The sequence below is a fragment of the Cheilinus undulatus genome, linkage group 4 (genome assembly GCF_018320785.1).
Source record: "Cheilinus undulatus linkage group 4, ASM1832078v1, whole genome shotgun sequence".
In the NCBI taxonomy this organism is placed as follows: domain Eukaryota; kingdom Metazoa; phylum Chordata; class Actinopteri; order Labriformes; family Labridae; genus Cheilinus; species Cheilinus undulatus.
Window position 1 is genome coordinate 51,961,798 of NC_054868.1, and position 101,051 is coordinate 52,062,848.

A 101,051-nucleotide genomic window follows, 5' to 3' on the forward strand; every position below is an offset into this window, starting at 1 on the left:
TTTGAGTTATGTTGCTAACAAACAAACAAACCCACCCAATCACATAATGTCATTGGCGGAGATAAAAATAAAATAAAATAAAATAAAAAATTCATCGCTTAATGGTGTCTTTTTAACATAAAAAAGCAGAAAAATAATGTTGAACATTTTTAAAACCCTTTGATGGTTTTAACTGCGTCTGGCGTTGCTGCTGCTGCTGGATGCAGCACATGTGGTTATTAATAAACTTCTTATTTTCATCACAGATCTACACCTAAAAAGAAGAATTAAAGTACTTTTAAACTTAGGTTGTTTTGGATCACAGTACCCCCAACAGTTTGACTGAAAAGATACCGCAATGCCATGTAGCGCAGTGCCAGGCCAGTCTAAATGCCTAACTTTGGCTATCAGAAGATTATACGTTCATAAATCTGCCAAAACTGTCCAACGTCTGAGGTGTCCCCATCAAACCCAGAGGTGATTTGATCTATTACAAGGCCAGCCTACGTCAAAGTTTAACACAGATAAGGACAAAGAGCCTCAATAGTCCTCATCCAGGGATAATTACACACTCCTGTCTATTTATACATGGCTCTCTAAAGTCTGATATCTCCTCTTGTTCATACTTGAGCGTAGTGAAATGTTTTATCAGCGTTGAAAGTCACAGTAACGTGGAGTGCTCTCACGGCCCATAGAGCTGCCGTGGTGTCATGGCTCAGTATTTCACTCCTGCGGCCTTCAGAAAGTCAAGACTCTCACACACACTGGAGTCGGCGGTGAATGACGCTGAGCTTCCATAGTCTGCTCCGGATCTTTCTTTATTTAACATAAAGCTTTGTCCCCGCCGAGCCCCCCCGCCCTGCTCTCACTCTCACTCCCTGTATTGATATGCATTTAACATCCACCGCCGGGTGAGTGGCTCCACACATTTGAAGTGGCAGACAGTTGACGATAATGGCTCGGCACACGCTCTGACCTTGCGCGTGTCACGGTGAGGGAGAGTGGGTGTGCGTCACAGTGGGGCAATGTGTGTAGAAGAGGAATATGGAGGAAATAGAGGCAGAGTAAAGTAATTAAATCCCTAATTATATGTCTTTATGCTGACAGAGAATTATGGTAATATATTTCTCTCTATTATCACACATGACATTCACTTCTATCATGTGATTGGCAGCAAAATTAAGTCTTAAGCTTTTGTCCATGCCAACACAACCACACAGATGTCCAAATTGCTCTCTTTTGTCTCAGCCTGAGTGACAGATTTAAATGTAGAAACTACTTTCATTTCATCAGCTGTCAGATTAAAAACACTTTCACTCAAAAATATCAGAACAATGTTCATAAACTTAAACAGCATGTGTCCTCAGTCACATTATATAATGAAGTCCATGTACAGTTATGTTCTGTCCAATCAGAGCTCACAGTCCTGGTCATCCACAGTCACCCAAAGTCTGCAGATGACAGCCACTTTAAATACACTATATTGCAAAAGTATTTTCCCACATCCCATTCTTAATCCATAGGGTTTAATATGACGTCAGTCCACCCTTTGCAGCCTAACAGCTTCAACTCTTCTGGGAAGGCTTTCCACAAGGTTTAGGAGTGTGTTTATGGGAATTTTTGACCATTCTTCCAGAAGCGCATTTATGAGGTCACACACTGATGTTGGAGGAGAAGGCCTGGCTCTCAGTCTCCACTCTAATTCATCCCAAAGGTGTTCTATCCGGTTGAGGTCAGAACTCTGTGCAGGGCAGTTAAGTTCATCCACACCAAACTCTCTCATCCATGTCTTTATGGACCTTGCTTTGTGCACTGGTGCACAGTCATGTTGGAACAGGAAGGGGCCATCCCCAAACTGTTCCCACAAAGTTGGGAGCATGGAATTGTCCAAAATCTCTTGGTATGCTGAAGCATTCAGAGTTCCTTTCACTGGAACTAAGGGGCCAAGCCCAGCTCCTGAAAAACAAGCCCACACCATAATCCCCCCTCCACCAAACTTTACACTTGGCACAATGCAGTCAGACAAGTACCGTTCTCTTGGCAACCGCCAAACCCAGACTCATCCATCAGATTGCCAGATGGAGATGCGCGAATCGTCACTCCAGAGAACCCATCTCCACTGCTCTAGAGTCCAGTGGCAGCGTGCTTTACACCACTGCATCCAAGTCTTTGTATTGCATTGAAGCTCTCTACACACTGTTCTTGAGCAAATCTGAAGGCACACACTATGCGCCTCAGCATCCGCTGACCCCGATCTATCATCTATGTGGCCTACCACTTGGTGGCTGAGTTGCTGGCGTTCCCAATTACTTCTACTTTTTTATAATACCACTGACAATTTCATGAAATGATGAAATGTATCTGATATGTTGTTTATGTTCTATTGTGTATAAAATATGAGGTAGGAGATTTGCAAAGTATTGCATTCTGTTTTTTTTACATTTTAAATCGCGCCCCAACTTTTTTGGAAACTTGGGTTGTATGATGAGCGCACACGTACACACAGACAGATAAGGAAGCATAAGAAGTTATGAGGAGGTTTGCTGCAGCTGCAAATCAACTAGAAATTTAGTGTTTTTGTGTTTTTGTGTTTTCAGTGGCACATTGAGAGGAGAAAAGTTCAAGGAGCCACTGGAGTTTGTATTATTGAAGAATGAAGGACGAAATCTGTTGAGTGAACACCAGTTTGTCAACCTGCTTCATCACCTGACTCCTAAAAGGAATGAAAGCTGACAGTGTGATTGGTTTGATACTGCCAAAACACACCTTTGTGTTTAATCTAATATAATCCAACGGCTTTCCATCGCTGCCTGCCTTTAGACCCAGACTAGAGCCATGAATCCAGCTATATAAAAACCAGACAGCATGCGTACTCCACTGAGATTCCCTTCCTGAATCTGTGAAACAGGACCAAACACAGACTGTATGAGGACTCAGAAATGTGTTGGACCCGTAGCGTTGGCGGACTCTCGGTGGGCGTCGTGACGCCTTAACCCTCTGTCAGAGTGAGCTGTTTGTTGATCCACTCAGTGTCAGAAAATACAAGTTTATCTCAGGTCTTTCTGACGCTCTTAAAGGAGTGTAAGTGGCGAACTGATGGATTAGACTGGAAAAGGTTGACTGAGTAATTCCACCCATCTCTTTTCTTCTTTTCACCTTTACCTCTATTAAGCAAGGCTGCAGTGACATTAACAGTCAGCGCTGAATGCCAGCAAGAAAGAAGAGCCACTAATGAGAGGACGGAGAAAGAATACAGAGCGAGGGGCCAAGACTTCTGAAAAAGAAAGGAGGATGAGAGAGAGTTAAAGCTTTTACTGTTCATTAGAGTGGCAGCCTTGAATCCAGACAAACCCTCTGATTTTCACGACAACATGTCAGCCTGGAATCTGAATGAACCTTGGCAGGCATAGGGACAAATTTTAGCATTTCTAGTATTTCTAAAGTGACTGTATACAAGGTTTTCTTCAGATATAGCCACCAAAAATGCCACTTTAATAACCGTTAAATGATTTAAAAAGACTTCATTGTGAAAATTTATAGACTTCCTGCTTTTTGCAATGAACAAGTCACACAGAAGCATTTGAAGTAGCTCAACACAGCAAATGCTACAAGTGGTTTCCCAGAATTCAAATGGAAATACATCTTACAGTGACTTCTCCAGTCTCAAAATGATTCAACCCCTTCATGGCCAGCATCGTTAGTACTTAGTAGAGCACCCTTTTGCTTCTATGACCTGCTGCAAACCAGATGCATATCTGGCTACCAGCTTCTGGTAGCATTCCTGAGGAATCTTAGCACATTCCTCATGTGCAATAGCCTCCAGTTTAGTACAGGTCTGCATGCTGCAACCGCCTACTTCAAATCAAGTTAGAGATTTTCTTTGGGGTTCAAGGCAGGCGACTGTGATGGCCACTGTAGAATCTTCCAGGACTTCTTCTGTTCCTATTCTATTCCTTGGTGGAATTTGAGGTATGGGATCATGGTCCTTTTGGAAAGTCCAATGACGTCCCAAGGTTCAGACGGCATGGCGTTTCTTCTGAGGATTTCCTGGTACTTAAGTGAAATCATCTTGCCTTCCACACTCTGCAGGTTTCCAGTGCCAGAGGATGCAAAGCCTCAGATCCACCATGCTTAACTGTGGGCACAGTGTTCTTTTCAGTGTGTGCTCCATTCTTCCTTCTCCAGTTTTGTTTCAGGATAGAATCACAAAACCTCTGTGGCTTATTGATATGATTTTAAGTTTTGGGTCAGTAGTGGCGTACTTAATAAATCTCCCTCTTAGTCTCCAGATTCACTGTGTAGCCAAACTAAGCCAGAAAAATTCAGACAAAAGTATTCTGTGCAAATGAGGGGAGTTGCTCCAATTTGAAAAAGTTGCTTTAAATTTGAAAAACCAAAAGCATTCTCTTATTGTGTTTATCTTTTCAATGACAAATTCTAATGATGCAGACACAGAAAGCTTTCCTGACTTAAAAGAACAACTTTTTTAGACAAATGCATTTTAGCTGGTGACTTTTATCTGGGTCATCAAGAAACTGACAGAAAGTATAAACGTAGAAAAAAATGTGTATGAGTGCTACATGGGGTCATAAGTATCCAAAAAATTGTAACCAGGATCAGATGCTCTGCAGGATAAGAGGAGAAGGATATAATGTATTAAAAAAGAGACAATGGCTTGCCAGATTACTTGCAAAAAGAGTCCATAGTATAACCTGACAAGCCATATGGCTTTGTTTCACACATTCATCTGGAAAACCATCCATAGACGGAGTTTGGGAAAGGGCAGAGCCTTGGAAAAAAACTCAGAGGGTGAATGGATAAACGTTCCGTCTGTCACATCTTTATGGGCCAATCAGAGCAACATAACACGTGACATAGCCACAACTGAGGTGTTAACTCCATAGAAAACTGCATACCACAAACCATGGTGACTGCAGACATGTCAGCACAGGACTTCTGTCGTTTTTGAAAAGAAAAACAACTCACTGCTGTTCTTTGTTCTTCTTTTAATGAAGATATGTCATCAAAATCTGATAAAACTGACGCTTTAGTAGCATCCATGCTAATGTCTTCCGCCATATCTGCACCAGCTTCTTGTTGCTGCTTGCTTACGTCACGACTCCGCAACACCTGAAAGTACTGCCCCTCAACGCTGATTAGTCCTGTCACTTTCTAACTGAACCCAAACAGTTCAGACAGGAGCTTTGCAAGATGGATTTGCCAGTGAGAAACACGGAAACAAGCTATCCATCTGCTTTGCAAGGTTACCTATAGTATAGACAGCAGTCAAAACTGAGGCACTCTTGTGTAATAAAATTTTTTTATTAAAAAGAGAGTCAGACTAGTCTTTATCAGGACATAATAAACAGGTAACAGGTAAGTGTCATTCGACACAATCAATGGGCAAAGGTCACCACAACACTGAAAAAGGCATAAGACATATCACTGACAGCAGATGTCATAAAGCACAGAACACCCATTCATATAGTTCTATAAATGTTTCTTACCAACATGCAACTTTAAAGGGCTAGTGAGAAAAATCACTACCAAAAACATCAATATAGACTCAATGAACATGAGAACAGCTGACTATAAAGTCAATTTAGTGTTAGGATTGAGCGTACTTAACCTTGCAAAGCAGATGGATACGCCCGTTTCCTTGTTTCGCACTGGCAAATCCATCTTGCAGAGCTCCTTTAACCATTTGGGCCCAATTAGAAAATGACAGGAACAATCAGCGATGAGGGGCAGTACTTTCAGGCATGGCGGAGTCATGACGTAAACAAGCAGCAGCAAAAGTTGGTGCAATGATAGTGGAAGACATTAGAGTGGATGCTGCTAAAGGGCCAGTTTTATCAGAGCTTGACGACATCTCTTTGTTAAAAGAAGAACAAAGAACAGCAGTGAGTTGTTTTCTTTTCAAAAACGACAAAAGATGTGTACTGACATGTCTACAGTCGCCATGGTTCGCGTCATGCAGTTTTCTATGGAGTTAACACCTCAGTAGCGGTTACGTCACGTGTTTTGTTGCTCTGATTGGCCCGTAAAGATGTGACAGACAGAACGTTCACCCAATCACCCTCTGAGTTTTTTTCCAAGGCTCTGCCCTTTCCCAAACTCCGTCTATGGATGGTTTTCCAGATGGATGTGTTTCACACATCCATCCGACATGTCAGATTAGAGCACTATAATTGCTAAAAAGGTGATACACTAGACATTGTCATGTAAACCGGACTGAAAATCAAGCTTGCCAAGATGCAAACAACACGTCTGAAAGCCTTTAAACACTCTTGTTGCATCATAAACCTCTGGTATAAATTGGGCTTAAAGTTTCAAGCTGATATGTTTATTCTTGGGTGGAGACTGACTGAACCAATCAGCATCATGTGAGGAGGAAGAGGCGGTAGCAGTGGGGTAAGATGGACCAACTAACTGCCGGTGAAGAGATTAGAATGGCTGCAGCAGTTCTGCCAAAACTGGACGAGATTTATTCATAAAAATGGCCAAGAAGGGGCACAGGGAATAGTGCTGTTGCATCAGAGCAAGAAGGTTCCTGGTCCACTTCCTGTTTAGGGTCTTTCTGTACGGAGTTTGCATGTTGTCCGTGTGCATGTGTGGGTTCTCCCTGGGCACTCCGGCTTCCTCACACCACCAAAGACATGCTCGTTAGACTAATTGGTGACTCTAAATTGACCATAGGTGTGAGTGTGCCTGGTTGTCTGTCTCTGTATGTCAGCCCTGTGATTGACTGGCGACCAGTCCAGGGTGTACCCCGCCTCTTTCCCAATGACACCTGGAGTAGGCTCCAGCGACCCCCAATGGGATAAGCGATATAGAAGATGAATGGATGGACAGAGCTGAGAGGCATGCTTACTTCTTTTCTTGTTGGAGAAGATCTACTGGATGGGTTGCCCAGTGGATCGACTTCAGAGGAATCCGGCTATGTCGTGTTCTGTTGCTCTGAATGGCCTGTAGTGAATGTGATGGACAGGATGTTCATCCAATCACCTTCTGAGATCTCTTGGAAAAATTCTGCCTTTCCCAAACACTGTCGATGGGTTATTTCGCTAAGTATATCTCGTTGATATGTAAAACTATGGACAATATATACATGGACGCCATATTGGCTGCAGCATGTTGGCCATATTGGTTGTTGCAGGTCGTCTATGAAAGAAAATACAAGCAGACAAGAAACTCTAAGTTTTAGGAATAAAAAGCCCCAACATTTACATTAAACTGATGCTGATAAATTGTTTTACACATTGTTCTTTCAAGTACAACTACTGAGGTAGAATAATGAACACTAATAAGGCCAATAAAACACACTGATCTGTGAGAAACTCACAATATGGACTGAAAAGATCAAAAGCAGAGGAAGCCCTGAACAGTAAAACAAACACAATAAAATGAAATCAAGGAACGGGGATCCCTCAGAGGTTCAACACCAGGAAACGTCTCATCATCCAGCAGAAAAACCTGGCTCTGATAGGAGTGATGAAATATTTCAAAACCACACGGCAACTCCAGGTTTCTTTACACTCACGACGGCTGGAAATTTCAAAGCAGGAGAGTATGGAGCTATTTTACACTTCAGAGGGGAGAAAGAATGCAAAGGTAAATGGAAAAATATAGAATTTATACGTCTAATTGAGCTGAATTGTGAGTGGAAGTAGTGCAGGAAGGAAACAGAAAGGAGCTCAGCAGGAGGAGTGTTTAATGTCAAATCCAGCAGCCTCTTACAGCTTCCTGCTCCGCTATCGCTTCAGGCTAAATAGAAGATGGAGAAAGACGAGTGAGACAAAGGCAGAAAGGTGGGGAAGAAGGAGAGAGAGAGAGAGAAGCGGGCGAGCGAGAGGTCCAAAAACATGGTTGCAAGCTTTTAAATTGCCTTATTTTGTGTTGGAATGAGAATTTGTATTACCTGGAGGCGTGCTGTTTTAATATAATTTTGCACACAGCCACCCATCCACACGCTCGTATAAACACTGTCAGGGAAGCCCTGAAGATTATTGGGTCATTCTGGATTCCTCTGTGGATGAAATATGCTTTAATTTGTGGAGAGCTACGGGGAAAGCGGAGAGTAAAAAGTCAGAGAGAGGAAGAGGTGTGAGGGGAAAAGTTAAACATGGAGGGGGGAAAAGGTGATGGGAGGGGGTCAAAAAGGGGAGAGGGAGCAGAGAAGAAAGGATGGATCACAATCATACAGTCATGGACGAAAGTATTGGCACCCCAGGAATTTTCCACCATCACTCCTAGAAACTGTTGCAATTACAAATGTTTTTGGTATACATGTGTTTATTACCTTTATGTGCATTGGAGCAACACAAAAAATCTGAAGGAAAAAGACAAAATTGACATAATTTTACACAAAACTCAAAAATGGGCTGGATAAAATTATTGGCACGCTCAACTTAATATTTGGTTGCACACCCGTGGAAAAAGTAACTGAAACCAGTCACTTCCTATAACCATCAGCAAGCTTCTTACACCTCTCAACTGGAATTTTGGACCACTCTTCTTTTGCAAACTGCTCCAGGTCTCTCAGATTTGAAGGATGCCTTTTGCAACAGCAGTTTTGAGATCTCTCCATAGGTGTTCAATGGGATTTAGATCCGGACTCATTGTTGGCCACTTCAGAACTCTCCAGCTTTGTCTCCAACCATTTCTTGGTGCTTTTTGAGGTATGTTTGGGGTCATTGTCCTGCTGGAACACCCATGACCTCTGACATAGACCCAGCTTTCTGACACTAGACCCTACATTGCAGCCCAAAATCTTTTGATAGTCTCCAGATTTCATGATTTCTTGCACACAGTCAAGGCACCCAGCGCCAGAGGCAGCAAAATAACCCCAAAACATCCTTGAACCTCCACCATGTTTGACTGTAGGTACTGAGGTTTTTTTTGCAAACTCCAGTCTGGCTTTTTATGTCTCTTTGTCAGCAGTGGGGTTCTCCTAGGTCTCCTGCCATGGCGCTTCATCTCATTCAGATGAAGACGTATGTTCCCAGCTGACACTTTTGCACCCTGAGTCTGCAGGACAGCCTGAATTTGTGTGGAAGTTGACTGAGGATGTTTATCCACCATTATAACTATCCTGCATTGCATTCTTTTGTCCATTTTTCTCTTCCATCCATGTCCAGGAAGATTAGCCACAGTTCCATGGGTTATAAAGTTCTTGATTATATTACACACAGTGGACAAAGGGATTTCAAGATCTCTGGAGATGGTCTTTAACCTTGAGATTGTTCATATTCTTCCACAATTTTGCTTCTTAAGTCCTCAGATGATTCTGGGCTCTTCTTTCTCTTCTCCATGCTTGTTGTGACACACACAGGCACACAACACAAAGGTTGGGTCAACTTTTAGACATTCTAACTGGCTTCAGGTGTGATTTCTAGATTGTCAGCACCTGTTACTGCCACAGGCGAGTTTAAATGAGCATCACATGCTTGAAATTAAATGATTTACCCACAGTTTTAAAAGGGTGACAATCATTTTTGAGTTTTGTGTAAAATTATGTCAATTTTCTCTTTTTTCTTCAGAATTTTTTGTTGCTCCAATGCACATAAAGGAAATAAACACATGTATACCAAAAACATTTGTAATTGCAACAATTTCTGGGAGAAATGGCGTATTTTCTGGAAAAATTCCAGGGGTGCTAATACGTTTGTCCATGACTGTATATTAGCCAAAGGTTTACGTCCCAGAGAGGACACTCCACTAAACACAAGAACCACCAAGACTGCCACCCCACAGTCCCAGACTGATGGATGCCAACAAGTCCCTTGCACACTGCCTGGTTGTCACAGCTACTTCAATGGAATACTTCAATTTCCAAGTAAGTAAAACCAGATCTTTAACCCAAACTTTACCTGTACCTGAATCTACCTTCCGTCAGCCTGATCTTCAGAGAACGCCGTCACTGGGGTGCCAGTTTAGCTGAGTTGGTAAAGCATGTGTGCCGTTTACAGAGGCTGTAGTTCTTCTGTCACTACATGCAGAATCAAGCCCCATTCTTGACACTGGTGAATTTCATTCCATACTTTCTCTTCCTCTTGTCTCTGTCTGCCTGTCAAAAAGATTTAAAACCACCCAGACTAAATGACAGAATAAAAATGAACGCTGTCACTCATTCCACACAAGAGCAGCTCATTAAAACTGAACATACTGTAAGGGGAGAAATTAAGATGAAGAGAGAAGAAGAGGGATAAAGTGATAGCGAGGCGGTATTGGACAGAATGGTGAAACCTGGGGTGAGCTTAGCAGGGGGTGAGATAAAAGGGGGAGTGGGTCAAGGGGAGAAGGCAGGAGGGAGAGAGAGAGAGGAGGAATATGAGGAGAATCTCAAGCGCTCTACTCCTGGGTTCGGTCCGTTGTCATGGTAACAGCAGCGAGGCGAGACGAGCAGCAGACAGACGGACTCGCTCTCTTGTTGTCAGCCTCTATGTTCGTCGCTCGCCCCAAGATTAGAGGACAGCTAAGATCAGTCCATACTGCAACTTTCTTCTTCTCCTCCTTTAATAAAAAAGCATCGAGATGTATGTCCCAGATCTGGATTTAACCTCTTTATGTCCAGAATCACTTCATCGCTCTTACTTTTTTCAGGAAACTAGGATAGAAAGTATTCACCCATTGGATGTTAACCCTTTTACTGATTCTTTAACTTCAAAGAAACAGATTTCTACAAAGTAATGTCAATTAAATAAAAAACAGTAGCTGCCTAAATATTCACCCCCTTTATAGTGACTGAATTCAACAGAGCTTAAGCTAGCAGTCTCACAGTCAGTGAAATGGGGATCTCCTGAGGTCAGTGAATGTGTCTCAAGAGATTGTAGTATTCAGACACCTGTGTCTGGAAGGTCCAGTCATTGGTTTATCAGTGTTCCTGGCTACCATTACACCATGAAGACAAAAGAACACTCCAAGCAACTCAGAGAAAATGTTATTGAAAAGTATAAGTCAGGGGATGGATACAAAAACATTCCCAAGATACTGAATATTCCAAGAGTTCAGATAAATCCATCATCAAGAAATGAAGGAATATGGCACAAGTGTAAATCTGCCTAGATCAGACCGTCCTCACAAACTGAGTGAGCGTGCAAGAAGGACACTAGTGAGAGAGGCCACTAAGACACCAATGCTGAAGGAGTACCAAGCTTCAGCGGCTGAGATGGGAGAGACTCTGCAGACAACAACTGTTGGCTGGGTTCTTCACCAGTCAGAGCTTTATGGGAGATTGGCAAAGAGAAAGACACTGTTGAAAAAAACTCAGATTCAAGAGTTCTAGAGTTCACCAAAAGGCATGTGGGAGACTCCATGGTCAAGAGGAAGAAAGTTCTTTGGTCTGTTGGGACCAAAATGGAGCAACAAACAAGACATGTTTGTCAAGTACAGAAGCACAGTGGTGGCAGCATCATGCTGCATGGGGGGAATGCTTCTCAGCAGCCAGCCCTGGAAGTCTTGTTAAGTTAGAGGGTAAAGTAAATAAGGGCAAATATGGGTAAGTCCTGGAGGACAATCTTATCCAGTCTGCAAGAGAACTACAGCTTGGGAGAAGATTTATTTTCCAGTAAAGTACCGACCTGAAGCATACAGCAAACTACACAGAAATGTGCTAAATTTCTCTTTAGTTTCTACTATGAGTAAATGAATTTGTTATGACTTCTTAGATTTTTTTGAACTGGATGACTTTTTTCCCCACATAAACTCCGTGAAAATTCACCCTGCTCATTTAGGGAAACTTGGTGCGCCTCAGGTGTCTGCTCCCAGCTGAGAGCTGTTGGTAATCAGCAGGGCTGGGAGGCTATATAGAGAGCAGGCTGCTGCTCAGTTCTGTTGTGTTGTGAGTGGGTGAGGGTCAGCACCATCAGTTGGCTCTCTTTGTGTTTTGAATTAAAAAAAAAAAAAAAAAGAATTTGAGTGCCTTTGTGTGTGTGAGGGAGAATATCCTAAATATTGTTGATTCATTTTCCCTTTTCTTCAATGGCTCCTACCTATCTTTTGTCTGTGGGTCAGATTTTCAGTCCATCTGTCAGTTTGATAGACTTAGTGGGTGGCAGTGTGGAGACATTGTCCCCTGCCACCTTTTAGAAACCCAAGACCCATTTGGTTTTGTTCATGCAGTTTTTGTTAGTTTCCCCATTAGCGACCTTGGTTATAAAGTTTGTGTTTTCTTGGGGGGTAAACGGAACAAATTAGAGACATGAGAATGTAATAAATATGCCAATTAGCTCATATCCGATCCACATCTCATTCTCTGCATCCCTCTCTGCTGTTTCTTTTCATGCATTGTCAGTTTTGCTCCAGTAAATGACAGTAAGGCAGATATTTTTTGTGAAGCTGAATTCCAAAAATGTGTGTAACTGAGGCCGCCTCTGTAAAAGTGAGGCAAACAGCCAATTATGGGTGAAAAGCAGCAAAAATTAGTGAACAAAGCATCAAGAAAGTGGCAATTGTGGGCAAAAAGCAGCAAATTTGGGAAAATTGGTAAGGCATGCAGTTTTACACACAGCAAAAAAGTGGCAATTATAGACAAAGGGCTGCAAAAATTAAACAAAGGAGCAAAGAAAAGTGGCACTAATGGATAAAAGCTGCAAAAAATTATTTGTAAAAAGTTGCAATTATGGGCAAAAAGTAGCAAATTAGTAAACAAAGCATCAAAAACATGGCAATTTTGGGCAAAAGGCAGCAAAAATTAGTAAACAAGGCATCAAAAACATGGCAATTATGGGCAAAAAGCTGCAAAATTAGTAAGAGCATCAAAAACATGGCAATTATGGGCAAAAAGATGCTAAATTAGTAAGAGCATCAAAAACATGGCAGTTATGGGCAAAAAGCTGCAAAAATTAGTGAACAAATCATCAAACATATGGCAATTATGGGCAAAAAGTAGCAAAATTAGTAAAAAGTGCATCCAAAACATAGCAATTATGGGCAAAAGTAGCAAAATTAGTAAAAAAGAGCATCAAAAACATGGCAATTATGTACAAAAAGCTGCAAAAATTAGTGAACAAAGGATCAAATAAGTGCCAATCATGGGCAGAAGCAGCAACCATTATGGTTTAAAAAAGTGGGGCACAACAGCAATTAGGCACAAAAAGCTGCAAGACTAGTTAACAAAGCATCACAAACATGGCAATTATGAGTAATAAGCAGCAAAAATAACTGAAAACAAAAGAAGCAATTATTGTTTTAAAAAAGGCAAATAAAACTAGCAAACAAAGCAATAAAAAAGGGCCAATTATGGGATAAAAGCAGCAAAAAATTTTAAACAAATCTGGAAAAATTGGAAATTATGGGTGATAAGCAGCAAAAGTTAGTTTAAAAAATGCCACTTATCTGTGAAAAGCAGTGAGAATCAGTAACCATGGAGTTTTACACACAGCCTGTGCGTAATACTGTACATCAAAGTCCAGTAAAGGCTAACACTCTCGATAATAACTGTTATGAGGTTACAGTTAAGGGTTGTATTAGTTTTTAGACTTAACCTTTTGGCTGTATATGCGATGAAAAATCTAATCTAGATGAATGGCTTCCTCAGTCTTCTGCTTCCTTCTCATGTCTGCTTTTATTTCTGTCATTACACACAGATTTCATTCATGCCGGGTAGTTTGATCTCAGCATGCTGCCTTCTCCAGTCTCCCATCCAACCTTGCAAAAAGCAGAGCCCAGTGCATTATGGTCCATGAATCAGAATGGCTGAGTGGCTTGTGAAATGAAAAAGGGAAAAAGAAAACCTTTCTACCATACTGGTGCCAACAGAAATGCATCACATGCCGCCTCAGATGCACTTCAGCAGGAAGTGAGCGGAAAGCGCTTCAGCTGAAATGAATGTGAGCGTCATAAAAATGTCTCCCAACACGGTAACAAATCACACCACAAACTTTAAATGTGCCACAGCAGCAGAGCTCTGTGGGAGAGTGGTGTAGTGATGATCAGAAGCCTGAGCCTTATCAATGGGCCTGATTCACCCCTCAGATCCTGATCCTGTTATGGATCCAGCTCCTTTTAGGTGCATAATTCATCAATCTTTGGATTCATGTCTGCTAATTTGAGCCCCTTTGATGCCAGTGTTAGGGAAAGAGTCAGTAAACTGTGGGAAAATATCTCAGATTTGGTTTTACTTTTCCTTGATATGTAGATTTAAAAGAGAAAGGACTCTGAATGTGTTTTTGATACTCTTAGCTGAGGTGAAGAAATTAACCCCCTTAAAGAAATCACACTGATAAAAGCTGATGGGAATCCTTAAATGAAAAACTCTTCCTGCACAGCTGCTCCCCATTAACTCCCAGCACATAACCTCCTTCATAAGGCCGGTCTCTTGTTTGGTAGATTGTGAAGGCTGCCTGAGCTGCTGTTACTCATCTGTTGCCTCTGGCTGCTGTTAACTGATCTGCTGCTGATGATTTTTTCCACTTCTTTTTGTGTTGTCTGGCTCTGTTTGCTTATTGTCAGTAAAACTGCCCAGAGGAATAAGTAAACTGTTAGTAGGAAAAGCTTCTTGGGCCTGAGAGCCAGAGCTGTTTTAACAAGCTCTTATTTCATCATAATTAGGCAGTGTTTACCAATTAGCATTTGTTTTGGCACTAAGTGGTGAACCAGATGAAAAGGGGATTAGACCATCCCACTTTCCAAAGTATGCCTGGTACCCTGCTGAAGCAGGCCTGAGCACGGCTACATCATAACATGGCACATGGAGTTTACAAGGCATGCAGTCTCAAAGTCAGCACAGTAGGGACAACATGACAGGAACTTTAGAGGCTTAAAATGGGTGAAAAGCAGCAAAAATGATCAGATCAGGATTCCAACATGGAGATGACTGATTCAAGCAAAAGGTTACAAGTTTATTTAAAAGTTATTTCAAAAGAGACAACAAAAAGGCAGGCAGTGGCGACAGGTGATGGGCTGGATCGTAGAAGTTTGAAGACAAATCTTCAGTGGAAAGCAGCAAGGCGCACAAGGTTAGAACAAAAGAAACGCTAGTAAGAATCAAACTTTTCAGGAAGCTAAAACACAAACATGAAGTATAAAGCACAACTGAACAAGGTGAAATCAGAGTAATGGTGTGAAGACTGGAGAGGAGATGAGCTGACTGAAGACAGGTGTGCCTCGTTGCAGCAGCAGGAGAAGCCACGCCCCCTGCCACACACATGCTCTGCAGAAAGTAGAGAAGAAAAGAGCAGAAAAGGGAGCAGCAAAAATGAGTAAACAAAGTGGCAAAAAGGTGGCAATCATGGACAAAAAGAAGCTAAATTATTTTTAAAAATGAAAAAAAAAATGGCAATTATGGACAGAAGCTGCAACATTAAATTTAAAAAGCAGCAAAAAAAGTGGCAATTGTGGACATAAGCTGCAAAAATTGATAACCAAAGCAGCAACAAAGTGGCAATTAGGAGCAAAAACGGCAAAAATGTTTAGAAAAAAAAAACAGCAAAAAAAAAAAAAGTGGCAATTATGGACAAAAGCTGAAGATTTCATAACTAAAGCAGAAAAAAAAGTAGCAATTATAGATGAAAAGGAGCAAAAATGGAGGTAAAAAATTGAATAAAAATGGCAATTAGGGGAAAAAAGGAGCAAAATTAATTTAAAAAAATTGAACAAAAATGGCAATTATGGACAAAGCTGCATAATTCAATTTAAAAAGCAACAAAAAAAAAAGCAGCAATTATGAACAAAAGCTGCTAAAAAAATTGATGAACAAAGTGGCAAAAAAGTGTTAATTATGGGCAAAAACTACAAAAATTGATAACTAAAGCAGCAAAAAAAGTGGAAATTAAGGACAAAAAATGCAACATTTGATAACCAAAGCGGCAACAAAGTAGCAATTAGGGGCATGAACTGCAAAAATGTTTAGGAAAAAAAAAACAGCAAAAAAGAAAATTTGATAACTAAAGCAGCAAAAAATGGAAACTATGGACAAAAAGGAGCAAAAATTAAGTTAAAAATGGAATAAAAATGGCAATAATGGAAAAAAGCTGCTAAAAATTGATGAACAAGGTGGCAAAAAAATATTCATTATGGGCAAAGGCTACAAAAATTGAAAACTAAAGCAATAAAAAAAAAAAAGCGGAAATTAAAGACAGCAGCTGCAAAAAATTTGAACCATAGTGGCAAAAATTTGCAATTATGGACAAAAGCTGCAAGAAAAAGATAGTTACAGCAGCAAAAAAAAGTGGCAATTATGTACAAAAAGGAGCAAAAGGGGTTAAAAGTGCAAAAAGGAAGAAAAATGTTGATGGGTGAAGGGGTTAGTTCTGTTGCCTCACACCAAGAGGGTCGCTGGTTCGCTTCCCAGTCAGGGCCTTTCTGTGCTGAGTTTGCATGTTTGGGTTTTCTCTCGATACTCCAGCTTCCTCCCTCTACATGGAAATCATTCCTTTCCCCCCAATAGGGATTTCATCCCTGCTGCGTGACATCATCTACAAAAAACATATAAAACAGATCACTTTAATTGTGGACTAACTTCTTTACAACAGAAAAGTAGCTGCAGGACTCTAACAGATTACTTTGTGACACATAATCCAATGTTAGGAGCCATAGAGGGATAAACCTCATTGTCTCTCTCAGACAGCTGCATATTGTTCTCTTACCTTGTGTTTGTGGCATGTGACCCCTGGAATAAGATTTCTTCTTCTGTGTAAAGAAGGTGGCTATTTAATGGAGTGTCTCCCAGCGAGGAGGACAGCAGGCAGGGTGGCTGCAGACCTGCCTGACCCTAAACTCCATTAGTCATACCAGTCTGATTTCTCTGAACCTTTTCTCCCTGCAAGCATTCAACTAGCCCGACCAAGTTTACAGTCAACCCCCGCAACTTGAACGTGAGCAAACTGCAGGGGGAAAAAAAAGAGCTGTATAGCTGGGGTGTCGGAGGATGACGTCGGCATCTGTGAGGCTGGAACGGAGCGTGTGCTCGTGGGAAAATGAAAAAATGTCAGGAGCTATTAGATTGGTGGTTGTGGTGTAGGAGGAGAGGGTGTTTCTCTGTGTGTCCACACGCTTCACTGAGTGGCTGCTCAGTCACCTGCCATCTTGTTTGCAAGCATGTGTGTGTTCATGCCTGTTCGTATTACTGCAGGGTTTATTGCACGTATGAAGCTGTGTCTGAGAGCTGGTTCATTTTGCAGCGGTGGCTTCAGAAACACAGTTCCAGCCTAACATGCTCCACAGTGAAGACTATACAGATCCTTACAGTGAATGTATCAACATGCAGCTTTGACTTAATCAAATACTTTCAGTCACTATGGTTGCTGACAGCGGGCAACAGCTACATGCATGCCAGGAAGATCCTGCAGCAGATCAAGAAACAATGCAAATTCATAAATGTGCAAGAACATGCAACATGCATGGTGTAGGTGCAGGCAGGAGTGGATGTCACGCTGTGGGAGTGGGTGGTAATAGTCAGAAACCCAGTTCCAGCCTATCCTGCTACACAGTGAAGACTACAGATCCTTAAGGTGAATGAGCCAGCATGCAGCTTTGAGGTTATCAAATACTACCAGTCACTATGGTTGCTGACACCATGCAACAGCCAGATGTATGCCAGGAAGATCCTGCAGCAGAATTGTGCAAAAACATGCAACATGCATGGTGATGCAGGCAGGAGTGCGCTGTGGGAGTGGGTGGTAACGGTCGGAAATCCAGTGGCAGCAACCAGGAACTGGATTAAAGACACAGTCCTGTGCAGGACTCTTAGAGGTCTGTCCCTTTAGTGCTGGTATAATCACTGCAGATCACACATTGTGTCATTTTAGGGCAGATTGTTGTGATTATCTTTAAAACTATGAACATTTTGTTAAATAAAAGTGTCACCGAGCGATCTTATTCTCCCATCTTTAATCAGATCTAGTTTCAGACCTCTAGCCACTGGAGATAAACAGCATCTTTATTCTTTGAGTTATTTATTCAAATCAAACCGTGGCACAAACACGCTTTCAGCAACAGCAGAGTGGGATAGAAAGACAAAACCCATGCACTTCATCAAACTGTGTGCTCCAGCTGCAAGATAACCACAGCAGGGCTGGCTCTCTGCACCCTGAAGTGTCCTTTATAATTGGAGCTGCCTCAGATCAGATCGGAGCGTCTGTGATGGGAAGCCTCGCTCGTTCGCTCGCTCTCTGACGCAGTGTTGGAGCGTGTTGCATCAGGAACAAAAGACATCCTGAACTTTGGAGCAAATGCTTTATGACACCATTGAAGGGATCTGCTGGTAATGATCTGACCCATATCTAGAATCACCCACACATGATCACTTTATGTTAGGAGTACATTAGCAAGCCCCTGTCATCATTGACCCATTTATGCTAGGAAGATGGTTCATGCATCTCAGTGTTCACCAATTCACTCCAGTGTTTGAAGACATTCAGGCTTTAGTTGCTTCCATTTTTATTATTTATATTACAACCTTTATTCCAAAAAAGTTGGGGAACCATGTAAAATTTAAATAAAACCAGAATCAGTCATTTCAAATCTCATGTTTTATTCACAAAAGAACATATTAGATGTTAAAACAGAGACATTTTGAATCTCTGAACATCTGGGAAGTGAGGAGACCAGTTACTGAACTTTTGGGAGAGGCATGTTGTCCCATTCTTGTCTGATGTAGGATTCTAGCTGCTTAACAGTCCTGGGTCTTCGTTGCTGGTTGTCCTTTTCTGGTGCTCCAAACCTTTTCTGTTGGTGAAAGGTCTTGACTGCAGGCAGACCAGTCCAGCACCCAGACTCTTCTCCTGTGAAGCCATGCTGTTGTTATGGATGTGGTATGTGGTTTAGCACTGTCTTGCTGAAATAGTCCAGGTCTTCCCTGAAAGAGACGTTGTCTGGATGGGAGCATATGTTGCTCTAAAACCTCTCTCTACTTTCCAGCATTGATGTGTAAGCTGCCCATGCCATAGGCACTAATGCACCCCCATACCATCAGAGATGCAGGGTTTAGAACTGAGCCAGGAGAACAAGCTGGATGGTCCCTCTCCTCTTTAGTCTGCAGGACACAGTGTCCGTTGTTTTTCAAAAAGAATGTCAAATTTTGAATAATCTGACCACAGAACAGTTTTCCATTTTGCCTCAGTCCATTTTAAATGAGCTTTGGCAGGAGAATACAGTGGTGTTTCTGGATCGAGTGCTCATGTTTGCATGATCCAGCTTTAACTGTAATTTGTAGATAGTGCAAGCCACTGTGCTGATACAGACAATGATTTCTGGAAGTGTTCCTGAGCCCATGCAGTGATTTGCAGTATAGAATCATACCTGTGTGTTAATGCACGGCCACCTGAAGACCTGAAAATCACCAGCATCCTATATTGACCTTCAACCTTGTCCCTTGTGTGCAGATTTCTGCAGATTCTCTGGATCTTTTGGGGATATTATGCTCTGTAGATGGCGGGACATTGAAAGTCTTCACTGAGAACAAATCAGAACAAATTGGTGCACGTCATAGTCTTCCAAAACCTGCAAAAGAGGGTTTTAAGAATAAATTACTTCTTCAAGAACAGTTGGTCAATGAGGCCCATTTTTACTAGTTTGAGAAAGCAAACCAAAATGGTCATGACCTGCAAAGGACTCTGGAGAGAATTCCTCTGAATTTTTCTAGAGAATAATCATCTACCCAGAAATGTCCTGACTTATCATGAGTAGGGCATAGTGAAGGATGCGAACAGTTCTATTCTTGACATCTTTGGTCATTAATAGAGATGCACTAAGATTTAACTGTTGAGACAGGCTATTTCCTTTGTTTACAATGTTCACATAAAACCCAAAGTTGTCCCCTTTAATCTAAACATTTACTGATGTTTGGTAAAATGAGACAAAACTGGATCATCAACATTCAGCCGAACCTGAAAGGCTCTGGGGCCGTTTATCTTTACCTCACTGAGGCTCCACCACTGAGGATAAATGCTCTTCACTTCTCTGCATCTACTTCCTGTTCATCTCCTCTTAAACATATTTGAAAACCAAAATGAAAGGACGAATACTACCAGTCCTTGGTGTCTTATATAAAGGGGTTTAAACCCAGAGCACTCAGGCTTCTGTTCATGAGGACCCTCGCTCTGCTCGCCATGCTTCTTTCTGTTGGTTTTGTTTATCCGGTCCTCAGAATGTTTCAAACTTTCAATAGTGAAAACAAGAGGGAAAAAGAGCTCTTTCACACAGAGGCTGACAAGGGCATATGCATCTGCTGAAAAACATCCATAGGATGAACATGCTGCAGATTTAGAGAGGCAATGCTAGTTCAACAAAACATGTAAAAAGATAGAACACAAATACAGCAGTGAAACTGATTTATAAAATGATGAATTAAAGTTTTTAGATTAATCAGACATTTTTTACTTTAAAAAGATAAAGTTTTGACTAAAATGGAAGAACTTTTCTTAAAGTGAAGCCCCAGTATTCACTCCTAACATGCATGAAGGAAAGGACTTGTCGCCCGTCGACAGACTGAGTTGTCACCGGCATTGAAGAGTTTCTTTGGTTCTCTCTTTCGAACAGCTCTCAGGTAGAAACTGTCTGAGTAAAATCACAAGCTGAGAGGCTAATCCTTCAAAATCCAGCACAATCTGAGCACTGAGATTTTTTATTGGCTCTCCAGCTCCTGGATTAATTTGAGCAGAAATGGAATCTGAAATTGGCTGGGTAGTTGAATACTCGCCTGCCTCTCGATGCTGAATGAGGAACAGAAAGGACACACATGCAGGAAGGCGTTCATTCAGAGACAGAATAAAGACACAGCTTGACCTCTTGTGTCTGGTTTATTAAAGCAGATTGAGATGACAGTTTCACAATAATAGTTAAAGAGATGCAGGGAGATATAGCTAGAGGAATCTGGGACAAACACTGCTAGATGGACTGATTTTTTTTTTCTTGTCTCGACAGAAACTTATCAGCCAAATTAGATTTGGCTTTTCAATCAGCTCTATGATAATTGTTTCCTTTTTGTTTATTTCTGAGACAAACCAAACTCCTAAAACAACCAGGGAGTTGGATCTGAAGACGTGCTTAGCGGGGATTTCCAAAAGCAGGTTTTTTAGTGTTGTAAACATCATCACAGTTTTTAAACATAACTTTAAACTGAGAAAACTTGTCTTCTATCAGGGACCTGGACCTGGATCCGAGTCCAGGTCCAGGACCCCCTAGTTTTGCCCATTTGATCAGTATGAGTACAAGCATACTGGGCTTGGACCAGTCTTCTTGAAGTTGTTTGTATCAAGCATTATGAACGTGACTGGAGCACCGTCTACAGGAGATGTGGATGCACCTGAGCCTGAGTACATGTTCTAAAACCACTGTGTCAGTGCAGCCCATTTCATCGTCTGAGCTGTAAAGCCCAGTTCAGACCAAAGACCAGTTGAAACTTGCCAACAGACAGGGTCATTGACATCTATAAGCCTGGAAAAATTAACAAAATCATTTCAAAGGCTTTGGAACTCCACTGAATCATGGTGAGAGCCATTATCCACAAATGGAGAAAATTTAGGAGTGGCTGGCCTACCAGAGTGCATTGATGGCTCTTCCAGGAGGTCCCTTAAGAACCCAGAACATTCATGAGGAGGTTTTTCAGGCGTTTCAATATAGAAATATATCACAGAAGTGTAATGGAAACACTTTTTCCACATATACAAGTCACGGGATGTGACGAATGGTGTCACATGACTAGTCACTCCGAGACAACATGGCGTGGTTCGTGTGGACGGAAGAAGAGATGATACTTTTCTTAACACCATACTTACACCTCTATGCGTGGCTTTTGCCATACATACGGACTTTGCCTCTGAACTGTCATCTGTTGCCTTCGTCTTTTGTTCAACATTATCAAGACAACCGCCGTAGATGTAACCAAAACTGTACCAACACGCAACAGGCTTTGAGTGTCAAGCTTCCCTGCAGCAGAATACACGTGAGATGAGATTTTATGAGAATTGCAAGGCCTATGCCCAAAACTCCCTTCAATGGAAACACATTCAAAGCGCAATTGTACTCAATCAAAATTTAAGAAATATCGCTTTTATTTTGCGAAAAACTGTAATGGAAACCCAGCTAATGTCTTCACATGTTTACAGCAACCATATCCCAACATTTCTAGTGTGTTAAGACAAAAACTTTGAATTTCACTTTTCAGGGTCTTTAAGGTCAGAGTTCATGATTCAGCAATCAGAAGGAGACTGGGCAAAAATGGCATCATGGGAGAGTTCTAAGGCTAAAACCACCGCTGACCAATAAGAACACAAAGTCTCACAGTTGACTTAAAACATCCTGAAAATCCTCAAGACTTTTGGGAAAATCATCTGTGGACTGATGACACAAATATTGAGCTTTTTGAAAGGTGTGTGTCCTGTTACATCTTACTACTACAATTGATGCTGTTTCTGTCTGTCTGTCTTGATTTGTACACCACACGGTTGCTCCAATTGTGTTCTATACTCCTCAGAAGACTTCTTGGATGTACTGGTCCGAAACTGGTTCCATTAAAAAAGTTATAAATATAAACAGATTTTCAATAAAATCCTAAAAATGTTGGGCCGAGTCACTGTTCGGGGACTTCCCTTGTTTAACACATTCATTCAGGCTGACATGCTGACAGATGGCAAGTGTAATGCATCACTTCCTGTTGGTAGATGCTTTCTTGTAGCATCAAAAGAGCTCAAATTAAACTGTTTAATTATTTTCTTCTTCCTATCACAGCACTTATGTACATCTAGACGTACCTATAGTTAACAATTAGCACCCTTTACTGTTTAGCGGCTGTGCTCTCAGCCTCATTTTCCTCTTTTACTACATCTTAGCCTAGCTTAGCTTTAGCTTAGCACTTAGCCTAGCCAATCCTTCTCTCTGCCTCTCCTGCTCTCTCTTTCCTAGTGTGCCAAATGATTATTTTTTCCCCATCCACCTTCAACGATTACGGGACTGGTATTAGATGTAGTTTATTTGTAGCTTTGGAGATCAGGGTAGCTCTACTGAAAACGCAGCTCCACATCACTGAATCCAAACCCTGATTCTCCCATGTAGTTAGCCAGTCCACCAAAGCTGGTGTGAGCTGACCTAGCCTAGACTCTTCCCCTTTGGCAGGTCCCAAACAGCCAGGTGCAAGTAGACAGGTGCCTGTACAGGAAAAGAATAGCCGTAAGTTGAAGACCCACTCAGATCACCGCCAACCGCTTCACATTTCCAACCCATTTTCCTCACTCAGCGACACACCTGCTGAGAATAAAACTCTGGATTTTGGTGACTCCATACTGAGACATGTGAAGCGAGAGGTCAGCAGGCATATTTAGGTGTTTTCCTAGCAGCATGTCATACTTTAACCTTTGGCTGTCGAGGTGGGCCTCGTGGACAATTGAAAAACTCTGGGGAACCTAATCTGATAGGTAGAGACAGGACTCACCACTCACTTTGGGTGGTGCAGCTCTCAAGCTGAAGGTTTTGGAGTGGCCTAGTCAAAGTCCGGACTTAAATCTGATTTAGATGCTGTGGCATGACGTTAAACAGGCTGTTCATGCTCAAAAACCCATCAAAGTGGTTGAATTTAAACAATTCTGCAAAGAAGAGTGGGTCAAAATTCCTCCACAGTAGAAAAACTCATTGCCAGTTATCATAAAGGCTTGCATTTGTTGCCACTAAGGGTAGCACGGAAATAAAACACTGCTAGTCACAGTCTAAGTCGGCTAAATTATCAGTGCTTGCCACCGTGCCCTCACTCTATGATCAAACCAAAGTGCAGAGATTTGGCTGACTTCCTGTCTCAAACAGATGGTTTGAATTGCTGTCATTTAAGGAGCAACCATTTTCTTTTATCCGTGCATCTCTGCCTTTTTTTCTTTACGTGCATTATAGTCTCAGTTTTTCAGCCCTCTGCTCCTCTCCTCCCTCCCTCTGCACCTTTTCTCCTCTTATTTTCAGCATGATGACTTCTCCTTTTTTGTTATTTTCCATCATTTCTGCATGACTCTGTCACTCCCCACCTTGTCTCCTCTCTCCTCTCCACCCCAGCCTCTGGAGAAATCTGCAGAAATCCCCTCCCTCTATTTCCCAGCCGTCACTGGTGATCAGCCTCTGAATCTATCTAATCTGTGAATCACGGAGATACCCGCCATGACCGCTCGGTAATGCAGACGAACGTGTGTGAGCCTCTTTCATGCAGCAGAATGAGGCTGCTCTGCTCCCATCCACGGTCTCAGAGCCTCTGATGCAAGCTTTTCTATTCATTAGAGGCTCTTTGTTGGCGGGCTGCTGCCTCTCGGTGGCTGCTGCCGGTACGCTCACAGCTGGAGTTTAGGGCTTTGTGGTGTTTTCATCCTCCCCAGCGTCTCTCACCAGCTGTCTCAGGGACGCTCTCCTTCTACCTCCACTCCAAGTCTTTCCAACCTCCTCACAGGTGCTGCTTTGCTTCGTATCAATAACCACTGAGCTGTAAACGGCCTCACCTGTCTTCCTATTTGAAATCCAAAGCACCAAGGTGGGGCACTCTTATTTCACATCTCTGTTAAATAGAGGAGCAGTTTAAGCTTTAACCAAAGCCTGAGAGAGCTGTGAAGCCGTGTCCCATTTCTAAATTGGATCATTCTGGTTTCTGTACCAAATGAATCCGTGTCATCTCAGAGACACCACAGCTACAGTTGTCTGTGTGCTTCAAAAGGAGTTCTTGTTGGATCCTGGAACAGAAACTCAGCTGTTATGTCACTAAACTTTGGAACAACCCCTTCGCCTGCCACCAGAAAGGGTTGCGGGGTGAAACAGCGGTTAGCGTTTGACCTTCTTTAGCAATCAACCTTTCTGTTCAGTCTTTTCATCGCTGCTGCTGTGACTTTGCTCATGTACAGCCGTGCACAGCATGCCTTTGAGTGGAAAATATCAGAACCTGTGCATCATTGTGCTGACTTTTAGGATGCATGTGGATGTGCATTATATTTACTCAAATGTTTATCCGTTCAGATGACACTAAAACCCCTTTTTTATGATTCTGGTGTAGTGATTTATTTCTGCACATTTGGGCCTTTATACTAAAACAAGCATGGGATACTTTTTATATCCATCTAAGCTACACTCCATAGATCACTGTTACGCAACATGTGGCTCTTTTGTGATGATCTGTGGCTCTTTTAAGTCTTAATTTGAAAAATTATTCACCCAGAAAACCTTTATAAAGGTAAACTTTGACCTCAGAAAGTATCCATTGCAAGTCACATTATTCAGTTTGTTTCCCATACTTATACAGTAGGCTTTAATTTTATTCTTTATCTGTGTATTTCCATTGCCCTTATTTGCATTTTTACCCCTTTTGTCAGTTTTTTCCAACATTTTACAAATTTCTGCTGCTTTTAGCCCATTTTGCAACTTCTTTTTGCTACTTTTTGCCATGTATATCTTGCTTTTTGTAATTTGCAAATTTTCCCACTTTTTTTGCCACCTGTCTCCCATTTAAGCTTTCTTTTGCCAATTTTGGCCTTTAACTCTCACCTCAAACAGAGCTCAACCACATTCAGGGGGAGGCAGGGGACATTGAGTCCAAGTGGGCCGTGTTCCGTGCCTCTATTGTCAAGGCGGCTGATAGGAGCTGCGGTCGTAAGGTGGTCGATGCCTGTCGTGGCAGTAACCCCCAAACCCGCTAGTGGACACCAGCGGTGAGGGATGCTGTCAAGCAGAAGAAGGAGTCTTATCGGGCCTTTTTGGCCTGTGGGACTCCAGAGGCAGCTGATAGGTACTGGCAGGGCAAGCGGCTTGCGGCTTCAGAGGTTGCTAAGGCAAAAACTTGGACGTGGGAGGAGTTCGGAGAGGCCATGGAGAACGACTTTTGTACGGCTTCAAGAAGATTCTGGACCACCATCTGGCGTCTAAGGAGGGGGAAGCAGTGCGTTGTCAACACCTTGTATGATGGAGATGGCGCGCTGTTGACCTCGACTTGGGACACTGTGGGTCAGTGGAAGGAATACTTCGAAGACCTCCTCAATCAAATTGCCACGCCTTCCAGTGAGGAAGCAGAGTCTGGGGACTCGGTGTGGGCTCTTCTATCTCTGGGGCCAAGGTCGCAGAGGTGGTCAAAAAGCTCCTCAGGGGCAGGGCCCCAGGGGTGGATGAGATCCGCCCGGAGTTCCTCAAGGCTCTGGATGTTGTAGGGCTGTCTTGGTTGACACGCCTTTGCGACATCGCGTGGACACCAGGGACAGTGCCCCTGAACTGGCAGACTGGGGTGGTGGCTCCCCTCTTTAAGAAGGGGGACTGGAGGGTGTGTTCCAATTATAGGGGGATCAGACTTCTCAGCCTCCCCAGTAAGGTCTATTTGGGGGTCCTGGAGAGGAGGGTCCATCAGATAGTCGATCCTCAGATCCAGGAGGAGCAATGTGGTTTTCGTCCTGGTCGTGGAACAGTGGACCAACTCTACACTCTCAGTAGGGTCCTAGAGGGTGCATGGGAGTTTGCCCAACCAGTCTACATGTGTTTTGTGGACCCCGTGAGACCAACTCCAAACCACTCAGCACTCTTATGGTGGTTTATTCATAACTCTGTTATTTTTCAGACTGACCCTCTGATTGAAACCTTTCTGATCTATTTCTGATTGGCACATGAGTGCCTGTATCAACTTATCTGACAGTCTGGACTCTGAAAAACAAATTTGCTGTTATTCGTGGACGTGACGTTTATACTTCTTGTGAGTCAGTCCAGGAAGTAGATTGGGAGATATAGATACAACCTTTAGTAAGCTTAATGACCAGTCCAGACCTTCACTGCAGTACCTCATCTACAATTCAAATGTTGCTGGAAGTGTTGCGTTCATTTGCATGTAGCAGCTTTACTGAGACGGTCAGTCACACGGGTTTGCAACCTTAGATTTGTTCATGCATGCACATTTTTAGTAGGCAGAAGCCCCCTAAAGATGATCTCACAGAGGGCCTATTAAAGGAGTAGTTTGCAAATGTGCTCATTTACATTTGCATAGTTGCAGCAGATCCATGGTAATATTGTTAGAACTGCTGTCCCACCAACTCTTACAGGGTCTCACCCAAAACCACCAATGCTGCATGATTCCCATCTACACATGTGCACCATTCCTAAAATTCTTCATCCTGGAAAGAGTTTTCCAAAAGCTGTGTACTCACAGACTTCAAACACTGAGAGGAAACCTTCATTAGGCCTCATCCTACATGTGGACTAAGCCAGTAGTCCATGCACCACCACCAAGACATGGGCTACGTATCAGGCGGCATTGTCATGTCACCTCCCAATCAAAGGCTGTGGGTTTGATCCCTGACTTCTGTAGTGAGATGTTGATATGACCTTAGGCAAGACACTTAAAGGTCACATATTTTACCCTTTTAAGACAAGTTTATGGTTTATGGTTAGATGTTGACCTTGTTTGGCCTTCAGGTTGGACCCAAATTCAGAATTCAGTCCCTGCTGTGATGAAGTTTGACATAGAGACAGATCTCACTGTTAACGGATAAAAACGAGGTGCATTTTGAAAGAAAATATAAATTTTAATATCATGTACTGAACCAGAGTGAGAGAAATAACTAAAATAACTTGGCATGAAAGTTTGGGAGCATAAATGCAAAGCGTAGCACAAATGACATGGCATCAGCTGTTTAACATTAACCATTTAGCTGCCTGCAAAGTTGTTTGTAAGCTGCTGGAAGAACATCCAAGGGTGCCGAATCACCACTGATTGTAGCAGTGATTTGCCCTCCCATCAGTAAATGAGTTTCCCTGCAGTGTGTGTGTACTGGGACAAAGACAGAAGTCCTGAAAGTTGGACTAGGTTTGAAGGTTTAGTTTGGGAAGTCTAGTGATAATAACAAGCAAGGAAAGGCCAAGGACATCTCGAGGGTTGAAGGAAAATGGCAAAGATTGGGCCTGGGGAATTAGAGTTGTGTCTGCAGGGTGAGAAACAGACTGTGACAGATGCTATCACAACGCCTTCACTCTTCAGGGAGGGCTTTCTGCTGGATCTCGGAGGCTGGCTGCAGGGATTTGCTCTGATTCAAGCAGAGAGCACCGCTGGAGTCCAACAGTCACGATCCTGTGCCAAGGTCTGGCTGGCAGTCGATGCTTCAGTTCATCCCAAAGATGTTGGACACGGTCGGGGCCGTGGCTCTGTGCAGGCATGATAAATTCTAACTGTGTGAACTGTAAAAGTTCACCTGGATTTGTGCACTGGAGAAATGACTCTCTAAAATCTTTCATATTACAATATTGTCAGAAATATTTTCATATGGCATTAGACTTTATTTCATGAATCAGCTAACAGAGACAGTATATTTGACTAAGACCTGCTTGTCAGTCCTGTTCCTGAATGTAAATCTTCTTTTTCCTGCACATGTACCTGCCTCCCCCTGTCCTTTCAGTCTCACCTGTCTCTCTTTCTGCATCACTTTTCCTTCCCAAGGCTGCGTCCACTTAATGTGCTGGACAGAGGAGATGAGACGGAGCGTTCCTCTGACAGCTGTTACATCTGCCTCACACTGACCTGGTCGTCTGCTCTCACACTTCGTCCTGTTTATGGACAGCAGAGGTCATAAACCCACTGTGGACGGGACACGGACAAACAGAGGGGAGGGGGGGTTCAGGTGCATCACTGAGGCGTTCATACGCTCTGTACGTCACAGCTTCTTCAAGTCATTAAAGGTGCAGTCCGGATGATTACACAGTTTCCTTGATGAATATTCATAAACATGACAGGGTTCATTATATTTTACAGAAAACTCTAACCATGCGAGCAAAATGCTGCCTGCACCTGCAGCCCCCTGCCATATTTAGGAGGGTGGGGGGGTTACCTTTGGAGAAGCATCCATCTTTGTTCCCATTGTACTTATAACCTAACGGGACACCCCACATAATCGTCTTCACAGTCTCCCAGTTGTAATTTATTAATGTCAGTGCATGTGTGTTGGCTAAGTAGCATTGGTGCTAGTATCCTGGCTAACAGTTATCTTATTTTGAAGCTTGAACTGGGCTTGGATGTTCATATTTGCATGCATCCAGTTTTAAACTCTTTCCATTCTTTTTACCACTTTTAACAAATTTCGCAATTTTTTTTGTAAAATGAAACCATTTTTCCCACTTTTCGCCCAATTTTTGCTAGCTGTGGCCCAATACTGGACCTACTTTTGGCCACTTTTCATCTATTTTTGCCACTTCTTTTTGCCCTTTTTTACACTGTAAGCCAATTTCTTCCTCTTTATGCCCATATTTTTGCTGTATATTGCCAATTTTGCCCAATTTTTGCCCTTTTTGCAGATTTTTATCTTCACCAAGGAGGTTATCTGATTGGGTGGGTTAGTTTGTTAGTTTGTTAGCAACATAACTAAAAAACTTATGGACAGATTTTGATGAAATTTTCAGGAAATGTCAGAAATTTTTCTCAGGAAACATAATTCCAGCATTTACACCACTCATGCTTCAAAGTCCAAACCCATCCAGGTCTCCTGCTCATCCTTTCCTGGTGGCAGCACAGGATGACTCAAATATTACTTTTTTAAAAAACCTTCCTAGTCTACCTCGGGTCCTCCATGTCATTAAACGTGCCCTGAAAACCTCCAAAGGAAGGCGACCAGGAGGCATCCTGATGAGAAATCTCAACTACTTTAGTAGACTCTTAAAGTGGGGGTATTATGCCTTTTTTCAAGGCTTTACACCATCTCTCTGATACACATGTGGTAGCTTAACATGGTTTACAGCTCAAAAAACTCCTCATGTTTCTCACACTGGCGTCCTGAAAAACCCTTATTTTAACCTCCGTCTGAAACGCTTCATTTTTGCTGCTGTCTCTTTAACTCCCCCCGCTCCACAGACTTGCTTTCCTCTGATTGGCCGATTTTCCGGAGGCTGACCGGTGACAGGACTCAATGTTTTGTGTCCGTCCCCTCCGATGTGGCTATATTGCTAGGCTAGTACTTGTAAACTTTGAATGAACCGGTCCAAATAAATTATGGCAAATTTTGATGTGTTAGACCCAGAGTCTGACCCTGATAGTTTGGAGACAGAGGGGGAATAAAACCAGCAGCAGTGCAGGAGGTATCTGTTTGGTAAGTGTTTAACTACTGTGTTGCTAAATGCTAAATGCTAAAAGGCCTTGTGGGGCCGGTCTGTTCCGCTTTGCTGGCAGCACGGGCAGACCACGAACCAGTCAGGAGATCCTATTGTGATGACCTCATCAGTTTGCTCCATCGAAATCTCGTCTCGGGAGAACACTGGGAGAATCTCAGAGAGTTTTTCAACGAACCGTTTTCATCAGTTTACACGCTAATTCCAAGATTACTGCTGCATACGTTTATCTTGCGGTTTGAAAATTTGCATACGTGAAGTATGGACATCCAACATTGTGACTTGATATTCATGTTTTAAAAACCGGAAAAGTGTAATACCCCCTCTTTAACGATAAGAAGGAGCTCCACCAGACGTCCAGACTCTTCTCTCTGACTGTAAGGGGGCTTTCACACCAGGCACCATAGTTTCAGCATCCAACAGTCTCTCTCTTTCTGATAAATGGCCAGACGAGCATACACAGACCTACAAATGAATACAGAACACAACGAAACAAACACAACAAAATACACACAAAGCATGTAGTTCTGGACGTCAATCTAAAGGCCATAAGCTGTACTGAGATCCTTTTATCCATGGGAGAAATGGTGTTAATGTTTCATGGTTGTTTGTGACTTTACACCCACCAGATATGAACACTTCAGACAGAAGCTCTGTTTCCTTCCACAATTTTAAGCTTTCATTTTCCCTCTAACTGTTCTGATTACAATCACTTTAGTTGATCCACTTGAATCAGATTTGTGTGTTTGAATGTGATTAGTTCAGTCCTAACAGGATTAAAACAGCCAGTAATGAGCGTGGAGCCATATGTGCACCTCCACCTTTAGAGTATTCTCTCTCAGCAGATGCTCTCTGGTTTTACCTCCTCTCTCCTGCTGCAGACACTGCATTCATTTCCTCTCTTGTTTTAACCAAAGTAAGCCTCTTTGAGATTAGAATCCTGTTTCTGTAAGGAAAACCAGGCCAAGACCGGAACATAGACCCAGTGGAGCCGTACCACAGTATTTACAACGCTCTTAAATTAAGACGGAGCCATCAGCCTCTTTTATCATTCTAGATTTGTTAACGAGGGGAAGAGATCGATACCAAAGGAGGCTGAAACCAGAAGAATCCATACTTTTCATCTTACTGCAGTCTCCTGAAGTGATTTCCAGCTTTTGTCTCTGGATTCTGGGAGGCTCCACCAATCAGAGATGCTGCTGTGACACTGTAGGATTGAGGATAAAACCATATTTTTTCATAACAGTCGTACATGTGGAGCATTTATAATCAATTTTCCATTCTACTTATTTATAGTTTAAAAACAGCTTTTAAATTCAGTGCTGCAGCCTGACACAGAAATGTTTATGCGTTACAGTGGGCTCAGCCAATCAGAGAAATCAATATTCCCATCTAGGATTGTGGGTATTGTAGTTTCTTGCCCCAAGATTGGAAATTAAATCAAGTTCTGCTACTGAATGCAGCAGTTTCATGTGTTACAGCACCACATTTGATCAGGTAAACCTGACAGATATATACAGTTGCAAGAAAAAGTATGTGAACGCTTTGGGATTTCTTGGATTTCTGCATAAATTGGTCATAAAATGTGTTCTGATCTTCATCTAAGTCACAACAATAGACAAACACAGTCTGCTTAAACTAATACTGCACAACAAATGATATGTTTTCATGTTTTTATTGAACAAAACATGTAAACATTCACAGTGCAGGGTGGAAAAAGTATGTGAACCCCTAGGCTAATGACTTCTTCAAGAGATAATTGGAGCCAGGAGTCAGCCAACCTGGAGTCCAATCAATGTGATGAGACTGGATGTGTTGGTTAAAGCTGCCCTGCCCTATAAAAAACACACCAGTTTTGAGTTTGCTGTTCTAGAGAAGCATTGCCTGATGTGAACCATGCCTCGCACAAAAGAGCTCTCAGAAGGCCTACGATAAAGAATTGTGGACTTGCATGAAGCTGGAAAGGGTTACAAAAGTATCTCTAAAAGCCTTGATGTTCATGTGTCCATGGTAAGACAGACTGTCTACAAATGGAGAAGGTTCAGCACTGTTGCCACTCTCCCTAGGCGTGGTTGTCCTGTAAAGATGACTGCAAGAGCACAGCGCAGAATGCTCAGTGAGGTGAAGAAGAATCCTAGAGTGTCAGCTAAAGACTTACAGAAATCTCTGGCACATGCTAACATTTGTGTTGACAAATCTACAAGAAGTAAAACATTAAACAAGAATGGAGTTCATGGGAGGACACCACGGAGGAAGCCACTGCTGTCCAAAAAAAAAACATTGCTGCACATTTGAAGTTTGTGAAAGAGCACTTGGATGTTCCACAGCACTACTGGCAAAATATTCTGTGGAGAGATGAAACCAAAACTGAGTTGTTTGGAAGGAAAACACAACGCTATGTGTGGAGAAAAAAAGGCACAGCACACCAACATCAAAACCTCATCCCAACTGTGAAATATGGTGGAGGGGCCTTCATGGTTTGGGGCTGCTTTGCTGCCTCAGGGCCTGGACGGATTGCTGTCATTGACCGAAAAATGAATTCCCAAGTTTATCAAGACATTTTGCAGGAAAACTCTCGCATCAAAGTCGCAAAATTGCGACAGGCAATATTGCTGATTAAAATGGGCTGTAGCAGCAAATGTGGTGCCTAATGTTGTTACTACTTTACACCAGGAGATGGCGGACATGAGTAACTTCAATGCCAGCAGCATATGTGGGCGTCTTTCCATTCAAAGTTTTGGAGAGAGAGAGTCTGAAGACCCGACCCTGGTCAAGGAGACGCGGAAGAGGTAGAAGTGGTTGTAGTCAGAGTGTAAAAGAGAAAAAGAGAGCGAATTTTAGCCAGAATACTCACAATTTCAGGAGGATTAGTGGAATATTCACCCCTGTGACGACAACATTCAGTTGTCCAGTGAGACCGAGACGTCGGAGCCACACGAACTCTGTGCGTCATGAGAGTCCACAAGCATCACATACCGAAGCCGTTGCTTTTCCTCACAGTAGCTGGGGTGGGGACGTGGTGGGGGTTGCAGGGGTGGTCAAAACATGAATATTGACGGAGGTAGCGGGAATAAAAAAAACACTGCGGGGGTAGGGGCAGACGTGGTAGAAGCAGTGGCGGTGGAGGCCACCTGGTGACGTCAGAATATGCAAATTAGATGAGTGAATTTACTCCCACCACAAACTTTGGGTCACACTGAAGATTTTTCTCATTTACAGTATGCCTTTATCTCTAACCACTTTCAAGCTATAGCCTTTTGAAATCTTGATATCAAAATTGAATATTTTCTTTAAAAAACTCTGGCGCCTAACGGGTTAAAACCATCTGCCTGCCAACTGAAGTTCAACAGTGGATGGGTGATGCAACAGGCCAACGACCCAAAGCATAGAAGTAAATCAACAACAGAATGGCTTCAACAGAAGAAAATACGCCTTCTGGAGTGGCCCAGTCAGAGTCCTGACCTCAACCCCATTGAGATGCTGTGGCATGACCTCAAGAGAGCGATTCACACCAGACATCCCAAGAATATTGCTGAACTGAAACAGTTTTGTAAAGAAGAATGGTCCAAAATTCCTCCTGACCGTTGTGCAGGTCTGATCTGCAACTACAGGAAACATTTGGTTGAGGTTATTACTGCCAAAGGAGGGTCAACCAGTCATTAAATCCAAAGGGTTCACATACTTTTTCTTGCAACTGTATAAGATGCTCTCATTAAGGAACTGGTCCCATGGCTGCACCAGTTAAGAGCCTCTGCCCTACAGGAGCTTCTGTCATTGTTGCACACTCAGATAGAGTGTGGTAAGTCTGCTTTGGATGGTTATGGTGTTGTGGGTAGTAATCAAATCTAAAAAGCAGCAAAGACTGAATGTTGTGGTCTAGAGGGAACACAAAGATGGAGTGGACATGTCTTATCCTTAGCCATCTTGAAAAGGTAGAAGCACTTCAGCTCACTCACTCCTTAAAAACTGCTTTCCATCCCGTTTCCTTTCAGCTCACGTTCAGACGCCCGTGTCATGCTCTTCTCATGATGAATCCTGACTTCCTGTACACACACACACATCAGACCCACACACCGTCATTCCTGCATGTTTTCATTCTTTCCCATCCCTTGCACACCGGGTCAGGCCTTCATGCATTCTTCAGCACATCTGTATTCATCACGTCTTTATTCACAGCAAACAAGCTACCTGCAGGCAGCACGCCGTCCTCCCAGCATACACGGCCTCGCCTCCGTCTCCGCTCTCACATCAGACTGCTACGTGTCATTGTGACATTCTGCTTTTGAACCTGATCCGTCCGGCGGAGGCCACACATCAAGTGCGTCAGTGCAGAGCTTGTCGATGCTTTCAGCGTTTTATCTTTGAATTTTCCGTTTTAAAAAAATGATATTTAAATGGAATCGTTTATTTTGCTCTCAGCCGTGGCCTTGGAGGAGCGAGTGGAAGGACTGGGTAAACAGAAGCAGATGGAGGGGAGGGAGCAGAGAGAAAAGGAGGGAGGGAAGTTTGGATAAGGAGGTCAGGAGAGCTCGCTGTGTGCAGCCTTTGAAGGTAAAGGATGTTGTCCCACACTCTAAAGACCAGAGAGCATTAAAAAGATAATAAATAAATAAATCCAGAAACTCTAACATCAGATTTTGTGTATTTTCAATCATCTTAACCTCAAACTCGAGACAATTTTGTTGATGTAAATCTAAAGTATTGCCCTGCAAACAGCAGGAGAATCCTGACATATCCAAGTGTGAATTTAGAGCACATAACCTTCATCCACATGGAGGATAATCCATTCAAAACCACCCATTTTCATACACTTAGGCTAAGCGAGTCGACCCAGCAACATTTTCCTGCTCCTCCTGGGAGATTCCAGAGTATTCCCAAAGACCAGACCACAGGAAACCAATCAGTGGTGATTGTGGACAATTAGTCAACCTTGCAAGATTAGTACCATCCTTTATTATATATATTTGAGCAGTTGTTTTTCTAAATTTAGTTATTTTATTATGATTTGTCATCACATATGTGGGGGTGGATCCTGGGCTAGTCAAGCTGAGAGCCACTGATCTAGAATGTCCCTTTTATCATCCTGTTGTTTCTTGTCCTACATGGTGCTCAGACACAAAAACATAACATAAAGTTGGAAATTTCAAGGCGAAATCCATGCAAGTGACTTTTTGGCATCCATGTTGCCACTGCCTACTGGACAGTTCAATTCAAAGACTGCACAAATCCATCCTCTGTTTTCCAAATCATCTCTTTACTGTCAGATCCTCCTGTTCAAATCACGTCCAACAGTTTGCTTTGCATTCAGTGAATGTCCAGGGAAATAGGATCTTCCATTCAAGTCCTGGTCAGACCAAGCCTGGGTATTGGTCTGGTTGCAGGAGAGGTACTTGGCTTCACACAGCAAAGGAGCATCGTGCATCACCTATTTTGAGGAATCCATCAGTAAAAAATGTGCTCCAGGTGTATTTATTTATCAGAACAAACATTTGTTGCTCATATTGCCATGCTGGATGGAGCAGAGCAGTCCAGGCTGCATGGCTTGAATGTTTTCAGAGGGGCTGTACCATCGCTGACCTCCCTCCAAAAGTGCATGTATGTCATCCCACATGTGTGTAGCATGAGAGTGTAAAAACTGAAAGATAATAGTCTATCCCTTATATCCACGGCTCGCTCCTCCTCCTGCAGGATTACCAGTCTGGTCACAGTCCATGTTTGTGTGGAAGTTGCCGTCTCTGTATGATGAGTTCAAGGACACCAGCTGGTGAAAGGATACAGCATGCAGTGTACAGTCTTAAACCTGTGGATGACAGAAGAGACCATTAATAATTCAGAGCAGTGCTTTGTTTTCAAAACTGCTTTCTTTCCTTTTATTTTGAAGTGACAGAGACACGATGAAAGAGAGAGAGGAGCCAAGGACGTCATCATTAGTTAGACATAAATGAGGCTAACTTTATTTAACAGTAAAGTGCCTTTATAGTTATTGAATCGTTTCATTGCCGAGATATCTGAAATATAAAAGTCATTACCCACACTCAGCACTCTTCATTATGACAGAAAAGCTCCACCGTCAGTCAGACAGTTGACATATAAAGATAAAAGTACATCAGAATTAAATTATATTAACCCTAGCAAAGCTTTGCTGCTGAGTGGAGAGGAGTAAAAGCTGATCTAAAAGTCTGCCACTTGTATCAGAGGGGACATTAAGTTATCAGTGACTTTGTTTTGTCCTCTATCAGCCGCCTGTAGAGACTGCGACAGCCCCGATACTGATGATCTGCTGCTTCTAAAAAAGGAAAGCTTAAGCAGCTAAAAATAGCACGGCAGTATCATCTAATGAAGATTTCATACGTTTAATAACACGTCATAATTTATGCTTCTTTCATAGTTTTCTACCTCCAGCAAGGAGAAAATGTTTTGACTCCAACTTTTACAGAAATATAAAGACTAGATAAAGTTTAAGATGACTTTTAGATGTCATAAACTTTATACTGCGAGCTGAAATCTTTATTATTATGCCTCAGAAATGAAGCCAGTCGAGGCGGAATGCATTATGCTGTCAGTTGTGGGACAAAATTGTCAGTACCCTTCTATTAAAAAAAGAAAAACCCACAATGGCCACTGAAATAACTTGAAATTGGCAAAACTACTAATAAAAAAATTACTAAAAATTAACTAATAAAAATCAGACATTGTTTTTGAATTGTGCTTCAGCAGAATCATTTTAAAAATCAAACTAATGAAACTGGCCTGGACAGAAATGATGGTCCCCTTAACTCAATATTTTGAGGGAATCACTGCAAGCAGTGAGACTTCTGTCCCAGGTATTTTGGCCAACTCCTCATGATCAAAATACTCCAGTTGTGTCAGGTTTGAAGGGTGCCTTCTCCAGACTGCATGTTTCATAGAAGGCCACTTCAGAATAGTAGGATGTTTGATTCTTAGCCGTTCTTGGCTCTTTTTAGCTCTGTAGGCTCATCATCCTGTTGGAGGACCCATGACCTGCAACTGCGACGAAGCTTTCTGGCACTGGGCAGCACATTTCCCTTCAGAATGCCTGGAAAGTCTTGAGATTTCATCGTACCCTGTGCAGATTCAAGACACCCGGTGCCAGCTGCAGCAAAGCAGCCACAGACCATAACCTAGCCTCCTCCATGTTTCACCGTAGCTACAGTCTTCTTTTCTTTGCGTCTGTGAACATAGAGCTGATGTGACTCGCCAAAATGCTCCAGGTTTGTCTCACCTGTCTAAAGGACATTCTCCCAGAAGCTATCTCTGAAAAATATGGTCAGCTGTGATGGTTTAGTAAACATTACACAAAAAGAGGACCCAAATGCAAAGGCACAAAGTCTCTAATAAATTAAAACGGCAAAAATTAAAAAAAAAAAAAACTCCTTACAAAATCAAATGCAAGACAAGGCTAAAACTAAAACCGAAAGCTCACCAAAAAACAAGAGGTAACACTGGAGACATAGACCGGAGATACACGGAGAGAGCTATCACAACCTAGGGACTCACAACGAACCGGCAAAGACACAGAAACACAGAAACTAAAAAAACAGGGAGTGGTAAGACACAGGGAGACAGGTGAGGCCAATCAAGGTGGAGGGAAAAAACTCAAGGCCAAGAAGAGAGGCAGAAATCCCACACAAGGAGGGGGACACTACAAAATAGAATAGGAAACAGAAGAGTTAACTGGGGTAAAGAAAACAGTAACACAGAGGGAATGAACAAAATAACACAACTTTAAACTAAACTGGGAAACACACAAGGACCAGGGAACGCAGGAGGTGGAAACAAAGACACAGAGCTCGGGAAACTTAAGAATCACAAAACCTACCACAACAAAAACCAAAACCATGACAGTCAGCTGTAGTCACAGGAACATCGAGCTGCTTGGAGATGGTCTTATAGCTTTGACCTTTATCATGCTGGTCTTTGATTGTCTCGAATCTCCCGGGACAACTGTCTCCTTAGATTTCTGTGCTTCATGTTCAGTGTGGTATCAAACAGCACAGTGACTACTTTCACCCTTTAAATAGGCAGACTGACTGGTTACAAGTTTGAACTGTTGTCACATTATTTCACATCTTTTCTAGGGGAACCATCAATTTAGTCCAGGCCAGTTTTATTAGTTTGTTTTCTAAAATGATACTGTTGAAGCAAAATTCAAAAGCAACGTCAGATTTTTGTTAACAAGTTTTAAGTTATTTCAGTGACCATTGCAGTTTTTCTTCAACGGAAGGGTACCAACTATTTTGGTTCTTGTGTGTATGCTAGGACTAAACACAATATTTCTGTAAGATTGGGACAGATTTCCCTCAAAATTTGCAGAAAAGTTCACCCTGATGAAGTGAAATGATTTGGAGGCTGCTTTATCTCGCTGTAGATGTTCTGCCTGATGTTTTAAGTTTAGTTTTGATAAATAACGATTATGTGCTGCTTCCAGGACACACTCGGCATATTTATTAGTGAAGTAGTTGTTGGAAAGTTAGAAGAGAGTAAAATAAATTCAGTGTAAACTTCATTCCACTTTTGATGATGAATTGTTTGCTTTGATTTGACCACAGTGGCTGATATTGCCGTCTAGGTTTAATTTTAAATCATTTATTGCTTTTCTTATTTATTACATGTTGACTTTTTCAACCTCAGCAGACAAATGTTTACTTCTCAAACTCAAAGAATTAGAAGCAATAACACAGTTCCACGTGTTCTTGGCTCTCACTTTGAGCCAGTCAGTGCCATGTCTTTAAAATTATTCACCAACTTGGATTTTATACCCTTTTATTGATTTTATAAATCAATCTTGGTCGGGCTTTTTAAAGTGACTGACCTTATTCAACAGGAGTCCAGCCAATAGGTGTTAGTAGTCTCAAAACTAGTCAAATGGGGATCACCTGGGTTAGGTGAATGTGTCTCAGTGATTGAAGTATAACGACACCTGTGTCTGGAAAGTCCACTCACTGGTTAATCAGTGTTCCTGGCTACCATTACACCATGAGGACAAAAGAACACTCCAAGCAACTAAAAAAAAAAACATTTCCAAAGACCTTAACATCTTCCAGGGTTCAGTTAAATCCATCATCACGAAATGAAGGAATATGTTATATGTTATTGTCATAAGTTATTGATTGCACTTTCATTTTGCAGCTTTTTTTATTCTATTGCTGAAACATATCTCAAAATTTCATGATGCAACAACTGTGGTCTGATTTCTATTGAAAAACTACAAATTTTTGCAAAAATTTGCATAAAGGAAAAACAATAAAGCTATTTAAAGCACAAAATCCTGTGTGTTGAGCTGCAGCTCTGTTGTACGTAACTCCTTGCGACACCAGCGGACAGAAACAAATGGAGAGAGTTCACCGAGGAGCATCGGCAGTGCTGTAGAGGACTGAGAAAGACAAACACATGTGTTGTTCTGTGGTGTTACATCAAATTGCTTTTATCTCTGACTGAACGGAGAACAAGATGAACCAGAGCGGCGGAGGTGTCACGTCTTCAGCGCGGATCAGCCGGGGAGTAAAACTGAGGAAGTTCAGAGGCTGAAATATTAATAGGATGCACTTCTGCTAAATATTTGATTCCTTGATTACAAGTTTTGAGTGTTTATTCTTCACATTTAGACATTTAAGATGCAGCTAATTTTAGTGCACAAGAAAGGATTTTTCTGTCCTCGCCATCACTTTAATCCAGCGAGAGAAAACCACAGCTCCTCTTCTCTGTCTTATAAAACAGAAATGAGCTGAGACGATTCTGTTCTGCTGAATCCTGAGGGTTTTAATGGCCCTCCCATCATGCCAAAACCCCTTAACCAGCTCTTCTGCATTTCAAATAATGTGCATTCTGCAGGAGCAACTGCCCAGCAGGTGGTGGGGGTCTGCATTTATAGTAAAAAAGGAAGAAAGAGAAAGACTTTGAGCACCCAGTATGTTCTATTTTCACAATCCTTTTCTTGCTGATCTTGCTGATCAGTCTTTGACTTTAATCTTTCTCAATTTAACTAGGTACTTTAATTCTGTTGAACACTATTTACTTTAAGACAAAGTATAAGCTATGGGTTTCATTTGTACCACAGTATAATGGTTCAGTTCATATCTACACAACCAGAAACAATGCATGCTATTGCGTGGAAATAACCCATATTTGTAACAGGGAGTCGTGCCTCAGGGCTCAGTATAAGGGCTTCTTCTCCTATCCGTTAGGTTAACCATCATGTTCAACTTTATGCAGATGACACTGTCCCATACACTTCAGAAACCTGATTTATTGCTAATGCTAGCTTCAATACAGTAATCTTGCAAAGCAGATGGATTTACCAGACTGTCATCTGGCAAATCCATCCATTGAAAAGCTCTAATCAACGCCATCTGACCAATCAGTGTCATTCGAGGAGACTACAAAAGAGGTTACATAGTACAGTGAGCCAATAGCAATGGCTGCACCCAGTGTAGCTGTTAGCTCACATGTAGCTAGAGGCAGTTTTGCAAGAACTTGCATTTCTTTTGAAAGAGTAAGAGCAAAGAGCCACACTGAAAGCTCCTCCTTGCAGAGAAGGTGTTTTTGGCCACCGATAAACTCTGTTGTTAAATAACTACGGCAGTGTTAGCTTGTATAGCTTAGGTTAGCATTGGAGCTGTGCATGTCAATGTCTCTTGTTGGTGATTGGCCTGTCATGAATTTGATGGACGTGTGAAACACATCCATCTTGCATGTCAGGTTACTCTCAACTCCCATCTCTGTCTTTCTTGTGTTCTTTGCAGTTTTATCTGTAACGTCAGCACCAGGAATAACCTTCCTTTTGTAGCTGCAGCAATGAGTCGTGCTCTGGTTGGTAGTATTAGCACAGTCTCTACCTGGAGCCTGCATATTTAGAGCTGGGGTCTACTGAAGGAGATGCTATTTGGGGTGTGATGGTGGGGTAGGTAAGAATGTCTCCTTGTTGCCATGGTAAAGGTGGCTTTTTGCTGCCCATTGGTCTACATGGTTGACTTGTATTGGCCCATATTAAGGTTATATCTTTTTCAGTAGCGCACAAGTGTCCTGAGTTGACTTAAGATACAGTCTAGCTAACTCTTTGCAGCATGCAGTGAGGTTCATCCAGGATTACCACTTGGTATCTGATTGCCAAAAAAGGATATAAATGCATGTTAATTCAACGTCTAAACGAGGTCAGAATTTGCCTTTTCTTTTAAGAGCTGCCAGCAGATCTTATCGTCAGCGATAGGGTTATTTCTGACCTTAACAGTAGGGGAAATTGTATTTTTTAATCAATAAACAGTTAAACACTAAATCTAAGAAGGTCCAAACATGCACTCCAAACTTAAAAGCACAGAAAAGTGGTTGAAAACTCCTGACACGTGAGTGATTTGATGGACGGACAAACCTGGAGGGGTCATCCTCTTTAGAGAAGCTTCCTTTCACCTCGATGCTGTTCATCTTGTTCTCAAACATCCCATAACTCAGAGTCACCTGCAGCAAATAAAACATGCACATTAAAAGGACGGATGTTTATTTTAAAGCTTTTCTTGAGTTTGTGTGCAGCTCTCTACCTGCTGAGGTATGCTTCTGTGGCTGATGAGCAGCAGGTTTTCCAAGTGGGAGTGGAATAACGGACAGTGGACCATAGAGATGCCGAGCCTCTTCTCCACGATGAAGCCCACCGTACAGTCATCAGGGAGACGGATCTTTGCTGACGTCTGCTCGAACCGTGAGCCACTAAAATACACAGAAATTAACCCCAAACATACCTCAAATAGTGCAGACTTAATCTAATGTAGATGCATTAAATATACGCTCAGCAACCACTTTATTAGGTACACCTGTTCAACTGTAAATGCAAACATCTCATCATCAGAGATGTTAGTCTCCAGCTTTTAAGTCAGAGTTCCCCAAATATAACTCCTTAAAAACGTTCTACTTTACCCTAAATGCACGGTAAAGTAGACTTTGCATGTTTTGCTCCATTAACCAGGTATTGCATGGACTTTTCTGCTGACCTTTCCCAAAAGACTCCATCAACTTTTAGATTGATTTTCTACCTTCTTGCCCAGGGTGAACATTAGTCTCAGTGGTTTGATAGCAGTATAAATACAAACTTGCAGAGACTTTAAACTTACTTTAGATCAGTGATTCATCACTGTGGACTCTACTCAGCTTTATTTCTTACTTGGTCAAAGTTATTCTGCTGTATAAGGCAGCCAAAGACAGAGAGGCTGCTTAGAAAAGTTGGTGCACACAGAAACCAGGCAGGAAACAACTGAAAAGTAATAAAGATATGACGGGTAAACTGACTTATTTCAGAGCTGGAGGTTTGCTTCTCAGGCTTTCACGTCTCAAATGAAGGAGTTACAAGAAAACACTACACTGTGTCAACAAGATCTATTGTTTGCAGTCTCATAAAGTGTTGTACTGTTGTTTTATAGTCTCAGCTGAATTGCTGAGAAACTTTCATTAAACTTTGAACCCCGAAAACACAATCCTTGGTTTAAAATAGGAAAAGTCAGTCTTTAAAAGGTCATCTGAGGTGAAGTAGAGCCATTCAAGGAAACAATAAGTACACTTTTTCAGGTTAAAGGGATTTAAAAAGTGTTAACATTCAAATGATTGTTGATTTCTGATAAAACATAAGTTCACAACAACAAAGTAAGCTTTCAGTTTTAATCAGATGAATCTAAATGATGCATTTGCTGCACCTGTGACGTGCATTACAAAACAAGTATTCACAAATTAGCTGGCTAAACGGTTCAACAACTGGTTCTGCTGCAATCAGGACCAGAATTACTCTTCTGTAAACCTTTCCTAAAACTTTTAACAGCTCAGACCAACAATCCTTGTCAAAAACTCAGTCTAAACTGTAGCACAGCAAGTGAATGGCTACTGCCATGCAGCCACAAAGCGTTTTAATTTGATATAAACAACAGTGAACTGCTAGGACTGATAGCATCTCATAGGAACTGTTTTGATCTAGAACAGGGGCCAAATCCAGCTGTGGTACTGTTGTACCCGGACTGAAAGATCATATCATATTTCTATTGTAACTGGCTCGCTGGTATGAGGTCTGCAGATTTACTATAGTATAAAAATGTAAACTAAACCTTTGAAAGGTGAAAAGTAAAAATATTTAGAGTAAAAGTCAGTAATGTGGAAAAGAAACTCTTTTCATTTGATATTTTCAATTTTGCATCTCACAATCAAATTTATTGTTTGAGTTTTTATTTCATATTTTGACCTTTGGAATTCACGATTTTGACTTTTTATATCAAAATTCAACCTTTTAAATTCACAGTTGTGAATTTAAAGTCATCTTTTGAACTTTTCAACTCACTGTTTCAAAACTGAGCTCACCTTTTGACTTTTTCAACTCCTAACTTTGACTTTTAATCCCACATTCTGGCCTTTAAGACTCACAATTCAACATTCTAACTCATGTTTTTACTTTTTAAACTCATGATTTTGAGTTTTGTTTAATATTTCCATTCTTAAAACTCCCAACTTTGACGTTCTATCTCATATATTTGCCCTTTAAAATCAATATTTCTACTCTGAATTTTGTGTTTTGACCTTTTGAACTAATCAGTTTGACTTTCATCTCGGAATTTGAGCTGTTAAACTTGTAATTTTGACTTTTTTAAATCTGAAAACCATTTATCATCAGTGCTCAGTTAGTTTTCCCCATTTTTTTACTGGTGCAAATGACAGTTTGCACCAGTTTGCCCCTGCTGTGATTGAGTTTGACACCCCTGATCTAGAATATGGAGATCAATTATTTAGTAGGATGTGTAAGGTTATACTCAAATATAACTGAAGAATGTGGATGTTTCTCACTTAAAGAGGATTAAAGCCAGCCATTCAAGCAGTGCTAAGCTAAAACTAGTTAACTCAATGCTATTATTTGTATCCAACAGGATTTTAAATTACTGTCCTAAGAACACCACTATCACAAAGTAATTGGGACGTTTGGTAAAAAGTTAACAGGTTTGCACCTCGGTTTTGGGATCATGGTTCAGTGCAGGTTTGGTCTATGGGAAAAAGCAAAATAAAGTCCTAAATTCATAATTCTAGGCCTTCCTCTTTCAGTACCTGGCAGTAATGAAGCTTACAGTTTGAGTGTTCTGGTATTATTTAGATCCACCCGTGACAGCTGGTACACCCTGTGGTGTATCCGATGTGAGACAAAAATGAGAAAACAAAAAAAGACACGGACATGCTTGATTATGTGATTGTGAATACCTGGCCCATGGAGCCATCTTCTCCGCCAGCCGGCGACTGAGACAGAAACCTGCTCCTCCTGTAGCGAACCAGAACTGCACTTCCCTCTGAAGAATAAACCAAAAACACAGGGATTAATCACATATAAACCACTCAGATGTTGTTTTTAAAAAAGAAATCCCATCCCCTAGATGAGGATTATGTTCAAAACCGTCCTCCAAAGCCAGGGGTGTCCAAACTTTTTTTTACTGAGGGCTGCATACGGAAATAAATAAGGATGTTGGGACCACATTAATATCTACAAGGTGAGGTGTATGACAGTCAGTCAGAAGCAGAATAAAAGAGGAGCTGGGGTGGAGGAGGGTTGCAAGAGCAGCTTGCAGAGAGAGTGGCCAGGCTGGAGTAGTTTAAATGACAGCATGAGAGCGACTGGCCAATAGCCTGGCCGTCAGCTGATGAGGGCTTGCATTAGATCAGCTGATCGGGGAAGAGCTTGACTCTGTGGCGTGACAAAGTGAAGATTATTTGACTGGCAAGAAAACCTTTATTTATTCCCAACATACAATTCAAATTTCCAAAAAGGTTGGGACGCTACGTAAAATGTAAATTCAGAATGCAACAATTATCCTCATATTTTATTCACAATAGAACATCAACATAACAAATGTCAAAACCAAAACGTTTTACCATTTTATGATAAATATTAGCTCATTCTGAGTTTGATGGCAGCAGTACATCTCATAAGTGTACAGACGGGGCAACAAAAGCCTGGAAAAGTCAGTGGTACTGATAAAAAAAAAAAAACAGCTTGAGGAATATTTTGAAACTGATTGGGTTTATAGCAATGATACTCAACTTGTGGCTCTTAAGTGATCATTTTTGGCTCTTTTATCTTTATTTATTTATTTATTTATTTATTTATTTAGAAGGATAGACCCTTGAGATGGACCATCTCATTTTCAAGGGGGTCCTTACAGATATATATACAGTACAAATAATACAATGCACAACAAAACAACATAAAGTACAGAATACACACACAAACACACTCATGCACCTAAACTATGCTCTCAAATGCTAAGTCAGTCCCCCATCAAACAGTTTCAGTCCTACATAGCAAAGAGTAAAATACAGTCTGTGGTCACACACATAAATCTGTAAAAAAGGAGTTATATATACATATACTTACATGTGATATTTAGTCCTAGATGGGTAAAATTGAAACAGCAAAGTAACTGTTTAAAAATTAATGATAACAACATAAAGGACAAAATCATAGACAAGAGCAAGGAATTTGTAGACGAGTAAATAAATAAGACTTAAAAATTGGAAAAGATGTAATTGATCTTAATGAATCAGGAAGCTTATTCCAGTCAGATGGAGCTTTATATTTAAATGCATGAATTATCTCTTAATTTAGAATATTTTTCCAACAGAAAACCTTAAAAAAGGAAACTTTGACCAAAAAAAAAAAAATCCACGGCAAATCACATTGTTTAGTTTGCCAACCATTGTTTTCATCTGTTTATTTCTTTTGCCTGTCTTGGCCATTTTTGGCCCCTTTTTGCCACTTTCATTCAATTTTTGCTGCTTTTCGCACATTTTTGCCACTTCTTTCTGCTACATTTCAGCTGTTTTTAACCACTTTAGATCTTTCTTTTCACTATTTGCATTTTTTTTCAGCTTTTTTTTTGCCATTTTTCACCCTCTTGAGCAGGCTTTTGCCATTAAATGCCATTTTTCACATTTTTTGCTACTCTTTGCTGCTTTTTTCTAATTTTTCTCAATTTTTTTTCATCTTTTTGCCCACTTTAGTCAGTTTTTACCCATATTTTACTATGTTTTTGGTGCTTTTTGACCATTTTTTATCATTTAAGGCCTATTTTCACCTTTTCCCACATTTTTGCCACTTTTTTGTCACTTTTGACTGTTTTTGCCACCTTTAACTTATTTCTATTGCCACTTTAACCCTTTTTTGCCACTCTTCACCCCTTGGATTGTGGCTGTTGTAATGTATTTTTTAACAATGCTGCTCTTTGGTTGAGAAACACTGGTTTATAGTAACATAACTGGGTATTTAAAGTGCATTTTAGAGAGGTAGAGTCTGTCAGGAGTAAAGATGGGCAGAGAGTTACCAATCTGAGAAAAACTGTGTCCCTACAAAAAGCAAAATGTTCCTCAGCGTAAAATTGAGAAGACTTTGAGTATTCCACCATCTACAGTCCATAATATCATCAAAATATTCAGAAAATCTGGAGAAATCTGTCTCCCACTTAAAAATCCAGCTCAAAAAATCTCTAATGAGCATTCAGATGTCAACAATCTGTTAATTCTGACATCAAAAGTCGTCTTCTTACCGTCTCAGAAACCCTCTGCTCCTCCTAAACGCTCTGATACTTTCCTTCCCTCTTGTCTCTGGTTTTCTTTTCTCTAATATTGATTGTTTGGTCTTTTTCCAACCAGCCAGCTCAGATTTTCTCTCCTCAATCTGCAGCCTTGCTGCCATTTCTCAAGCAGATGTAATGTTGAGATTTTTATGCCTGCAATATAAAAAGTTGAGGTGATATTTTTCAAAGAGGAAATGTTTCTCTGGGGTGATTTGTAAAATCAGCCCATGATTACAGAACAAATTCTTGTTTCCTTTCATTTTTCTCAGCTGAATGTCTCCTATAATTTCCTCCTCTTTCATTTTGTTTTATTCTTATCTTTTATTTTTTAAACATTGCAGCGTGACTGCCATTAATTTTTCTCCATTAAGTTTTCCTTCTTCCATCTATCCCGCTGTTTCCCTGTTCTTTCCCTCCTCTCCTCCTCCTTCTGTCAGCCTTGCAGCAGTGACGGCAAATCGAAAAAGATTGGCATTGCGATGTAAGAAAATGAGACCTGGAGACGGAGATGAGCTTGACATTCGTTTGTGTTTTCAACCCACAGCCACAGAAGAAGAGGAGGGAAAATAAGAACAGAGAGAAACAGGAGAGAGAGGGAGGAAGCTGAGATAAATAAAGGTCTATTTCTCAGTGTAAATGGCAGCAATCAGAGAGGAGAGCGTTAACACCGGGGAGTCATTTCAGGAAGCGAACGGAGTCAAGGAGGGAGGATGTGGATCTCACTGTGGGATGTACTTTACCTCTCCACTGTAAATCACACCTGGGGACATCTGCACGCTTTCCAAAACAAACCATCGACTTCCTGTGTAACCTCCCCACCCCTGAAGGAGTCTCCATGGTTGTGAAAGTGATTCACCTCCAGTCAATACTCCTGTGAAGCCATAATCACTCATCGACCCACAGAGGAGACAGAATATCCTTCCCATGTGAACAACAGCTACATGCTTCATGTACTCGCATACATACAGAATGCATTCATGCTTTTTCAGCTTCATGAGAGGGAAAATGAAAAGGGTATGGATTACAGATGGGAGTGGTTAACACAACTGGGATCAGTGTTTGGCTCAAAACCAATAAAAGAAGACCACCTTTGTTATAAACATACATATTCTCTGCAGAAAGGCAAGGAGGCCACAGAGCAGGGTGACCGAGGAGTGGAGGGAGAGTGGATGCACAGGCAGAGATCAGGAAGAGAGAGGAACATGGAGCCAAGTTTGAAATAATGTATTATTGTTGCAGCTTCATTCATCCAAAGAGGATGTTGGTTTACTGAAATAAAATGCTTTTTACAGCATAAAAACCAGCACGCACCTGCCTGTATTCATGATTGTTTTATCCTAGCACAGTAATTTTTAGTGTATACAGAATAACTTTTTCCTTCACATGAAAACACCAGAAAATGATTATTGGTGTTCATTCCCTCAGCCAATTAGAATCCGCCACAACCTCCTTTGACCAATCACCAAGCACCTGTCATATTCTGAATCTGTCATTCTCTCTTTCACAGTCAGTCTGTTGTTTCAGTGTTAACCCTCCTCCACCCCAGCTACCTCCGTTCAGTTCATCAATAATAATAATAATAATAATAATAATAATAATAATAATAATACATTTTATTTATAATGCACTTTTCATTAAGGAAAATCTCAAAGTGCTACAGAGTACGCTAAAAATCAAAAGGACATAAAAACACCAAAACAATAAGATCAGAAAGAGTAAAAACAACATTAAAAGCAGTTTGTAAAGGCCTGTGTGAACAGAAAAGTCTTAAGGCCTTTTTTGAAAGAGTCCAGAGGCTGAGGATTTCTCAGATGGTCAGGCAGGTTGTTCCAGATGCGGGGGGCCACGGAGAAAAAGAACCGGTCTCCCATGGTCTGGAGATTTGTTTGGGTCTGAAAGAGCCGGTTGGTGCCGTGGGACCGGAGGTGTCGGGAGGATGTGTGCAGGGTGAGGTCTTTGAGGTAGACTGGGGCGTTGCCATGGATGCAGAGGTGGGTGAGGAGAGCAATCTAGTCTAGATCCTGATTTGTTATATTTTTGTTATTTTTATTTTTTGCTTGGAATTTTGGGAAAATATGCCATTAAATTTCAGGAATTTTCCTGAAATTTGTGGGAATATTTTTGTGGTTTGTTTTATTTTTGTTATTTTGATACTTTGATTGGAATTTAAAAAAAAAATATGCCATTAAATTCTAGACGTTTTCCTGAAAATTTTGGGAATATTTTTGTGATTTATTATATTTTTGTTTTTGTTTTTGTTTTTTGTGTTTTTGCTTGAAATTTTGGGGAAAAAATATGCCATTAAATTTCAGGAATTTTCCTGAAAATTTTGGGAATATTTTTGTGATCTGTTATATATTTTTTTTGTTTTTGTTTTTGCTTTTTTTTTTTTTTTTTTTTTTTGTTTGTTTGTTTGTTTGTTTGGTTGGTTGGTTGTTTTTTTTGCTTGGAATTTTGGGGAAAAAATATGCCATTAAATTTCAGGAATTTTCCTGAAAAATTTGGGAATCTTTTTGTGATTTTGTTATATTTTTGTTGTTTTGTCTATTTTGCTTGGAATTTTGGGAAAATATGCCATCTATTTTAGGAATTTTTCTGAATACTTTGGGAATGTTTTGTTTATTTTTGAATGTTTGATTTGAAGTTTTATTTTGATTGTATGTTTGAGGGGTGGCTGCTCTTAAAATTCTAGTTTCATTAGAATATTGAGAATTTATTTGTAAATATCTGGAAATTTTATTAAAAATTTTGGATGGAATTCATTTGGAATTTTTGGGGTAATGTGTTTGAAAATTTTCCACAATTGTCATGGAATTTGTGGGGACTCTATTGGTAAATATCTAGGAATTTGATTGGAAATTTAGTGTGAAATTTACTTTGATATTGGGGTATTATTGGATAATATTGGATAATATTGGATATTTTGATATTTGAGGGAATTTGCTGAAAATATCTGAAAGTTTTTGGGGAAATTTTAATTGAATCTTAAAGCTTTTTTAGAAAGAGTAAATTGAAGAAGTTTTTCTTTTAATCATCTCCTTCATACCACACCTGAGTTTGGCACAGGTGCTGATCAGAGGAACTTCGGGGTCAAGTGGACCTAAATCTTAGTCCCTAATGTGAACCCAGTCCTAAACTGTGGATATTCAGGCTGATGTTGTGTGCTCTTATTGAACCATGCCTTCATTTCACATTTCAAACAAATCTTCTAACGTAAAGGTTTATTGTTTCAGTGTTAGTAATACTCTAACATGTTGATTCTCATGCTTTCTAAGTCCACCAGTCTCCCTTGAGGGTTTTCTCTTGGCAGGATTTGAAGAAGCCTTTCATGAAGCATTTACACTACAGCGCACTTAAACTCCCCTGAAACTCAGAGAGAGTTTAATTCATGTGGACCGATAACTCCTCCAGGCAGGGTGACCCCTCAGTGAAGCATTACTCTCTTTAACGCTACAACAAACATTTTTCTCTTGTTGTTGTGCCACATGAGAAGAGTCTCCTCTTTAAAGCAACCTGGACAGTGTGGTTTAACTTCTTTGTTGTCTCTCAACACCTTCAAATCAAGCTAAAAAAGAGGATTTCTTGTGTTAGTCGGACTAAAACTGGACTATAATAGACGAAGGATGTCTGTTAAGGTTAGGGGTTGATTTACAGTACTTGTGCATGCTTGCATCTCATTCAGGAGGAAAAAAGACAAAGGCTTCTTAAAATAAAAACCAGAGTCTAGCCTCGGTAAAAAAAAACTGCCATGTCGTACCGTTGCGTTGCCCTCCAGCAGTTCGTGAGCAGTGATGGGCTTGTCCAGGCTCGGCTTGCCCACGTAGATGTCTCCATCCTGGGGGAAAACAGAGAGCAGGGAGAGGAGGGCCTCCGGGTTCACGTAGTTATCATCGTCCACGTGGCAGAACCACCTAAGCAGCACAGGGAAACAGATATCAGACACAGGAAGGTCAAGTATGACAGTAGAGTCTGGGTAAAGGCTTTCATTGTCTTCACTTTTCTCCACTCCTCCTCCTGACTTCAACACTGATTTTCTCAGAGCTGCCTTCAGTCATTTATCCGTCTGTAAATTTAAAAATTAAAACCGTCTGATCCACAGCAGATGGTGAATCACATCATCATTAAAAAGTCTGAAGACTTTAGTTTAACACTTTTCCAAAGTTTTTATTAATACCAGACACACACAGTATTGTTATTAATAAAATTATTTTGCTTCAACATCTGGAAATAACCTCAAACTGGAAATAGTTCCTCACATAAACACAGGAAGTTTCTAGTGTTGTTATCAAAATCCTGATACCGGACTTCACAGCCAACAGGGATGTAAGGACAAATCCCGAATCAGATAAAAATCCAGAAAAATAAAGGGGGATTTAAATCGATAGGGCACAGGTTGTGTTGCAATGCTCTGTTTGAACAGTAGGGGGAACAGTAGAAAGCACCACTGTAGCAAAAGCATGTTTCTCCATACCAGCCACTTCTGTCCCAAGTGACAGAGTTTATGTAACTGCAGAGGACACTGAGATGATATTCCTTTAGAAAAACATGGTAAATCAAAGCCAGGAGCATAAGCTCCACTGTTGCTTTTTCATAGGAAATGAAGGAGATTTACCTTATATTTAAAAAATGACTTCATTTATTTATTCTATCTGGAAATTCTTTCAAATAACATTTTCTATTTAATAGATCATTCCAAAAGAAATATTTGCAATTTAACTTTAATTTCACGATAATAAATGTGAAAAATGTGCCTTTTTGTTTGTTTGTTTTTTTTAATTTAAAAACAAACAGAGGAAAATGTTGTTTTGTCTTTTTTTTTTTTTTCAAATTATTTTTTTTGCAGAAAAATCTGGTTTAGAATCCTATCATGGCACAAAATTGGGACCTGTATCGTTTTGTGGACAGAAAAAATGGTAAGAATCATGTTGTGGACAAAATTTCCAGATTAGAATCAAATCGTGGACTCAAGTAGGACTCAAATCATATATTGGAATATATGAAAATCCAGATTAGAATTGTATTTTGGAAAAAAAAAATCCGGATTAGAATCATATCGTGTACAAAAATTCGGATTAGAATCATATCGTGGACGAAAATCCGGATTAGAATTGTATTTTGGAAAAAAAATCAGGATTCGAATCATAACATGTCCATCCACACCCAACCATGCCTGAGCACGGATGCACCATCACATATGGCACTTACTGTTTATGCGAAGTCTAGTGAAGTCGTCACAGTGTCAAAATATACTGACATTACGGTAATATCACTCACTTTAAGGCTTGTTCTGGGTCGTTTTGGTGAGATGCAACCCTTTAATACTTCACTGATTCAACAGTCTTATCGATTACATCTGGCATGCATATTGTACACTGGTCTTGTTTATATGCATGTGCAATCACCCGCATAGAAGGCAATTTCTCAAAATCAAGTCCAAATAAGGCCTCAATTCTAGAGTTAATCTTTACAAAGCTCTGACTAAAAGCTTGGGAAATCTGCTTTAAGTCTGTTCTATTTCAGCACAGATATATTTTTTAGACTGGACTTCTAAAGGAAGAAAATATCACTCTATTTTTCTCCTGTCTGGCATGATGTCCTGTTGTCCTCCATCAATAATTTCACCGTTCTCCTCTGTGAGCAATCAGGCGTCTCTGTTTCTTCTTCTTGCCACCTTAATGACTGGACATGATGTTATATCTTCCTTCCAAAGCAGACAGACTCTTACAGCCTCATCAGAGTCCAGAAAAACAAAGCTGCTGCTACGGCGCACCGCTGTTTCCTCTGCCATCCTAATGGCCAACCAACAACACTAACGGTTTTCATCCGAACCAAACAGCCTCTCTTCCCTCCATCATCCAAAAAAACAAAGAGAGTCCTGCTGCCAAAAGGGAGCACTCCTTCATTTCCTCTGCCATCTCTATAACAACACAGCAATAAAAGACTTAGTCACACACCAAACACAAGCTGTTGAGTCTCATAGAGTTTCAACAAAATCAGATTAATGACAGAACACTGAGGACAAATTACCAGGTTTGTTATACGGCTGCAGAAACCTGGGTCGTGAGGCAAACCAAGCCAAGGAAATCAAATCCACTCAGTGTTTCATTTCTTCTGTTTCTGACTTCAAATGAGAGCTGATTAAGGGAAGGATGATTCATGATTTTTTCCCCTTAAGCTTTTAGTCATCTAAGCCTCATCTTTAGATTCAAAGTGGCCATAGAGCGAGCCTTCATCACAGTTAGGTCTTCGTCTTTCTCACCTCTTGTATGACGCCATGAAGCCGCCGTATTCTGCTGACATCTTACAGGACAGAGCCTGCTGGCTGTGGTCAGACTGGCAGTCTGTCACCACCATATTAAAACCTGGAAAAACAGGCAGAGAAAGCTCATAAATTTATAGTTTAACAAGCACTTTATGACATTACACAGCAGGAGCTAATGATAGTTTACTTTTACATTCTTTATTTTTAATCACATGATAAATGGGCTCATTTCAATTATTATAATCATCATGAAAGTTTAATCTGCTGACAGGCAAGAGGACGAGGATGATTTACAAAAAACATTTGTTTAATAGCTCAGCCTCTGCATCAGCTGTCTGCACAGTTTCACCAAAAATACACCAAAAAAAAGACGAACTATCCTTTAATTCTATGTGAAGACTAATGCACAATTAAAAAGTTACACAATACTAATTGGTGTGCATGCTTAAAGGAAAATTCATGCCAAAGATGTTGGTTATGGTTGAGACGTCCACAGTTGTCCTCATATAAACTGTAAGATCAACATTCCCTCGCCACTCAGCAGGAAGTTCACTTTTGTCTACAGCAGCCTTTACCAAAGCTAGCTCTTTTGAAGAGTTCATCATGTGCTACTTTTGTCACATGACAGCATGAAAACAAAGCCACATTTTGCAATGCAATCAATTCATGTGGAACATATGATCTTTAATCTTTCTTTCAGTTTTTGCTTGATGTCAATCGGCCAAATAAAACAAGAAGTATGATCATTTTAATTTAATATAAAAATTTATGTTGCACATAGGGGTCAGTGGATCGTGCTGTGCAGGACTGGCACTGGTATTTTTTCACAGCTTCAGCATATTGCAATTTCTTTTTAAAAATGACAATATATTGTTTTAAATAACATTTTTTAAAAATCCATTTTTGTGAGGTGTTGTGTTTTGGAGGCCCTGTAACCAATACAATAAATCAAACTTAAAAAGAAATATAGTTTTTTGTTTTATAAAGTTGAGGTAGTGCTGAAAATGATTAAACCAAACATGAGCATGGTATACATTTGCTGAGTGGTTTAAATAGCGAGTGGATGTCTAAGGGTTAAAGGGATATTTCAGTGTTTTTGAAGTTGGGCTGTATGAGGCACCTGGCTAACCTGACACACCAGATGGATTTGTTTCACACATCCATCAGGGAAAGCTTGAATAGGTAACATTTGGGAAAAGGCAGAGGCTTTGAAAAAAACTCGGAGTGTGACTGGATGAACGTTCTGTCTGTCACATCTCTACGGGCCAATCAGAGCAACAAAACACGTGACATAACCGCTACCGAGCTGCGTGTGTGCAGCTACCGAAGAATGATGTGAAACATGGCGACTATAGAAATGTAAGTACTCGACTTTTGTCGTTTTTGAAAAGAAAACAACTCACTGCTGTTCTTTGCTCTTCTTTAAATGTCGTCAAGTTCTGATGAAACTGGCGCTTTGGCAGCATACACGGTAATCTCTTCCTCCATAATTGCACTGGCCTCTTGCTGCTGCTTGTTTACATCACAACTCCGCCGTGCCTGAAAGTACTGCCCCTCGTCACTGATTGGTTCTGTCACTTTCTAACCGGGCCCAGACGGTTCGGACGGGAGCTTTGCAAGATGGATTCACCAGTGAAAAAACAAGGAAACTGGCGTAACCATCTGCTTTGCAAGGTTAGCACCTGGCAGTATTAGTGACATCAGCCTCCAATGATTTCAGTAAGAAGGTCTCACTGGTTGTACTGGCTAGGAAGCTAGGCTATACAGTGTGACTGATGGGTACAGTTTCTTTGTGGAATTTGGCGAGTTTTTCGTAAAAATGGCCAACAATGTTGGCTCAAACACACGCACTATTGAAAACTTTTGAAGCATTTTATTTTTTACCAAGAATGCCTTTGTTTTTTGTCACTATTTTGCAAAGCTGGCTATGTGCTCTTGCACTGGAAATAAGCAAAATAACACAGTTGAAAAAAGCAAAGATCCAAAGAACCTGAGGTACATTTACAGCCTATGGTAAAGAGTCTGACTACGTACTGTATGTCTTACGACAAAACTTTTCAGAGTTTTTAGCTGGTCTCATGGAAAAAAGGTAGTCAACTAACACTTTTAGGCCTCGTTTACACGACAGCGTTTTGCTTCGTTTTCCGTTTTCGTTTCCAAAAAGTTCCACATTCAGACGGCAACGTTTTCAAAACGATCTCCGTTCACACAAGACTGCGGGAAACACCAAAAACGATGTAGTGCACATGCCAGGCCAGTTGATGGCGGTGTGATTTTCGCGCCTGCACCAGATTCTGACTCGACCCATACGCCGTACACTCTGGAGCCCGTTTCCAGAAAGTTCCATTTCAGGCACCAAAACGCCGTTGCCGTGTAAACAGACAGCCAAAATGCTACAAAACTTTTGCGCTTTCTCTCGAAAACTTTGTCATGTTAACGGGGCATTAGTCACAGTTTCAGTCAATGAAATTTACACTGCTGCAAAGTCACCTCTTTTTAAAGGTACTTTGCAATTCCACAAACTCTTACACATGTTGATGTCTCCACTGGCTCTTAAAATTCTCATAACTGGTAAAGTAATAGAAAGAAGACAGTTGAATGTAGTGTCATGAGTTACTTCAGCAGTTAAACTGTGGCACCAGTTAAGAAAATTTAAATAATTAAAAGGAGACTTGTGTTTAATCTCCTAGCTCTGTTCGGTTAGTTCTTGAACTTTTCGAGAAATGAAGCTCAGAGTTAGTTCATGTAGGACACGATAGCCTTACACCCATCTGTGATCCGCTGGTCCCAATTATCACCTCCCAGCTCCCACAGCCAATCACAGCTCTTTCCCTCAACACAGCGGTGTATTTAAAAATGACATATTGCTCAATAATCCCTGCTTGCATTAATGTTGATACACCACCCTGCTGGCAAAGCTTCACCTAAATGGATCTAAATTTAGGGGGGTTTCTAGCCATTTGCTCCCTGGAAAGTCAAAGCATGCTGCTTGATTAACCCAGGGAGCATCTTTAAAGCAGAGCCTTATCCGCCAAATAAAACTATATTTTTATTTTGCATTAAAATGGTGACATGTATGACGAGGGTGTTCCTCACTGAAATATATAAAACATGCAATCAAGCATTTTATAATCATTAAAAGCATAATATCAATTTCAAAAATTTATTTACCTATTCTAAATAAACTCTCACAACCCACCTGCAGCACCTCAGGGCCCACACTTGGGGAACCAGTGGTCTACAGTAATGTAAGCTGAAGCATTCATACTCAATATAAGCTATAATAAAAATGCTAAACAACATTGTTTTGACTTTTAATCCTTGTCAAGTTAGACGGAAGTTTGATGCTCACCTTCTGATTCTAAATCCTCGTCCTCTGTGTCTGTGAAGATGAAGGTCTGCACAGAAACAAAGAAAAAAGGGATTTAAATACACACATTTTGATTATACCCTTACTCAATCGCTCCAGAAAAAGTCATAATCGCTCGTTGAACACACACCAACACAGTCATTGTCACCCTGAGGATCAATACAGTTTTGAATGGAGCAAATTCAATGTGTCAAAAACGAGTCACCCCACTGAGAAGTAGAGACGGTGATTACACACAAACACACACACAGGCTCCACAATGATCTGCAGGGAGCTGACCGGCAGAGATGAGTTGCTTTTTTTTTTTTTTTTTTAGCAGAAATACAAGTCAAATCCACATTTTAGCATTACCACTGCCTTTATTACTGCTATAGATAGAGAGAGAGGGAGAGAAAAATACTACAACACTGACCTCTGGTGGTCCTAAATGGTAAAAGACAAACAAACCCCATAACAAGCAGATTTTTTATTTTTTTACTCCTTTAATTAAGCATTCAAATTCTAATAACCATAAATATACTTATTTTACCATCATGATTCTTAAAACAGCACTACAGGAAGCAATATATTTAACCAAAAGGTTTTGTTCTGTAACTTGAAGAGTCTGGCTTCTGTGCAAGATCTTAAATTTTTAAGTTCAGTTGATGCATTTCATAGCATTGCAAACACAAATACAGGAAAATGACACCAGTTATTAAATATGAAGGGCTTCTTAAAGTAGATTAATCATATCTACACATCAGAAAGCTAATGTTTCAACTGTAGAGCAGAAAATAATTTCTCTAATTTTGCATGCAAAGGGAGAAATACACCATATAGGCCAGATTATTTGAATACAGGTGTCTCAATCACACCTGTTGCCACAGGTGTATAAAATCATCACCATGCAGTCTTCATTTGCAAACATTTGTGATGGAAAATGGGTCATTTTGAAGAGCTCAGAGACTTCAAGTGTGGTACTGTGAGGGATGCACCCTGTGCAATAAGACAGTGCATGAAATTTTTACCCCTGCTGGATATTCCACAGCCAACTGTAAGTGATGTTATAAGAAAGTGGAAGTGTTTAGGAACAACAGCCATGAATACAAATCTGCTCAACCAAAGAGCCAAACTGTTGGAAATGACCTTTGCAAGACCCACAATCTAAGTAGTGGCAAAATCAATAAAAGTAAGTTAAAGGTGGCAAAAATGACCAAAAAGTGGCAAAAATGGATGAAAAGGGGCAGAATAGGCATAAAGGGCTAAAATTGTGTAAAGGTGGTAAGAAAAGGGCAGAAAGTGGCAAAAATGGGTGAGAAGTGACAAAAAAAGTAAGTTACAGGTGGCAAAAATGGTCAAAAACAGAAACAAAATAAGTGAAAAGTGACTAAAATGGAAAAAAAAGGCAGCAAAAAAGTGGCATTTAATGTCAAAGGGCAACTCAAATGAAAAGTGGTAAAAACCGGGGGGAAAATGCAAACAAAAAGGTGGGCAACAAGGAATAAAAGTGGCATAATTTGCAAAAAGAAGCAGAAATTGTTGAAAGAAAATAGAAAAAAGGCAAAACTTGCAAAAAATGGGAATGAAAATATACTAACAAAAAATAAAGACTGACAATAACAGCCTACTATAAACTGACTTGTGACTTGTAATGGATCATTTCTGAGGTCAAAGTTTCCATTTTTAAGGTTTTCTGGGGAAATAATGTTTCAAATTAAGACACAAAAGAGCCACAAATCATCACTAAAGTGCCACATGTGGCTCTAGAGCCACACTGCTCAACAGAATAAATGGGCATAAATTCCCACATACACTCCAAAATCTTGTGGAAAGCTTTCTATGAAGCATGGAAGCTGTTATAGCTGCAAAAATGGGGCCAACTCCACAATAGAGTACATGTACTTGAGTACAATGTCATTACAGTCCCTGTAGGTGTAATGGTCAGGTGTCCGAATACTTTTGTCCATGAAGTGCAAAGGCATAAACAAGCCTTTTAAAAACATGAGGTAATCTGATAAAAGATCTTGAAATTTCTAACCAAACCCTGCTTTGAACACATCCTGCTGTGCTTATATTTCTTTGGATCAGTAATCATTCCTCATACCCATAAGCTGCCAGGCCAGTTTGACTCCTGATAAAATATAAAAGTCAGCATGGTGTCAGAGTTAGTGAGGCTGGGGACTTTTGTATCGGGGGATTTAAACTGGCAACCCTTTCGTCACACTCCATCACCACAGCTCCTCAGGCTGAACCAAGCGCTGTGTTTGACTTTCCACTCCAAGCAGGCACTAAATAACCCCAGCCTGGGACAAATCACCTGTTAAATGAGATAAACACAAACCAGAACTTATGTTTTATTCAACCCTGGCAGATGTATGACTGTGACTGGCTGAGGAAAGCTACGAATACTAAAATGGTCAAAGGTTTTTGAGTATTTACAGAGGGCTCTACAGTGACCATAACACACTGGCCTGTTTGGATATGATAGTACACACACTTTAAGAGGAGGGCACGAAACAATAGATACGAAATAAATTATACATGTGACCTCTGCTGCCTGAGGTTGTAAATATTACAGATACACTCCTGCTTCTGCAGCTTTTGTCCTTCAGAATAACACTACTTCTGAAGTTTTCACAGTAGAAGACATATAAGGATAATCCTGAGTCTGTCATTTCACTGCAAGCATTTAGATTAAAGTCAAGACAGGAATATCTCAGGCTTATGAAACTTCATGGTATCATATAATCAATCACAAGCAGTGCTGAAGCCAGGGGAGAGATGTTATGACTGCAGATGACCAGCAGAGGGGGACAGAGTTCTTGCTTTAATGAGTTGTGCCAGTTTAATTTTGACTTCCTGCCTTTGTGAGTCCTTTTGTGTTTGACTTTGACAATGGGGAGTCTTTTTGAGGAGAATTATTAGTCCAGCTACTAGGCTCTTGGGCCTGGTTTAGGGCTTTCCAGTCTGGTTTTAAAGCCTCAAGGCTTTATTTTGGAGCTTTCAGGGATGGTCATGGGTCTGGTGTCATGGATTCAAGCATGATTTAAAAGATTTCAGGCCTGGTTTTAGAGCTTTAAGCCTGGTTTTGAAGTTTCAAACATGTTTAAATAGTTTTAAGATCAAGTTAAGTGTTTCGTTCCAGGGCTTTTAAGGATTTAAACTTGGCTGTATACCTTTCAGACCTGGTTTTAGAGCTTTAAACCAAGTTTAAGGGCTTCCAGACCTGGATTTAGAGCTTTTAAACCCAGTTGTAGAGCTCTAAGTCTAATTTAGAGCTTTCAGGCCGGGTTTTGGGGTTTTAAGCATTGTTTTAGAGCTTTAAATCTGGTTGTAAGGTGTTCAGGGCTGGTTTTAAAGATTAAAATCTGGTTGTAGAGCCCTAAGACCCAGTTTTAGAGCTTTCAACTTTGGTGACAGCTCTTGGGCCAGGTTTTGGAGCTTTAAACCTGGTTTTAGAGCTTTAAGCCCGGTTGTAGAGCTTTCAGGTCAAGTTATATGCCTTGTGGGTTTCTAAACCAGGTTTTAATGCTTTTAATCTAGTTATAGATTATATGTTATTGACTTCAGGCCTTGTTTTATGGCTTAAAACCTGGTTTTAGAGCTTCAAGGCACGATTTTAGAGCTGTAAACTCTTATCATACAGCTTTGGGGCCTGGTTTTAGCTTTAAACCTGGTTGCAAAACTTTCAACCCTGGATATACAACTTTCAGGGTTGGTTTTATAGCTATAAGCTTTGCTTTAGATCTATCATGCCTTATTTTAGAGCTTCGAGCTCGGCCGTAGAGCTTTGGGGTCAAGTTATATACCTTGCTCAATGTTTTTAGGCTAGTTATAGAGCTTTTAACTTGGTTGCAGAGCTTCAGTGACTGGTTTTAAAGCCGAAAAACCTGGTTTTAGAGCATTGAGGCATGGGTTTAGAGCTTTGGCCCCTGATTATACAGCTTTGGGCATTGTTTTAGAGCTTTAAGCCTGGTTGTAGAACTCTCAGGACTGGTTTTAAAGATTAAAACCTGATTTTGAAGCCTTGAGGCCTGGTTTTACAGCTTTAAACCTTGATTATACAGCTTCCAGGCCTGGTATTGGAGCTTTATAATAATAATAATAATAATAATACATTTTATTTACAAAGCACTTTTCATAAAACCTAGTTTTAGAGCTTTAAGCCTGGTTGTAGAGATTCCAGGCCTGGTTTTGAAGCCTAAAACCTGGTTTTAGAGCGTCGAGGCATGGATTTCGAGAACCCTGGTTATACAGCTCTTGGGCATTGTTTTAGAGCTGAAAGTCTGGTTGCAGAGCTTTCAGGCCTGGTTTTAGAGCTTTCCAGTCTGTTTTTAAAGCTTTTAGACCTGGGTCTGGTTTTAGGGCTTTTAAGCCTTGTATGGGAGCTTTCAGGCTTGGTTTTATAGCTCTATACCTCATTTCAGAGCTTTCAGCATGGTTTAAGAGCTTTAAATCTGGTTTTTAAGATTTTAAAAAGTTGAAAAAAAATGTCTGTTAGAAATTGTGCCCCCAATGAAAAATAATGCACCTGCTGCCTTTGAGTTTTGCATGAAAGAAAAGACAGACCTAGGATTGCCAGTGGCCTATCAGTTAGGTCTCACTACATATATAGAAGCTAACCTGTGGCCTCTTTCCCACATATCAATCGCCACTTTGTCTGATCGTGACTTCCTACTTTTTCTACTGCCATGTTCTCTCTGCAGAAAACAGCTGACAGAAAAACCGGTACGGTGGAGGAACAGAAGTGGGGCAAGACAAAGGGCTGGGGTGGTCTCTGTGGTAGCATAATTTTTAGGTCATGAGGCTCAGAGATCTTGACCTTTGACCTCCAAGGTCACATCAGCTCATCCTTGAGTCAGAGTGGACATTTCTGCCAAGTTTAAAGAAAATTCCTTGGAGGGTTTTACTGAGTTAGACTTACTTCGCCATAGTCTTCAGCTGCACTGTCAGCATTTATCTCCACCAACAGGATCATTTCTGACCTTATATGACCTTATGTGATGGAAAACACTTCTGAGGACAAAGCAAGGGACACGTCGGGTGTTATTAGTTCATATTTACATTTCCAGGGCCCCAAATAAACCACCGATGGTTAATGTTTTCCGTTGCAACACTTCTGTTTCCGGCGTAGAGCAGATTAGACGCTGAGTGACAGTCTCTGCCTTTTCACCCCGTATGATCGACCTGTGATATGTGTGTGTGTGTGTGTGTGTGTGTAAGCATGTGTGTGTTCTGTTCTGCAATCAGCCTCTGCACGTCCTGTTCTCTAAACCAGTTTCCGTTTCAGTATTGTTTAACTGAGTCTCTCCACGGCGGCTGCTTCCTCTCTGCCCAGACAACCTGCCTGCACAACTTCCTGTGCCGATGTGTGTGAGGCTACGCTAGCGTCTCAATGTTCATGAGCTGTATAGTTATTGTATTAGTGTGTGAGGCTACGCTAGCGTCTGTGTGTGTTCATGAGCTGAACAGTTATTGTATTAGTGTGTGAGGCTATGTTAGCGTCTGTGTGTGTTCATGAGCTGAACAGTTATTGTATTAGTGTGTGAGGCTATGCTAGCGTCTCTGTGTGTTCATGAGCTGAACAGTTATTGTATTAGTGTGTGAGGCTATGCTAGCGTCTGTGTGTGTTCATGAGCTGAACAGTTATTGTATTAGTGTGTGAGGCTATGCTAGTGTCTCTGTTCATGAGCTGTATAGTTATTGTATTAGCTTTAAGCCTGGATTTAGGGCATTTGGGCCAAGTTACATTCTTGGTTCAGGACTTTAAACCTGGTTTTAGAGTTTCAAGCCTAGTCGTAGAGCTTTCAGGCCTTGATTTAAGAGATTAAGACCTGGTTATAGAACTTTCAGAGCTGATTTTAGAGCCTAAAACCTGTTTTTTGAGCCTTCAGGTCAAATTATGTGCCCGCTTTCAGAGATTTAAAGCCTGGTTTTGGAGCCTTCAAGCTTTCATTAATAGTTTTGAGCTTGGTTTTAAAGCACTCAGGTCTTGCACAGGTCTTGTTTTAGAGCTTTACCCTTACAACTGCCAGGCTTGGTTTTAGACCTTTAAACCTGGTTTTAGAGCTCTCAGGTCAAGTTATGTGTGTGGTTATAGGGATTTAAAGCCTGGTTTTGGAGCTTTTAGACTGTTTTTAGAGCTTTCAGGCCTTCTTAAATAGGTTTGAGCCTGGCTGCAAAGCTTTCAGGTCTTGTTTTAGAGCTTTAACCCTTACATCTTCCAGGCTTAGTTTTAGTCCTTCAAACCTGGTTTTAGAGCTCTCAGGTCAAGTTATGTGCGCAGTTAAAGGGTTTTAAAGCCTGGTTTTGGAGCTCTAAGAGCGTTTCAGGCCATCTTTAATAGCATGGTTTTAAAGCTGTCATGTCTGGAGGTTTAAACCTCAAGTTTGAGCTTTTGGGCCTGGTTTTAATAGCTTTAAACCCGTGTTTAGAGCTTTCAGGTTTGGTTATTGGCCCTCAAGGATTTTAACCCTGGTTTTATAGTTTTAAGCCTGGTTTTTAAAGCTTTCAGGCCTATTTATGTGCCCGGTTTGTTTCAGTGCTCTTGAGCCTAGTTTCAGAGCTTTAAACCTGGTTTTAGTGCTTTTTGTCCTAGTTTTAAAGCTTTAACCCTGGCTTTGGAGCTCTCCGCTCCTGTTTTCAACTTTTCAGGTCCAATTCGGAGCTTTATGAATAAAAAAAAAAACTCTCAGGAAACAGCCGAAATTGAACATTATTATTATAGGTTACAGCTGAAGTTGGTTAACAATGTGAAAATGGTTTACAGATTGCCACTAACATTAGCACTGGTAGCACTGCAGGCTTGTAATCATTGGAGGACTCAAGGGAGGGACAGCTGTCTCCTCAGTGACCTGATGTTTCAGAAAAGATCACACAAGTGCCCTCTTGGATGCCCGTGTAGTAGATGAATATGATAAATTTCCCTCCAGGGTCCACTCTTAGTGACAAAGGCCATGATTGGTGCTATCTAAGGGGTCAACAGTTTGTCAATGTATGTTGTAGACATCATTTGATAACATGCCCTCTAGTTCCGCCTGCCCTTGAGGAGACTAAATTTAACAACTTGACCAATTAGGTGCCGTCTAAGTAGACAAAATTGGACCACTTGGTTTTGTTGGTACCATCTAAGTGGTCAACATCTAACAAAGTGCTTTCACTGAAGCTCTCCAGGTGAACAAAATTTGGCATATTACCCTGTTAGGTGCCCTCTTCATTCACAAAATGTATTTCTTTGGTGCCTGCTGAACCCACAAAATTTGCCAACGTTGCCCTCCAAGTGGAAAAAAATTGACAACATTTTTCCCCTTTTAGTGGACAATATTGACTACACTTCCTCAAGGGTCCCCTAGAAATTGGACAAATTTTGACAATATGCACTCCTGGATCCTCTGCTTCAAGTAGATAAAATTTGACCAACGCCTTCTTTGGCATCTCTAAGGCAGTGATCATGAGCTGGCGCCCCGAGGGCCACATTAGGCCCCCAACATCTTCCCCTTTGGCCCCATCAAGGTAAAAGCTGGAACTTGTAAGAATGTAGATGATGAGCCCTGCTTTAAGGGGACAAATGTGACAAAGTGGCCTCTTTGCTTGACAATTAAATTAAAGTTATATGAGTTCCTCAGTGTAGAGTTTTATTTTACTGGCATCCTTTCTTGTGTCTCTTGGTGAAGTTATCAGTTACATAGTTCATAATTACCTGTTTTAATCACAGGAAGCGCAGCAGCTATGAGGATAATAATAAGAGTAAAAAAAACACATCTGGCCGACTATGTCCACCTCTGTGCAAATATCTCGTTGATGTCAGATTTTGTGTGCCTGAAGCGTTATCCCAAATGTTTTTAAATTGTAGCTTAATGAGATTTGTATTTACCCAATCATCGGTTTTTATCATGACCTCTTCCTGTGTTTCTGGATCTTTCCCATCTGTTAGCCTCATTTTCTTTGAAGCCCTTTGCTTGGATGATTTATTTTTGATTTCATAAATCCTCTCTTAACTTTCTTTGACTAAATCAGCTCCTTCTGAAAGTTCTTCTACAACACAAGACCAAAAAAGGAGAAGTTACATGAAGCAACATGAGAACTTCCTCTCAGAAACACGGCTCATGTGTTTCGCTAGCTTAAAAAAAAAGGAAATAAGCTGTTTCACAAGTTATAATGTGGAAGCAAACTGTATTCTCTGACCTAATCTAGTTGTTTTAACCTAAAATACACTCAAAATATGTGTAAAAGTGCTTTCTGGGCCGACACAGATCTGTACTCATGTTGTTCCAGCCTTATTGGACAAATGAGGTCTCTTCAGATTGATAAAAATGTTCCTGGTAGAGCAATGTGTTGTTTTGACACGCCACTTATCATCCACAGATACAGGGTGAGTTGGCAAAGTTCCTCTGAGAGGACGAGCGAAATGCCAGCCAGCTCCAAAAGAGAGGATGTGTGAGAGCAGAGAGGCAGAGACAGGCTCTATGTCTCTGATCAGACCACCACTTCTCTTTAAATCCACCTCTGACAGACACTGACGCTGTCCTGGCCTCTGTGTTTGAAAACTCACATGATTAAAAACCATTTCATGATTTTTGATCAAACTTTTAAACCGTACTGACTGACATGACTGACTTCCTGTTTGGACGTAGACCTGCTTTCAGATGGTAGATTTTAGCATGAAAACAGGAACTTGTTCTGATTGAAAAAGAAATGAGGGAACCATAATGAGGTAAATATGTGATATCACAGGGTTCAGGAGACGTCTGACTCGGCCACTGAGCTGTCCGTGAGTTTTTAAAGTGAAATGAGACATTTAAGAGCAGAGATGGACTTTTTAACATCACTGTGGCGTCCCTTCTAGCATGAATATGGAAGTGTCTTTTTAAGTGCATTTTTCCCTCATTGTGAGATGGATAAAACCAGAACATCAGTTTTCTGTTTATTCAATTCAAAACAAGAAGAAGCATTAAGAAGAAGGCCGCAATGTGGGCGGAGCTAAGTAAGACCTGTCTTTAGAGTGTGTTACATGTTACAAAGATGAGTCAAGGCAAACTCACAGCCTACGGCATCCTAATCCAATTATAAATTACAGAATTTCTTCTGTTTTTCAAAACTTTTAGGAAATATTTGACAGAATGTAAAAACCTGAATCAAACAATATATAACATAAGAATAGTAAAGTAATAAGAACATTTTTGCCACTTTTTAACAGCTTTTCCCCATTTTTCCATCCTCTTTGCCCCTTTATTTCCTATCTTTACCCATATTTGCTGCTTCATCCCATTTTTTTGCATCATTTAACCCATCTTTGCTGCTTTTTAACAGCTTTTCACCATTTTCCACCACCTTTTTCCCCTCTTTATGCCTATTCTTTACCAATTTTTTGCATCATTTTTGCCACTTCAATGACCTTTTACCCTTTTTTAAACCCCTTTTGCCCCATTTATCCTTTCTTAAACCCATTTGCTGCTTAATCCAATTTTTCACATCATTTAGCCCATTTTTGCCACTTATAATTCCTTTTTTCCACTTTTCATCAATTGTAATCAGCCTTTTGCCATTAAATGCCACATTTTTTTACATTTTGCTACTTTTTGCTGGTTTTCCCCACCTTTTTGTTGATTTTTCCCCATTTCAGTCACTTTTCATTCATTTTGCCACGTTCTTGTTGCTTTTTGAGCATTTCTGCCACCTGTAACTTTATTTTTTTGTCACTTTCACCCATTTTTTATCACTTTTTCTGCCCGTCTTTGCCACTTTTCACCAAGTTTCGGCAATTTTATGCCTATTTTGCCCCTTTTCACCCATTTTTGCCACTTTCTGACCATTTTTGACACCTTTCACCACTTAGATTGTGGCTCTTGCAGACATGTTTTTCAACAATTTGGCTCTTTAGCTGTGGAGGGTTGAGTAACACTGCAGTAGATGCTTCATCCGTGTTTTGGTTCCAATGATGAATTTCACATAATGAGGGAGAAAAGCTGTTAAAAGTGGCAAAACTTTGGCCACTTTTAACAGCTTTTCTCCCTTGTTATGTAAAATAAATCAGTGGAATCAAAACAGTGGTGTAGTCTACCTAAAATGAGAAGTAGGCAGCAGCACTGGCAGTGTCTCTGGTCTCTTCTGGTGACCTTCTGTTATTGTTTCTAATAAGAGCCCCCTGGTGGCAGGAGTTTCGATAAATTTACTGGGTACTTACTGACTGTTTAATGGATAAACTGTTAGATGAGACACTCTTTATGTTGCTGATTTTACTTCTAGTTAACATTAGTAAATGGATGAGCTAGGTAGTTTCTGATGATCACCTTCCACCCTGTAACTATTCCTAGTTTTGTGCACCTTACTGTGAAGTGTTCGGGGATCTTTAAGCATTTTGTAACAGGTGGTTTCATGTTAATAATCTTGTATTTTTCTTTGTTTATAAAAAATGAAGACTGACCAACTTTATCTCCCTAAACAGTGCTTGACCTTTAGCAGGCAGAGCAGCTTCAAAACAGGAACCAAGTGTTTTCATTTCATCTTTAGGAGTTGTGCACAATACCCCTGGAGTCCTATTCGCAGTCCAACTATGGTTTTTATTCTATAAATGTGATAAATGAGAAATATATGGGATATTTAAGACCCATTCCCCTCAAGCATATTTATCTATGTTGCACTAAACACCACCAGGGGCGGACTTAAAATGTATTCTTTACACCAATCCTTCGCTATTTTCCCCATAATTCAGTGGTTATACAAAGTCACTCACGTGCGTTTTGGTCCTGGAGATCCACGTCTCCAAAAGCAGGGCCAGGCGCGTCTTGTGGAACCTCCCTGTGGTCTTCACGGCGATGAAGATGTCCTCTAACTTCAGCTTAGGCTGGGTGACATGTGTAACACCTGGGGCAGGGTGCCCTCCCTCCTCATCGCTGCTGTTTCTAGCCGGCTTCTGTGCGTCTTTGCCCGGGGACTGAGCCTGCTGGATGGATCGGTGCAGCGCGCCGGCTGGCTGAGGGTGAGCCACGCTGAGTCTGGGGGGGCTGCTGGTGCGTAATTGGAAATCCACGTAGAGGATGATGAAGAAGGTGAAGATTAAAACAGGCAGCCTCCGGCGTATCCATCTCCTCTGCATGGTAGAATAAAGTTAATCTGATTCCATTCAAACTTGAAACGATCTCCTCAGGTTCACTTGTCTCGGTCTGGTCTCCATCACACCTCTGTCTTCATTCCTGCTCATGTAAATTTTGTTTCTCTCTCATCCCATTTACAATTTACATCACTTTTTGTCACGATAAAACACTAATCCTGCCAAATTTTGGACACTTTCTCTAGTAAATGATTATAACAGGCGTCAGCAGCGTGACAGGCTCATTTCCTCTTATTTTCTGTGAAATATCTGCTCTGATGTTAGTGACTGTCACTGTTTCAGCTCTGCCCACCTCCTGTCACTGACGCCAACCCTACAGACTCATAGAATTCTACTTCCTGGTAGAGCTTTCAAAATAAAAGACGGAAGAGAGTGCATACAGGAAACATCCGGGTTTCATTTGCTTCACTTAAAAAGTGATGGATTAAATAAATGCAACATGCAAAAGTTAGTTTATACAGAGTGCTACCTCTATAGGGCTTTTCCCATCAATGAGGAGCCACTTTTCATTGCTGACTAACAATATCAACTTAAAGCTAACTTAACTGCACGGTCCAAGGTCTTTACATTTTTTTCTGTAGATGTGTTTCCTTTAGTTGTGTTGTAATCCTATTTTTAAAATTTATTCTTAGCACCCTTTTAAACAACAATAATCTACTTATGTGTTTAAAATGCTTAAAGGCAGTGTTACTCAACCCCGCTCAACCAAAGAGCCAAAGTGTTGAAAAATACCTTCGCAAGATCCACAAGCTAAAGGTGAAAAGTGGCAAAAAAGGCTTGAGGTCACAATAAAAATAGGTAAAAGATGGCATAAATGTTTAAAAAAGAATCAAAAATGGATGAAAAATGGAAAAGAATCCGAAGGTAGCAAGAGTGAGTGAGATGTTACAGAAAAATAAGTTACAGGTGGCAAAAAAATGGGCGAAAAGTGGCAAAAATTGGATAAAAATGGCAAAAATTGAAAAAGTAGAAAAAAATATTTACCAAAACGGGCAAAAAATGGAGAAAAAAAGGGTATTTAATTGCAACAGGTAGCTTAAATGGGTGAAAAGTGGCAACAAATGGTGAAAAAGGGTGAAAATGGGTGAAAAGGGGCAAAAAGAAAAAAAGTGGTATTTAATGACCAAAGGTAGCTTAAATGGGGAAAAGGAGGGAAAAAATGGGGAATAGTGGCAAAAAAATTGAGAAACTGTGGCAAAAAGAAATGGCAAAAGCAGATGAAAAAGGGTGAAAATGGGTGAAAAGGGGCAAAAATGGGAAGAAAGAGTGGAAAAAGAACCCGAAGGTAGCAAAAATGAGCGAGAAGTTACAGAAAAATAAGTCACAAAATGGTCAAAAAATTGGAAAAAAAAAAGATGAAACATGACCGAAATGGGCAAAAAGCAGTGAAGAGTGGTAAAAATGGGCAAAAAATAGGACACAAGTGGTATTTACTGGCAATAGGTAGCTTAAATGGAATAAAAATGGCAAACATTGGACAAAAGTAGCAAAAAAATTTTTACCAAAATGGGCAAACAAAGGAAAAAATGGGTATTTAATAGTAACAGGTAGCTTAAATGGGTGAAAAGGGGCAACAAATGGTGAAAAAGGGCAAAATAGGGAAAAGTGCGAAAAAGAAGAGGCAAAAATGGGGACAAAAAGGAAACAAGTGGTATTTAATGAAAAAATCATAGCTTAAATGGGAAAAAAGTGGCAAAAAATGGAGAAAACGTGGCAAAAAGAAATGGCAAAAATGGGCAAAAAGTATGAAACAAGTGGTATTCAACAACAAAAGGCAGCTAATGGGTGAAAAGTGGCAAAAAATTGTAAAAAGGTGCAAAAAAGTTTCAATTTTTTAAGGTTTTCAGGGGGAATAATATTTAAGACATACAAGAGCCACAAATAATCACAAAAGAGCCACATGTGGCTCCAGAGCCACACGTTGAGTATCACTGGCTTAAAGGTCTATACATGTATATTTCAATAACAGACACTCTAAATATTGTGTTCCTGTCCAAAATGCAAACAAATGAACCAGGCCAGACAGCAATGTTTGGCCCTGGCAATCGCCAGGATGCTTTCACACTAGGACCCTGGTCCTGGAGCCCAAAGTTCAGTTTGTTCAGTGTGAATGCAAATAAACCCCTGGGCCCAGGTCTGCTTTGGAGAGGTGGTGTCAGGTACAACTGAAGTGGCCTCGGGCACAGATCGAATGAGATGTGACTGCAATCCCACCCTATTCCAGGACTGAGTTTGTTCACATTTTTCATAATAAATGGAGGAACTCATAAGCATGAATTGTATGTTATGACTCTTAAGGATGTTCACAAGTTGTAGTTTGTGAGATGAACTGTCTCCTGTCATCTAAAAAAACGCTGTAGTCTCGTAACATGATTCCATTTAATCCTCTGAGCTGCATGTAGATGTGTCAATAGATCCATCAATCCATTTTCTACGTCGCTTATCCCTCTGGGAGTCGTTGGGGGGCTGGAGCCTGGACCAGTCTGGGTACAACCTGGACTGGTCACCAGTCATTTGCAGGGCTGACATATAGAGACAGACAACCAGGCACGCTCACACTCACACCTACGGCCAATTTAGTGTGATCAGTTAACCTAGCAAGCATGTCTTTGGTGGTGGGAGGAAGCTGGAGTACCCCAGAGAGAACCCATGCATGCACAGGGAGAACATGCAAGCTCTGCACAGAAAGGTCCTGACCGGGAAGCAAACTAGCTGTGAGGCAACCCCTGCGCTTCTGTGCAGCTTATGTGTCAATACAAAAAGGCCAAATGTAAATCTTAAAAAAAGATGCAGGCTGGGTAAAACTCACTCACTGGCTTGGCCCTTTGTCATTCTTTCATGCATCAATTTTCAATATCACTTATCCCCATTTGGGGGTTTTGGACAACCATGCACACTCGCATTCACACCTACAGGCAATTTAGAATCACCAGTTGATGTAATAAGCATGTCTTAGGTGTTGGGAGGAAGCCGGAGTACCTGGAGAGAACCCACCCATGCACAGAGAGAACATGCAAGCGCCACACAGAAAGGCCAAGATGAACCAGGAACCTTCTTGCTATGTACCCCCTCCCCCCCCATCCACCCCCCCCCCCCCCCCCCCCCCGCCCCGCCCCCAACATCCTGTTAAAACAATAATGTTATGCTATTTACCAGTCTTGAATATAGTGGATATTTCTGCAAAGTTGTAAGAAAATCTCTCCAAGCATTCCTGAGATACACAAGGACATGATGAGCATGAGACCAAATGACTTCTTGACCTATGACCTCTAAAATCTATCACTTTACCCTTGCAGGGTGGACATTTATGCAAAGTTTTTAAGAAAATCCCTCAAAAGGCTTATAAGAATTGTCGGAGCAAACGGCCACAGACAATTCGGTGCATGCAGACGAACAGATGACAGACAATTCAATTCACACAACTTTATTTAAAAGGCAGTTGGCTCAGAGCAGCTTACATAAAAACAGATAAAACACTGACAGAGACAGCTAGGACCTGTCAAATCTGGTTCAGAGACCCCTTTGAAATGTGTGTAGCCAGCTTGTTGACTCTAGGATCTGCAGGTCTCTCTAAGCCGGTCTGCAGTCGTCTCCTACTGTATCCACTGTCTACTGTTCTCCGCTCTGCGTCTCTGGAGACCATCGAGAGCTTGATACAATTAATTCACCTCAGACCCTCATCGCCACCTTTGTTTATTTGTCCTTTCTCAGCGTTCTCGCCTTACATCCATCCCTCCATCCCTCCCTCCTCCATCTCTCTCTCTCTCTCCTCCACTGACCAGCTGCTCTCCTCCTCTCCTCTTTACCTTCCTGGCTCAGGAGGAACCAGCCCACCTCCAAGCTCCACCCCTCCAGGTCCCGCAGGTAAACCAGAGACGCCCGGGGCACACCCTGGCTAGGAAAGGCCCAGGATCGCCTTACGGCCTAGCTGAAAAGGGCCCTTTCTAAAACTGAGAGTACATCACGGCCCCACTTTGAACAAAGGGCCGGGGGAGTCGAGGGACCAGACCCTCTTTCAGGGCTTTGTCTGTCCGCCGACTCCAAGCTCAGAGTCAGACAGACTTGGACCTCAGTCAAGACCTGGGATTGGAGAAACAGCACAGAGTGAGGAAGTCATAACCAAGAGGCTGAGGAGGATTTTTCTGTGTGTAAATGGGTAGAAGACAGGGACCCTTAGAGGTTAGTGTAACATGGGCCATCCAAAATTATTATTTCAAACATTGCTGCAAATCCTAAATATTCCTCATTGTTCATTAAAGCAACAAAAGCAAAGTTTTATTTATTTTAGCCTGTTTCTAATTGTAAACCACTTCACTTCTTCTTAAATTGATAACGCTTTTATTTATTAATACACATCATGGGTGCAATAATTGCACCAAACTGTCAGTCCAGTAATGTCAGGGTGTTAGCATGCCAGAACTTGCAGAGAAAATATTGGAGATTCCAAAAAAAGAAAGGACATGAAAATAGCTTGCTAAGGCATTTGACCCTAAAATGAATTGTTTTCATACTTGTTCACTACTCAAGGTGGGAAAAATTAGAATTTTTAGCTGACCGCCGGTCGACCCTACACATGGGTTGTATGTGACCGCCTGCCTGAGTGAGTGAGTGAGTGGATGAGTGAGTGAGTGAGGAACTGACTATACTTTCAGAGCCATACAGAGTTGTGTCAGCAGAGGAGTAGGGACATCCAGTGGCGGTTCATAGACCATAACGGACCTCCGCTGCAGCCATGCTCTGTCTATAGCGCTGTAGATACCTTGTCCAGAAGAGTAGGCGGAGCTACTCCTTTCTCCTGTCCAGCGTTGTAACAGGCTTCCTAGATCCATGTTGCTATCTTAGCAACCTTGGTGACTTTTCAGGTGTTATTGGAGCCTTTTTGAGTCTCTGACGTGAAAGCACGCGCCGTTCTTTACTCTTCTCAGTGAGTGAGTGGGTGCTGCCGGGGGCCCCTCCCCTGTCCCAAAGCATTCAAAGGCGGCCTAGGCCCAGTCCACATGGAGACGAATTCAGGAGTATACGCAAAAAAAATTTCGTATCGGCGTTTCATCCACACAGAAACGGCGTTCTGGGAGGCCGTAAATGATACTTTTTGAAACCAGGTCCCAAAGTGAACAAATCTGTTAACGCTTACTGTTTCATCTCTGGGTGGACAGCCAACTGCATCTTTCTTGAAATGATAACATCATACATAGCATAGCCCGCATGCACCAGTCAAGCCAAAACAACAATGTCGGATTACAGGGTTGTGTTCGCATAGATCCACCATGGAGAACAACCAGAAAGGCAGCCAGGAAAATTTTTGGCAGTTTTCGCAATCTTCTCTCTTTTGGTGCATTTCTGTGGCAGTGTTACAGCGCCTCTTACAGGCTTGTCTCTGAATTGTATTATTTGTTATGACGTGCTGCTAACCTCTTGGCCAGGTCACCCTTGTAAAAGAGATCTCGATCTCAGTGGGTTTTATCTGGTTAAATTAAGGTTAAATGTTATATATAGTACAGCATTTCCAGTCGTTTTCAGTGGTTCCGTGCTTACGGACATTTCCTGAAATGATCCTGTCTTTATGGAAAACTTTTTCAAAACGAAACGGAAATATATGGTTTTCGTCTCGTGTGGACAAGGCCTTAGTCCCACAGCAGTCTGTCCCAGTTCCAGTCAGGGCAGGAGATAGTCACCCCTCTACATTCAGACTGCAAAAGAATCGCGCCTTGAAGTCGCCTTGACAATATTTTTATTTTCTCTTTTTGGCCTATTTAGATTGTAGAATTTACATTCTAATCCCACGCCTGAATGAAGATGAAGGGTTGGAACTGTGAAATAAAAAAACAAAACTGACAGAAAAACTTTTTATTTTTTTCTAAACATATTTAGGGTGTTTTTTTTTTTTACCCAATTTTGTCATTTTTTCCTGTTTCTTCTGCAAAACCCCCTTGTCAAGGCAATTTAAACAACTCTAAGTTAGTATACGGCTGACTGCAACTATCTGGGATGCCTGTTGAAATGCTGGACGTGCATATTTCGCTGTCAGGACTGTTTTTTATAGATCCCATGCTTTGTGTCGAAAGTGGCGTACGCCAACTTCAGGTCCCGCAACAATTATGAATGAGACAAGAATATAAAACTGAAATGACGTCTAAACACACATTAGTTTTTCCTATTTTCACTTTCCAAAAGAAAAAAGATGCATAACCCTCCATTACTGACAGTTAACAGCTCACTCCTGTACCTTAATAAAGATTTTTTCTTAAAGTTGTGTAATTACAGCTTTGCAATATGTAAATTCATAAATTGTACAATTGTCATATCTGAATAAATGTATATGATATGATTATAAATTATTCTGTTATATTTCTACATCTGTATGCACACCCTACATACCTGTTTGCAGTTATCTTATTTACATAACTATTAATTATTTAGAGAAAATAGATCTACTCACAAACAAACTGACTAAAAGAATCGTCCTATACACCTGTAGTAGTGTTAGATTGACTCTGAGGAGGCTGTTTTAAAATGAAAAAGTATCTTAATGTTGCTTTAATGCAAAGATTCGGGAGTCAGTGGGTCACGTGCTATATTTGTGTTCCTTCTCTTAGGTATCATTGTGTATAACACAGCGGTGCTTCTAAGCAGACATAGAGCTCTAAATCAGACTCCCACCGACAACCTAAACCTCACAGAGGAAACCGTTTAACTTCACAGGCAGGTAAAGTGACCCGTGTGGTGTCTGATATGGCTCAGAGTCGGGGTAAAGCTTAAGTGCCTTAAAATCCCCCTCTTAACCCCTAATGTCCCTCTGAAATTCAATTCAGAGAGTGGGGACAGAATAGCAAAATAAGGACAAAAGAGACAACATATTATCTTACATTTATGAGTACATTTACAATCCCAGACATGTGAAACGATCATTAAATGAATTTTAGTGGGTAGGTTAGGATCAAAATACTGAGACATCCCTCAAAAGTTTAATAACCAAAGTTTATCTGATGGTTTATCAACTATGTTCTTAATTTTTTAATTAAAAAAATATTCATAGAAAGTTAACTTATGCAAGGTGGTAAAGGTTAGAAGAGCAAACACACTGAAATAACATGTAACATGTGAAATGGCCAGCAGAGGGTGCTATAAACTCTTAAATCCTCATGCAGCCACCCATACTCATGTCCTCACCGTCATCTTCAGTACTTTAAACTCTGTTAACATTTAATATAACTACTTTAGTCAAATGGTGGGAGAGGGATTGGAACTTAAAAAATAAACAGATGTTCAGATTCTTGCAGAGAAGCTTGTAAGATAGTACAGGTGTGCATTTTCCTGAGTTGTATTCTATATTGTTTGGTTTAGTTCCCATTTATTGGTCAAATACAAAATCAAACACAGACAATACATGTAAACACGTTTTTGTGTGTGATATTTCTGTATCTTGAACATGTTAACAGTAATGTCAGATTTTTATACTGTCTAAAACTAAGGGTAACTGACTTCCTCTTTGGATACAGATCTGTTTTTATTTTGGAGGAATATTAGTAAGTTTGGGTTAATCCAAGATAATGACCTGAATTTAACAACGCAAAAAGGAATTATACTTTATTCTTTTATATTATATTATATTATATTATATTATATTATATTATATTATATTGTATTATATTATATTATATTATATTTCATGCTGTCAATAGATAAAACTGTTTAATTCAGATTAATCTTAGAATTTCTGTAACTTTGCAATGAATCATATCCTTATCATCACCTTTTAGAATATCAATATTTTGCATTAGAAACTGTTTATATGTTATTTGGTATTTTTCTAAAGTCTTAAATGGAAAAAAATCAAAGGTTTTAACTTGAACGTAACCATGGAAAAAGGAGCTTTCTATGGATTGAAAATGAAATTTCGGAACAGTCGAGAAAATAGTAATGTTTGATATTATATCATGTTATATTATATTTACAGCTGTCAAGAGAATAAATTATTTAATCCAGATTGATTGAAAATTTATGTTGTCAATTACAATTATTCCTTTCCTTATTATCAACCTTAAAATTACACAGATTTTGCATAAAAACTGTTTTATGTAATTTAAGATTTTTCCACTATCTTAAAGTGGAAAATGACGTTTTTAACTTGAATGTGCTTGCTAAGGATTGGAACTGTATAAAAAGAGCTGTAACAAGGTGAATGCTTGACACAAGGTTCAGATGACTTGGACTTGTCCACTGATCTGTCTGTTTAATTGTTTAAAGTGAGATGAGACATTAAGGAGCAGGGGTGGACTAATTCTACATCACTGTGGCTGCAGGGAGATGCTAACGTGGCTAAACCAAAGTGTGCTGAAAGGGATATGCATGTGATTAATGATGATAGCCCTTATTATATATTGTATTGCATTAAATCAAATTATTTAGATTAGATAAGATCATATTATATAATTTTATGTTACATTATTATATTATATCAGATTAAATTAGACAGAATTGAGTCATAGCGAAGTACAAAATAGCATATAATTTAGTGTTTTATATTGTTATGTATTATAAATATGTTATATTTAATCTATTTTGCCCGTATTCTTGTTTTTAGTATTGAAAATTACTGTACTTTTATTATTGAAAATACGAAATAATAATATTAGAAATGTATTTTTGTACTGCTTTGACAAAATATATACAGAGGCCCTGTTTATTCATAAATAAATGTAAAAACAAACAACAATAACAACAACCAGAAAAACTTAAAAAAAAAAAAAAAAATTAAAGTAACTAGTAAAAGTTAAAAAAAAAAAAATGTCGAACATGATTTGGGTTCTAATCACATTTATTTTTAGTAGCTTAAAAAATGGGGGGAAAAAAAATAAAAATCGCGTTTATAGGGGTTTGTCAACATTTGGTTGCATTTATTACGTGATGGAGGACTCCAATGTTAACTTAAAGAAGCAGGAGTTGGAGTTTATTTTCCAAATATCACAAAAATAAAGCCTGAACAACGTGCATGATGACTATCAAGTGGAAATGATTAAAAAAATGTGTCTGAAATTAGTCGACGTTAACCCTTTACGGTCGTCTTTGCCTGTCAGACAGCGTTGAGGGCACTCACCCTCGCTTTTCCTTCTGGGATGCATGACATTGCGGAAGGGCTATTCCTGTATCCCGACCCCTCCTCCTTCACAACAACACACCGGGGAGAGAGGAAAAAGCTCCGGCATCAACAAGCGGGGAGTCAACAGGCGGATCACAAGTCATCCGAGGTCAGAGGAGATCCACCGCGGAGATGGCTCAGGCCAACATCTCGGTGACGGAGAGCCAGTTCAGGTGTCCCATCTGCCTGGACATCCTGAAGGACCCGGTGTCCACCCCCTGCGGACACACCTACTGCATGTCCTGCATAAACAACTACTGGGACCAGGCTGACCCGGGACACTTTAGCTGCCCACAGTGCCGGGAGACTTTCAGCCCTCGGCCGGTGCTGCGGAGGAACACGGTGCTCTCCGAGGTCGTCGACAAACTCAAGCTGACCGAGACGGTGTCTCCTCCGGAGCTCTACCTGGGGGGAGTCGGCGAGGTTCCGTGTGACTTCTGCCCGGCGGAGAGCAAGCTAAGGGCGGTCAAGTCGTGTCTGGTTTGCCTGGCGAGTTTCTGCGAGCTCCACGTCCTTCCGCACCGGGAGGTCGGCACTCTGCGGCGGCACAAGATGGTGGCCGCGGTGGAGTGTCTGGCGGAGCGGCTGTGTGCTCAGCACCGTCTGGGTCTGGAGCCCGCGGGGGGAGGCTCCGAGGCCGAGGCCGCGGTGGAGTGGACCGGGGACTGCCTGCTGTGTGAGGCGGACCAGGAGGAGACTGTGCACAACGTGGACGCCCAGAGAACCAGGAGACAGGTGCAGACTCACCTCTCGTATAATACACCTAATTACTTTAATAATTAAGATTAGTACCAGTAAAATAAGTCTGTAAAGGTTGGTACAAGAAGAGAATCTTTATTCTAAGTTTTATATTTTTTATGAATATTTAACTACTGTTATTGGGGTTTACCCAAGGCCACCCACAAGGGGGGATACAGGGGAGAGCTTTCAGGGGTCCTGCCAAATCAGGGGCCCACGGGTGTCAGCAAAATCACGGCCCATTGTAAAATTAAGCTGTGATTACCATGAACATGTTTTTTACCTGACTTATAACCACTCATTTCAAAGCAACATATAATTTTAGTTATTTATGCTTTAGTATTAAGCCTTCTTAAAATGTAAAACCCCCTTTCTATGTGTTTAAAGTGCCAAAAAGGGTCAAAAAAGCGAGAGAAAAGAGATTTTAATAGAAGCAGAAATGGGTTAAATGTGGCAAAAATGTCTTTAAATTGGCAAAAATGGGTTGGAAAGGGCAAAAAGTAGATATAAATTGGCAAAAAAAGATGTTAAAGTGTTCCAATAATGGGTTTGAAGTGGCATTAATGGCTGGAAAAAGTGGTGAAACTGGATAACAAAATAGGCAAAAATTTATTTTAAGATGCAATGAAATGAGTTTAAAGGGGCAAAAATGGACAGAAAGGTGATGGAAAGGGGCTAGAGTGTGGAAGAAACTGAGTTATAGTGGCAAAAAAGGTTTTGAAACAGCAATGAGTGAAGTGTGTGGAAAAGGCTGTGAAAAGGGTTTTTGGAATTGCAGATTATCTTCAATAAATCTGCACCTCATAAGGTGTATTTACTAAACAGAAAGCTGGAGTTTTGTTTTATTTATACATCTCTCATAATGAAGGAGACGTGCATCTAAAAGTGCACGTCTGTGTTCATGCCGGAAGTGACACCAGGGGTCATGCACATCCTTGGACCCCAGAGCACAGGTGCATTCTGGGACTGCTTCCAGCGTGGACGTGGAAGTGTTTAGTTGATTCCCCCTAATGAAGTTCCATTATTGAACAGATTCAAACAAGAACTGAACAGAGGAGCTGGTTTGTACTCCTCATACAGTGTTATTATTTTGACTGAGAGCCCCTGGAAGTGAAATTTAACATTCTGTGCTTTTACTTGTAAAAGAGAACATTGGGTCTGTCAAGATTAACTGCATTAACCATGATGAATTAAGATCCACAATAAGTGCATTGATTCTTTAAATCATGATCAGTCTCATGCTTTGTTGTCCCTTTCAGCGCTCTTTGGTTTTAGTGATGGGATATTTGAAAAACTAATCATATGCAGCACCATAAGCTGGCTCCAGCTGAAACTGACCCTTATGACGGTTTAAAACAGTCTCATTGCACTATGAATATTTGGTCTGGCCTAGGCTTACAGGGAAGTTTGTTCCTTGTCTTTTTGTGTAGTAACTGTCTTTTTGTTCTCCAGCTGCAGCTCCAGGAAACACAGAGGATAATTCAGGGGAGGGTGAGGAGTGGAGAGACGGAGCTGGAGGAGTTTCAGCAGAGCTTGGAGTCACTCAAGGTGAGACACTCGCATCATTCCTAATGCCTAAGCAGGTTTAATTTGACTCCATACAGGTAGGACAGTTAGGTTTGTTTTTTAGTTTGAAATAGTCTAATTATTGTGTTACTCCAGTTAAAGTTGGACTCTTAAAATGCATCCTTTTTGCATCTGTGTGCAAACATGATTAGAACTACATGAGCTCGGTTTTATTTTTTAATGTGCAAAAATTCTGGGTGAAAAAACTGACTCAGTTTGCAGGGGCCTTTACTTGGTATCTTAAATACCCAGAATGCATTGCAAATGTAAACTCTAAACAGAGTGTAAAATATAACGGATGTGTTGGAGTTGGAGATCAATTCACTTTTGCATCTGTAAGCCTCAGTCTAGTCCAGACAAGACCAGATATTCTGGGCATGAGCCCCCATCACCACAGTGGGCTTTGGCCCCTTAAGAGCACAACTGAAGTCACGTTTTCATCTTTCTTCAGATATCACCAAAGCCAGATGTCAGTAGCAGATTTGTATCTGTGGCACTGTTATTTTAACCCTGGCATCAAGCATGCCTAACTTTATCAGGCAGAGGAAGTGGCCTATTAGAGAAACTATGATCTGATTTTTGTGGTGAGATGTAAAATAAAATCTGGGTGTTTTAGGAGTCTTTACGAGAATCCAAAAATTCTCATAGAAATGTTTCTATTTTTTGTTCCAGATTTTAAGAAGTTTTCTGCCTGTTTACCTGTTCATTTAGTGTAAAAGTAGTCTCAAAACTTCTGAATGGGCCATACTTTTGATCTCTTCCTACCAGCCATGCTTGCTCTGTTGATTGAATAAGCTGCAAATTACGCTTTGTACATACAATGATGCATTTGCATCCTGCACAGGAAATTGCCTCTTCTTCTACTCTTTCACAGTGACAAGGATGTGCTCAGGTAATGAAATGTGATATCATTTGATTTCATGTGAATCGATACTCGGGATTGCCGCTGGAATTTGGTCGGTACCTATAAAAGTACAAGATTCGGTACCCATCCCTAGTTCTTGATATTTGAAACTGACTTGCAGGCTGCAAGTGCAGAGGAGGGCTGTGCGAGGCTGTCAGTTGCCAGTTTGAGGCCAGATTTGCCTCCCTTGATGATCGTGGGGCCGTACCCTGAGTGGAGGCTCGTCCTAAAAGATTATTTGTGTGAACAGCCTCCCAGACCTCAAATCGTCCATCGCAAACATGTTTGAGAAGTAGGATTCTAGGTCGCAGTGCCTCTGACAAAGTACGCACAACAACCTATGAGAGCAGCAGTGTCACCAGCCGGATGTTAAGCTCACAAGCATAACCACAGCTGTACCGTCATCCCAGCCAGGATGTCATCCTGATTCTTTTCCTTACTTTATGATTTTTTTTTTCTGCAACTGTAACATATGCCAGGACAGCCAGCCGAGGTCTGACGGTTGGGCTGAGCCGTCTAGCGTGTGCGCTTAGACGATTTAAGGAGAAAAATCGTTTAAATCTGAGAAATCATCTTGTGTGTGGCCGGCCCTAGATGCACATCAAATCAAGTAAAATAAGATATGGGGCTGTTTCCTGTTTCCCTTTTCTCTTAGCAAATTAAAGTGTTTTCAGGGTGCAGATGGCCTTATGGTTTAAGGTGCACCCCCTTGTATGTGGGCAGCCGGGTTCAAGTCCAGAGAGTGGGTCATTTCTCTCTCATCCACGTCTCTGACTCTATCCACTGTCCTCTATGAAGGAAGGTATAAAAAGCCCCCCCAAAATATATTAAAAAAGGCTTGTTTTCAAGACAGAAAAAGACTTCTGTGCTTTCAGAGTAATGGGTAAAAAGCATTTTTTCTTCCTTCTAAAATGTATTGCTTCATGCATGGTTAAATGTATTCAATCATTTGAAATTCAAAGTAAAATATGAATCAAAATAATTATGATTTGTTTTTGCTATCATGGAGCAGCTGTAGATAAAGTAATGCTGCTGTTAAAGACATAAAGAGGCAGAGTGTAGAGAAGGGACCGTCAACTAAGTATGAAGGGCACCATTCAGAGCATCATTAACCCTAGGCTGTTTTTCTAATCAATTTTAATGGAGACAAAGAGGGAAATGAGTTCACTTTTACTTTTTTTTTTCACATCTGCCCACTGATTTCCTGTTTATCAACACTTAACTGGTAAGACTATTCAAACAGATTAGAGCTCTAAAGCATAGACACTTTGTTTAATGGGCAAAATATGGTCAGACCTCTGCAGCAGCTCTTAGCAGCTCCATCTCATAATAAATTCAAGCTGCAGTTGCGTCACCAAAGTCCGTGCCAAAATTCCACAGTCTGCAGCTGATTGATTGATCGATTGAACATGAAATGTGTCAGTTATAATAAAATGATAAGTTGAATGAGTGTTGTATGAGACTTAGGATATTTTTCTTTCCCTCCAGGACTGGATTCAGAAAAACTTGAGCCAAAACCAGCATGCATCTGTAAAATGATGTGGTTTACAGTATACTGTAGTGTGGCATGTGTTATGTAAAGCCCATGAGATAAAGTCTGACATAAATAGACTCGAATTGACATTTACGCAACTGTCCTAGCAGCACACACACACACAGGCTCGCCTTTAACATCGAGCTGACACACCCGCCCCTCTCTCTCTCTCTCTCCCTCTCTCTCTCTCACACACACACACACACACACCCACACACACACACCCACCTACCCACACACACACACACACCCACACACACCAACACACACACACACTAGCACAGAGGAGCTGTTGTATCAGTTTCCACTGTGAAGCTAAATTAAGTTTCAGTTTCTCTGCCACTCCTTCCTCCTCTCTTCCTGGAAAGCCTTTCCTCCTCCCGCTCCCCTTGTTATCGTCTCCATCCATCCAGCCTCAGTCGAACTGTTCCGGGGAAAATTATGAACCTAATAAAACGCCAGACTGAAAATGGGCTATTATCAGATGTTGGATATCGGATATTATCCTCATTGCTCAGATAATGGAGGTTAATGAATGCTGACCACAAGTACATTAAATTACCAACGATTTTATGCGGTCTGTTGCACTGATTCAAGTGTTTTCTGTAGAAAGTTTCTTCTTAAGCTTTTCTTTGTGTGTCTGGTGGGGCTGGGCAATTAATCAGAAATTAGATTAAATCGCAATTTACAAATCACAGAAGTTGCACTGTTTCTTCAACTTGAAATGTGTCAAAATATCAGTTTAATGCATGCATTTTTGTAGCAGCAGAGATTTATGCACATTATTCAAACATTCAAGTGTTTTTAGAATGCTTACAAAAATCCTCCTCTTCTTTTTTGTGTTTTTCTTTGTCAAAACAAGTGACATGAAAATGATAATCCCCTTCATTTAAAGCAATTGAAAACAAATTGGCAATATTAGCAAAAATAATTGCAATTAGATATTTTTTGTAATCATTCTGCCCTTGTTCAAGCTGATCCCAATTGATATTATATAGCCAATCACAGCTCAACACAGCAGTTCATTTAAATATGACGTACGTCTCACTTCTCTGTTTGCATTGATGCAGATGCATCATGCTGCTGCTGGCAAAGCTTCACCTCCTCCACCCCAGCCTCCTCCTTTATAGCTTAAAGCTTGTTGAACATATCTTCATTCATGCTACTATGAATTGATTGCTTCTGAAATAATTTAATTGTTTTCAAAATACATTGTCATAAATATTTCTATCCATATGGGTGTTTCTAGCCATGCATCTGTTATGCAGAACTTTGTCTGCCAAGTAAAACTATGCATTCATTTTGCAATTCACAAACTATGTGAGGGGTAGGATGAGTGTAAGGGGTGGTTTAGTGAAGACTGTAGGCTGTGGTGAACAGGTGGTGCTTGAGACGTTTTTTGAAAACGTCCAGAGATGGAGCGCTACAAATGTCTGCAGGAAGAGGGTTCCAGAGGGTGGGAGCTGCAGCACTGAATGCTCTGTCTCCAAAGGTTTCGGAGTTTGGTTTTGGGCATGGAAAGTAGGCCGGTGTCTAAAGATCGAAGGTTGCGGGATGGTGTATATGGATGGAGGAGATCAGAAAGGTACTGGGGAGCCAGAGCATGGAGAGATTTGTATGTGAGGAGGAGGACTTTGTAGTTGATACGGGACTTGATAGGGAGCCAGTGGAGGTGGATGAGGGTCAGAGTGATGTGTTGCCAGGGTCTAGTGCGGATGAGAACTCTAGCTGCAGAGTTTTGGATGTACTGAAGCCTGTCCAGGGTTTTGCTGGGAACTCCAGACAGGACTCCATTACAGTAGTCCAGGCGGGAGGTTATGAAAGCATGAATGAGTGTTTCAGCCACAGAATCAGGGAGTGAGGTTATAATATAGAATGACTTATTGCTTGATTATATTGAAAAATACATAAGATTAGGAACCTAATAATAAATCACATATTGAATCAAATTAGAGAGTAAAAATATCGCAGTTAGATTATTTTTGCAGATCATTCAGCCCTAGTGTCTGGTAAAGATTAGAGACAGCATACTCAACTAGATAAAAATTGCAATTTCAGCTGAAATTGCATGGTGATGCTGAGAGCTGAATGGTGGAAGAACTGCTGAAATTCGCCCAAAGCACAAAAATAGCTGAAAATAGCATAAAAAATAGCATAAAATGGCATAAAAGTAGCTGTAAAAGGCATTTAGTAGCAAAAAATTGATAAAATAGCTGACAGTAGCCCAAAAAACAACTGAAAAAGCCTTAAAATAGCTGAAAGTAGCTTAAAAGTAGCTAAAAATAGCATTAAAATAGCTGAACATAGCCTAAAAGTAGCTGAAAATAGTGGAAAAATAGCTGGAATTAGCATAAAAGCTGAAGAGTGGAATACCTGGTTTGTGAAGAAAATGAAATCATTTCTCAAACTATAGAATTTAGTTAACAAAAATCTCTGTCTTATTGACAGAGTAGCCACTTGTGTCTAAAGGATAAAATAGGCAAAAACTAGGAAAAAAATGGTATTAATGACAAAAGGTAGCTTATGGGTAAACATTGGGAGAAAAAATGGTGAAAAGGGGCAAAAATGGGATAAAAGTGGGAAAAATGGGTAAAAAGTTCCATAAGTGTCAAAATGGGTAAAAGAAAATGAAATAAAAGTAGGAAAATTGTGGTATTTAATGGCAAAAGGGAGCTTAGATGGGCGAAATAGCTGAAGTTTGTCTACGTTTTAAAGCAAAAATGAAGTCTGTATGTATGTGGAAGTGAGCTGAAGTTATAAGCCTTAGAAGTTGAAACAGTCTTAGAGGATGTAAAGAGCTGGTGTATCTGAAACAACGTTATTTTAGTTTTAGAAAAAGCAAAATAGTTAAAAAAGTATAGATAGTATAAAAAAGTATTATAGACAGTTGAAAAGAGCACAAGAAGCTGAAGAGTATGATAGTAGAATAGTGAAAATAGCCTAAGAAATACCAAAGTTATGAGGGGTTGAGGAAAGTGCAGATTTGTGAAATTTTTCCATCTGTTTAACATTGTTAAATAAAGTTAAATATTTTAAAAATGATAAAAGTTAGAAAAGAGAAAAGATATAACAGTTGAATGACGAAGAACTGAATTTTTTTTTAAAGTTTAAACGGTGTCAATACGACAAAGTATGAAGGAGGAGATAGCCGGCGCGGAAGAAGACGAATAATAAACAAAATGGCAGACACAAATATCAGTAGTGTGGATGCTCAGCATGAAAAAAAGAGGGCTATTATTAGATGTTAATGAAATAAAGACCAATATTTGGAAGCAATATGTAGCTGCAGACAAAGGTTTTGAATCTGTGATGCAGGCCAGGTCACTGTTTTTTTGCACAACTGCAAACCCAACATATTACACAACTACTGGTCATTTTATTTCTTATAAGGATCACAGTCACTTAACTGTGAGCTTCATGCTCTTCCCATATAAACTTTGTCCTCCTCTTTTATTTTTCTGTGTTTGTGTTTCAGGTGTCAGCCTCGGCCGTGTTGGAGGACAGTGAAGCTCTGTTTGCAGACATGGCTCTTCGTCTGGAGAAAACCAAAGCAGAGGTGAGTAGCAGGGCCTGGAGGTACAGACAGCAGTCTTTGCAAAGATTGAGGAAAATTCAAGTGGTGCCATTGAATTTGGAAAACCATTAGATACTCTGCAGGTTGCATTGTGGTACAATGGTTAGCTCTGTCAGACTGAACAGACAGGTCCTTTTTGTTTGGAGTTTGCATTTTCTTTCTGGTTCTGTTCCGTGATTCCACCCTTTCTGTTGGGTTACCAGCATACCTGTTGATCCTAAAGGTCTTCGAGTAGCCAAAAGAATCATCACTTCTTATGCAGCAGCTGTAATTGAATCACAAAGCATGCCATGTCAACGTGCCCCATGGATTTCCAGAGGAATTTCATGGCTGTTTCTGCAAATAATGTCACAAAAAGCACGTGGATGACCTTAGAGGAGCAGACAGCACCAAGAAGTGTTCAAGCTTGTTTCACAAAGAATGGCTGCAGGGGAACATCTGAGCAGAGCTGGATCAATATGTGTCAAGTAGAAAATTTAAAGACTATAATAGTCACAGTGGCATCCACAGGAAAGGTTGAAAATGGTCCGACCTGGTGCTCACACCCCAGCCTTTCGAGTAATTGTACGGTTGACCGTGGAAACCCAAGAATAGTCAGGGTTTACTGTGCCAAAGCCTACCAAACTATTCTGAACCACACTAGATACTTTGGTGGAAACATACCCATTGACTGACTGACGGCCAGTCCTGCCCAGAAACAGCTGGGACTGGCTCAAGCCCTGGCAACCCTGCACAAGACAAGTGCTATAGATGATATATACATGGATGGATTTGATACTCAACTATATTCATGTATAAAACTCAATTACAATAACCACACATGCATGTGACATACAGAATCCATTGCACAATCAACACAGGTGAGTACAGCTTGTAAGACTTAATGGCTATTGCATGACAAAGAAGTCATAAATAATGTTCCATCCATCCATCATCTATTCCTCCATCCACCATCCATCCATTCATCCATCCATCCACCCATCCATCCATGCAAGTCAAGCAGGTCAACCCAGACATCTCCTTCCTCATCAACACTTTCCAACTCCTTCTGGGGGATTCTGAGGAGTTGCCAGACCAGACAGGATGTATAATCCCTCCAGTGCATACTTGGTCTTCCTCGAGGTCTCCTCCCTGCTGGACATGCCTAGAAAACCTCCAAAGCAGGGTGCCCAGGAGGCATCCTGATCAGATGCCCAAACCACCTCAGTTGGCTCCTTTTAGCTCAACTCTTAGCTCCCTCTGGATGTCTAAACTCCTCACCCCATCTCTAAGGCTGAGCCCAGACACCCTACGGAGAAAACTCATTTCAGCCGCTTGTATCTGCGATCTCATTCTTTGGTAATTACCCAGGATTCATTACCATAGGTGAAGGTTGGGAGTTAGATCGACCGATAAATGAAGAGCTTTGTCTATCGGCTGAGCTCCCTCTTCACCACAACAGTCAGGCACAACGCCCACAGTACAGCTGACGCTGCACGAATCTGCCTGTCAGTCTCATTAATGAATATTGTTAACATTTTAAAATGCTTTTAGATTATATAACATATTATTTCTATAATATCAAAGGTATAACTACTTGTGCTTTGCAGGTTCGAGCAAGGCTTGAAGCGAAGGAGCGAGCGGTGGTTGGGAGAGCCGAACGAGACATCGAGATGCTAGAAAAGGATCTGGAGGAGCTCAGGAGGAGAGACGAGGAGATCACTCAGCTGCTGCAGACGGAGGACAATGCTCATTTCTTACAGGTGAGGGTGGAGAAAGAAGGGAGGTATTAGTGAAAACAAAGAGGGCAGAAAAATGTTGGAAAATGGAGAGTTTAAGGGTTGTCGCAGGGAAGGGAGGATGCTAAATAGAAGGACGGATGTTGACACAAACCAAATGCTTTAATAGGTACACCTTTCCAACTGCCATTTCATACCATCCATGATAACACCAGTGCATATTTATTTAACAATTTAATAAGTGTTTTAGCCTGATTTTATGTGAAATCTAGGACCCCCAGGTTGGGAACTTTTGGCCTAAATATATGCTCAACTGGTTGATACATTTATCTACTTGCTAACATGGCCTGTGAGTCAAACACTCTATTTAGAGCAAAGCAATGACATATGATGCATTTATGTTCCCTTGCATAGCACAAAGCCTGCAACAACGACACAAGCGTAAGCTCCTCCACTGTTTGTAGCAGTAGATTCATATTAAGACTAAGGGAGTCTGTCATCAGGGACAGTAGCTCATTTGAGAAGAAGGGCTGAAATGCCCTTTAAATGTCATATAAATGCTGTTGCCTGCAGGTCAACTGTCGTATGTGTGTTTTTTTACAAATTTCCTATACATGCTCAAACTAATTCTAGACAGAGGAGTTGAAACAAGTCCACCTAAACAAGCTAGATGGTAAAAATACATTCATGTGTATGTGACGCCGCCAAGCCAATCATAAAAACCTGAAATGAAAGACTTGGGCATGTTTTGACTATTCTCACATCACTGTATTTGCACTTTCAATTACATGCAGGATGTGTGCACTTTTTCCACCCTGCACAGGAGCAATTATGACCCATTCCATCTAATAATGCATCCTGGAGGCCATTAGAAATCACTAGAGTGCACGCGCAGAAACGTCTTAGGAGATTAGTGCGTGGATGAAAGACGGAGCAGGAAGAGAGGATGAAGGGAGAGAATGAGTCAGCGGAAATAGACCGCTCACCTCTAAGTGCTATTTTCAAATTTAATTGTATGAGGAATTAGCAGAGTGAGGGATGCTGGGATGTATTTTCCACCCTCTCTCTCTCTCTCTCTTTATCGACCAAGGCGGCTCCACTGCTATGTGTTGCTCTAACCACGGGTCGGCACTCCAGAGCTCTCAGCCTGCCCACAGAGGCCTTCAGCGGCGCCAGGAGAGCGCTGTGCCACCTCCGCAGCCGGATGGAGGAGGTCTGCAGGGAGGAGGTGGACAAGATCAGCCGGGCAGGTACGACAGGTGACCTACAGGATGGCTGGAGAGGTGTCATTGCACTTCTTGAGATCCGCCAATGTGCCATTGAGCAAGGCAGCTGAGCTTTGACATGAGAAAGCTGTGTGCATGTGCATATAAAAACTGGATTTTCCCTTGAGAGATTAAAAAGTTATAATTCTTTATCATCTTCTATCTACTCTGTTTGATTCTGGGATTCTGCTTCTTCTCCCAGTGAATGAGAACTACGTGTCTGGAGGTGCAGAGTGTGTAAAAGGTAAGCTAAATAAACATTATATACACAAACAAACAAACACCCCCCTTATGTGACAGTGTCAGGTCTGAGATGACCCATTTTTTTCAGGCTTTAGGTTTTGACATGACATCTAACACTGCGAGAGACAGTGGGAGTGTTAATTATTGATGCTGCAGAGGTCAGAGCTACAACACAGTCTGGATCTGATCCAGCTCTGCTCCGTTAACCTCACTTTAGTTTGAAACACTTAGACTCAGTCAAGTTGTGTGAAGCCTAGCATTCACTGAAATGTCTTTAAAATCTCATCTATGCCCCACATGAGGAGAAATATGGGCCCATATGAACTAGCAGGATGGGAGAGTTCTCACTGAAGATTGTTCACAGCGTACCAATAAAAAAGAACATTATTTTATTGATAAAATCTGCATTTCAACACAAGTGAAATAGCATTCCTATGTATTTTATTGGGAAGGTGCAGAGAACTTGAAACCTCAGCATGGTCAACAGGCTGCAGGCGGTAAGTGTAAAAATGTGGGTTTTTCTGGTAATTTCTGGTGAACTGACCCTTTAACGCCGACTGGAAAATCAAACCACTTACTAACACCTGTGCTATACTAACAACCCAGCTGGATTAATCAAGTCCATGTAGAGCAAAAGAAAATCTGGTTTCCACACACTACGTATGCTAATACGGAAGAGGATCAGGACCAAAAAACACATTTTGAGACTTTTTTTTTTTTTTGCTTGTGAAAAAAACTCAGAGTTCTGAGAATAAAGTTAGAATTCTGAGATTGAAGTCAGAGTTCTGAGATTAAAGTTAGAGTTCTGAGATTAAAGTTAGAATTCTGAGATAAAAGTCAGAGTTCTGAGATTAAAGTTAGAGTTCTGAGATTAAAGTTAGAATTCTGAGATAAAAGTCAGAGTTCTGAGATAAAAGTCAGAGTTCTGAGATTAAAGTTTGAATTCTGAGATAAAAATCAGAGTTCTGAGATTAAAGTCAAAATTCTGAGATTACAGTCAGGTTTCTCGGATTAAAGTCAGAATTTTGAGATTAAAGTCAGAATTATGACTGATGTAGCTCCATTATAATAGTGATCATTATTTAGTTGAGTAAACTGGAAGTATTCAGTGTATTTTTAAAGTCTGATAAGCAGTTACTCTTTCCACCCACATTGTTAGCTGGTAGTTTAGTCTTCATTTATTCTCTCATATCTGTATAAGGACCTTAAGCACTCAACAAATTTAATGAGGATCGACTCATCGCCTTCATGTTATCTGTTCTTCACCACATGAAAGAATTTAAAGGAATCTTCTTCTCACATGGAGTGAATGGTGCTCTACCTGCTAATGCTGCATGCATGTATGTTTGTGTATGAACAAGCTTTCACTACTCAATGCAGAATCAATCAAGGATCAATGCAGTCATGGGAAATTCCATCTAAGTGGGCTCTTTCTCTGTCACTCAGCCTGTTCATTTCCTGCAGCTATTTTCCACATCATTGCCTGTTTTCTTTGTCTTTTGTGCTTTTTATTTCTCCATTTGATTCTTGCATTGCATTTATTGCTGAAATGTTAATAAAAGTACTTAACGCTGCGTTTCCTGTCTTCTCTCATGTTTTTCCTATCAGCAGTGCCAGCAACGTTCCCTCTGTCCTCTTTGTCTCTGCAGCCGGCTGATCAGAGGATGAGGGCAGTTTTCCTCAGGTGTAAGTTCCCTTTTCTCTCTTTCTCTGTTGCTTCCATCTACTGAGACCACCCTGTATGCCATTCCCCTACTTAGTGAGGTTTCAGCCCTTAAGGGGTAGAATCATATGGTTTGTGTGGCTTTTTTTTTTTTTACCAGTTTCCTGCTGAAAATGCTCAAATTCCTATGAGATGGAAGGTGCTAGAGACACTCAAAGCACCAGTTTCACTGGAGATCCTTTTAACAATCTTCCAAGGAAACGTGAACCGTGATAAGTCTGATGGTGATGGTTCAAACATGTCCCTCATCTGCTGAGCCCTGGTTAGCAGGCCTGCATTCATCGTAATCTGGGTTGGGGGTCATTGTCCTTGCTGTCTAAAATCACCTCTCTTACTAAGGCCCATCTCCCCTGATTGCATTATAGCAAATTAAGTTGTAGGTCGTCTGTCATGTGTCTTAAAAACAAAAAACTCGCTGACGTTGCATCAGGTCTTGAAGATAAAAACATGGCAACGTTTCATCTGGTTTAAATGAGTTAAGGAAAGGAAAAGCAATATTTGAAAGGCCACAGTCTTCCCAGCCTAAGTCAGACTGACTTGTAATTTGACACACAAGTCCACATTAGTATGACCTATAAATAATCTATGGACTGTTAACATTTACCATGATAGGTTTCCACCTCTTTTATTTTTTCTTAGATCACATTATTGGACATTTTTTCTAAACCATAGGACTAATTCGTAACAAATTTTCTGTGGATACTCTTTGAATAATGCTTATTTAAAATTGCTCTAAGCTTGGTGATATCTTGGTGCACGTCTTCATGTGACTAAGGATAAGCTCAAAAACTGGGCTGACAGATTTTAACCAAAATGGCCTTATTGATTCATGAATTTGGGCATGGACTATCATGTATTTGTTTATAACTCAAGAGGCTTTTGGTCAGTTCTGATGAAACTCTCTGGAGAAATTTAGAGCTCTGCCCTGGACATACACAACAAAAGTCAGCTTGATGGTAGCACTGTAACTCAGAAGCAAAGTAATCTTTATTTATGAGGCCATGCCTTTCACAACCTTTAGCCCAAAACATAGGGTCATGTCATGTAGCGCCTCAGTTGCCTTCCCCAACCAACTCCCCACCAGCTACAGCTTGGCCCGATGCTTGATTTCTTTTGAATTTGAATTAGAATTTCATTTTCTGTGCTCTCAGACAGAGCTGCTACTACAGCAGCCAAAATAGAAAAACAGCTGTTCTCTCAGGAAAACACTCCAAGCAGCCGGTCACACTGGGAATAAAGCAGCAGCGTAAAGTGCCACAGTGCAGAGCATTTATGCACATGTGGCCTATATTTGGATGGGTTTGTTCATAGAAAATATATGAAGAGGATTGTTTAGATGCACATCGGACGACGCCGGTGGGTTTTGGGATTTGGTTATATTGAATTGAAATACAACACACAAGTCCAGCTCAGTTTGCTCTACAAAAAAAACCCCTTTTACCATTAAAGTCTGCCATGGCAGATTTCCAATATTTACTTACTTACTGACTCATAAGGGGCACCATTGACATTAAAATATGTGATCCCCAAAACTGGATGGACTGATATTCACCAGAATATGCATGCATGCTTTGGGGACAAGTTTTTATCAAAATAGATTCCATATTGATTGTTGAAAGTGAGCGCGGCCTTTCACCTTCACTCATAACTCAAAGAGACTTTTTCTGATCTCAATGAAACTCACTGGAGACGTCTTTAGCTGTCTTTCAAACATGCATACCAGGTTTTGTTTGAATCTAATGAAGTCAAGATCAATACTCAACTCAACTCAACTCAACTTTATTTATAGAGCACTTTAAATACAAACAGAGTTTGAGCCAAAGTGCTGTACAGCAGGAAAATTTAGAACAGAATTAGACAAGAATTAAGAACATATGGAGCACACCAAATGATAAGATAAAAACGTGGCAGAAAAATTAGAAGACAGATTAAGAAAGTTGTAGCACATTTGTGTCTGGACAGCACAAACATGTTATACACAGACTTCCGCAGCCATTATTGGATGGAGTCATGGCCGAGAACCCCAGCTACCACAGAGAGCAGCATGCCAGCAGCTGCAACAGCCAATAACATACACTCATAAACAGACAGACGTAGATTCATACATCACGCATATTCTTACACAAACGACAGGTTAGCAAAATTGGTTAAAACTTAAGGAGGCAGAAATCACCTTACGAGACGGCGAGAGAATAAAGGTGGGTTTTTAAGTGTTTTTTAAAACAGTCCAGAGAGCCAGCAGATCTAATATGTAATAGTACAACTTTGAGTCAATCTGCTCAAACTGCTGCAGACATTGCAATGATGACACTAGTGTTTGGTTGCTCTCACTGTCTTTAAACAGAATGAAATCTGCTGAGTTTTTCAGCCTATTGAACTCTAAAACTAACCTGTAGCTGTTTGCTTCTCTAAAGGCTGGAACCTTCAAATTGCCACTTGCTGCTCTCTATTTCTCTCTGTGTTTGACCCATTTCCCTCCACCCTGCTCTCTTTATTTTCCCCATGCTTCCGGTTCACAAGAGAAGAAAGAGTCCTGCTGGGATATCTGAGAGCCCAGTCTGGATCCTCATCAATGATTTACAACAATCATACTGTATTTATGACATCCAAGTCCGCCACTAAGACCGGCGTTTTGTCTCGACAGATACAGCTGAGCTGACAAGCTGACGGAGTACAATCACCTTGTCAGGCTTTAATGATTCATTAGGTCAGAGGAAGATTAAGGCTGTATGTGTTATCCATCCTGCCTCTGCCAAAATGTCAATGGAAACACTAGATGTCTTAACATTTATTGGTCAGGCTTCGGAAAACTCCCTCACAAACTCTTCTGAACCTTATCAGACTTTTGCCTGGTTATTAGTTGAGTCCAGAGGAGATGGTAGTGTTTCTATCCTTGCATTTACAGTGGGTGCGGAAACTATTTAGACCCGCTTAAATTTTCATTCTTTGTTAATTTGCAGCCATTTGCTAAAATCATTCAAGTTGATTTTTTTCACCCCATTTTGACAGAAAAACACAGAATTGTAGACATTTTTACAAATTTATTAAAGAACAAAAACTAAAATATCACATGATCACAAGTTTTCAGACCCTTTGCTCAGTATTGAGTAGAAGCACCCTTTTGTGCTAATACAGCCATGAGTCTTCTTGGGAATGATGCAACAAGTTTATCCACCTGGATTTGGGATCCTCTGCCATTCCTCCTTGCAGATCCTCTCCATTTCTGTCAGGTTGGACGGTGAACGTTGATGGGCAGCCAGTTTCAGGTCTCTCCAGAGATGCTCCATTGGGTTTAAGTCAGGGCTTTGACTGGACCATTCAAGAACAGTCATGGAGTTGTTCCTATACCACTCCTTTGTTATTTTAGCTGTGTGCTTAGGGTCATTGTCTTGTTGGAAGGTGAACCTTCAGCCCAGTCTGAGGTCCTGAGCACTCTGGAAAAGGCGTTCTTCCAGGATATCTCTGTACTTGGCCGCATTCATCTTTCCTTCAATTGCAACCAGTCGTCCTGTCCCTGCAGCCGAAAAACACCCCCACAGTATGATGCTGCCACCACCATGCTTTACTGTTGGGGTTGTATTGGGCAGGTGATAAGAGATGCCTGGTTTTCTCCACACATACCGCTTTGAATTAAGGCCAAAAAAATAAATCTTGGTCTCATCAGACCAGAGAATCTTGTTTCTCATAGTCTGGGAGTCCTTCATGTGTTTTTTGACAGACTCTATGTGGGCTTTCATGTGTCTTGCACTGAGGAGAGGCTTCTGTCGGGCCACTCTGCCATAAAGCCCTGATTGGTGGAGGGCTGCAGTGATGGTTGACTTTCTAGAACTTTCTCCCATCTCCCCACTGCATCTCTGGAGCTCAGCCACAGTGATCTTTGGATTCTTCTTAACCTCTCTCGCCAAAGCTCTTCTCCCCCAGTTGCTCAGTTTGGCCGGACAGCCAGCTCTAAGAAGAGTTCTGTTCATCACAAACTTCTTTTGTTTAAGGATTACGGAGGCCACTGTTCTCTTGGGAACCTTAAGTACAGCAGAAATTTTTTTGTAAATTTAGCCAGATTTGTGCCTTGCCACATTTCTGTCTCTGAGCTCTTCCTTCGACCTCATGATTCGACCTCATGATTCTCATTTGCTCTGACGTGCACTGTGAGCTGTAAGGTCTTATATAGACAGGTGTGGGCCTTTCCTAATTAAGTCCAATCAGTTTAATTAAACACAGCTGGACTCCAATAAAGGTGTAGAACCATCTCAAGGATGATCAGAAGAAATGGACAGCACCTGAGTTAAATGTACAAGTGTCACAGCAAATGGTCTGAATACTTATGGCCATGTGATATTTCAGTTTTTATTTTTTAATAATGCAAAGATGTCTACAATTCTGTGTTTTACTGTCAAAATAGGGTGCCGTGTGTACATTAATGAGGAAAAAATCAACTTCAAGGGTTTTAGCAAATGGCTGGAAATTGATAAAGAGTGAAATTTTTAAGGGGGTCTGAATACTTCCTGTACCCACTGTATAATGGCATGGCCAACTGTGTTGAAAGACAATGATTTGTAGAAGTGTTCCTGAGCCATGCAGGGATTTCCAGTACAGAATCATGCCAGTTTTCCGTGCAGTGGTACCTGAGGGACCAAAGATCACAAGTACCCAATACTGACCTTCAGCCTTGTCCCTTGCTCACAGAGATTTCTCCAGATTCTCTGAATCTTTTGATAATATTATGGATTGTAGATATTCAAGATATTCAAAGTCTTGACAACTTTATTTTTAGGAACATTTTTCTCATTGTTAGACTCTTTTTTTAATGCAGATTGGTGAACCTCTTCCCACCTTGAATCTGGGTTCCTGTGACACTGCCACCTGAATGACCCTTAACACTGAGTAAAGTTCACTCCGTTCAAAATACAGAATATCAATTTTTTTCGAGAAACTATATCCACAGTCCCATCTCTTTAAATAGCTGTTAGGACACCAGGTATGTGTATTAATGAACCTGCCTGTCTACTTCACTGTGGGAGCTCCCTGTACATTTTTTCTAAAACCCTTCATTCCTTAACTTTTATTCTAATCCTAATCCACCTTCGTGGTGTCCTTTCAGGTTCCAGTCGACTGTCCTTGGACCCAGACACAGCCCACCCAACTCTGGTTCTACTGGAGGGTCCTCAGGGTGCCCACTGTGGCGAGGAGCCCCAGTCCTACCCCCCTCACCCTCAGCGTTTTGATTCAGTGGCCCAGGTCCTGTGCAGGGAGGGCCAGTTTGGTGGTGCCAGCTACTGGGAGGTGGAGTGGAGGGGTGGTGGATGGGTCGACATTGGCGTCACATACAGAGGAATCGGACGCAAAGGTGGTGGGAAACCCTGCCTGCTTGGGAGAAACGAGAACTCTTGGCGGCTGAGGTGTACTCATGCTGGATACGCTGCGTGGCACGATAACCGTAAAACCACTGTGGCTGCGCCGCCCTGCCCGAGGATCGGCGTGTTCCTGGAGCGGCAGAAAGGAACGTTGTCCTTTTACAGCGTGTCGGACACTGTCGTTCTTCTTCACACCTTCCGCTGCCCGTTCACTCAGCCGCTGTACCCAGCGTTTCGCCTGGACCTAGACACCACCCTGCTCATCTGCCCCCATGAAAGAGGCAATGGGAGCCCAACTTAACACTACACCACCTTCATTTTATATCAAACCACAGCAGTAAGGGCGGTCCTCTCTGCTTACAAATATAAACCGTTGGGGTGAACTAGGCTCAGAGTTTTGTCAGTTGAATCAAAAACTTCAGCTATAGTTATATAATTTTTTCTGCTCTTGAGCAGCCTCTTTAAGTCTCACGTTTCTATGAGTTTACCAATAACAAAAACTTCTTCAAATATTTTCTTAAAACATACTAATTTAAAGAATTAAACCATAGAAGGATTTAGCCAGCAAGGAAGCATAAATTAGCAGCAGCCTGGCTTGCAGCCCCTAAAGCCTCACCGTTTTGGATTAAGAGAGAAACCACTCCATTGCTCCATACATTTTTTTTGTACCATTTGGCTTGTAAGTCTTTTCTTATCACCTCTCTTGTAATTTTACCATTGCACTTAGTCAACACTGGAGCATCCCTAACTGAAAAACCATGCAATGCACCTGCAAAAAACAAGCACCAGCCCTGTCTGCATCCCCATTAAAAACAGGCACCAAACGTGGTGACATCTCTCAAACTTCTTTCAAACTGATTTTCCCACTGTGCTTATGTACAGTCAATTGCATGCATTTTAGGCATGTAGGGCACTAAGGATCCATCACAGGGCCCAATGTGCCACAACCCGAGGCTGGAGAGTGGTCAGAGTCAAGCTCGAAACATGTTGGCAAATGTGTCAATGGGCAGCCAAGGTCAAGCTTGGTGCCGTTTCTTCTGTCTGGGCCTTTTTACCCATGGTGACATGCCCAGAGACCACCGCTGGCTTTTGAGCCCTTAGAACATCAACAGCACAACCAAGGGAAACCTCTCTACTTGCCGGACAGTACCTTAAGCTGTGCTTACTCGCCACATCCACCCCTTGCTCCACTCAAAGGTGTGGACTTTGTTCTTTGTTTGTAGTCTTGAAGTGGGGTGTCAGTTCACCACAAGGTTAATTTGCTAAATAGTGTATCACTGTTAACTTTGTGAGCATGCTTTTGACAAAATGAGGGGGAAAAGCTGTTAAATAGACACTGTGAGCCTTTTAGATCATGGCTAATTTGCCCTTGTTCATTTGTATTATGAGTGGCTGTTGCACATAGCGTGCTGAGATACATGAGCTAAGAAGCTAGCAGTGCCTTTTTAACAGCTTTTCATCCTCATTTTGTTGAAGACATGCTTTTAAAGTCAATGGAGAATACTTAACATACACTTTCTGAGAAGAAGTTTATATTTAAAGTAAATGCTTGGATTCAACTGACAAAATGTGAGAAAGTTCAGAGTCATCCTGACTGATAGGAATTGTGAACTTTTACAGGTTGGCCCAAATGAGCACTATAAAACACTACTTTGGAAGTTGCTGGTGCAGAAGAACAAATCAGAAAGTAGCTTAACTGTCAGGAGTCTTTTCCTTTGTCATACATGTCTGTTTGCTTTTTCTCTCTTTATGAATGTTTCTGCATCAGGCTTAGCTTTATGGTACACACTGTAGCTAAATTTAACCACTATGCATTTTCCACCTAACAAATTATGAATCGTAATATCAGGACATACACAGGTGTTTCTAATAATATCACTTCTGTACAAGTGATATTAAGAGAGGGGAAGTGATCAAAATATCTTTAAGTTTGAACTGAAGGAGCTTTTGTTTTGTATGTTTTTACTACAAGAGATGGTACCTGAAATCGCACTGAACAACCCTAGCTAAAGTATTCACCCCTATTTGTGTTTAATATTGTTTTCTTTGACCCAAGCACCTTTTTAAATACCAGAGGAAGGGTTTTTTACACCTAATGACATGAATATGAAGCACCTGTGACTACTTGAATACTTAACAGCTTAAGATTTTTCACTGCAATGTCATGAAAGAAACCTAGCTTGATTTCTCTGAATGAAAAATGACCTCAGCTTCAAATTTAGATAAAATAAAGGCCATATGTAGCATTTTTGGGATGGTTTCTGTTTTATGTAGCTATAAGAGTTTTTTGTTGTTAACGTGGACCAGGTTATGCTAATAAAAAGCTCATTTGTGTTTAAAGAGTAACTAAACCCCAGGGTTTCATCAGGGGTGCATCTACCCTTTAATTTGAAAAAAAGCTGCCTTTAAAAAGTCAATATCACTGAGTCAATGCTGCTTTTGAGGGTTTGATTATTCACCATAATGTCATCACCATTCAGGGCAGACTTAGCTAACGCAGTGTAAATGATGGTATACAATAATTTATGACACAGGTTTGTATGATACCCTAAAATTCCACATACTCTGTGTAGCTTTTTGCAGATTTATAGTCTTGCAAAGTGATAGACTGGACAGATACGTCTGTCATTAGCCAAATTAAGTTAAAATATCACTAACTACTAGTATAAAGATACAATTATTTATCAAGATTAGGTCTCCTCAGGTCTCCTGTCAAAGTGGAGAATGACAGTGTCCTTTTCCCACCTTGTTGTGAAGTGCTTCAAGGGATCCTGGGATGATGAGTCCATCATTTTTGATGGCTCTTTGTTAGAAAAAATCCCACAAATCTACAAAACTACCACGTAGGCCATGCCTTTGTTTCCTACATGGCCGGTCCCAACACACATAAGCAATGACCGCCAGTGGAGCAATTAGCTCAGATGTAGCTATAATATCAGATGCTATTGGCCCATAATGTCTGGGACAGAGAGAACATTTGTCCAATCAACCTTCAAGAATTATTTTAAAGGTCCTTCCTTTCCCAAACACAGACTATGGACGGTTGCCCGCATGGATGGGAAATGTATGTAATGGGTATGAGAAACAGTCTATCTCGCATGTAAGGTTAGCAAACACAATATTTGCACACACTCTGGTGGTTGGCTTCAGATTCCCACTGTGTCTATTTTGAGAGCTAAAATCAGAGTTGCTGAAGAAGTGGGCGGTCACTGTTGATACATCAGCCACCTGCCAGATCAGTCAATAAAAAAATTATCTGCAATGGGTGGGTTTCAACTAGTAAAAGGCAGCAGCTATGCGCATTTCAAACACAAAGTGTAGACTAAACAGCACTAAATACTCTCATACACAGGTTTTCATTTTATAATAGTGGTCTGAAGTTTATCTGCTCTTTATATATGTGTCTATCAAAGAACCAAAGTCAGGCTAGATTATCCTGCCATTTCCACTCTTCATGCTAAGCTAAGCTAAACAAAGCAGCTGCTAGCACTGATCAAGTTCAATCTGCCGAGTTTTGGAGTTTAGAAAGAGAAAGTAAAATGTATTTCTCATTTTCATCTTTAAAATATCTGTGTCAGTAAATAACTAAACATCAACATATTCTGAAGTTAGAGTTTAAAAGGCTCCTTCCTTGAAATAACTCCAATGTTTGCCTCAGCTATGCTAATGCCAACATAATCACCCAATATTTAATGATCAATAAATTTAAATATACACTGTTATTTACTACTAACATGCACAATGCATGCTTCGAATCTATAATACTACAACCACATATTAACAAATCTTAACTTTGTTTTTAATTTCCTCGTAAAGTTGAAAGTGTGACTTGCTGCAACTTTTAAGCATTAGTCGGCAAAAATGAAGACAGGATGGGAGTTTTATAGAAACAAAAATATATTTAAATAAAATAAGGACCTGAAACTTTGTCATAGAGGTCTTTTAAATTATCAAAGGGATTTATTGTAGCATCAAAGTGGGAAAAGATCCACTTTCTGTGCTAATTAAAGGATCATCAGTCTGATTAGATGCCATACTGTTGCCACAGATTTATTTGATTATTATTGATTTGTATTTTTGAGGATTTTTTTTTAATACCAAGTGCATTATTCCTCAGCTGTCAGTCTGTAAAGTCTGTACATTTTTGTCCGGTGTTGTTTTTCTGTTTTCTCTCTGTGATTTAGTTACTGTGACTTTTTATGAAACTGTAAAAATGTTTTGTGATTGTCTGAGTGTTGCTTGAAGTTGAGGTCATGACTTGCAGTAAACTGACCCAGTGGGACTGAAAATGACCGTCTGAGGCTGATTTATAAATATTAGAGCATGCTAAGAAGGTTTTAAATGGGAGGTCTAAGCAGAAGTTAGACTTTCTTGTTTTTTTCTGAGTTAAAGTTATGTACAATAAACAATTTCCTAATATAGTTTTCCATTTCATACAATTACTTGACCTACATTTTTCAAAGTATTTTCAAAGACTACATTTCAAAACCAGACATAGTTGTACTAAAAGAGGACTCTCAATCCTTGATGTTCTTATATTATTGGAGATATTTTTCAATCTAACCCCTCATGACCTTGTGTTTAAAATGGCACCATTGGATGCTTTCATTGTAGAGAGACATAATAAAGTGCACTGTAAATGGACAAAGCTTGACAAAGTGTCCTCTGTATTTCCCTCTATATAGACAAAACACAACTGTCTCCAGGGTGCCACCTTAATGGACTAAATTTGGCAAGGTTCCTTCTAGATTGCCCTGCTAGTGGACAAGATTTGACATATTGCCCTCTCAATTGTCCTCTAATTAGAAAACATTTGACTATGTTCACTCTTAATTGACAGAATTTGATAAAACCTCCTCTAGATTGACCAGTAAGTGGACAAAATTGGACAATTGCTCTCTAAAATACAAAATTTAACAGTTTCCTCCAGACTGCCCTGTATTAGACAAAATTTGACATAGTGTTCTCTAGATTGTCCTATAAGAACACAAACTGGACAAAGTGTCTTCTAGATTGCCCTGTTTCTGGAAAAAGATGGACTTAGTATCTTCTAGTTGCCCTGTTAGTGGACAAAATTTGGCAAAGTGTCTTCCAGATTTCCCTGTTAGTGGACAAAGTTTGACAGTGTCCTCTAGATTGCTCTCTTAAAGGTTAAAATCTGACAAGCTGTCCTCTAGATTGCACTTTTAAAGGAAAAAATTTGACAAAGCATGCTTTAGATTGCCTTGTAAGAAAACAAAATTTGACAAAGTGTCCTCTGGATTGCTCTCTAAAAGGACAAAATTTAGCAAAGCGTCCTCTAGATTGCCCTGTTTGTGGATAAAGATGGACATAGTGCCCTCTAGTTACCATGTAAGTGGACAAAATTTAGCAAAGCAGCCTCTAGATTGTCCTGTAAAAGACAAAGTTGGACATAGTTTCCTCTAGATTGGCCTGTAAGTGGACAAAATTTGACAATGTGGACTCTTCATTTTCCTGTAAGTGGACAAAGTTTGACAGTGTCCTCTAAATTGCACTTTTAAAGGACAAAATTTGACAAAGCATCCTTCAGATTGCCCTGTAAGTGGACAAAATTCGAAAAAGTGTCCTCTAGATTGCTCTCTAAAAGGACAAAATTCAACAAAGGGTCCTCTAGATTTTCCTGTAAGTGGAAAAATTTTGACAAAGCATCCTCGAGATTGTTCTCTCAAAAGACAAAATTGGACATAGTGTCCTCTAGATTGCCCTTTTAGTGGACAAAATTTTACCAAGTCCCCCTGGATAGTTCTCTTAATAGACAAAATTTGATAACATGCCTACTAGACTGGTGGATAAAAATTGACAAGGTGCTTTCTAAGTGGACAGAATTTGACATGGTGCCCTCCAGAATTGCCTTTTACGTGGTCAAAAATTGAAAAAGTCCCCCCTAGTTGCCCTCTTTACAGACAAAATTTGATAATATTCCTTCTACAGTGCCCCTCATTGGACAAAATTT

The 101,051-nt window shown here is 40.7% G+C and overlaps 2 protein-coding genes across 3 annotated transcripts; one reads left to right on the forward strand and one right to left on the reverse strand.

The window, feature by feature from the left end:
• Positions 1-33,653: 33,653 nt before the first annotated feature.
• On the reverse strand, positions 33,654-67,603 carry mfng (MFNG O-fucosylpeptide 3-beta-N-acetylglucosaminyltransferase). Its single transcript, XM_041784698.1, has 8 exons — positions 66,945-67,603; positions 56,216-56,261; positions 52,861-52,963; positions 50,359-50,512; positions 44,236-44,321; positions 41,556-41,721; positions 41,390-41,475; positions 33,654-35,803 (listed from the first exon to the last, which is right to left on the reverse strand). Exons 1-8 carry the CDS (start codon positions 67,305-67,307, stop codon positions 35,752-35,754), a joined length of 1,056 nt encoding a protein of 351 aa, XP_041640632.1. The 5' UTR covers positions 67,308-67,603; the 3' UTR covers positions 33,654-35,751.
• An 8,543-nt stretch (positions 67,604-76,146) lies between these two features.
• LOC121508238 (E3 ubiquitin/ISG15 ligase TRIM25-like) lies at positions 76,147-99,662 on the forward strand. Of its 2 annotated transcripts, none has more exons than XM_041784948.1 (9): positions 76,147-77,196; positions 78,652-78,747; positions 84,679-84,759; positions 86,367-86,519; positions 87,586-87,745; positions 87,963-88,004; positions 88,456-88,500; positions 89,615-89,689; positions 94,825-99,662. In XM_041784948.1, the coding sequence occupies exons 1-9, from the start codon at positions 76,594-76,596 to the stop codon at positions 95,376-95,378; spliced, it is 1,809 nt and encodes a 602-aa protein (XP_041640882.1). In that variant the 5' UTR covers positions 76,147-76,593; the 3' UTR covers positions 95,379-99,662. The 2 variants fall into 2 exon arrangements, with proteins under 2 accessions (XP_041640882.1, XP_041640881.1); XM_041784947.1 differs by having other exon boundaries at positions 76,148-77,196; positions 89,612-89,689.
• The last annotated feature ends 1,389 nt before the right edge of the window (positions 99,663-101,051 follow it).

What these genes read in the sequence shown, in the direction of transcription:
- mfng (XM_041784698.1), bottom strand. Translation starts at nt 67,307, where the DNA reads ATGCAGAGGAGATGGATACGCCGGAGGCTGCCTGTTTTAATCTTCACC. An exon ending in TTCATGGCGTCATACAAGAG is followed by an intron (nt 50,513 to 52,860) that starts GTGAGAAAGACG and finishes TGTGCTGCTTAG; the next exon opens with GTGGTTCTGCCACGTGGACG. An exon ending in AAGATGGCTCCATGGGCCAG is followed by an intron (nt 41,722 to 44,235) that starts GTATTCACAATC and finishes TGTGTATTTTAG; the next exon opens with TGGCTCACGGTTCGAGCAGA.
- LOC121508238 (XM_041784947.1), top strand. Translation starts at nt 76,594, where the DNA reads ATGGCTCAGGCCAACATCTCGGTGACGGAGAGCCAGTTCAGGTGTCCC. An exon ending in TGGTCAACAGGCTGCAGGCG is followed by an intron (nt 88,501 to 89,611) that starts GTAAGTGTAAAA and finishes TTTTCCTATCAG; the next exon opens with CAGTGCCAGCAACGTTCCCT. An exon ending in GAGGGCAGTTTTCCTCAGGT is followed by an intron (nt 89,690 to 94,824) that starts GTAAGTTCCCTT and finishes GTGTCCTTTCAG; the next exon opens with GTTCCAGTCGACTGTCCTTG.